Here is a 121,874-nt window from a genome sequence, read left to right on the forward strand (position 1 = left end):
TAATCCTAGGGGCAAAACGGTCATTTTCCACACCCGAACCAAATTGTACCTTTCCGACAATTCCAAGCGATAACGAGGTTGGCCACGCGTCTTGCGATGTCATCCAATGTATTAGTCTTATACGTTCGTGAAATTCGACACTCAAGTTCGGAAATCAACTCAACGATCCATTTCGCTCAATTGCGATTTTAGTGTCTCTTACTAACGGGCGGCTTTTTGGGGGCTACGCGTATCGACCTAGGGTTACTCGAGTCATGGTGGCCTTGATTACCAAGAAAACGTGAGGGTCCATCACTAGTTCCGAAGGTCGCAATCATTCGGAATAAGTTTTGGGATTGTTCGTCACGCACACAATCGGTCATGCGGAATCACCCGCGGTTCGATCGTACGTCGCTGGCAAATCAATCCGCACCCTTCCTTGGATCGGCCCACATTGGCCCAAAATATTCCCTCATCGTTCCTCGGAATCGAAGGTCAATTCACGGTCGAGTTCTTTGGTCCACGTACCGTTTTCCCTAGTTAGCCATTCCCTATTGGTTAGTATCCCGAGAGTGATCAGTTTCGGGCGAGACTTACTAAAACGAAATGAGAAATACACATCAATTTCATTAATCACGAAAGTGAGTCGAATTCACAAGTGAATCTGCGTGATTGTAATGATCTCATAAATTCGAAGTTAAGAATTTATCTGATGTACCATTTATTTTTGGCTTTATACATTTTCCCGAATCTAAAATTTTACGTATTTTGACTGTTCTGTTTTTACTTTTTCTTGTTTATTTTGAGGTACGTAGACCCGATCTGAGCTATCCAATTCGCTTGTTGCTGATGTACTCGGATCTTAAGGGGTAACGTCATCTAACTTAAAAAAGAAACTAATTTCAGAAAATCCGAATCCTTGAAATTAAATTTGGGCTGCCATAAATGAAGCTGAATATGATTGATATATACCACCCGTGATGACAAACTAACCAAAAGACATTGATAAATAAATGAATTCCACTACAAATAGATCAGATCTACCGATACACTGTAAGATCTACAGCAACAAATACGTATAATCGTAATTATGTACTCATCCTAGAGCACATGAGTCTAACATGAGAAACCCTAGATGCATTAATTTGGAAATATGCATGAACTTGCATTGTATCATGCATATGTGCTTTTGTGTGTCATCAAACTTTCTCGGCATTGCTCTCCGAGGTAGTACTAGTCTCCGAGGTGGTACTAGTGCCACTTGAAGGATACCCAACTCCGTTGCGTGTGCTCGGGAACAACGTGAACAGCGTGCTCGAGATCGAGCCGATCACAGTCGGCAGAACCGTGATCAAAGTCTTCTCCGTATTCTCGAAAGACGGATAGAAGCACTTCACGGTGTTCGTGTCCAACAACGCCAGAACTGCAAAAATAATCACCGACAAGAAAGCATGGACAAAGTCCGAAAACCGAAGCTTATACCCCGACGAGCTCGTGGAGCTACCGGAGCTCGAGCTAGGCCAGATGCCCTTGGCCGTGGCGAACCCATAGTGGGTTGACCCATCCGTCCCCTTGTAGCTGTCGGTGAAGCTAGCCACAAAACATGAAATGCCACAAACTGCGATCAGAATGGCGCTTAGGTACTTGTTATAAGTGTGGCACTCGCCGTTGTTGGTCAGAAGAGGGTTGAGGAATTGAAACAAGAAGACGGTCCCGGTCGGAAGGAGCTTGATAATGTTGCCTAGTCCGGTGTATGCGCTGCTGCTACTGCTGCTGCTGCTGCTGCTGCTGCTGCTGCTGCTTTGTTGCTGAGAATTGGTAGTGGAAGATTGGGAAGAGATCTTGTTTCCCATTTTTTTTACAATGCTAACTAACTTTTGAAAAATGAACAAGCTGCCTAGGATTGGGGGAGGCATTTGGGATTGTGTTTTGTGTCTTGAAATGACCTCAAGTTTGGGTATTTATAGGCGGAGCGAAGTCGGGTACGAGGAAGTTGCATGGACGGAAAATCATACGAATTGGCACTGTTTTAAAGTGAGAAGGTCTTGGCGTTCCATTCTTAGATAGTTGACCAGATTCAGTCCAACCCAATTTTCTGGTCGAAACGGTTGAATCTTATGAAGAGCAAACAGTTCTTAATCGCGTTTTGGAAAGTTGACCAAATGTGAGAAGAGGAGAGGTTAGAGATACGCAAAGTGAAATCCATTATCAAAGAATGATAATTTTAACTTGTCACAAGAAACAAGGATCGGAAATAGAGGCCACGCTTTGTCTGGCAACTATATTTAGTTCGACACTATTTTGTAGTTTCGAATATTTCCTAACTCCAAACTATCTGTTGTTGGGCCTTTTGAGTATCTCCAAACCTAATTAACCAAAAGCGCACTATGTATAGATAACAGTGGCAAAGAAAAACACGAAGTGATTATGCAAATGGTCGTGCTACTTTTCCATCCTTGATTAGAGGAAATGTTTTTCAACCATGACTCTGATTGGTAGGTTACAAAAATAAGGATCACCTGCTTTAACTTTAGTTTAAGTTTGCATTTGGGTGATATTGATAACAACCAATTATGATAAGAATATAGTCTCAATAGGCTTCCATAAGGTGAAGAACGTGCTTCTATGACTATAACCTTCTCTTTTATGAAAGGTTACTTGCCAAAGTGATGGAACCCTGTTGAATCTTCCTACACCCATTCTATGGTTCTATCTCTTGTGCAAGTTGTTGCATGGATCATGTACATGTGCACCCACAATCAATCTTTAAATTCACACAATTTTCCTCGTGGCCCCTCACACGTTTGGGGAATGTGCATTCACCCAATTGTATTCTAATTCGGGCTATATTTTCCTTCCTCTTGGTAAGAGAAAACCTTTCTCCCACCATACTTTTAATTGGTGGATTAAAAATTATGGACATCGTCCACATATAAACTTAACTAAATATAAATGTGAGACAATATACATATTTGTTACCCACCAATCAAAAGAATATGGTTGGAAGAATGCATGACCCTTTTAGCTTTTTTCAATCGGAGTGTTTCCAATTGTACCACCAAGCATGGTTAGCCCAATGCTTCTCACACTCACTATCTTTCACAAAGCCACAACCATTTGAACCTTAAGGATACAATGAATACCGTAAGGAGACATGTCTACTCTCATGTAAAGAGAGTTGTAGTCTGTCAGCATGCTCCAGTTCAATATTAAGCTGGCTAGCCTCGGACTATAAAATCATGAACGATGCTAAGTAGTCATGCCTTAAATCAAAAATTCCGCAGGATTGCTAAGGCCTCTTGCTGCTCCTCATCCTTTTAACAAGGACGAAAAGAGGGGCCAAAAAAGAACTTTTTCTCATGTCCCATGCATGGTCTACCTCAACTGGACTTGTGACATGATCTCTTTTGTTCAAATGTTATCATGACATGATCCTCTTGTTAAATGATGGATATCATTAGATCTTATCCCTGACCAAGAGGAGAGAGCAATGGGTCTGCTTTCATGAAGTATGAGGTCAAAGCCCTCGAGAAAGGATTTCTTTATCATCCTTGCCAGGAGAAAACGATACAAACAATATAAACGTGACAAAAACTAGTTGGCCGTCTTTCTTGCCGACTGACTTAAAGAGATCTTTTTATCAGACTCTTTCAAAACTGGCGCGATGAGATCTATAAGCCCGTGAACCAACACTCGATAATCATGTCCAATCGGTCCGGTATTTATAGTTAGCACGACAAAATTGTATTGCGCAAAGGCTCTTTTAGCCCGCTGTCTACATATAAATTTACAACAAAATCATGAAATTTGTTAGTCCATTAGGTGCAATGTATGATGACGATGACATGGTGTACGGTCCGCATGATAGCGGTGGCCACAACGTCCGTGAAGAAACTAAATTAGAAATGTACAAATGAATATAGAGAATATATTATGACACGAGAGCAGTCAACTCAAGCACATTTCAATTTGATTGCTAATTGACAGCACATTCTCTAATCACAAACTTTCGTATTGCAAAATCGCGGTATTAAAAAACATAGATTATCATTTGAATGTTCAAGTCCGATGTGTGCGTGTCAAAGATAATAACACTTTGTGCCAAAATTGGGGTTAGCTGGTCATTGGGTCGTCAAATGTGGGTGAAATCAATTGTAGAATTCCGCACGTGATATAACTAATGGAATTGGAATGGACCTAAACCAACCAGTTCAAGAAGTAGGGAACATTTCAAGGCTTGAGTGGTAGTTGTTTTGTCTTTAATTGAGGAGGACTAAGACTGATTGGTGTGACCTTTGAACTGGCTATTGATTTACAGATTCAAATCATGATATGGTTTGGCCATACTCGGGGAAATCATCCAATTAATTTTAAATGTATTGTACGAATATCAATTCTGTCCTAAACTTTTCAATTTTGCTAAAATTTAGTCCCGAATCTTTTCGCAAAATTCTAATGTAGTCCTTCTGACCAATTTTCACTAAAAATTACTAACACGGCGGTGTGCTACGTAGAGCGGCCGGCGATGACTAAACCGTTGTGTCGGCGATTTTTGGTAAAAATTGACTGAAATGATTATATTGGAAAAAATGACAAAATTTAAAAATTTAAAACTGAATTGGCATATGTATAATAAGTTTTGAACTGATTGAGTAATTTCCCAACAATACTTCAAAAGTAAAATTTAACATTTAGAATGGTTTTATGTTTAAATTGGAACGCAAAGTTGATTAAAATTCATATCACACGAACGTTATGATTGACTCGTCATATCATGTCCATTTATTCGACATATCAATAATTTACAGTACAATGACATGGGTGGTTATGTGCTTTTCTTCAACGTCCAATATGAGGCCTGAACTTTTTTGCTCAATGTAGTCCTCGAACTTAAAAAATCCAATGAATGCAGTTCTTTCATTAAAATTCTAATGCCGTTAGCTAACTTGGCCATATTTTTTTAATGAAATCATGAAGTTTGCTGACTTGGGAAAACGACTCGTTATTTTGGTCTAATAAACGCTGACATGGCAATCCACGTCAAAAAGACCCGTGTAATGCAGTGGTATACTTAACGGGACGACTACATTGAGCGGATTTTCGGAAGTTCGAGGCCTAGATTGACTAAAAATAAATTCGGAGATCACATTAAACATTGAAGAAAAGTTCAGAGACCATCCACATCATTATACATAATCTATCCTCCTTTAACAAGGAGACGGAATAGTAATTTGAAATTGGTACTCGGTCGCCGCTTTAGTCTGCTTTAAGATCGTAATCATAAGTTAGATCCTTTTCACTGCATGGTTGACAAAATGACCAAAGCAACCATCCAGAATCTAATATCTATCTACTCGATCTAGAACACAAATATGACTAGCTAGACCCAAAGTGATTTTGTCATAGTGCTAAAAAAAAGCTAAGGAAAACAAAAACCCGAGGAGGGGAAAGTGGGTGAGAGAGAGAGAGGAATGTGGGCGAAAGTTCGCTGCCACTTAGATCTTGACGAGGATCACCAACCCCTGCCATCACACGCAAGTGAGGGTCTGCGATCATAGCCATCGTGAATGTGAGGGCTAGCCACCCCTCGCCCCTCGCCACCTTGCTCGGGCAAGAGCCCGCGACCATAGTCGTTGTGAATGTGAGGGCGACGACGCCTCACCAAGCCTAGACACCCTTGCTTGATCTCCAAATAGGGGTCGCGACCGGCATGAGAGCCAGAAATCTCTGTAAGAGGGGGTGAAATTTTCAAAGTACTCAACTTAAAAGTTCGACTAATATTTGTTATTTTCAGATTTAGGGAAGAATACCACGTGATAAACCAAAATACAAAAAAAAATTGTAGCGAAAAGTAGTTTTGCTTTTGACCGAAAGAAAAATACTAAAGGGCATTACTCCGTTTATCTTATTGAGTGAACTTGTCTACGTTCATTCATTTCATGAAGTTTCCATCTTGTTCAAAGTCACCAAAAAAAAAATTACTACATTAGTATTTCAATTAAAATAAAAAAACTTAATCTCATCAATTGTCTGAGTTGTCGCGTTAAATTATGAATGATCATAAAATATTTCTTATCTCATCATTTATCACAAAAAATAATTGAAAGAAGCTTTTACACAACGAAAAAATGAAGATAGCTAAAACAAGAAAATGGCCACTCAACATGAAATTCAAAGGGGTGAGCTCAGCAAAAACTAGGAGTGAGTATGGGTCCGGGATAGAATCAGGAACCGAACCAAACCGACCATATAAATAGAGTTCAGTACCAGGTTCTCGCAGTTAACAATCCGAAACCCAGTTCCAAAAAAAGTGGAACTAGTATTATGCAGTTCGATTCCCAATTATTGGGTAAGAACCAAACCAAGAACTATGAACCAAAGAACCTAACCAGGAACCAATGAACCGCAATTACGTGTTTTGAAATTTTTATTATTTATTTTATTTTACATGATCATCTTTTATGGATTGTAGCGTTCATTTCATTTTCCTTAACTAAAAATTAAATATAAAAAATGAAACAAAAAAAATTGGCCGGTTCACGGGTAGACCCTGAAACCAATTGATAAGATAAGTTCCAGGTTTCAAAATACACATAGTAAGTTCCAAGTTCTAGCTTCCAAAATTTATGGAACCAGTTCCAACATATTTGGTTTCAGGTGAAATATAGACCAACCTTGGAACAACTCACATGTAGTAAAAACCTTGAGTTTTATATTTTTCTGGTGGTAGAGAGAAAAGGATTAATCAATTGATCTTTTGGCCCTTTTTTGATAAAGTTGCATGGGGCTCAAAGGGGAGACAAGGTAAGGCTGCAATCTATTTTTAAAACAAAGAGGGAAAAATTACAAATAAGAAGCTAAAATACTCTCATTTTCTCAAATAAAAACCTAAAGTGGATTTTATTTCAAATAAGGACTGAATTGGCCAAATCGTCTCGAATAAGGACTTCTGGCCGGCCGGCCAACATGTGACTATTTTGACAAGGGGTATTTTAGTCAAAAAAATATAAGTATATTTTTTTATTCTTTTTTACTTTTCTTTTCTTTTCTTTTCCTTTTACTTTCCTTTTCTTTTTTTTCTTTTTTCTTTTTCTTTTTCCCTCCCCCGGCCATCGCCACACCTTGTCGATGGCCAACGGAGGTTGCCGGCCTCAGGCGAGGGAGAGGGTTAGCCTCACCATCCCATGCGAGGGCGAGGGTTGCCCTCACCGGCGTTGGGCAAGGTTCACCCTCGCTTGGGCTAGTGAGGGCAACTCTCACTTGATCTGGCAAGGGCGAGGGTTGCCCTCACTAGCATCAGACAAGGGTCGCCTCTCTTTGGTTGAGGCGAGGGCAACCCTCAACCTCACTAGCCCAAGGCTACCCTCACCCAACTCCGACAAGGGCGGCCCCTCGCCTGCGTCCGGCAACCTCCACCGGCCATCAACGAGGCCCAACGATGGTCGGCGGAGGGAAAAGGGAAAAAGAAAAAAGAAAAGGAAAACTAAAAAAAATAGAAAAATGAAAAAAGAAAGAAAAAAAAGGATTAAAAAAAGTAAATGACGAGAATGCCCTTTGGCTGGCACATTGGTTGGCAAGATCCAGCAAGTCGAAGTCTGAAGTTAATTTAGAGGCGGAAAATGAGACTCGTCCACATTCGATCGGGGCTTTAAATAAGCTTTCCAATGACTACGCTCGGCTCGAGTCGTGTAGTTTCACAGCTAGTATTTACGGGCCTCCCAACTCGGTGTAGACTAAAATTTATAGCCCGTCAATTGAGTTCGGAATGCAAAAGCTTTGACTGAAACTTCTTCAGTTTTTGTTCCCAACCATGGTAATGATTTGGTAACTACGCATGTTTGAATCTTGGAATTCAGTGCATAGAACAAATAACACAGAGAGAACTTTTTTATTAACAAGCCAAGCCCAAACTGTGGATTGGCCCGATTTGGATTATCGACCCACTTAGCCGTGCTACGATAGGTGTAAAGGATCCACAAGTGCAAAGGCCACAACCATTTTTCTCAGAAATTTTTCTAGCTTTAAACATCATGATATGAGTTTTTTTTTTTTTTGAGAATTTGTTATTTTGCTAGGTTTGAATTGGCCACAACAACATTTAATAACTTGTACATAGGATTGTAGCTCCAAAGTGTGAAAGAGTTGAGTCGATTAGGAAAATCAAGTACACATCGACCTCATGAGCTAAGTAAAATCGGAGCGGCACACACGCCGGTGGGTGAAACATATTTTATGGAACATTGGACCCTCTCGCTCAGGTAACTAATTGATTGACAAAATTGTTGTTGATATTTATTCCAACAAGGAGTAACTATTAGATAAGTTTGTTCAATGTGCTAAGATGAATGCGGATCATTCAAGAGGCTAAAAACAGATGCCGAAAGATGTAAAACCATTTAAATTTAATAGGAAAATATTTATGAGATTTATTGAGTACTTCGAAATGTAAATAAGCGAATTAATACGTGCTACACAGCTTTCTTCTAATGAAGTACTGTATTTACTTTTGGACATGAAAAATAAATAAAATACATAAGATTCATTTGTTAAAAATTCATTTCACAGATTTATGATTTTGCATGTCGATTTACATGCTTTAAATAATTCGCATTTAAGTTAAGAATTTAAACATTTTTTCAATCCGACGGTTTACGCATTTTGACTTTTTTAATCATAGGCACCTAAAACAAACTTTCACGGATATATGAATGTTAAGGCGTAAATCCACGAACAATTAATCTTCGTGATTCTTAAAATTTCATGAAGGCGCCTTTTGACGTAACGACAATACTTACCTTTGGAACTCCAAAGTTAAGCATGCTTAGTTGGAAGCACTCCTAGGATGGGTGACTTCCTGAAAAGGTGCCCACCGTGTATGCCAAAGGACAAAACCGTGAGGCATGATATGGGACAGGCCAAAATAAATAATATCTCAGTGAGTTAATTCAGCGATGTCACAATTATTCCATCAATGAGTAATTATTATATAAATTTGTTAGACGTGTTGAAATGAATGTGCATCGTTAGATCCAATTGAATACGATTTTTAATTTTCCCCCAAATTTGTATAAGCATTTAATGATCTGTCAAGAGAGGCTAAAAAGAGATGCCGAAAGATGTGAAACCATCTAAAGTTTATGGAAAGTTTTGTCAACTTGTTGAGATTAATTTAATACCTTGACTGTTTTGTTTTTAATTTTTCTTGATCATAAGCATCCAAAGCTTTCACAAAAATATGAATGTTGATGCGCACTAGATGCACTGAGACAATCGCAAACGCCATATTGACCCAATCTGAGCGTCTGAGCTGCCCAATTCGCTTGTTTATCTAACTTAAAAAAGGAACTAATTTCCAGAAGAAATAAAATTTTGGGTGCCATAAATGAAGTTGAATATGATTGATATACCACTCGTGATGACAGACTAACCAAAAGACATTGATAATAAATTTATGGATTCCACTACAAATAGATCAGATATGCCAATACATTTAAGACCTACGGCAACAAATACGTACGATCGTAATTATGTACTCATTCATACTACAGTGCGAGTCAAATATGAGAAACCCTAGATGCATTTACGTGGAAATATGCATGTGGTTGCATTGGATCATGCATATGTGCTTATGTGTGTCATCAAGCTTTCTCGACATTGCTCTATGCGGTAGTACTAGTCTCCGATGTAGTACTAGTGTCGCTCGAAGGATACCCAACTCCATTGCGCGTGCTCGGGAACAACGTGAACAGCGTGCTCGAGATCGAGCCGATCACGGTCGGCAGAACCATGATCAAAGTCTTCTCCGTATTCTCGAAAGATGGATAGAAGCATTTCACGGTGTTCGTGTCCAACAACGCCAGAACTATGAAAATAATCACCGACAAGAAAGCATGGACGAAATCCGAAAACCGAAGCTTATACCCCGATGAGTTCGTGGAGCTACCAGAGCTCGTGCTAGGCCAGATGCCCTTGGCCGTGGCGAACCCATAGTGGGTCGACCCATCCGTCCCCTTGTAGCTGTCGGTGAAGCTAGCCACAATACACGAAATGCCGCAAACTGCGATCAGAATGGCGCTTAGGTACTTGTTATAAGTGTGGCACTCGCCGTTGTTGGTTAAAAGAGGGTTGAGGAATTGGAACAAGAAGACGGTCCCGGTCGGAAGGAGCTTAATGATGTTGCCTAGTCCGGTGTATGCGCTGCTGCTGCTGGTGCTGCTGGTGGTGGTGCTGCTGCTTTGTTGCTGAGAAGAGGATTGGGAAGAGATCTTGCTTGCCATTTTTTTGACAAAGCTAACTAATTTTTCAAAAATTAACAAGCTGCCTAGGATTTTGGGTAACATGTGGGCTTGTGTTTTGTGTCTTGAAACGACCTCAGGTTAGGGTATTTATAGGCGGAGCGAAGTCGGGTTAGAGGAAGCTTGGACGGAAAATCATATTAATTGCCCACTGTTTTAAAGTGGGAAGGTTAGTTCAATATTGTTTCTTAGTTTCGAATATTTCCTAACACCAAACTATATGTTTTTGGGCCTTTCGACTATCTTCAACCCTAATTAACCGAAAATACACTATGTATAGATAATGGTGGCAAAGAAAAACACGAAGTGATTGTGTAAGTGGTCGTGCTATTTTTCCATCCTTGATTAGAGAAAATTTTCTTCAACCATGTTGCTGACTATCGGGTTACAAACACCGGATCACCCACTTTTAATTTTTAGTTTAAGTGTGCATATAGATGGCGTTCATAACTTGCAACCACCAATTATAATAAGCATGGTTTGAGGAAATTTCATCCGACTAAAAATGAAAACATATATATATAGCTCGAGAAAGATATAGCCTCAATAGGCTTCAATGAGGTCAAGAACATGTTTCTATGACTAAAACCGTCTCTTTTATGGAAGGTTAAGTACCAAAGTGATCGAAGCCATTTGAATCTTCCTACACCCATCTTATGGTGTTTTATCTCATGTGCAAGTTGTAGCATACATCACGTATGTGCACCAACAATCAATCTTAAAATTCACGCAATTTCCTATGTGACCCTTCATCCATGTGGTGTTCGCGCATCTACCCAATTATATTCTGTTTTGAGCTATGTTTTCCTCCCTCCTAATTGGATTGGAGGAAACTTTTTCCGATCATACCTTTGACAAGGCAGATTATAAATTACAGATATTATTCATGTGCAAACTTAATCAACTATAAATGTGAGGTGACATCCGTTCTTGTAACCCACAAATCAAAAGAAAATAGTAGGAAGAATACATGATCCTTCTAGTTTTTTTTCTAATTGAAGCGTCTCCAATTGTACCTCCAAGCATAGTTAGTCCGGTGCTCACAAGGGCACGACCATTTGAACTTAAGGACGCGATGATTTTCGTAAGGAGACATGTCGAGTCTCATGCGGCAACAAGCCGATAAAATTATACCACAGTATTGAGCCCCCTTACCTCAGACTTTAAGATCGAGAATGATTCCAAGTAGTTATGACTTAAATTGAAGATTTCGCGGGGTCACTTGCTGTTCCTCATCCTTTTAAGAAGGGGACTGTCCCTTAATCCACTTTAAACGGACTTGTGACGTGATCCTTTGGTTCAAATGACGAATGTCATTAGATGTTACTCCTGACCAAGAGGAAAGAGACATGGGTTTGCTTTCTTGCAAGTAAGGATTTCTTTCTCATCCTTGTCAGAAGAAAACGATACAAATAATATAAAAGAGAAAAACTAGTTGGCCATCTTTCTTGCCACACACCCACATATATGCGTGTGTATGTACACCTACAACGTGTGACCCTTTCAAAACTGTCGTGCTGAAATCTCTAAGCTCATAATGCAACATTCAATAATTAGATCTAACCGGTCAATATTTATAATTTAGTACAACAAAAATGTATTGTGCGGAGGCTCTTAATCTGTTATCTCTACATAAATTTACAAGACATCATAAAATATTTCAGCCGGTTACGTACGGGGTGTGATGATGACACGATGAACAGATCACATAATAGCAGTAGATGCCCGAAACTAAATTAGGAATGTGCACATGAATTTGGAGATTATGATATAATAAGAGCAGTCGACTCAAGTACATTTCAATTAGATGTGCTAATTGACAGCACATTCTCTCATCACAAACTTTGGTGGTGCAAAAATCGAGATAATAAAAAACAAAGATTATCATTTGAATGTTCAAGTCCGATGTGCGCGTGTCAAAGATAAGAACACTTGTGCCAAAAATTGGGGTTAGCTTGTCATTGAGTCGTCAAATGTAGGTGAAATCAATTGGAGAATTCAGCACGTGATATAGCTACTGGAATTGGAATGGACCTAAACCAACCAGTTCAAGAAGTGGGGAACATTTCAACGATTAAGGACTAGTTGTTTGTCTTAGTTGAGGAGGACTGAGACCGATTGGTGTAACCTTTGAACTGGCTATTGATTTACCGATTCAAACCTTGACTATTCGAAGATAAGGTTCTTTTTTTTTTTTAATTAGGGTTACTTCCGGGAATAGATCTAGAGAAGAATGGCGGAGCCTGTAACTCAGAGGATTACAGCAAATGACTACGAACCATGGTGTCGGGGGTTCGAATCCCTCCTCGCCCACAACCGGCCCAAAAGGGGAAGGACCTTCAGCACAACCTCGTCATTATCGAGAATTCTCTCATTTGTCGGGCGAGGTACTTTGGAAATACTTCGAAAGTAAAATTTTTCATTTAGAATTGTTTTATGTTTAAACTGAAATGCAAAGTTGGTTAAAATTCAAATAACACTGATGTTATGATTGACCCGTTATATCATGTCTATTAATTTGACACATAAATAATTTATGGTATGATGACATGGGTGGCTCTATGCTTTTACTCAATTAATACGGGGTCTAAACTTTTTTGCTCAATCTAGCCCTTGAACTTCAAAAATCTAATAAATGCATATCTTTCATCAAAATTTCTAACACCGTTCGCTAACTTGGCCATAATTTTTGTTGAGTTCATGAAGTTTTGCTGACTTGGGAAAACTATTCGCTATTTTGGCCTAATAAACGATAACGTGGCAGTCCATGTCCAAAAAATACCCATGTAATGTACGATATACCTCACAGGATGACTGCGTTGAGCAAATTTTCGGAAGTTCGGGGCCTAAATTGATTAACAAAAAAGTTTCGGGACTACATCGAACGGTGAAGAAAAGTTCGAGAACCAACCATGTGATTAATCATAACCTATCCTCCTTTAAAGGGAGGCAGAATAGTAATTTGAAATTGATACTTGGTCGCGGCTTTAGTCTGGTTAACATTGTAATCATAAGTTAGATCCTTTTCACTCCATGGTTGACAAACTGACCAAAGCGACCAAAAGTGTTTTTGTCAAATATGATACAAATATATTCCTGATCGATCTATAATACAAATATGAGTAGCTAGATCAAAAGTGTTTTTGTCGAAGTACTAAAAAGGCTGCAAAAAAAAAACCCGAGGCAGGGAAAGTAAGGGTGCGCATGGAATGCATTCCGAATAAAAATTTGTTCCGGAATGCATTCCGAACGTAACGACGTTTGTTAAAAATCTCCGAATGCATTCTGAGCGATTTTTGCATTCCTGGAATAAAAATGCGTTTGTTAAAAATACTTGATTCCGTAACGCATTCTTGATTCCGTAACGCATTTTTGATTCCGAATGAGTTTTTGGCAAGAAAAAGAGAAGCTACTTTTTGTAGCTTCTGATTCCGAATGCATTCTCCCTATTTTCTCACAAATTTTTTTTTAGAAAATGCATAAAAATTGAAAAATTCTAGAAAAATTCATAAAAATTTCTAGAAAATAAAAAAAAAGTCAGATTTCGGGAAAATATGAAATTTCGTGAATATTTTTTAAAAAATAAAAAAAATCAAAAATTTCAAAACTTCACAAAATAGCATAAAACACATGTGGCCACCCACTTTGAGTGAAATTTAAATTTTTTGAGGTGCCCAAAAAAAATCAAAAATTTTCAAAATTTCACAAAATGGCTTAAAATACCTGTGGCCACCTACTTTGAGTGAAATTTAAATTTTTTGAGGTGCCCAAAAAAAATAAAAAAAATAAAAAAATAAAAATTTTCAAAAACTTCACAAAATGTCTTAAAATACCTGTGGCTACCCACTTTGAGTGAAATTTAAATTTTTTGAGATGCCCAAAAAAATAAAAAAAATAAAAAATTTCAAAACTTTACAGAATGACTTATAATACATGTGGCCACCCATTTTGAGTAAAATTTAAATTTTTTTAGGTGTAAAAAAAATCAACAAATAAAAATAGATTTCTGTTCCAGAAATCAATTTCTGGAGCAGAATTAGTCATGTTTTATCAAACAGATTTCTCCTCCAGAAATCAATTTCTGGCAAGAATTCCAGAAATCAATTTCTGGCAAGAATTTGATTTCTGGAGCAGAATGGTTACCATTCGCACCCTAAGTGTGTGTGAGAGAGAGAGAGAGAGAGAGAGAGAGAGAGAGAGAAATGCAGGTGGAAGTCAGCTGTTGCTCAGATCTTGACGAGGATCACCAACCCTACACCATCACACTCAAGCGAGGGTTCGTGATCATAGCCATCGTGAATGCTCGGGCTGCCACCCCTCGCCACCTCGCTCGCGCAAGAGTCCACGACCATAGTCGTTGTGAACGTGAGGGCCACAACCCCACACCAAGCCTAGCCACCTCCATTACTTGATTTCCAAATAAGGGTTACGACCAGTGTGAGAGCTAGAAATCTCTAAAGTAGGGGTGAAACTAAACTTAAAAGTTCGACTAATATTTGTTATCGATATCATTTAACGAAGAGCACCACGTAATAAATCAAAATACAAAAAAAAAAAAACACAAGTGCAGCAAAAAGAATTTTTGTTTTTGACTGTAAGAAAAATACTAAACAGCATTGTTCGATTAATCTTGATTAGCGAACTTTTTGAAGTTGACTTTATGGAGTTTCATTTTGTTCAAAAAGAATAATCACTACATTAGTATATCAATTAAAATAAGAAAATTTATTTTCATCAAATGTCTGAGTTGTGGCATTAAACTATAGATGATCATAAAATATATCTTATCTCATCATTTACCACGAAAAATAATGAAAGAAGTTTTTACATAGAAAGGGAAAAGGCCACTAAAAAACCCTAAATTATACCCATTATGATATATTTACCCTGAATTTTTTTTTTTGACATCAAAAATCTCAGACTATGCCCACTATGATACATTTTCCCTGAACATTTTTTTGTGACATAAAAAACCCAAAACTTGTACCTATATGACACATTTACCCTCTGTCAAGGTTCCGTTAGATGATTTTTCAGCCAAAACAATGTCGTTTTTATTTCACTTAGCTACGTGGATGTCATGTCAACACTGTTTTTTTTATGGCATTCATGTAGGTAGATTTTTAACAGTTCTCATTGATAAAACTTTGACGGAGGGTAAACGTGTCACATAAGTACAAGTTTGGAATTTTTTGTGTTACTGAAAAAGTTTTGAATAAATGTGTCACAATAAACATAATTTAAAGTTTTTCTGATGGCTTTTGCCTTAAAAAAATGAAGACGGCTAAAACAAGAAAAAGAGAATGGCCATATGATCCCTTGTAGTGGCCACTCAACATGAAATTCAATGGAATGAGCTCAAGAAAATCCTCTGGCTGTGTTTGGTCGTCCGGATTTCTAAACATGATAGGACTGGATATGATATGATAAGAAATCTAGGCATTTCTCCATAAGGTCGTCCGAATTTCTAAACATGATAGGACTGGATAGGATATGATAAGTAATCTAGGCATTTCTCCATTTCTTATCCTATCCACTGTTTAGTGAACTACAGATTAAAATCGGATATTCTGATATCCTATCCTATCTGCCGTTTGATAAACTGCAGATTTAAGTTAGATATTCTCATGCATAATTTTACTTAAAAAAACAATAACATTAGGTAAGTTCAAACTGACAGGTTAGATAATAGCAAAATCATCCGGAACAATTTTTTTTTTTTCAAATTAAAAGATTCTCACAAAATCTCACCGAATCAATCCATCATTATGCATTGTATGAAATATGCATAAAGAACCAAAGCAATCTCACACTCATGTTTAGTTTATCAATGCAAAGAATTAAGCTATTGACCCTTTGGCCCTACTGTGATAAAGTTGCATGGGGGGAGACAGCCCCTGCTTGCACCTTCCTGCCTTCATTGCAACCATCTCTCTCTCTCTCCCCAAATGAGGCAGGGCAAGGCCGTAGCTTGCGACCAGGCGAGAGGGTTGTGAAATCCTTGACTGAGCTTGACGATGATCTAGCCGCCGCCGCCGCTGTAGTCGGGGCAATACTTGGTTGCCATCCTCTCTCTTTCTTTGCCTCCTTCCATCGAATTTATTTTTCTTTTCCACTTATTTATGGTTGTTTTTCCATGTCATCATATTTGGTCTTTAGGGACCAATGATATATTTACTCCCATAAGCACTCAAAGGCAAACAAGTTGAGCTGTTGGTGATATTAAGGGTGCGCTTGTTTTGCTGAAAATTTTATGATAAAGAAAATTATTTTCCATATTAGTTTTCATTTGTTTTATGATTTAGAGAAAGTGATTTCCTTTTTGCCGTAAGGGAAAGTCGTTTTTCCCCCATGGAAAACGTTTTCCATAAATCGATGAACTTTCCATCATTCAAATACCTAAAAAATAATTTCTCCAAAATAGATTTCTTTCAAACAAATGAACTCTAAACTGCGTTTCCAGTTGTTCGCTAGATCGCACGTCAAACAAGAACTAGACAGAAGAATGTATTTCGGCCCGGGATGCATTGACGGGTCCAATATCGGGCCACCCAGTTTACCTGCTTCAGTTTTTAGCTTAGAAAGCCCAAATAGGCCGACAAGCCATGCACAGATCTCTTAAAAACCAAAGTCACACACAAACCCTGTAGCAAAATAGAATTAGTCAAGTGAAATCCCCGAAATCGACGGCGCTCTAGCAAGTCAAAGTCCGAAGTCGATTTAGAGGCCGAAAATGAAACTCGTCCATATTCGACCCGGGCTTTAAATAGGCTTTCCAATTGACTAATATATGCGGGCCTCGCAACTCGGTGTAGACCCATCAATTGAGGTCGGGATGCACAAGATTTGACTGAAACTTGTACAGTTTTTTTCACGATCAGGGTAATGATGTGGTATCTAAAGATATTTGGATCTTGGAATTCAGTACATAGAAAAAATAACAGAGAGAGAGCTTTTTTATTTAACAAGCCAAGCCCAAACTGGATTAGCCCGATTTGGACTATCGACCCACCTCGTTGGACTCAGAAAGCTCGGGCCGGGCCATGCTATGATAGGTGTAAAGGATCCACAAAGTGCAAACGCCACAATCATTTTTCTCAGAAATTTTTCTAGCATTAAGCATCATAATATGAGTTTTCTTGTTTTTTTGAGAATTTGTTATTTTACTAGGTTTGAATTGGTCAAAACAACATTTAATAACTTGTCCATAGGATTATAGATCCAAAGTGTGAAAGCTTCGAGTTGATTAGGAAATTCAAGTACACATCGACCACATGAGTTAAGTAAGATCGAAGCATCGCACAGGAATAAAGGTAATGACACGGAGATCCTTCTCTTCATTTGAAGAATGCAGCCTCAAAGTCAAAACATATTAGAGTTTGTATAATTAAACAGAACGTATGAATACATCTCCAACGCATAGCCAAAATTCAACTACCAAAAGTTTCTCACTATTAGCGCTCTCGTCCTACCTGGTACGAACTGAGGGACCTAAAAAAGAATGGGAAAGACTGGTATGAGCAACTACAGCCCAATGAGTAGTGTTTATATTTTCTAAGCAAATCAAGCACCAACTGTGCATATTTACAAAACCATACCGAAACTTATTTACTTCAAATCCACAATAAAGCATATGTACAAGGTCAAAACAAGTTATTATATTTTCAACACCGCTTTATACATATCAGAAATACTCATATCATCAGTAATATCAAAGCAAAAATCTCAATGGTCCAATCCATAAATCAATCTCATTAACTCACTTATCTATGGTCTATTACATTGATCTATCTCATCAAGTTAAACGTCAATAGTCCATTCCATTGATTAATCTAATGCTCAATATCAAACTATGATAAGTTCACCCCCCCCCCCTTAGGTCTACCACCTATATCAGCTGGCGGTTCAGCCCAGAAAGATGTCTTAACAACAGTATGCATACTTTCTCGTCAATGGGTTCTAATCATATTGACATGACCAAAACCTCATTCTCCAATAATCCCATAATCAAAACCATATTCATCTCATAACCGGTTTCACAAACCAAATCATATCACATTTCACAACTCAATTTATCATATAGAATGCATTTCATAAAGCATTTAATAAATCAATGCATATAACCTTTCATAAACCATACACAAAATTAAGAGCTGTTTGTAACTTCACAAAAAGATTTCACAAATCCATTTACAAGCAATCGGCTCATAATCATAATCAAAAGATAACTATCCATTTCAAATAAATAAAACAGTAATAAATGCTCCATCCAATTTTATGCAATAAAAAATGCCATTTCTTAACTTATAATATAACTAATCCACACTGCTTTCAAAATATGAGTCTACAAACTCAAAAAAGATATGTCACCACTTATCTGGGAAAGCTGAAAACCAAGCTACAATGGTTACTTGAACCAATGAACTCGGAATCTTATTAATTATTTGAAAAACGATATTAAAAATCGAATAACACACTATTCTAATGAACGAATCAACTAACTCTTAATCGTCGATAAAACGACACCTACGCCCAAATGAAGAAACTCATTTATAACAAATGTCCATCTTTCTCCGTCACGCGTATTGTCTGTTACGCGTAACTCGCACACCAAACTTCCGAAATTCGTTCCAATCAAACCGTACTTCAAACTCGAATTCCGTCAAATTCCACAACTCCATAGCGCCCTTATCTACCATTTTCACATAAATCTAAAGCTCAATGGCTCTTCAATTGAACCTCACAGTTCAACTTTCACATAACTCCAAATTTAAGACCAAACTTCGAGAAATTACTCCGATCAAACGAATGATAGGCTTAAATACTTACCAAGCGTGGCAATTCGAAGTTGTTTCGACTTTTCAAGGTGTCCGAATCAACTGCGTGCAATGATTTCTCACTCTCTTCTTTCCCTCTTTTCCCCTCTTCTTTCCTTTCACAATGAACGAGCCAGCTGCTTCCCCGTTATTTTTCTTGTGTTGGTCTGCCGGATTCCTTTCCCTTTTAAGCTCACACGCACCTATTGATGCAGAGCAAGTGAAAGTGGGATGAGTTGTGGCCATTTTGCACATGGGCTTGGGCTTTCATTACTACATCATTTTTATGTTAAGCCCATTACGCTCAAGCCTATAACACACGGGGACTGATCAAAAGCATATTTTATGGAACGTTGGACTCTGCCGTTCAAGTAGACTAATTGATTGAGAAAATTGCTATCGATTCACTTTGATAAATTTTCTAAGATGAATGCGGATCATTCGAGAGGTGAAAAAAATAGATGCCGAAAGATGTAAAACCATTTAAATTTAACATTAAAAAATTCGTGAAATTCTTGAGATTTGTTGCGTGATTCGAAATGTAAATAAGCAAATAGTTCTCTCGAAACACGTAAATTTCCCAATTCCCAAAATATACCCACTACTTTCGGCGGCTCCAGACACGGATCTAATAAAGTACAATATTTCCTTCTGGACATGAAAAATATACAAAACATAAGATTCACATGTTGAAAATTCATTTCGCGGATTTATGATTTTAAACGTCGTTTTACACGCTTTAAATAATTTCTCATTTTACGTCATAAATTTAAATGTTTTTCCAATCCGACGGTTTATATGAATTTAAGGTGTAAATCCACCTAACAATTATTCTTCGCGATCCTTAAAATTTCATTACTATTTTTTAAATTTCGGTCAAGATAATGACAAAAGAAAAATCAGCTTTTCACTTTATGTAAGTCCAAACATATAAATCCCCAATTTATTTTATTTTTTTGGTCGAGAATAAATCCCCAATTTTCAACCGTTGGGAAAAGTTACGAAAAAGCAAAAAGTAAGTCAGTCCCGTCGTCTCCTCGTTTTAATCAAAAAAAACATTTTCTTTTTGTCAAAATCAAAAAACATTGAAAGATGCTTTTTTTTCTCACCGGCGCCGGGTGGGGACCAGCATAGCACGGAAAAAAATCACGTACGCCGAATTGACCAAATTGGCCTTCCGGTCCAAAAGGCTATACAAACAAAGAATTAAAAAAGAATAAATTTAAATAAATAAAAAGTAAAAATCGCAAGAGCTGCAAACGCTCCATTCTCTTTAATTTTCTGCAATTATTAATTATTTATTGCGTCTGCAGCTGTCCCCATCCGAACGCAGAGGCTCCTCCTCCTCGGATTCCATTTGCCAAAAAAGCATTAAAAAAAATAAAAATATTATTAAAAATTATAAAAATCTATAGATATAAAATAGGGGCAATAATGCAATTTGCATTCAATTGCGACACCCACCACCACGAGATATGATCATCCACGTCCGACCCTGACTGGCCCTTTTCAACGAAACCACACAACAACGCCCACAGACAACTACTCTGAGGACACAAGAACCCACACGAAGCATGTCGTTTTTCTTCTGTTCTTTTGAATATTAATCTCTGTCATTCAATCGAAAATCCAGCCAACGCTTACCGAACCGAACCAAAGCCGACCTACTCCGGCGATTGACCGGGTACCTAAAGCCATCAAAAGGGCAGGCAGCAGATTAGATCAAAGTTGGCCAGAGGAAGAGAAGATCCATGGTGGATCAAAGACCAGGCATTCAAAACTGTAACTATTGGGTGAACAAAAGATGACCTTATGATCATAGGGTGAGCCCAAGAATACAATCAGAGGACTGAAAGACCTCATATATCACACCCCTATGAGCAAAGACTAAAACTGGAATTATTGGGTGAACAAAGGACAACCATATGATCATAGGGTGAGCCCAAGAATGTCATCAAGAGGACTGAAAGACCTCATATCACACCCACCCCTATGAGGAGCAAGAGGAATAGAAACCAAGACTCTCATCAATTGAATTGAATTGAATTATTCATCATTTTTCATCATTTTTCTCTTGTTTTCTTTGTCCCCCAATGAGTAAAGTTCAGAAGATCGGTGATCTTTCAGAGTCCTTTCACCGTCTCCACCACAAGATTTCTCCACCATCAACAACACTTGCACCAAGAAAAAGGGGCGGCACAGGACCATAATCATTTGGAATGGCCAGAACAGGAGCACAAGAGAAGAAAGACAAACATGGAGGAGTCACGTTGGCCAACAAATCCCTAAAGTTACCTTCCTTAATTACATAGCATAGCAAAGGGACCATACATACATACAGGCCTCTTTCTCTTTCACAAGACAGCACAGACACTTGAGATCACTAATCACCAAATTAAAACCTTAAACACCCTCCCCTCCCCTAACCCAACAACCTGTTTCCCCCAACAAATTACAACTCAAACTCAATCCCCATCTTTTTTTTTTTGCCTTATTTTAATTTTTTTCCCACTTCCATTACAAGTTACAACACCCTAAGAACATACCCATCAACCCCAAATTACATAAAGATTACCCAACAAGACCCACCCACAAGACAGATGTGATGATACAGATGCAGATCTAACAAGATCTCACATCACAGAGCAGAAGAAGAGGAAGAAGAAGAAAGATTGCAAATTTACTGAATCGCCCCCGGTCAATTTCTCCGATATCGAGATCTATCCATCCCACCCGCTTCTCAAAAACTCGCGGCTGCGATCTGACCTCCAAAATATCGCGAGAAAATGCTCCGGCGACGAGACATGGAACCTACGTAGAAGGAGATAGAGGGAGAGAGAGAGTCGGATCCGGGCACGCGCCCGGATCTAGCGAACCGGGTCTTCTTCGCCGTCCGAGACCCTTTCCTCAGTCGAGACGCAGCAGCCTCCGGAGATCCCTGGTCGCCGAGTCGTCGAAGGAGACGTGCTTCTTCTTCGAGAACGACGGGAGGGGGAGGGAGCTCGGCTCCGGCGACACCGCGAACGCCGACCCGGCGTACACGTCGCACCTCCTCGCCGCCGCCGGAGACCTGAGATCCACCATCCGGACCTGCTTAGGGACCATCGCCGGGTCGGGGCCCAGCCGCTGCGTCCCGTCGCAGACGACCAGGCCGCTCGACGACGCCGCCGCCTCCGAGACCTGGCTCTTGATCTTCGAGTCCAGCGACTCGCCCCGCCGGAGGATCGTGACCTTCTCCATCACGAGGCCGGAGGACGACCTCCCCTGCCTCAGGTCGTCGGAGCTGGACCTCGAGAAGGAGGTCGACGGCTCCGGCTGCGCGGGCACCAACCGCTTCCGCTGGACCTCCGGCTTCGCCGCCGGCTGCTGCTGCTGATGGATCTGCTTCCGGTTAGGCCTAGCGCTAGATCTGCTGGGGTTAGAATACGAGTTCCCATAGTTGCAGGCCTTCCGGCGAGGGAAGGACGCCGGCGATACCCGGATCCTCTGGATCAGGCAGTCCCGAGGCCGCAACACCTCCGTCGCCATGGCTTCAGCTCCAGATCTGGCGGAGAGACCCAAGACACCGAATCGAGGGAAAGTCAAGTTAATCGCCGTCAAAGTTAATATCTTCCGCTTCCTTCGTTCGCCGCCGTTGGTGGGTATCGAATGTTTTTCTTAACGAGGCTACCGCTAGCAATCTCTCGGACCCACCTTCTTCCTCGTAAGGGGGAAGGAGCAGAGGAAGAGGAGGAGGGTGGGAAGGAAGGAAGGAAGGTTGGGTTGTTTTGATGCTCTGTGCAGAGCAGAAATGGAGGAGGGAGGAGGAGGGACTTGGCGAGGTGTGATGGGGAGGGATGATAGGGGAGGGAGGTGGACATATATAGTGGGTGGAGGAGGAAGAAGGGTGGAGGGTAGCAGTGAATGATACAGAAGAAATGGTCGTCTCTCTCTCTCTCTCTACACCGACCTTCACGCGTGGGAGGTTAATACGGTCAAAGTATTGAACCTTTAGAGAGAGAGAGAGAGAGAGAGCTGAGTCCAAGGTACTGTTCAAGTTCGAACGGCAAATTCTGATTTCATTGTTTTCTTCTCCTTTTTTGAGTTATTGTCTTTAGACATCCACGCTTTGATAAATTAGAAAAATAATGCAAACAATCCCTGAACTCTGAACCAATATGCAATGTGATCCCTAAACTTTTAATTTATTCAATATCGTCCTTGAACTTTAACCCAATATGCAATGTGGTCCCTGAACTTTTAATTTGTTCAATATAGTCCTTGAATTTTAGCATAATGTTCAATGTTGTCCTCAATATAGTCCTTGAATTTGTTCAATAACATTTTCAAACAGTCTGAGGACAACATTGAACATTATGCTAAAATTCAAGGACTACATTGAACAAATTAAAAGTTCAGGGACCGCATTGCACATTGGACCAAAATTCATAAATTTATTATGTCATTATCCCAAATAAATATAACCAAATGCCATAAGTTATTATTTTTTTAATTATAGTGTATTTTTAAAATTGAAGGGGGAGGTCAGTCGATTCGGGTTTTGACTAAAATGTATCGACTGATTGAATCGAATCAAGCTTGAACTCATTGAATACTCATTCGAGTTAAAACTTGGGCTTTAGAAATCAAGTTCATTGAATACGAGCTAAATGTCAAGTTTCGAAAGTTCAAATCGCGGTCGAGCATTGAACCGTGCTGACCGACTCAATTACATCGACGAAAAGGGGATGAGTCTTTTCCTTATCTTGTTTATAAGGATACATAATTTTAACTTTGGCTCCAAGGGGAGACGCTATGATTTCAATGGTTTGAGACGTTCCGTTTAATGCTTCCTTACATCCAAGACAAGCGTTCAACAACCACATTAAACATTAGGCTAAAATTCAAAGACTACATTAAACAAATTAAAAGTTCATGAATCACATTGCACATTGGACCAAAGTTCAGGGACTGATTATGTCATTATCCCGAATAAATATAACCAAATACCACAAGTTATTAAATTTTTAGTTATAGTGTATTTTAAAAGTGACTGGGGAGGTTGGTCGATTAGGGTTTCGACTAAGATCTATCGACTAATTGAATTGAATTAAGCTCGAATTCATTGAATACTTATTCGAGTTTAAACTCGAGCTTGAGCAATCAAGTTCATTGAATACAAGTTGAATGTCGAGTTTCGAATGTTCAAATCGCATTCGAGCATTGAGTTGTGCCGACCGACTCAATTACATCGACGGGACGAGTCTTTTCCTTATCTTGTTTATAGGGATACGAAATTTTAACTTCGGCTCCTAGGGGAGACGCTACGATTTGAATGGTTTGAGACATTCCATTTACTGCTTCCTTGCATCCAAACCAAGCATTTAACCATCTGCCGAATCTAGTTTAAATCAATTACGATGTATAAATGAGATTCGTTTTGTTATAGAAAAAAAAAAACACTCGTCATTTTGAATGCATTATTTTTCTCATGCGATGGATAATCATTGCATTAAAAATAAAAAACATTTCTTTATGCATTATGGTGGACTAGTGCCAAGAATAGAGGTGATCAACGGATAGGTAAGTGTCTAGGCCTACAAGGTAAATAAGTAAGTTTGGGCAAAAAGTCGAATGATAAAGTCCGTGCCGCCTATCTTTGGCTAAGCCTCGCTTGAAAATTCCTGTCAAATTACTATAATAAGGGTGGTTTTGGGCAATACATTAAGCCCGATGTTCGAGCTTTAACTCGAACTGCCTAATGATCACCTTTATTTGAGGGCACCCTTCATAAGGCCCTAATAAAATATCGTATATAAACTAATAACAAATTTGTATAAAATCATTATTGTTAAGGTGAGATTGTGTGTCGTCGGAATTTGATCAACAATGAAATATCTTTCACCATAATTCGTTCTTCAGTTTTATTAAGAAGAGACGGGATCTCATGGCAATTTTGGACAGTAGTTTTATCAATGGAGTTCAAGGAACATATATGCTTCAACGAAATTTAATCGATGACAAAGTGTGATGTGATGACATAAGGATACCACATCGGAATTTAATCAACGGCGAAGATCTGAAAGCAATAAGATACACGTCAAAATTTAATCGACAACAAAAAATTTGGAAACTGCAGCTAAGGTACAGGAATTGGAAAAAAAATTGGAAGACAACAGGTTTTTGTTGTTTGTTCAGGGATCCGCAATGAACACACTTGGGGTATTTATAACTCTTTACGCACTGGTACATACAACGGTTGCTAAATTCAAATAAATAAATTACTTCCTCATAGTTACAAGAAGTTATATTATCCACGAGAATTTATTTCACAGTCTCCTGTTATCTGGCAACACTTATTTATAAGAAGTCACAACAATACTAAAATAGCGGCAATAAAAATAACTACCCAATGGTTATCCTCATATCGATTACTCGTCGTCACTATCGATGACTTTGTTAATCAATTTTGAGGTTCTCGTTGACAACTTCACGTTGTGTGTCATCAATGACTTCACTGGCGAGTTGTTGATTCTCTTCAAGTCACTAATAATTATGTTCGTAAATGACCAAAACTCGGCTTTCATCGACTAATAACCAAAAGTTCATTATTTTTTTTGTAATCAACATGTATGGATCGTGAATTGAAATCTCAAATTCATGAGTAATAAATCGAGGATAGAATTGAATAGTAAGATACGCTACAATAACTAAAGCGAGCTTTTCTCAACATAAAAACATATAAAAGTAAGTGGAAAAAAAATGCAAAATAACATGTTTTGATTGAAATTCACAATCGACTGCAAAAGATGTCTTAATATGGAGTACATGTTGAGCAAATTAGCAAAACACAAAATATCGTACAGAAAACTATTCTTCATAAAAGCCGTAATTCTTAAACTCGAAGAGAGCGCGTTAATGTCGTGCCTATTATTTTTTTGTCGGACTTTGTACTTGATATGAAATTTATAATTTTGCCTTAAAATTAATAGATACGCATCAAGTCGGTAGATTTGACGGCGAATCGATAGATACGTTTACTGTTCATTATTCCATACATTTGCCTAACAGGTACGTGTCGTTTTGAATTTTGAATCAAATCACATCCTAAGATACTGGATAACTATGGTTTAATGATCTTGGAAGGAGTCAAAAAAAAGAAAAAAATGCTAGCAGACAGAGGAAAGAGAATGTTTCGATGGATCCGTTACGTGTGAGCCCGCTGTACTTTCACCGTCAGATGAAGTGAGCCCCACGCGGAATTCAACTAATCCAACGGTTTTCATGAGTAGAGATCACATGTGCTCAGTGCACGTAATAAATGCTCGAGAGAGATAGGAGTCGGCCGAGCTGGAGTGAAGACTGGGAGCCGGTGGACAGGTGGCGGTGACCAGGACCCGGGGTGGGGCCCACCCCCGCGTGACGTATACTGTTGAGTCCCCACTTGAATTTTTTTTTTTTTGGCGTTCTCCTTTCGGTGACGTGGCAGCGCCTTGTCGTTTTGCGACGTCATCGTAACAAATGGGGCCGTTCCAGGGAAGAAAATGAATTAAAAAAGTTTCTAAAAATCAACACGGCTAAAATCTATCTGTTTCTTTCCCCATTCAACGGCAGCAATTTAATTTCTCGATAAGAATATATTAGAAAAGACGATATCGAAATTAGCGACATGATTGGACGATTGCAATATATCGTTAACTCTAATAAATATTATTTGTTGTTACAACCTACTAATCACAATTCATATGTAGACACACGAAAAAAGAAAATATTAACAAAGTAAAAGTTTGGTTAGATTCGCGGGAAATGGAAACTCAGACTAATTGTTTCAAATTATGCACTCATCGTTGGAAGCTATGACATTATGCAAGATTGCGCGAAGACAAAACAAGAAAAATACAAAGACTTGGTTATAGGTTTTCAGTTCCATGTTCTATTTGTCGAAACCAGTTTCCTAATTTTTGGAACTTGCAACCTACCATGCATACTTTAAAACCCGGAACAAGATCAAACCGGTTCTCAGTTCTACACCAAAACCATACTCACTGCTAATTATAAGTGCAAAATGACTTCAAACGAAGCACATGATCATCTTTTCACTTCGATAATCAAAGTAAGCAATTTGGGCTTTGTTTGTTTCGAGAAAATGAATGATTTGAAAAATATTTTCCTAAAAATAATTGCTTGATGTGGAAAATATATTTTTTTAAATAGTCAGTGAATAATATTTTTTTAAAAATAATTTGGATGGAAATATTTTTCGTCTATTCATTTTAATAAATGATACAAGCCATAAATTTTTAGAACCTAGAACTTGCCTTGCGTGATTTGAAACCTAGAATCTACTCTGTCACATGTTCCATGATCTACCTTACCGGACTAGTTGTTTTAAATTACACACTCATCATCAGATATCATGAAATATCACAAGATTGCGTAAAGACAAAACAAGAAAATACAAAGACTTGTTCAAGGTTTCAAGTTCCGGTTTCCACTCGTCGGAACCAGTTCCCTAATTTTTTGAATTTGAAACCTGCTATGCATATCCTTGGATTCAGATCGGTTCCCACCGGTCCAATTCTCAGTTCTACACTGGACCATGCTCGCCGTTAATTATAAATGCAAAAATGACTTCAGACGAAGCACATGGCCACCTTTTCACTTTGATAATCAAAGTAAGTAATCTGCGCTCCGTTTGTTTCGTAAAAATAAATGATTTAAAAACTATTTTTTAAAAAATAATTACTTGCATCGCTTGAAATAAATATGCGAGTTCATTTTAGCAAATGATAGGAGCAATAGTATTTAAAATATATATATTTTAAATTATTTATTTCCCGTGAATGAACTGGATTTGGAAAGCGATTTGGCCGAACGGCCGAGTTTGATGGATGAGAAAGAAATCACCAGGCAGAGACCACGAAAGGCCCCGGAAACTCGAAGCTACGAAACGTCTTTTCTCAAATCCGGTGGACGGCGTTTTGGCGGGTTCTTCCGTCGTTTCGATGACGTATCCACGAGATGATAATGACGTGGGGGCGTGGGGGGCCCACCGGTGCCAGCTAGGCTGCCTCGTACGAAACATCGGCAGTGGGTGGTCGATGTTGACGAGGTCGTCCTTGGCGTGCGCGTGTGCCCCACTCCTCAAAGAATTCACTTGTTTTTTTTTTTTGTTTTTTTTGTAATTTTCCGTTATGACAACTATTGCTAAGCAAAACTATTGAGAAAAATCATGAGTTTGTATTCTAAGATTTCAAATATTAGATACCAAATTGCATTATGACATCGATTGAGATTCTAACTTTATTTCGCAAAATCCATGTCTCTTTCTCCCAGAGCCGCGCTTGTTACGATACCGAATTCATCACGCCACTCGAAAAATCTCTAAATTGGAACGTCCCGATCCCGATTGCTTTTTTATCAAGCTAGGCCACCATCACTCCTTGCGTTGCAGTCATCACCAACCTCCGATGCCCGGCAATGGAGCTGGGTCGACAAGGGATCGGTATTCCCCATCCCCACACCCCCCACTTTGTATTTCATCTTTGACTCGTTTTGACAGATTTTGCCTTCCGGGCCCCCCACGTAACTATGTGCGGCACCTTGTCCCGCCCTATTCATCCCCCCAATTGTACCAAAAGTAATTTATACAACGCACAAAATTTTTAACAATAAAAAGTTCGATAGAGATAATGTATGATTAAATATAAAATACGAGCTTAAAAGGGTATTCTTGAAATGAATAATCTAGGACAAGTATTTTGAGCGATTTAGCAATGTACAATCTCTTGGGCACATTTTGCTTCTGAGGGTCATTTAGTCTTTTTCATTTATGCAATTGTTGTCGCAAGACGTAAATTTGCAGTTTTGAAAAATAAGGAGGCAAAGTGAACTAGTTGAAAAACGTCAGTCGAAGTTTTAGTATTTTCCTAAGATATTATCTACATAAGCAGCATCGCATAGATGATACGCATATAGAACAATGTGTTCACTTTGTGTAAATACGCATGATTTTCTAACAAATCAGAAATCGCTCGAAAAGATCTATTTTTCCTTTGGTAACAATTCAAAAGTAAAATCTTTGAGTTACGATATTACTTTATTCATCTCAGATATTAACTATCGTGGTATAGTAAAAGTTTCGCTAATGATTCCTTTAAAAAGAAAACATGTTATACCATCAAAGCTCAGCCCAAATATAGAATAATTTGCACTATGATGTGGGGATTCAAGCCATACTATAGGTAAATTCACCAATGCAAAACTTTTCCTTAACTATAAAGCCAATCTATGACGTTAGATTCAAAATTTCTTCACTTTTTCGTGCAAAGGATGGCACATATCATTGACCATTCGAATTTGGACAATCAAGAGTGGCGATTTTTCTTCTTTTTTTTGTCACGAAAAAATGGGGATGAATAATAAGATTGATATTAAATGACCAAACTCTACTTTCATCGACTAATAACCAAAAAAATGGTCATAATTCTGTTCCTAAATGATCAAGCTCTGCTTTCATCGACTAATAACCAAAAGTTTGTCATTTTTTGATAGCCAACATGTAAGAATCATAAATTGAAATCTCAAATTCACGAGTAGTAAATCGAGAATAGAATCAAATGATAAGATACGCTCAAATAATTAATGTTTGCTTTTCTTAACATGAAAACATATAGAGTAAGTAGAAAAAATGCAAAATAACAAGTTTTGATTGAAATTCACAATCGACTGCAAAGATGTCTTAATATCAGAGTACATGTTTAGCAAATTAGCAAAACGCAAAATATCACAGAACACTATTCTTCATAAAAGCTGTGACGCTTAAACATAAAGGATAGTGTCGTTTCTGAATTTTTTTTGTTGGTCAAACTCTGTACCTAATATGAAATTTAAAATTTTGCATTAAAAATGATAGATACGCATCGAGTCAGTAGATTTGGCGGTGAATCGATAGATACGCTTACGATTCATTATTGACCGATACGTGTCGGTTGAGACTTAGAAGGAGCCCCAAAAGAAAAAAAAATTACAAGCAGAGAGAGTAGAAAAGAATGTTTCGATGGATCCGTTACGCGCGAGCTCACTGTACTTTCACCGTTAGATGGGGTGAGCCCCACGCGGAGTTCAGCTGATCCAACGGTTAGCGTGACTCGAGACCACGTACTACTCAGTGCACGAAATAAATGCTGGAGAGCTGGAGTGAAGACTGGAGCCGGGGACAGGTGGCGGTGACCAGGACATGGGTGGGGCCCAGCCCGCGTGACGTATGAATGCCGTGAAGTCCCTGCTTCTTCTTCTTTTTTTTTTTGGCTTTTTCCTTTCGGTGACGTGGCAGCGTCCTGTCGTTTTGCCCGACGAGTCGCCGTTCCGCGTCTGTGCGCGTATGAACGATTTCTACGTTGCAACGTCCTGTGTCGTTTTGCGACGGCACCGTGACGGATGGGGACCTCCTTCTCTTACGGTCGTTCCAGAAAAGAAAATGAAATAAAAAAGTTTCTAAAAATCGACAGCTAAAACCTATCTGTTCTTTTCCCCATTCAACGACGGCAATTTAATTTCTTGGTAAAAATATATCGAAATTATTGACATGATTGGAGAATGAATGTCTGTTCAAGAGATTCGAGTAGGAGATCGAATAAAAACATAAGTCCCAAATATTAAGAAAAAAATCGTATTTATAAATAAGGACGAACGATTTCAAGATTGATCCATATCTCACTTGAAATCTGGAACTTATTAGTTCGATCGATATCCAAATTTTTGGAACTTGGAATCTACCCTGCATAGTCTGTGACCTGAAACCTACCCTGTCACGATTTTCAAGATCTACCCAAGTTCCACATATATTTTTAATTGAACGATTGTAATAAATCATCACTTCTAATGATCACCATTTCTGCTACAATTTACTGACCACAACTTATATTTAGACACACGAACAATATGAAATATTAACAAAGTAAAAATCTCGGTTATTGATTAGCCGAAAATGGAAGCTTAGCTAGTTGTGTCAAATTACACACTCATCATTAGACGCCATGAAATAACCCAGGATTGCGCGAAGACAAAACAAGAGAAGACTTATTCTAGGTTTCAGGTAGAACCTGAACCGGTTCTCTAATTTTTAGAATCTAGAAATTACTATGCATATCTTATAACTTGAAACCAAGGGACGACTCGGTCTGGTTCTTGATTTTGCCTTGAAATCACGGTCACTCCTAATTACAAGTGCAAAATGACTTCAAACGAATCACATGATCATCCTTTCACTTTGATAATCAAAATAAGTCATTTGGGCTCCATTTATTTCGCAAAAATGAATAATTTGAAAAATATATATATTTTAAAAAATGATCGTTTGTATTGTTTAAAATAAATAAATGATAGAAATTTATTTTGTGAAAGAGCTGGTTTTGGAAAGCGATCTCGCTGGGTGGCTTGATTTTGATGGAAAGGAAATCACCAAGCAGGAGGCCGCGAAAGGCCCCGGAAGAAGAGGGCGCGTCCCATCCCGTCCCACCTAGAAAACTCCCGAAACTACGAAACGTCTTTTCTCAAATCCGGTGGACGGCGTTTTGGTGGGTTCTTTTGTCGTTTCGATGACGTGTCCACGAAGGGGGAATAATGGAGGTGGTGGGGGTTGAGAGGGGCCCACTGATGCCAGCTAGGCTCCTTCGTATGAAACATCGGTTGGGGTCGACGTTGACGAGGTCGTCCTTCCCGTGCGCGTGTGCCCCACTCCGTCAAAGAATTCATTGCATTTTTTTTTTTTGTAGTTTTCCGTTATGACAATTATTGATAAGCGAAACTATTAACAAAAAAATCAATAAAGCCTCTCTTACCACATCTTCTAATTCCGAAATCATGAGTTTGTATCCTAAGATTTCGAGATGGATGCCAAATTGCACGTGACATCGATTGATGTTCGAGCTTTATTTCGCAAAATCCGCACCTCTTTTCCCCCCAAACCCCTCTTGTTACGATACAAAATTCGTTGCGCCACTGGCAAATCTCTAGTTCGGAATATCTTGACCCCGATCACCTTTTACTAGGGTCGGTCACCACTGCTCCTCGCGTTGTCGCCGTCACTAACCTCCGATGCCTGGCAATGGAGCTGGGTCAACAAGGGATCGCTATTCCCCATCCCTACACCCCCGACTTTGTATCCCATCTCTGCCTCGCGCAACAGATTTTGCCTTCCTGTCCTCTCACAAAACCATGTGCGGCACCTTGTCCCATCCTATTCATCCCCCCAAATGTACCAAAAGTGATTTATACAATGCACAAAATTTTCAACAATAAAAAGTTCGATAGAGATATTGTATGATTTTTTTTTTGTTATAGAGATATTGTATGATTAATTGTGCTAGCTTTGGGCACGGCTCGACCTCGCCGGTCGTAGCCTTTGGCCGGTCGTTGGCCATCGTCGAGGCTAGGTGACTGGTGGAGGAGGAAGGAGGAAACAAAAAGAAAAGGAAAGGAAAAGAAAAAAGAAATACAAATATAAAAAATAATTAAAAATTAGAAAAAAATTAATAAATTTTGTGTACATACGTAGAATGACATGCGTTCATGTCAGTGATTTCTAGTTAAAATTAGCTGGATGTACTATATTAGCCAATTTTTAATAGGTTTAATATTCAATTGGTACAATCGAAAGATTTATGACTAAATTGACAAAAGTGTAATAGGTTTAGGAATTTTTTGGATAATTTTTCCAATATAGGTAAATTCACCAATGTAAATATTTTCTTAACTATAGAGCCAATCGGTGACATTAGATTCAAAATTTCTTCTGTTGTTCGTGCAAAGGATGATACATACATATCATTGACCATTCGAATTTGGACAGTCAAGAGTGGTGATTTTTATTCTTTTTTTTTGTCGCGAAAAAATGGGGATGGATAATAAGATTAATACAAATAAAAATGGCAATAAAAATCAAGAGGGTTGATCCTTGATCTCATCCAAATTATCATGACCAACCATTAATAGGTCACTCAAGCTATGTAGCAATTGTTTAGCATAAAAGTGATTTGACGTTTCAAGGGACATTTGTCACCATAGGTCCACATCATTATTTCTTGCAAACCCACCTTCAAAAGAGGAAAAAAAAAATGTTATTTTCACAAAAATATGATTTTAATGTCAAATTGAAGTTTCGTGGCTGTGGTTATCGTTTTGGCCTACTATATATTCTACAGTTGGTCAACATTTAGTGAATTTCGGAGAAAGCACAGAAATATTGGGTGAAAGTAAAGGTGTGTGTACAGAAATGTGGACAAGATCTGACGTGGAAGATAGCCTTCTTCGCAACTGGGTCAACGTCAGTTATATTCTTCTTGGGCAAAAGAAAATTTCAATCGTTTGTTTTTTTTTGGCCAAAAAAAATGTCAATAATGGTTTTTTTTTTGGTTCAAAATTTTGGAAGCTATTGTTATGCCGGGAATAAAGAAAGATGGCTTTGCGATGACTGAAAAGTGAAATTGTTATCTTAGATCGAGTTTCATTTTGGGCACACACGTTTGTGTAACCTTCTTTCTATACATTTCACATCCGTCACTGTTAATATTGACCCGTTAATTACTAGGGGCATATCTTGAATCCTTGGTGGTGGTTACCGAGGGTACCTAACCAAAGCAGGGGAAGCCTAAGCTTTCGATTGGGGCCGCCCTACCTGTTCAGGCATATACACCTGATGGGCTGATAGGACCGCGTTCCTTATTTTAACATGCCGATGATCGCACGCCCAACCTCCCTAATTGGGGGAAAGTTTTTTCTTCCCTCATCCCAAGGAATACTATTATGTTTAACGTCCCAGAGTTCAGACAAAGCCTTTTAAAGTCTTGCTCAAGACCAAGGCAAACATGTTTGTGTAATCTTTTTTCTATAGATTTCACACCCGTCACCGTTAATATTGACCCATTAATTATGATAGTTGTTAAGTGTATAAGAAATTAATTTTTTTTTGTGTGTCAGTAATTAAAATTGAAATAATTACCTAATAAGTTCTAAATCTATTGTACGAATATCAATTCAGTCATAAAACTTTTCCATTTTGCTTATACAGTTCTAAATTTTTGCATGAAATTCCAATATATTCCTTCCAGTCAATTACTATTGGAAATTGCTGACGTAGCATCTAGTTATTGTTGATGTGGACAATTTGTGGATCGCCATGTCGGCAATTGGCCGGAAGGACTACATTAAATTACGGGCAAAGGTTTATGACTACATTGTCAAAATTGAAAAGTTTATGATTGATTTGGTATCCGCACAATAAGTTTAGAATTGAATTGGGTAATTTTCGCAATTAATATTCGATGTCTTGTGGTTTCATATTGGTAGAGCACTTATCCCAACATTTGAAATTCATATCCATATTATCGTTTTAAAAATATCCAAATCTATGTCGAATTCAGGATTGACGTAGCGCATGTGAACAAACTAGTTTTTTAACAAAGAAAACTTTTAAACTTGGTGTTCACCCTCAAATTTGCTATACTATACTTAAGGCTTATATGATTCATACAATATTAAAATGTATTCGCTTTAATTTAACCGATTCTCTTGTAATAATTGTTTGTCACGTGCCTTTAGGTCTACGTGATATAAGTGTCTTCTAGGTCTAAATGAGAAACTAATGAATTAATTTACATTGGACAATCAGACAAGTGCTCATGTATCATGTCGAATGGATCGTGCACGGCCTATCACCTTACAACGAGGTCGACTAGGGGAATAAAGAAGAAGTTGTGTTCGTGATTTTTAAGTTATGAAATTGAAAGTCACACCCTTACATTCCACCTGTTCCTTAGAATGATTACCGAACCCCACTAGCCTTTTTTTTGAATAATTATTTTTAGATACTCAAATAAAGCTAATCTCGCTTTTTTAAAAGTGATTAATTATTGAGCACGACTCTGTCTCCACAATAAATAATCACATAAGCAAATACCAATCCTGCATTGATTTGTTAAAAAAGATTCTGTCGTCTGATTTATGCTACTTGAATGGCGACATAAATATCAAACAATGTTAATTATATAATATTGAATAAATATTATAAGAAATAGAATAGTACGATAATACCGAATCCACACATAAGGATGCACCAAATCGAAGAATTTGTTATGCATTTCAACTATATATATATATATATATATATATATATATATATATATATATTATTTCGGCATCAGAGTGAGAGTTTATGAAATGGCATATTCTAGTCTAAATGATGAATTATAAGAATTAACATATGCCCTTCAAACCAATTAATGCATCTCTAAGCACAAGAAAACAAGTAATTACTTCTTTTTTGGTGGTCTAGCAATTAGAGGAAATGTCCGAGTCAATTTTCGCGCACCTCGATTAGTCTATCCACCGAGACGATCTTAGGGACGCCCTCTCTCACATCAGCCATTGCATTTCTTTTTTTTTTTTTGGTAAGAAAATAAGCAGTGCCCGAAATTACATCATTAATCTCCTAATAAGACATGATCTAATCAGATCCCCTAACAACAGAGGAATGAAACCTATTGGTGGCCATTGCATTTCTAAAATAACAAGGAAACCACCTCAATTGTTTCCCTAGTTATCATCTATACTAGAATACAATTTTAATAAGTTTCCATATTTATGACAAACATCATATTCCCTCTTCAAATCCCAAATGCTCTAAATAAGTATCCCTTTATTTTCTTTATGTGGGTTTCTTTTATTTACCTTTCCTTCTCCATTATCTACTTTTTTTTCCTCTTTTTCTTTAGTTTAAATTCATGCCAGTTCAATAGAATATTCCGATGCCAAAGAATCCACTCAGCACTTCTCATCACCTCCAACTTGGAGACAAGGACCAAGACTTACGCCTCCAGCTCATCTTAACTTGGGCAATCAATCCCTTCCTTGATTCTTAATTTAATCAAAACTTGCAATCATTTAGTGAAATTAAGAAAAAAAAATTGGAGGAGTGGACCTTGATGTACTCACTCCTCAGTCCCCACTCAGTCCTCAATGATTTCCCACTAAAAAAAAGGAAGGAAAATAAAGAGAAAGAGGGAACAAATCTTGGAGACTTCAAAGCAAAAAACGTGGGGTCAAAGAACCTTTTTTTTTCCCTACATGAACAAAATTGCAAGGAAGCAATAATGCTCCTTTGTCTCCTATCACCAATCTCGTTGCATCTTTGATAAAAAATGTGCTGCCTTGGGAAGGGGTAGTGGAAACATCCTCCTAGAAAGAGAACATCTCAACTTATCAAAGGAAAAAGGTTAAAGTTTATATTCTTTGTTACCTTTTACTTTTTAGAAATGTTCGTGTCACTCTAGGTTTCAAACCTTTATCACTAGATCAAGCATCCTCTATAACATTCGGGTTTGCTAAAAAATGCAAGTTCTCACACAGTTTCACATTTTGATTGGGAAATTTGTTCCAAAAATTCTAAACTTATTATATGGCCGTCAATTCAATTTAAAACCTTTCAATTATACCAATTTAGTTTTAAGTTTTTTGATGATTGCCAACGTAGTTTTTCCGGTCATTTTTTTGTTGGAAATTGATGATGTGGACGCCGACCGTCCTACGTGGCATGATAAATGCTGAGGGAGAATTGCCAAAAAGTCCTAAACCTATTGCAATCGTGCCAATTCAGTCATAAACCTTTTTTTTGCCAATTGAGTCCTAAATCTTTTGCATTTTTGTCAATTTAGTCCTAAATTTTTTTTATTTATCTTACTCGTCGGCCCTCGCTCTGGCCAGTTGCCGAGGTTCGGCGACTAGCTGGAGGTAGAAGGAAGGGAAGAAAAAAAAAAGAAAGAGAAGGAAAGAAAAGAAAAAAGGACAATATATAAGTAATTCGGAAAAAAATTATTAAAAAATTATTAAAGTTATTAACGTCAGCACCGATCGGCCAAAATTGACCGGATGTATTGAATTGGCATAAATGCAAAAAGTTTAGGACTCAATTGGCAAAAAAAAAGATTTATGTTTGAATTGACACAATTGTAATATGTTGATGATTATTTCTGCAAATTTTCCATATATACTTATGTGGAAAAAAAAAAAAAGCGAAACGCACCCTTGTTCAGGTGATGTAGGGTGTGAGATCCAAACAATACACAAGCGGGTAAGGTAAATGGGAAAATTGTTTATTTAGGTGTTCGAATTTTCTTTGTTTTTGGGTGAATTTCATATGTAAAAATTTTAAAATCATGAACTTGTCAATTCAACGATGTCATTGTAGCCAATCACGGTTTGCCATCAAAGTTTATTTTATTGTGGGATGTCGACATAATTTGGTTTGGCCCATCCGGGGGCACAATCTAGACTTTCAACAGCCAATCTTTAGTCACGTTACATATAGTACCTTACCCTAGCTTCTTGTGGCAAGAATTTGGTCAATGACCCAAGTTTGATCTCATCGTGGATTGTGCAATATGCACATTCGTCGACGTTTCTTGGTTTTGACGATTTGACTGAAGGCTTCACTCGAATACCCCGTGAACGGTTAATCACTCTTTTGGAACGGAATAAAAAACTCTTAACAAATTACAATTTAGTGACAGGTGAAATCTAAGTGTAACCATTTGCTAAAAAACGAGTGGTTCAATATTTGATTTATAAGTAATGATTTTTTAGTCCATCTTTGATTTGAGGATATCTGTTAGGAAAATCTAATTCAAAAACTTAAATTTATTGGCCAAAGATCATGTGAGTATAAAGAGTACATGTGGGCCATTGTCAAGCGATATACACCCGCTCTCACGTGGAATTTGATTGATGGGGCTGGATGCATATACTTGAAAGGAAAGTCCAATCCAAAAGTTCAAATTGATAGGTAAAAGGAGACCATATGAATATAAAAAGCATAAAAGATCCGTTGTCAAATAATGTGAGATAATATTTCAACAATACTTACTTTGATAATTTATGAATTTGGGATTACGTATATTTTTGATATGAAGCTTCCCATTTGCGTTGGCTTGTCCAGTAATAGTGGCGCATGGAAAGATGTGTGGCCTTATTGAACATTTCGCAATGATTTAGGAGGTGTAGTGACATTCTCCATTATTTGATTAGATAAAAAGACTACGTTGAATATTCAGAAATAATTTAAGGGACACATCTAACGAATTAAAGGTTAAATGATGACAATGAACTTTAGATCAAAATTTAAAATTACTAGTGTTATTTTCCCTTTTTATTAACTCTAGACACTCTTTAGGGAAGCAAAAAATAAAACAAAAAAATGTAGGACTTACTAGTCTTCTTTTTCCAAAGCTTCACTCTTTCTTTTTACATTAGTCAAGTTTTGATTGGTAAGGAGGAAGAAAAAGTCAATCCTCTCCCTTTCTTTTTTCTTCTTTCCCTCCTTTTTCTCCTTCTTGCTTTCTCTATTTCATAACTTTTTTTTTTCATAAGGTCCCCTATATGCATATTCTTTTCCCCTTTTCCCCCTTTCCTCCTCCTTATCTCTTTCTCTATTCTCACTCATCCCATTTTCGCCGGAGCTTAAATCGGTCCTGGGCCGGGCCGACAACATTGCGGATCCGGGTTACTCGGCCATGCGATCAAGTTAAAAAATAATTATGACGAAATTAGAAATTTTTAAAATTTACTATCTCTTTTTCTAGCTAAATTTCCCAATCTCTCTCCATGGAGCAACAATACCTGATCATCTTTTAGATAAGTGTCAAGACTTGAGCTTACATTTGCGCATTACACAACTGTTAGCATCGAAGTATCTATCTTAGTTCTATTACCCACCACCTACTAGACAGTTATAATATGTATAAATAAAGAAAAAATAGTAAATTTCATGTCACAGTCTCACCTAATGGTAGGTATAGGCGGGCTAAAACTATTGGTTTTTCTTATTTTTATTTACATGTTCTATAAAAATATGGTTATGGTGATGTATGGGATTTGTTTTGGGGCGTCCATTGATGCATTTGAATAGGGGATGAGTGAGGCAATCAATATGGCCCGCTCATTCAACGGGCCTCAAGCCCAACGCCTAGACCGTAACCGTGAAAAGAGCTCATCAACTGAACTTTATTAAGTATTCCTCCGGCTTTAATCTACTAATTTTCTAAAACTTGTTACGAAAGTGTAATTGAGTCCTATAACTTTCAAAAGATAAATCAAGTTGTAAAACTTGTTAAATTGATACAATTAAAAACTTTCGTTAACTCCGTTCGATTTGACTAACGAAAAATTCTGATGTATTTTTCTTATTATTTTTTATCTTCTACGTGGGGATAAATTAACTAAAGTATGAAAAATAAGATTATCATAATTTTTTACTCCAAATATTAATTAAATTAATATTATAAAAAAAATAAAAAACACAATTGCAGCCCCTCACCGGTGGGCGCCACCACCCCACAATCACCGGAGAGGGCCAGTGGGGGTTGCCAAGGCCTTGGCGACGGTTGGAAATAACACCTGCATCAAGAAGATGGATCGCGACTCTCTTGCTTGCAAAGAAGTGCTCGATTGGGATGATGAAGTGGTCGCGACGGCGCGATCCGAGGCTTTTAGTGGCCAGAGATCGGATCGGGGAATCCAAGTGCCATTTCTGGCAGGACATGATTCTCAGGGTCGCTCGTCACTTCGGCCTCCTCATCATTGAACCTTCTCAGGTTCGTTCAATCGCGTCGTTTGAGGTTTTCTAGCCTGAGGGAAAATCTCATTTTGCCATGCTTCCTCTGTTGGGGTTTTTGGGATTGCTTGACTGGAATTAATGTCTTTTTTTTTGTCAATCGATGATTATATGGTTTGAGATGATTTCCTTCGAGATGAGAAAAATGGATGAAACATACTAAAGGCGTCGTAACAACGGCTATATACATCGTAACAAGTTCTAAACCCTAGTACCTTGTTCTGTAACTCGGTTTTACTGGGTCCTCAGTTTATGACCCGTTGCAAGTGCAATAAATCGAAAATCAGTAAGTTATGATGGAAATCGCCTTGATTATGATGCATTGCCTCTAAGCTTATGACCGATCGCAAGCGAGATACTTCAAAAACGATAAAGTAGCAATGGAAATGCCCCTTGGCCATGCGCATTTGCTTCCAGCTTATGATCTATTTTGAGCGCTGTACTCTGAAAATCAGTGAGTGACAACCGAAAAAAGGCCTTCTTCAAGATCTATTTGCACTAAGTTAACGACTTTTTACAATGCACCTATCCATGTTCTTTGGTTCTGGGGACATGCGGAAGTGTCATTTCAAATTTTGACAATTATAACAAGTCGTAAATTCAATTATGTATATTCATAATACTAGAATAAATGTGTCATAACAACAGATTATTTACGTTGTAACAAGTTGTCAACCCTAGTAGCTTGTCCATCCGTTCCTGAAGCTCCAGACGTTCGTCCTGCACTTTGGCGACGATCGTAGAAGTTCCAGTTTCGCCTAAAACCAATGTCGCAGGGGTGAGGCCGAGCGTCCCTATTTTATTTTTCTTCGTCGTCCTCCTTTCCTCATCTTCTGCCAGTGAAAGACTTCACGGTAGCGCTTTGTCCTAGCGCACCTGTACCCGCTAACACTCGTACATACAACGACACCCCTCGGAATCGTCAAATCTGCCTTGGACAGCCCCGCAGTATACTGCTCTGTGATGCTCCGTGTTCGTGATTGATATTGTCGTTTGCTTATTTGTCGCTAAACCTGAACTGGAGTTGGACTGGAATCAGCTCGGCGGAGTTTCAATTTGATGGACTCTGTACCCTTGGCCACGACCACATTTACCAGGTCGTATCTTCCCCAATTAATCTCTAAATGTGATCCCGATTCATTCTAGATTTGCTCTGTTTTGCCGCAAACGAGATTGACCGTTTCTTCGGTCCTGCAGTAGGGTGTTTTCTTGTTCAATCCCATACCTAATATGAACATTTAGCAAAAGCCATAAGCTTGTCTATTTCAAAAATTTCTAATTCACAATAGAGAACTCATGCTTTTGGATTTCCCACCATGAAACTTCATTGATAACCTTTGGGTTACTGAAAATTTCAGCAACCCTGGCACGTTTGTTCGCTGGGATCAGCTCGCCAGCTGGTGTGTATAAATTGCAAATAACCTACAGACGAACAATAATTCTTCGTAAACTAATTGAAACGTTCTTTCTTGTTTGATCAACCTGTTCAGATGATCTGATGGATGGACAATTTTTGACAACATAATACTTATTTCGTGGATGATTACCATGATATTGTTGCTGCCTCATAAAGGATCCTTGAAAATTGCTCGAGGGTTGTTAAAAAATCAAGAACTTGATGGAATGATGTGAAGGTAAATATAGTAAGAGAGTTTTTGGTTTATGTCATCTTACGATTAGATCACTTCACTATCCTCCCCTGGAGCTTGACCAGTACTTGATCCATACTCAATAGCTCTAGGGATCATCTGATTATTCATGAATCAATATATTAGTAGCATGTAGCATGTAAAAAGAAGAACCCTACATATTTTATTGTTGCTATTCATACGCTTGATGTGCTGTGCAAATCTATGCCAGAAACTCCGATCCTGACTCATAGTTAGACTAACGTCAAAATGTGAAATAAGTTCGCTAATGCAAAAATTGAAAGAAAAAAAGAAAAGGTGTCAGCAGTTGAATGTGAATATAACATATGACATACTTATTCTGATGGCATATCGAAGAAAAATGCGAACTTATAATCTCAGTACAGAATAGTTCTAGTATTTGTCATCTTTTTGTGGATCACACTAAATGGTTTTAGGCATTAAAACATACCAAATGTATTCTACAATCATTGTATGGGTGTAGGGCGTGGCATCCGAGTTGAGAAGACTCTCAAGCCTGTAATTGTATTGTTCTTGGACTTCAAAGCATACACCTTGAACTTAGAAAAGCTCTTGGTGTTTACACTCTTCTTCTGTTTTAGTGAGAGAGAAATCCATGCGTTTGCTGCCATGGGACTGGCCATCAATGAGTTCTTTGTGATCCTTGTTTGGCATTATGTCGTTGGTGCCAAAATCTGCGCCATTTCTGCCTAGTCTGAAAAATAAAGTAGTGTGAGTAATAGACATATCTACGTAAACAAAAAACCTAGGAGCTTAGTCTCATGGAAGATGATTCAAACAACGAGCTCTATTTGTATGACTTGGCCTTCTGGTATGCATGAGAGTTTAGTTTTGAAATGATAAAAAGAATAGACTGGGTACTTCAAAGAAAGGGTCTCTTTTGCAAGTGCGTACGCCGACAATTTCAAGTAGGAAAACTTACATGTTGAAGCATAAATAGTGAGTCTTATTGATTTCCCTAAGGATGATACCACATTCTCCTTGAAAAATTAGCTAAAAATAGTGGCATAACTATACTTCTCCTTTTGGAATCATTTCAAGGTTATTCTCAGGCCTCATTCCCAAAAGTGAGCTCATGAACAAGTAAAAAACTGAGGGCAGTTACATAGTTGAAGTAAGCAGACTGCAGAGTGCAACAGTTTAAGAGATTAATGAAATTCCACCTTACCAAGGATCAATTAGCAAACATGTTATTATGATATTTCATTAGATATAATGGACGATCAACTCATGAATCTTGACAGTGCACCTAATCCTTTCCTCTCGCAATCAAAAGGCAATCACAATGAAGTAGTTTCTTCTTTCACAAACTTGGCATAATTGCAAATTACCCTTACCAACCACTCCGGCGAAAATATCCATCATATATCACCATGGCAGAGCAAGACTACCGAACATAGCAATTATCACTATGAGGACTTGAAGTCACAGAACAAGAAAAATCTGAGACAAGAGTGGATACAAGAGAAATCGATTCCACATGAGGTCCACAACATAGACTTAAAATTGGTAGTGATTGATTTATTCATGAAAAGAAACGACAACAATGACTACTGCTTCCTTCATTCATTCTGCCTCACACACCACACATTTCTTTTGCAGACATTGTTGTCACAAAGAGATGAAGTCCACGTCAATTGTCAACCAAACAAACTGAACAGGACAACCTTGCAGTGATCAAAATGAAGAAGTCATAGATTAGACTCCCACTCTAACTGTGATAAGACCTCTTTTAATGTCAAATATTTACTCAATTGCTTAAGATGTCGCTAAAAATTGGTAAAGGATTTACCTGAGAACCTTTGCAGAATGGCTGAGAAGCAAATCAAGAATGTCAAATGTTGTCAAATGCTAACTATAAGATCACTTCTCTATCCTCCCCTGGAGCTTGACTGGTACTTGATCCATAGTAATTCCACTTTGGAAGTTCAAACGGGTGCTCAGCAGGTCTAGGGATCGCCTAATTTCAGGAATTAATAGATCAGTAGCATGTTGCGTGTAAAAAGGAAAAACACGACATATTTTATTATCGCCAATCATACCCTTGAGTTGCTGCGCAGATCTATGTTAGAACCTCTGTTCAAGGGAAGCAAACCAAAAGCCGTTCAACAGAGAAACATTTCATCACTTCATCTATGAGAGTTTTCCAGAACTGTGCATGCATTTTGCTCCTTGTGAAATCAAATAAGGAGATTGCACACTATATCTACAGCATGAGTCATGAGGCAGATTTAACAATCTCGGAGTTGGATGAAGAAAAGTACGAATTTTCTTCATTTTTCTTGCATGTTCGAGATTAAAGCAGTGTCCAAACCTATCAGCGATCTGTCCATGTCCCCCTCTCAAATCATGTAGCGTTGATAGATAACTTTATCAACTCTGTCTGCAGGATATGAGATATCTTGTCACAGTCATCGCCTGCATCTTTGTGGCACCTCCCCTCCAAGTTTGGGCAACCTGCGATTCTTCGGTGAGTACATAATAGTTCTAGTATTGTTCATCTTTTTGTGCACCACACTCAAAGGTTTTAGGCATGAAAACATACCAAATGTATTATGCAATTATTGTATCGGTGTAGGCGTGACGTCCAAGTTGAGAAGACTCTCGAGCATGTACTAGTATTGTTGTTGGACTTCAAAGCATACACCCTGAACTAAGAAAAGCTCTTGGTTTTTCCACTCTTCTTCTGTTTTAGCAAGAGAGAAATCCATGTGTTTCCTGTCATGAGACTGGCGGTCAGTGAGTTCTTTGTGATCCTTATCTGGCATTACGTTGTCGGTGCAAAAATCTGTGCCATTTCTGCCTAGTCTGAAAAATAAGCCAATGTGAGTGACAGACATATCTACTGAAGCAAAAAAACCTGGGAGCTTAATCTCATGGAAGATAGTTCCAATGACGAGCTCTATTTGTATGACCTGGCCTTCTGGCATGCACGAGAGTTTAGTTTTGAAAAGATAAAAGAATGGATTGGAATACTTCAAAGAAAGGGTCTCTTTAGCAAGTGCTAACACCTTTACCCTAAGCTTAATCTCATGAAACCGCATTTTGAAGACTAGTTTCAAGTGGGAAAAAATTGCATTTTTGAAGCATAAATAGCGAGGTCAATTGACATGAACAATTTTACACACACCGGTTTCGATAGAGGTATAAGCTTAGAGATCGGGCGGCGTAGTGTTAGCCCACTTGAATTTGATTCTAGCCCAAAAATAGAGGGATAGACTGAGATGACAAAGTACCGCTCGTGAAATACAGAGCATGATGATCCAAACCAAAATGCTATTGAAATAGCAGCCACCGACCACACATCATAATAGTTTTTGAGCTGCGAGTCTAGTTTGAGGAGCCAAATCAGCAAACTCAGCTCATCTTCACCAGATCAAGCAATGAACCCAATCAAAAGATACAAAAACAAATTCATATGACGCCGAACAGAAGTAGTGAACTACGATCAGGAGCAAGGACAAAGCAAGAAATTCTCTAGAGGCACCAGCAATCCAAAATCAAAAAACTGTAAAAAGCATTAACGATGATGCTGAACTCAGTGGCATTGTATTCGAAAATTGTTCATGTAAAATCTGGAAAACAAGGTGCCCCCACATACCTTCAGTAAAGAAAATTAGGGCTCGATCTAACATCATCCAATATAGATGTCGGGGATATGAGCGATCTTGTACCAGTCCTCGCCTGCATCTCTTTTGCACCTCTTCTTCAATTCTGGGCAACCGTAGATTCTCAGGTGAGTAAGGGATGCAAGCTTTCGCATTCCTTCGGGTAATGACGTCAATGAGGGGCTATCGTGGATGTCAAGCCGTTGAAGTGATTGAAGGGCCTCGATCTGCTCTGGTAATTCCTTCAAATTGAAGCAACGGGAAATTTCGAGATGCTCGAGATTGCTGGCCTGTAGAAGCCACTGTGGGAGAGATGCTAGTTTGGGAAGGTCGTCGATCCACAGGGACCGAAGACTCTGATGGAGTCCTCCATGGAAATCCAAGATGACGTTGTTGCTGCTGCTTTCGTCTTTGCATAAATCCAGCTCCTTACAATCCTGAATATTGAGACGCTCGAGATTGCTGAGCTGGAGAAGCCATTGTGGGAGAGATGCTAGTTTTGGAAGTTCACCGAGACTCACGGAGCGGAGACTATGAAGTTCCAAGATGAGGTTGTTGTTTCTGTTGCTTTCGTCGTAATTGGATAAATCCAGCTCCTCAGAATCCGAAGAATCGAGATCCACCAGGTTGGATTGATGTCGCGTACCCAGTGGTGGTGCTGTTGAGAGGGAAGTTAACCGAGTACAACCCCAGATTTGAAGAGATTCGAGTGAGGTGAGGCTTTTCCAACACTCCTCCGGTACACATTCTAGAGACTCCATCATCCGGATATTCAGACTCTTCAGCTTATTAAGGCCAACTATCATATTTATCAACGCTGGGTTGGCATTACTCAGGATTAACTCCTCAAGATGTGGAGCTGGTGGCATGGCTTTCAATTTCATACAGCTAATGATCTTTAATTTCAATAGACTAGGAAATGATGCTATTGAAGTGGATGAATGGCCTAACCCGATATCTTGCAATTCAGGCAGCTCCCAAATAGATAAAGACTTGAGGCGAGGTAGTTGGCCTAGTGGAGGGAGATGTTTACATCTTCTGCAACTGGAAAAGCCTACCTCGACTAAATTGGGCAAAGAAGACACGAGGCTATCCATCATCCACCTTGGAAAGCTTTCACCTTTGTATCCTCTGATCATCAATTCCTGTAGATTTGAGTGCGGCCATAGTCCACCCAATAGAGCTTCATCACTATCCATAATTACTACATCATCAGTATCGAAATCGCCCCATTCAAGTATCAAAGATTCTAGAGAATGCTTTCCTCTCAAGTTCGCAGCCTTGGATTCTGCTACTGCATCTGTCACGCTTCCCAAATTCTCAATGCAAAGGCTTCCCCGGATGTTATTAAGCTCTTTTAGCTCCCCAAGTCCACAACAATCCTTAGCAAGAGCTTTATCTTTGGGCAAAATGAAGCGTGTTAGCCTATGCAAAGAACTCAATTGCCCTAGTCCGCGTGGCACATAACGAAGTTTATAACAACCATCTATATCTAGATTTCGAAGGCTGACTAACTTCCTTATGCCCCTTGGCAATTCATCAAGGGCAGAACAATAATAGAGATTAAGCGTTTGCAAATTCTGCAATCTCGTAATGGAGTTAGGAAGCCTTTTGAGTGCTTCATTAAGAGAAAGATCGAGATACGTGAGATGCTTCAACTTACAAATGGACTTTGACACCTTCTCGACATATGTGGTATGCAGATCTAAGACGCGCAACCTCTTGAAACTCTGAATGAGTTGGCGTAGATTTGCTTCACTCGTTGGTTCCATTTCCTGATCACTAGCAGCACACAGAAATGTTCTCAGTGCACTTGCTTGTATGCGTGAGATTGGAAGTTCACCCATCAAATTGAAAGTTGAACCATATGATATGTGACGAGTTCTTTTGGGTATGGATTTTCTATCATCCCATGCCACCCAACACTCGGTCCCTGCAACTAAGCAGGCTAGATCATGCATCAAATCATGCATCTTACAAGTCTCCTCGTTCGTGTCTGGATCTTTCTCAAAATCTTGGAAGAAGTTACTCCAAAGTAGATCCATGAAATATCCATGAGCAATGTCTTCTAAATGCTGACTTCTATTTGATTGCTGGATAAATCCTTCTGCCATCCAAAGATCGACCAAAGTCTGCTTCTTTATCTTATAATCTTTGGGAAACAATGAACAAAACGCGAAACATTGTTTCAAATGTGAAGGAAGATGGTTGTAACTTAGCCTAAGAATAGATTTTATGCCTTCTTCCCTTTGAGACACATCTGGGAGCTCATAATCTTTGAAATGCGACCATTCGGGTTTAGTTTTCTTAAAGAATAGTATACTCCCAACAGTTCGAACAACCAATGGAACCCCATAGCACTTTCTAACTATATCTTTGCCGATAGCTAGCATTTCAGGATCTTGTATCTTCTCTTCTTTTCGACAAGCCATTTGCATTAGTAAATCAAGAGATGCACTGTTAGATAAGTCCCTGAGATAATGAGGTGGAGCAGTCCCGGTGATCTCTGCAACCAAAGGAAGGCGTGTGGTTATGAGGATCTTGCTTCCTCCAGCACCTCCCATCAATAAAGTTTTCAACTTTAGCCATGTTTCTCGTTCTGTAGTCCACACATCATCTAAAACTAAGAGATATCTTTTTCCATCAATTACTGTTCTTAGTTCACTTTGCAATTGTTCGATCGCAACTTCAGTTAGTTCTTTGTTCTTTGCACGAGCTATGATATTTTTCACTATTTTGTTCATGTCAAAGTCATTGGAGACACAAACCCACAATTTCAAGTGAAAATGTTTACTAACCATCTCATCATTATAGACACATTGAGCAAGTGCCGTTTTTCCAAGCCCACCAATTCCAACTATTGGAAGGATGGAAACGTTCTCTTTCACATTTGAATCCAATAAAAAATTTATAACCATCCTTTTGTCATCATCTCTGCCTTTAATATCTCCTTCACGTATAAATGAATGCGTCTCTTCTCTCTTCCTCCAATCTCTCTTGGGGCGTTCGTCCAAGTGGAATTTCTTATAAGCCTTAATGGCTTCTATTCTCTCCCTCACTGCTTTTAGTTTGTAACTCATCTTCACTTTAAAAGCAAGCTGGTTTGAACTTGAGAAAAATGTTCTTACCTCCTTCAACATTTCATTGTGGCCCCTCAATTCTCGTCGCATAGCTTCTATATTGAATTCTTCAAGCACATCCTGTGCATCATAGAAAGCTTCTTTCAGTTTGTCAACCCAAACTTGGATTTGTGGACTCTGGTGGTATTGCTCTTCTGCATGGTCCAGTACAACTTGAAGAGTGGAGATGGTGTCTCCGAGCGCCTCGAGTTCGTGCTTGACGCCCCATAACATTCCAACCTTTTCTATCGCTTCAGGAACTAGATTAGCAACGATCTTTCCAGCAATACCAACGATGACAGCTTCCGCCATTTTTGTTCTCTCTGTCTCTCTGTGGATAGGAAGATATTAGTCTAGTCGGTCCAAGGCTAGAGACTTCTCACGACATGTATAACAAGTTAAGGCTGATGCTCACCTGAGACTGGTAAATCGAAAGCCTGACAAATCTAATTATCAACTTCTATGACCGACTTTACCTGTTATAGATAGGAATTCTAATCATCCACGCAAGTCTAAATAAAACATGAGGACCCACTGAGGTCGCATCCGATGCTCGCAAGAATACTTCTATTTTTTCAAAGGCTTCATTCTTTACCTTTTTGTCAAAAAGATGACCTATCATTCTTTATACTCTTGGATGGATTTAATGGATGACAAAGTTGGTAACAAAGTTTACGATATAAACCTAGGAAATATTAGTTTACTTTGATTCAGGTAGTCTAAGATGTGAGCTACGATTAACTAGTTATTGATATATATAAGTGTGTGTGTAATTATAATAGGGATTCTTTATGTAAAAATAGAAAGTTCTATGCTTAGGTAACATAATGGATTTGTTTACATTCTGATGCCAACACTTCACCTCTTAATTCAAAACTCTCCTTCATATTGTCAAGTGACTTTGTTGCTATTATTTTACTAAAACAATATAGTTGATCAGGGAAGTTCACTCTCCTTGCTAATCTCTCGAAATTATTTGCTTCCCATGAATGAATGCTTCTACATTTTTTTGTGTTCCTTTATTGTTTCCTATTCTCGAAATAAATAAATAAAAACTGCCTTAAAGATTTCTTCCCATACTAGGCAATTCCGAAACTTGCACATTTATGCAATGTAAAATCCTATATTTAGTTCGACCAAAAAAAATTCCTATATTTAGGTCTCGAGAAAAAAAAATCGTATATTTAGATTTTAAAAATATTCCCATGCACGGGCAATATGACGGACATACCGATCGCTTTTTCTAGCATATACAATATGTATAAAATCTCTTACTTTTTCAGTTTCCTATTATAATCATGGGATAAGTGCATTCAAAGTCCTAAAACTTGTCATGAAAGTGCAATTGAGTCCTAAAACTTTCAAAAAGTGCAAACAAGTCCTAAAACTTGTCACAAAAGTGCACTTGAGTCCTAAAACTTTTAAAAAGTGTAAACAAGTCCTAAAACTTGTCACGAAAGTGCAAACAAGTCCTAAAACTTGTCAAATTAATTAATCAAGTCCTTCCATTGATTGTACTTTTTGAAAGTTTTAGGACTTGTTTGCACTTTCGTAACAAGTTTTAGGACTTATTTGTATTTTTTTGAAAGTTTTAGGACTCAATTGCACTTTCGTGACAAGTTTTAGGACTTGTTTGCACTTTTTGAAAGTTTTAGGACTCAATTGCACTTTTGTGACAAGTTTTAAGACTTCTATTGCACATATCCCTATAATCATATTGATTAGCTTGGAATTCTTCACTCAATTCCAATTTATAGCTTTTCTTTAACAATTACTATGAGACAAGTCATCTCTCTTGTCTTTTAAGTCTGGCTCTTATTTCCATCCCCTATCACGTTCTTCTTCTTATTGAGCTCTGTTCAATATACACAATAAAATCTTTGCTGAATTTAGTGTTTAATCATACGATTACCTTGCCACTGTCTTTTAATCTAAAGTTATTTTTGCCTTTTCTATTAATGACTTATGGACAGGCTGTTCTTATTTCCTTTATCTAGATTCAAATTCAAAACATTTCAACAACGTTTATTATTCTTTTTACATATAAAAAATGCAACAACTATTTATTTTAATATGCTTATAATCGTTTGTTTTTCATACGAAGTATGACTAGTCTTCTTCTGCATAATTTATTATGCATGTCATGTATCTACTTTTGTTAAATTGCAACACGCTCATCCTCCCATCAGTAATAGGAACGGTCTTAATCATTATTTGTTAATGAAATTTTCTCTACAATCCCTTTTGCATACTTCAATGAATTCTCGTGTAGGGTTTGTTTCATATTTCATAAATATATTATTCCTTTATACAATTTCCTAAATTTACTAACAAATATCATTATCAGGGACTTGTTACAGGTTATTTCCCACGAGCATTGCATCCGAAACGAGACTAAATTAAAAAAATATATAACAAAAATATGCCTTTAGTTGTTTTGCTGATGCTTGCGAAAGTGTAGAGCTTGAAATCCACCACAGGAGGTGGACCAACTTGAGTTGTTGAAGATAGGAATTCTTATCCTTTTCGCACATTACAAGATGAGGCCTAAATCAATATGCATATAAGACCCACCGTGGTCGGGTCCAAGGTCCGTGATTGGTTTGTCTAAGATTTTACGTTCTTCGAGTGTTTACTCGTCTAACATGCTTGCAAAGGCAATGAAAATGCAGGTGAAAACAAATCAGTGATCCTATAGTTCTTTTTTTTTGGTCGGAAGTGATCCTGTAGTTCTTTTTTTTGGTTGGAAATGATCCTGTAGTTCATAAAACAATAAACCGATGCACGCATGGTGAAAATAACCGAGAGCGAAATTACCAGGAGTATGGGTGATACCGAAGGACCGAATTTGACAGCAGCAAGCCTGAATGAAATGCAAGCAACAAGAGAAGAAGCAGTGAAGAAACGGTTCTTGAGTGCTGCCTACATTTATCCTCGTCGCACATCATATAGAGAAAGAAAAGAGGAACATTCCTTTCCTATGTCGACACAACAAGGACACCTGGGAATTAATCCCTTTCTTTGCCTCCTAAGTTACCGTCAACACAAGAAAGGGATTTCTTTGCACTGCATTCTTGCAAAAGGGGTCCCGTCTGATTACTTTCTTTTGTTCGACGGAAAGGTTCTTCCACACCCAATAATCATATTTTAGCAGGAACAATTTGATCTTCCATGGAATCTTGCAACAGTTAAGTTCGTTTTAAAAGTGTAATATTCGGGTATTTGAAAAAAAAAATAAAAAAAAATCAAAAAGTCAGAAAGTCAAAAGTTGCTACAGTAACACTCTGTTTTTCTCATTTAAGCCGAGAGCTGGCTCGGCCGAGACAGAGAGAAAGGAGAAGAAAGAAAAAGAGAGAAAGGGAAAGGAAAGGAAGAAGAAGAAAAAGGAAAGGCTCACGTCATCGGAGCCTCGCCAGCTCGGATCAACTTCGTATTTCAACGTTCGGTAAGCACTCGCGCCCCTTGTTCGTCTGATCGGAGAAGTTTTCCGATTTAGGGCTTGAAATTCGGAATTTTGGGAAATTCAAGCGGCGAAGTCCGATTTTTGAGTCGTAGAGCCGCGCATTTTTATAGAATTGATAGTTTGTGGTGTTGTAGAGCCGTGGGATTTTACGGATCTTGATTTGGACTTGTGATTTGCCTAATATGAATTTTTGAAGTTGGCCGCGCAAGGTGAACAGTGCGCGACCAGCAGCTTTTAGGCCGATTTTCGTCGGTTTTTAGCTCGATTTTGGGACGGCCAAGTTGGGGTTCTTGTAGTGCTCTAAGTGGGCTTTCTATTGACTATAAGCTCGCTTGAATCGGGGTTCGGTGGAGGAATTTATGGTGCGATCAAGTTTCGCGTTCAAACTCCGCGTTGCGAACGGTTTGGATAATCGCTTTGGAGAAGCGATTTGTGGGCGCCTTTGAGTTGTCTTGTTAGCGTTTAAGCATCGTTTAGCCATTTTGTAGTTTTTTTTTACTTGGTTTTGACGTCGATTCTCGTTTAATTGTTAGGATTACGAGATCGTCGGTTCGAGTGAGCGTGGTTATTTGATATTTGGGGATTCCAGGTGAGTAGTACTATCTCTTCTTTGGTTTTATAAAAATCATATCTCGAAAGAATTATGATTCGATATAAATATATATGTTGAACTTAAAAGAGCATTTTGCTGCATAAATTGGGATCGAGCATTTACTACTTTTTAGTATTTGAAAATGATTTGGGAATCGTTTTTGGAAATGCATTATGAAAGGATACATTTGTATATTGTGTTATGAACTAGTTTATGAAATGAGTTCGGAAATTATTCAAGAAATGCTCTACGAAATGTATTTCTGGCAGATGAGCCGTATTGTGAGAAAGTTATTTGTTTGATTTGTGAAATGTATTATGGATTGGAATTCTGATATTGGATGATGATTGTTTGATGCTCAATATGACTGTGAACCCATTAAGGGGTTTTGGGGTATGCATACCGGGTTTAGTATATCCTTCTGGGCCGAGCCACCGGCTTTGTAGGTGGAGACCTTGCCAAGGGGGGAATCTTGGTAGCCTTGTCACAAGGCTTTGTGTCGTGACCATAGTTAGATATTGAGCAATAGATTGGTCGATGGAATGGACCATCGACGTTTGATATGATATGAGATTCATCAATGGAATAGACCATTGATGTGTGATTTGAGATTAGTCAATGGAATGGACCATTGACGTGGTTTGTATAGAGATTGATCAATGGACTTGACCATTGATAGTTTGAATTGTGATGGTGGATTTAAATGTGTATTTGTGACTTGTACAAAGTTTTGATGAAATGAAATAACTCTTATGTGATTCTATATGTATTTTAAATTTTGAGTTTGATTTCTGAAGTTCTGGTATTGCTTTGTACACATGCATAGTGATTGCTCGATCTACTTAGAAGAGATGTACTATTCACTGAGCTGTGGTTGCTCATCCCTCTCTTTCCCAATCTTTTCAGGTTCCTTGGCTAGCGGCCGTTAGTACGAGAGCGCTATCGCGGGGACGTTTGGGAGTTAGATTTTTGGGTATGATTTTTGGAGTTGTTTGTAAGGTTGTTGATAGTTCGTCGGGTTGGCTGAGTTCTTGATGTACATGTTCTTTTGGTGGATTATAGAAACTCTGATGTTGTAACCAACCCGTTGGTTTATCTGATATATATGTGGTTTGAGATATATATGTTGATAACAGGTTGTTGGTTATTGTTGTGGCTGCGTCCTTCGTGTGGAAGGATGGCCGTGTCATCCCCTTTTCTAGTTGTTTTTGGGGTGTGACAAAAAGGGTTGAAAAAGCTATATCTTTCATGTTGGATGGTCTCCCCAAATCCTTTTTTCTTTAACGACCTTGGAAAGAATATCTAATCGAAGTTTTTTCCTTTTGCTTTTCTATAATATAAACATAGATATACTGATTTTAATAATTAGGTACTCTTTAAAGTATTTTTTTTTCTTACACTTCGGTTGAGTATTACCTATATATTCTTTTTCCGTATTTTGTCAATGCATTTCCTGAATTCATGAAATTAGATATTGCCTTTCTTTTTCATTTGGTTAGGTATTCTTATGTGCTAGTCTCAATGCCCATTGGCAGGCAAAGGCTATACCTTACTGTTCATGATGTTATTAAAATTTTTGCTGAACATTGCGTGACAATATATTTAACAAATAATATGACTGTAATTTCGAACATAATTTTTAATAAGCATCTCAATTATCAATTTGTTTTAGGTAATGTGGCTAGAGATTCTAGTCATCAAGATTTTTTTTGTTAACTATTGGAGTCTTGCTTATGTTTATGGAGATGATTGTGTAAAAATTTTAGTACACTCGGGGTTGTCAGCCTCATGAATTTTTAATATCATGGTTCATGTTGGTAAATGCACTTTTTTTTAACTTCAATATTAATTGCGTAATTGCAATGTTATGCCAGGATTTACTTTGATTTTAGTTGATTATACGACTCTCTAATTAAATTTACATTTGCATTAACTATCTAGATTTAAGATTAGTGAAACTTTTCGGTGTACTTGTAGATTTTACTTGAATTATTCTCTTTTTGGTAATAATCGTACATTATCAAATTGTATAGTTGATCATCCTTATGATTCAATGGTATCTTTAGCATTACCATAGAGGTTTCATTCATGGTCTTATCTTTGGAATCATAAAGGCTACGTAGAATATTAGAAACTTCTATTTGTGATGGCTTATGAATACACAATTAATTGCATATTTTTATTCAAATAGTCAGACAACTAAATTTCAAAGTTGAAAATTAGATTTTAATCTAATCGCTCTTGATCTTGTGGGTCCTTTGCCGGAATAAATTTGTAGGTTTCTATAGTTAAAAAAATTGCTTATTTGTGCTTTCCTTAGAGTTTTTTACACATTTCTTTGTCTAAATTGCAAAATGGAGGTTGAAACTCTAGTTACACCTTCTTCACTTTCAAATTTACATCTCATCATTTCACATGAAACTTTTAAGCATTTCTTAAAGTTTTGGTCCAATTGCTATGAGATATAAATGTATGATCGATATTAATTACTTTCTTCATGGTAGAAGTAGAAAGGAAAAATATTGCCCTTTTCTTTTTCTTTTTGTGTTTATCTTTCGTTAATATTGAGATATGATCTAAAGATAAGCATAAAAACCATTTGACCATGCTTCTAGCAAAATAATCTTTTCCATCTTTTGATCTGAGTTTTTTTTTTCCATTTTGGATGAAAAAAACAAGTTTGCTTCTTACCATAAAAAGAAGAAACAAAAGGGGAACCATACAGTAATAGATTTAAATAGAAATATGATTGCTCGTAAATTTGGAATGAGAGAAAAACAGTCTCGTCTATAAATATCTAACGAGAAAACCAAAATACGCATAGAATTATGCATAAGAATACATGACAATATATTGATTTGGGGTTTTTTTCTACCAATTACTTCAAGACACATTACCTAGCCAACATTTAGATCCGACTCTACCCAACCTTTTCTAGTTCACCTAAACATACCCCCCTTGTCCGACTGTCAGTTTTTGGATATGAAGCGGATCTCCAAAAGGTCATTTTAATGTGCCCATTTCCCCTCTTTTGCAATAAGTTTTGCTACAGCACCCATTGCTTGCGTAAAGCTTGCTCGTGAGCGTCCACATGATTTAACCTCGCACAAGATTTAACCACAAGTGATTAAGATGCCCTTGCGTTGCACGGGTCTAAAATTATGTTTTTAAATAATTTCAGACGTTGATTGTTAGTCTATTTTCTATTTATTGGTACTTCGAGTTATTTATATTTCTTAACTTTGTGAAGTTTAATTTGGTATCATGATTATCACTAAAACTTCTCCACTTATTTTAAGTGCTTGAATGTCTTTATCTGCATTATCTACACAGCATAGATAATCCTGATAAAGATGCTTAAATTTTTCTTCACTGCTCACCCCTAGTAAAAATGACCATCTTGTGCTTCGATGGGCACATAAATTTGGCCTTTCGATATTCATCTACAAAGTCATCCCACAAAGTGAGACATACTTTGTTGGACATCCAAGAAAATAAAATATTAAAATTTGCAAAAGATGCTTAAATTTATATGAACTTTAGGTACATGATAATTAGACCATACCTATTATCTTTGAGCTCATTGGGCACGGTTTTTACTTGTGCTCCATTGACATTCTGCATTGCTATCGCTCCTTCTCCGAAAATTTGGCCCATCACATCTGTTATCAATAATTCTTCAACTTGTGATCTGAAAAATGATCAAAACTGTAATAAAATTGTAAAACGTAATACCTGTCAGAATTTAATCCTTTTAATCCTGCTGTGCAGGTTATCAAACTCCACAAACGGCGAATTGCCATGTCATCTTCTCCAACTTCTTTCAAAATCTTACTGTCATAAAGCTTTGAATCTTGTGTTTGCTGTCACTAGCAACACGATTAATATCGTTGTTCTTAACTACTTAATGATTCTTCACAAAATATATATTGCCCTTTAGCAAATCTCGAAAGTGATGTGCATCGTTGCTCTTGATAGAACCACGGATGTATTCGTTCCAAACAAAACATACCAAAAATAAAAAAATCATTTGACAAGCAAAATAACTGAAAATAAGAAAGAATGACGACTCACTTTCTCATCTAGAAGAACCATATCGATACTATTCAGTTGCCTATTTCTTTTAGTGTTTATATCATTCCATAGTGTCGAAACTGGTACTTGAATTATTATTTTTTTTCAAATTTTAATAATAGAAACCACTACATATTGAAAAATTCAAACAAAATTTGAATTTGACCATCACCCCTCTGTCCGAAACGAAGATTCATGGTTTGTAAAATAGGCGATCTTCGAATGAATGATTTGATAATAGAGAAATTATATGTATGTGTGTGTGTATATATATACTGTCCATGGGATTATACACGGAATATAAATTTTTATCATTAGTTATATTTAAACATTAAAGTAAATGTCAAGTCGGGGTTGTAATGTGCCTACAACGTGCGCACCTGAGAAATTCCGTCTGTATCTGCATATATACTTTGCTTAGCATGAGAGCAAGAGATGAGAATCTATTGTTGGTCAAGCAGGCGTTAGCTTGTCTGCTTTGGCTTTATGTATCACATTTTTCAGACACAAATGCTGAAAAAAAATATTGCCGTTCACTTGCTTGTCAATTCGCCCGTTAGTAAATTACCAATATTATCGGGATTTTACCAATGTCGGAACAAAGTATTAAATTACCAACTCCTCTAAAATTCTACTAGTGTCATTAGTTATGTACCGATATTATAGTAAATTTAACAATGTTCCACAAAATCAGTAACTTATCATTTTTTTTATATTTTGCAAGTTTGATTATTAAATTACCGACTCTATAGAGAATTTGTCAACCTGCCACTAAATTATCAAGTCACCAACTTTTTCAACTTTCACAAGCTTGATTTTTAAACTATTAACACTATAAAAAAAAATTATCGACATTCCAAAACGTCCAAATGGATTAGTAAATTTACCAACTCTTCCGAAATTATACAATTGTCATTAGTAACTTACTAATACTTCAGTAAATTTGCCAATATTCCGCTAAATTAGCAACTTACCGGCTTCTTTGTTGGTCAAGCACGTGTTAGCTTGCCAGCTTTGGCTTTACGTATCACATTTTGTTAGACATAAATGCTGAAAAATTTCCGTGTCGGTAAAGTTTTGATGTTGCAGGTAATCTTCTAATACGTGTTGGTAAAAAATTTCGCCGTTTACTTGCTTGTCAATTCACCCGTTAATATATTACCAATATTGTCGGGATTACCAATGTCCTAACGAAGTAGTAAATTACCAACTCCTCTGAAATTCTACTAGTGTCATTAGTAACGTACCGACATTATAGTAAATTTACTAACGTTCCACAAAATCAATAACTTACCATATTTTTTGAAAATTTACAAGTTTGATTAGTAAATTACCGACTCTATAAAGTATTTGCCAACTTGCCGCTAAATTAGTAAGTCGCCAACTTTTTCAAGTTTTATAAGCGTGATTTTAAACTGCCAACACTATAAATAAATTATCATCGTTTCAATAAATTAGTAAATTACCAATTTTTTTCGAAATTACCAACACTATCGAAAATTCACCCACGTCCAAATGGATAGTAAAATTACCAACTCTTCCGAAATTATAGAATCGTCATTAGTAACTTACTAATACTTTAATAAATTTAACAACATTCCGCGAAATTAGTAACTTACCAGCTTCTTTATAATTCGGCAAGTGTGATTAGTGGAATACCAATCCTATAGGAAATTTCCCAAATAAACTAGTAACCTACCAACTTCTTTAAATTTTACAAACATGGTTCATAAAGTATCAAAACTATAAGGAAATTATCAATGATTTAGGGAATTACCAACTTTATCGATATTTCACAATTAAAATTAGCAGATTACCCGCTCATATTGTAAGGAATTTACCAATATCCAAATAAATTAAAAAGGGTAGTGCTTTTTCCACTCCTGTTATGGCTAAAGAACTCCCTATCACAAGGTTTTGATAATATTAACTTTTGTTGGTCTCACATTTTTAAAGCATTATTTTAACGCGGTGATCCATTTGTTTTCTTCTCTTTTTTCTTGAGGTTGCCACTTTCCTTCTTCTCGTTTACTTCTCCTTGTTCTCTCTCTTGCATATTTGTCCCTCTCTGCTCCCTCTTTCCAATTATCGCTTCAACACTGCCTATGGCATCACAGCAATCATTGTGGCACTCTCCTGTGCCGTACTTGTTTGAAGGCCTGTCGGCAATGTTGGGGCTCATAGGCTTTGCTCACTTGATATTGACCTGTTCCTACGAGAAGCTCTCTGGCAATTTGAACAACACCCAAAGAGACGAAGAAAACACAGGTGAAGCAAAGAGGAGCGACGAAAAAGGGCACAACAAGGCTATGATGGTGTATGAAAAGAAGATAGTGGTGATAATGACCGGTGATGATCCACTTTCCTTGCCACATCTGTGTAGTAGAGACCCTTCTTTTGGCAATGCAACAGTAATGGCGATTGTCAGAGCTTCGATATGAAGGATGATAAGGAAGACAATTTTGACAAGACCAAGGAGGTTAATAACATTAACAATGATGATGACGATGTTGGCAGAGTTGTTGTTCGTGGTCATAATTAAGAGGTGAAGATGCAAGCACTCCAACCTTCAGCCGGCAGGAACAACATGCTTCGGCCGGAAGCCTCTCCAGCAGAGGAACTCTCTGGCTACTCTTCCCATCAACAGCCAGCCAGTGACATTCCGGATTTCGACCCATTTTTGGGATTTAGAAAACGTGTATTTCGTCGGTTGGCATATAGTTAAATCTTGCCCAAAACTAATCACTCTCGGGTTATTTTTAAATTTGAGATTTCGCTAAAATCGCATTCGATCGAATTTAGCTGTTATTTAGAGCCCAAACTTTTGTGTCAAATTTCTCGGAGTTTCGTGACGAATATAATTGGACGATGTCGATATTATTGTGGCCAGCGTCGAGATTGCCCAGAATCATCGAAAAGTGAAATTTGGACTGGATGCGGATTTTGACCAGTAGACCTCCATTTGGATTTATTTTATTTAGTATCTTTTGGCCTAATCCTAATTTATAATTAGGGTTTTTCGTGGGCCGTTAGATCGCACTCGATTAATTTGACTTTCTCTCTCTCTCTCTCTCTCTCTCTCCCTCCCTCCCTCTGCCCGCGCGTCCCCTCTCCCCCTAGCTATGCACGTCCCCTCCCCATCTCCCCATGCAAACTCCCTCTCTCTCCTCCCTTCTTCCTCTTTTCCCTTCTTCTTCTTCTTCTCTTCTTTTCTTTTCCTCTTGGCCGCTGCATCTGCTTCTTCTTCTTTTGCTCGTTGACCGCCGCTCGCTCGACCAGCCACCACCACCACCGTCGCTATCGCCTAGCCACCGCACGCCGTCGCCGTCGCTAGCCAACGCAGCCGTGTGCCTGCTCGTCCATCGTCGCCTCGCGATCGCCCGTTGCCGGTCTGCCCAAGCCACCCGCGAGCACTGCCCTCTGCCTGGACCAGTCGCCACCGCCGTGCGCCGATGTCGCTGCGCGTCCAACCGCCGTACATCGCTCACAGGGCCGCCACCCGACTACCGCTCCTACCCCTGGCCACTCGCCAGCTCGCCCAACAGCTCGCCGCCGCGGGTCTCGCTCAGCAGCTTGTCGTCGTCGCTAGCTCGCCCGTCGCTCGTCGCTAGCTTGCCGTCGCCATCGGCTGCTCGCCCAGCTCGCCGGCCGTGTCGCCCAACTCGCCCAGGCTGTCGCCCGTCTGCCTGGCCGTTGTCCCTGCCTTGGCTGGACTGTCCTGACCGTGGCCGAGCCCATCGCCCGTTCGCCTGGCCACTGCCCCGGCCGTGGCCGAGTAGCCCAGCCGCTGCCCTTGCTCGTACCGAGTGCCGAGCTCGTTGCCCACGCGCCTGGCCGCCGTCCCGGCCGTGGCCGAGCCTCGCCAAGCCAGCCGCCCGTCGTGCCCGGCTCGCCGCCCGCATGCCCGGCCGCTCGCCGGCCGTGGCCGAGTCCCGGCCGTGGCCGAGGCCGTGCCGAGCCGTGGCAGAGCCGCTTGCCCGCTGTGCCCTCGCCCACGCAGAGCCCGCCACTGCCCCGACTGGCCATTTGGCCCCCTTGCTGGTTTTTCCTTGGGCCAAAACCTAGGTAAGTGACTCCCTAAACCCTACTTAGTACTTTGGGTATTATTAGACTTGTTTAGGGGTAATTAGTGTTGGTTTAGTGACTAAGTTAGGTAAGGATTAGTTAATTGAATGTGATTGGTTTATGGATTATTGTTGTGGTGATTTTGTGGCTAAATTAGTAATTGATCGAGATGGGTTCAATGACTGAGTTGATGTGGCGTTTGTAGGTGAAATCGATGTCTGAATTTGGCCGACTTGAATGTCGGATTGGTGGGCTAATGTGGTGAGCATGACTTGAATTTGAATAGTATGACGTATTAGATTGGTATTGGCGAATTGTGTTGTGGCATATGTGCACGAGAAATGTCCTGAGGCGTGGTTACGCGGGACTAAGCTCGGATTGATCGGAGGGCTACCAACCTGAGACGTGGTTACGCGGGTGTGGCTAGAAAGGCGAGAAATGTCCCGAGGCGTGGTTACGCGGGACTGAGCCCGGATTGATCGGAGGACTGCCAACCTGAGGCGTGGTTACGCAGGTGTGGCTAGAAAGGCAAGAAATGACCTGAGGCGTGGTTACGCGGGTCGAGAGAAATGTCCTGAGGCGTGGTTACGCTGGACTGAGCCCGGATTGATCGGAGGGCTGCCAACCTGAGGCGTGGTTACGTGGGTGTGGCTAGAAAGGCAAGAAATGACCTGAGGCGTGGTTACGCGGGTCGAGAGAAATGTCCTGAGGCGTGGTTACGCTGAACTGAGCCCGGATTGATCGGAGGGCTGCCAACCTGAGGCGTGGTTACGCGGGTGTGGCTAGAAAGGCAAGAAATGACATGAGGTGTGGTTACGCGGGTCGAGAGAAATGTCCAGAGGCGTGGTTACGTGGGACTGAGCCCGGATTGATCGGAGGACTGGACCTGAGACGTGTTGACGCGGGTCGTGGATAGTTGGGTGGACACGTATGGGAAATGTGTTTGGTTAAATTGGGTGAATGTACGTGGTTATGGCGCTCGAGCTATTATTGCATTATTGTGATTTGACTAATGCGCGGAGTTAGCGGGTGATTTGAGGCGAGGTAAGTGTGCATGAGAATTCTATTATGTCGATTGCTAGATTGCATGCCGGGACTCGTCTGGGTATGCCTTCGCCTAGGTGGGGTTTAGGTTGTCTGCTTATTGAGATTTATTCTTATTGCTGTAGTGCAAACCATTTCAGATCCCCGACCCCGACCTTGATCATGCCGCCACCTTGGCATTTTGGGGTCCCTATGCATACGGTGCATGAGGAGACCGAGTATCCAGTAGGTCAACATCAGACTTATATTAGGCACCTCATTACATTCTGGTAAGATGTGGGCTTAGAGGACTTCTAGCGTCACACTTGGCCTGGTTTTATCGTGACGGATTGTAGTTAGTTGGCCCAATCCGGGGTTTTGAGGGACAGCAGCACGGCAATGAGGATGCCGTGGATTGGGAGCCCGGGGACGTGTATGCTCCTGATGGTGAGATTCTGGACTCCGAAGATCCCCCCGGAGAACCCTGGTCCCGAACTCAAGCCTGTACCAGAACTTGTAGCGCCTGCAGATCTCGAGCTCGAAGAAGAATTTGAGGAGTCCGAACCTAAAGAAGAGCCCGAGCTTGTGCCAGAGCCCATGGAGTGCGAGCCCGAGGAGGAGTCGGGTAACGAGGAAGAGCCAATTGAGATCAACTCTGACACGGAGTCAGAATCTTTAGGGTCTGATTCAGATTGGGCACCGTAGGAGCGTTTGGGTGCTGGGCTTAGAAGCTTTTTAGTATAGCCCTTTTTATGTAGCTAGCTAGCCTACCCTACCACCTGTCCCTTTTTTATGATAATGGTGGATGTTAACCCTAGAAGCCTAATGTCTGATTGTTTGGCCAAATGTTGTAAGTGACTGTTTTCCATTGCTATGAAATTATTATTTTCATTGTCTATTGTCTGGGTTGTTTTATTTCGCATCCGCTTGCGTATACATGTGGGTGTCTCGTTTGGGTCGGCGACGCGTCCTGGGACGTCACGTTCGATACGACCGTCGTAGGGGTGTCGCAAGCCCGTTAGGGTTCGGGGCGTGTCACTGTAACTTGTTCAAGGCAGTGTGAGTGGCGTCGTAATTACACTATTCAATCAAAACGTTTAAGTACGAAGTGATATTAAATGGCTAGAGTCAACTAGATAGGCGACGGAATGTTAGAGGAACAATCGCTCTTCTTCCTTCGTTCATATATGAATTGGTCATCAAATTCGTTTGGACATAATATCACATGCTTATGTTGTTACATGAGTCCGTCGTACATGACACATCATCATGTTCAACTATCTATCTAGATTAAAAAAATAAATCCACGGGAGTGTCAACCACATGATGTAACCTCTGTGATATGATGTCATAACCACGGACCGTTCAGTCAAAACATGCTTATTTTTTTGATCGACAGATACATGTAGTTAATCAATTTATTTATACTTCACGAAACAAGATAAGAGTAACTACATTAGTATATTTCGACACGACTGCCTTGGTTACGAAACATTGTGCGGCAGCATACGACGGCCCTTCACAATGCCATGTATAAGTTATAGCGTAAATAGACGTGGTTATGAGACATTGCGAAGTATCTTACAACGTTTTACGACACTGCCTTGAATAATGACAACAAGAACAATGGGATTTTGTATATTAAGGAGAATGTCCATTACATTTTCACCAATCAATATATTTGACCTTTCGAATTTAATTTTTCTTTCGAATTGATTTAATTTGATTAATTAGAAAGACACTTCAGGTTCATTTGTATTGTAACACAATGGATGAAAGTTGTTATAGATCTTGGAGGCATGAGTCCATAACAAGTTGTAAATTCGGTTACGTTTGGCTCATGCTTCAGTTCAATTCTATCCTACAACGCATGTTACGGTCGATCTACTCATTTGCATGTTTTTTTTGGTCAATCAATGACTACCTGGTTTGAGAAAAATGGATGAAACATTCTAAAGGCTATATATATCGTAACAAGCTCTAAACCCATTTAGCTTGTTTTGTAACTCAGTTTTATTGGGTCCTCAGTTTACGATCCGTTACTAGTGCAATAAGCCGAAAATTAGTAAGTTACAATGGAAATCGCCTTGATTATGATGCATCCCTCTAAGCTTACGACTTATCACAAGTGCGATACTTCAAAATCAACAAAGTAGCAATGGAAATGCACCTTGGCCACGCATTTGCTTCCAGCTTATGATCTATTACAAGTGCTGAATTTTGAAACTTAGTAAGTTAGAACAGAAAAGGCCTTCTTCGCGATATATTTGCACTAAGTTAACGTCTTTTTACTATGCACCTATCCTCGGTTTTTCGTTTTGGGGACGTGCGGAAGTGTCATTTCAAATTTTGACAATCATAACAAGTCATTAAGTAAATTCAATTATGTATTTTCATAATATTAGAATAAATGTGCCATAATAACATATTATTTCCGTCATACCAAGTTGTCAACCCTATTTGCTTGTTTTGTAAAGACCAATTTGTCAATGGGTGCAAGAAAGTAAAGAATATTAAATATAAAATTATATTTTCACTGTGAGGAAGGAGTGAAATTATTTTTTCTAAAAAAATGTGAAATTTCATACGGAACTACCAAGAAGTAAAAAATATATAAATCATTAAAACATGATAACATGAATTAAAGTTCTCCAAATAGCAAAATTGTGCGCTCATTTCCTATTTTTAATAAAGCTTTACATGTTCTATTTTAGAGGGCCAGTTTTAGATTAAGATGTGGTTAATGGTCAGATTTTTATCAATGGGTAGTGGGCTATTTTGAACTAGCATTTAAGATACCGTGACCCTCCCCAACGGCGAACGGTTGTCGGGGAAAGACGGATTCAGAGGTATTCTAGACCTCAATCAGCGTGGGTTCTCCCAAACTCTGACCTTACGCGACATTGGGAAACTACAATTGCAATAAATCTATTTATGAAATTCAACTTAACTAGGAGTCGCCACTAGCCTATCAAAGGCCGGCTAGAAACCAAGTGAGGTACGAAAACATACCTCGCTTCCTATGCGACTAGAGATCTAGGGTCGGGCACTTAATTACATTAATTGTTTAACTAGTGCCCTTTAGATACCCTAACTTAATTGATTAATTACCCAAATGACTCAAGCAATCTTTCGCCATTTTATTAACCTAGGCTACTTAATGATAGCCATGAATGAGTGCGTAAGCATGTAAAAGTAGACAATCACAAATAATACGATAGAAGTATAGTGCAAGAAAGTAAACCCAACAAAGTATCAAACAAATTATAAACATGGCATCGTTATCAAGCCTCGAGATAGCAACCATCATAAGCTAAGTCCAAATTGACTCTAATTTCTTGTCCAAAATATCAATATATTCAAATCTAAGCTATGTCAAAGGTAACCACTAAAACCCCTAAACCGAAGGCATGCTCACTAAATAAAACTAAACTGCATCTATCGCTGAAAACCAGCTTCTAAACTATTTTCTGAATTTTATAATTTTTTTTGATTTTTTGAAATTATTATTATTTTACAGATAATCGTGACTCATCTGTCACCTAAGAAAAGATATTTGTATTCCCCGAGCACCACCCTCTTGATGCTCATTTGTTCCCAGATTCGCCTCGCCTGTAACCTAAGAAAAGAAACAATAAACTCGTCAGTGAACTTTCCATCCATATCGACACGTTCGAAGCTCAACTGATATTTTCCCCCTCAGCCAATCGCGACCTTCACCGAGCTACCGCCATCGACCGACACCGGACCTCCACAATCAGCCGCCATTTTCGGATGCCACTATCATCCGTCGACCCACTCGAGCATCCACGTACATAGTCACCACGTGACCGGAGCAAACGGGGTGTAAGAAGGAATTCAACGGACAAACCGGTATGGACTCACTTTAGGGATTGTCACCACTCACCAGGCCTTCGCTTCACCGACGAACCTCATCGTTTGACCATGAGCGCGCAAATGGTTCGCCAGGAAAAAAAAAAAAAAACAGAGAAAAGACATTGCTCAGAAATATTCACGGTAACCATGAATCGTACTAAAGGGTTTCTACACACCAACTTATCGAACGAACGCTAATATATAGAACGGATCAAGACGTGCTCGGATTTGGACGGAGACAGAGATTCTAATTGGAAATTCGTCAAACAGGTTATATGCACCAGCTTTAAAGAAATTTATGGTCATCGTTTCAAATCGAGATTCACAACTACGCTTGACAAGACCCAATATAGGATGTTTTTACCAAGGGGAAGAAGTTTGAACAGAAAAGACCGCGATTTCTTTTGAAAAAAAAAATTCACAAAACACTTAGCCACTCTCTTCTCAAAACAGGGTATCATGGTGGATTGAGCCTTACCTAAGCGAAAAGGGGTCTCGATCGTGGTTGCAGGTCGCGGTATAAAGATGAGGCTCCGACAGGTATTTTTCTAGTCGAAACCAAAGTCGGTTATGAAGCTTGCACCGAGAACAAAGCTTTTCACGCTTCGCGGTCGAAAAACAGGGAGGGGAAGAGTAATGGAGTTGCAGATCTGGAATGACCCAAAAAATGGAAGCGATGAGGGCCAATCGACGTCGGTATGGCAATAGAGAAGCTCTCCGGAGTGCTCAATACAAGTTTTGAGTCGGTGAGATTGGCAACGACAGCCACAACTTCATCTCCTCAGTGACTGTGACCGAGGGTGACGCTGCAATATGCGGTGATGGGGCTGATCTCCAACAAATGATCGGCGGCGGCGGCGATGAAGGTGTAGCATGGGGAAAGATGATCGGAAAAGAGGGAGAACACGATCTTCGAGAGCCACTTCGAACGTCAAAGAAACCACCTTATGTTTTTTTTTCTCTTCTTGTGCCGCAGGCCCCCTTCTCCAAAAAGGGAAAAAGAACAGGTTTTATTCCTTCTCTAGAGTTTTGTGTGGAAGCGATCTTGAGGGTTAAGTAACTCAAATCTTATAGTACCAAGTTTGATACTCTGAATGGTCAATCGGCTTCTGAGGTTTCATAGATTGAAACTTCTTTAATCGGATTCGACGTCTTTAAATTTCGCTGTCCCTAAATCAAATGTCTAAAAAAAATTAGAAGCTAATGAAATTCTTCTTTTTCGATCAAGGGTCAAATTCTTCGATTTGACCGACAAGTCAACCTTTGGCCATTTTTATGAACAATTAAAATCTAAAGGCCTAATTCTGAAAACCTACGCCAAATTGGCAGCTTTATTCTTTACGCTTTTCGTGATATTTTTTTTATCTAGAGTTGACTCTTTCTTTTTCAGGTTTGACCAACAGTCAACCTAAAAAAGTCAACCCTTTGTTTATTAAAATAAAAATGATGCCTAATTGCTGATGAAATGCAAAGCTCCTAACTTCTGCATGCAAATTAAGATACTACAGACACTTAGCTAATTTTTTGGTCAAGAAATGAGACTTGCCATCATCGGGATCTCGGACCTCGGATTTTCTAATTTGGACCGTCAGGAATATTTAGGTATCAACATAAAACTACTTATTTAATGAGGTTAGTAAATTCCTTATAGGGATGATATTTTTCCAACCATGCATATAAGCTTTCAAAGAAGTAGGACTAATTTAATGGGATGTTAGTAAGTCCCTTATACGTTGCTATTTTACTAACCACACTAGTAAAATGCTAAAGAAGTTGCTAACTTAATAACTTATTGGGATGTTTGGTAAATTATCTACGGTGTCGGAAGTTTACCACTCAATCTTGTAAACTTTTAAAGAAGTTGGCAAATAATTAATTTCATGAAATGTTGGCAAATTCCTTATACGGTTGGTATTTTGTGTAAATTTTAAATATGTTGGTAATTTGCGAATTTATCAGGTGTTAGTAAATTCCTTATAGTGCTATTATCTTATTAGCAACAATGGTAGAATTAAAAGAAGTTGGTAGCTTACTAATTTGTTGGGATATTAGTAAATTTCTAGTAGGGTTGATATTTTGCTAAAGTCACTTGTAACGGTTCAAAGAAGTTGATGAATTACTAACTTATTGGAAGATTAGTAAATTTATTATAGTGTTGGAAATTTACTTGTAATACCGGTAAAATTTAATATGAGTTTGTAATTTACCAATTCATTTGAAAGTTGGTGAATTTCTAATAGTATTAATAATTTCCTAACAAGTAACTGGACAATTGTTAATATCTAAATTTTTGTCAAATGATCATTTTCAATACTTTAAAGAAAAAATTGGAACTTGCTTTCATACGAAAAAAAATGTCTCATTAATTAAATGTCGAGTTCTTACAATTTAGATTACTCAGGCATTTAGTACATTTTCTAAAATAGAATTAGTTTTCTTGGAATCTGCTTTCTCAAAAATATAAAAAAATAATAATATAATAGCAAAGTAAGAGAGAACGGCGAGACTCCTCCTTCTCGGCCATTCTTCCCACACACACGTACAGCAACCGCCAACCACCGCTAGTCGCCAGCCTTCCATCTCCGGCCGCCACAAACGCACTCGGCACGGTGTGCAGCTGGGGGCGAACTTGGTGACCTCAGCAGGAGGGAAGTACGGATCTCTCTCTTTGCTCGGATCCTCCATGGAGTATCGGATGAAAGTTGGGAGCTGAATGCCATGGATGCAAGAAGGAGAACCAGAGACGAAAAGCGGAGGATGCAATCGACAGACTCCACAACCCAATCATGAAGCTCTGGCGAACGTGACTCTCCTATCTCTCTAGCTGGAACGGAACTCTTTTCCCTCCTGATTCATATTCGGCAGAGGCTCAGCCGACGCACCAGAGGCTCTGTTTTCGGATCCTTTATTCCCGCTGGTTCAGGAGCTAGCTCTCCGCGTTCCAATCTTTGTCCATCCGTTCCTGAAGCTCCAGACGTTCGTGCTGCACTTTGGCGATGATCGTAGAAGTTCCAGTTTCGCATCTCCAACGAATAAGCTAAGTCAAGCATCTCTCTGTTCAATTGCTTGCTCATTTTCGTATATTCCGGTCTCTATCCATACTTGGTGTTTCTCGTCCAGATTAAGTTTGTCGCTGATCTCTTCAATGGCCGGGCTGGAATCTTGTCGTTCTGTCGGTGATGGCCGGTGCCATGTCTTCAGGTTTTTCTCAAATTCTAAATTCAGATCTAAGCGTTAGTGTCATGTTAAACCCAAACAATATATGTGGGTGATTATTCTCTGATTCTCGAAGTGGATGGCGCTGGAATTTCACGGTAAAAGAGAAGAATAAGAAATTGGATGAGATATCGAGATCGACTCGTTGATATGAAGTTCTGAGTCAATTTAATGCCTTATTGGTTCAAGTGTGCTTTATGCCTTGACATTCTTCCCAAGAAATTGGAAGTTCATTTTTTAACGGATATACTGGTTATAATTGGAAATTGTTCAACACCAAAAATAATTTGGTCGTCTATATACCTATGTGTGCCTGGCACGTGAGTAACGAAAGGCGCGTGAATGACATGCGGCTAAGGAAAGGCACGTGAAGGACACGTGAATAAGGAAAGGTAATCATGTGTACAACACACGAGTGAGATGGTGCACATATTGGTCTATCGACAGGTACAAGAATCAACACGTGCTGATCGATGACGATAATCTTTATTATGACGTGTCCAGTTATTAAAATATGGTAATGGACAATACATAACCAGTAATATTGGCGCCGGCAGAAGTAACTAACATTGAAGATATGCACTAAGGAAGGAACGGTCACCATTCAAAAAACCCATTCATGAAGTGATCATCGATGGCCATAAAATTGTCTTATGCGTGAAGAGCAGTTATATAGAACAGCGATTGAATTTACGGAAGCGAAGAAGAACAGATAAGGTCAATGGGAGTTACCAAGCATCACCTAGAAGCAGTTACTATGCGGAAACAAAAGGATATGGACGAGGTTGAAAGAAAGTTGCTTAAAAGAGCATAACCGCCAAAAACATAACTGCTGAACATCATCAAAAGACGGTTACCATTTTTCCTATAAATACCACTAGTGGAGCGACAGAAAGTCTCCTGCACAAATCAAATAAAATGTTGTCTTTTATTTATCTTTAAGCTTTCATGCACAGTACTTTCAATTCTTTAGTTATAGCCTTTAGTAGTAGCTTTCAAATTCACGTCGTCCGGCGTGTTTCTTTATCCCTGAATTGCGTCCTTACCCAATTTCCGACGTAAGATTCTAGTGGAGTCGAGTCTTATCGCCGATCAAATTTAGTCGAAGTCTGTTTATACTTGTATCCATTGGCGTCAATACTTGGGTTTTCGACCAAGTTTGTTATGAGGAACCCGAGCTCAAAAGCTTCTCCATGTGGGACTTCCCTTTCTTTAGGGGACTTCCAAGCCATTGTACATTTTGGGCTTGTCGTTGATTAACTTTCGACACAGTGTTCAAGTTTATATCATTTCAATTTAAGCTAGTTGATTCTATTACTCGCTTGGATATCTTCTGTCCAAAATCGCTACAGAATCCGGTCCTTTTTCTTTTAAAAAAAAGCCGAAGAACTATTTTCGGTGAAAAATATTTCGTCGCGGGATTGAATTCTGGCGAAATAGAAATTAACAATTGTATTTCCTCTCGTATGATTCTCTTATGTTTTCCCAGTGACATACCCTTTCTCAAGTACTTGCGATTTCTGCTTTGTTTGCTCCTTAATTTTCGAGCAGTAACATCAAGTCCAAATTATAATTCCTTGCTGCAATCTGTAATCTGTGTTTGAATGACCATCTCAATCTATGATGCTTGGTTCATTTTTGCTCTGTTTCATACGTCGACTCAATTGGAATGTTTCCTATATCGTATTCTTATTTTGACTTAGTTGCACAGTTATTTTTATCTCGGATACATGTGCTGAAGCTGGCGTGTCAATTATAAGTCGACAATAGGAGAATCGGTATACTTATGAATTGGTACCTCGGTTTGTTAGCCCACGAATTTCAATGGCCAAATGTCTTCTTCAAATGTTCGAGTCCTGTCCTCAAATGAATGGGCTTGGTGTGATTGTATGAGATTTCCTGACTTTTATACAATGTGTCACTTGATTTCTTTTGATGTACAAATGTCATTCTTGGTTGAATCATTCTTGGCTTTTTCTTAGTGTTCGTCATCGTCACTGTGGCTTTGACTGGAAGAGTCTCAAGATTGAATCTTTTTGTTTTGTATCTCTTTAGGTAGTTCTTCGTTCCACATCTTCTATAGTATTTGAGAGTTCTTTCACTAAATCGCTCTCCTTTTTAATATATATATATATATATATATATATATATATATATATATTGTTTATGTCTATCCATCTCTAGGTATGTGGTCTGTTCTTCCACTAAAAAATAGATATAAAAAAATGAGAAATAAAAAAATAAAAATCTCAAAATTGCATGTATGGATCTCTTCCATACGTGTCTTTGTTTCAAGTTTTGTTTAGTGGGTATCTTTTAGTAGAGAATTCATTTTTTGTCAGAATTAGCCTTATATTTAATTCTAGCTCACAGGGACGCTCAATAATAAGGCCGTGGGGGAAAATTATCCAAAACGTCATAAACCTATTACACCAATTCAGTCATAAACCTTTTAATTGTGCTAATTGAGTTCAAAACATTTTCCCGTTTAGCCAATTAAGTCAATTAGGCCAATTTTAACTGGAAATTGCAGACGTGGACGTCGGCCGTTCTACATGGCATGGCCGGCATTGACGTTGATAATTTTTTATAATATTCTAATATTATTAAGTTTAGAATTTTTTTAAAAATTTTCGAATTAATTTTTTTTTTCTTTTCTTCTATCTTCGTTCTTTACTTTTTTCTTTTTTCTTTTTCCTTTTCTCTTCATTTGTTTTGTTTTTCTTTTTCCCTTTTTCCCTTCGCCGGCCTTAGGCAAGAGCAGGGGTTGCCCTCGCCTAGGCAAGTGAGGGCTCAAGCTCGAGCGTCCCTCCCCTAAGGCCAGCAAGGGCAGCCCTCGCCCGAAGCCCACGATCTCTGCTGACCATCGACTAGGCTTGGCAATGGCCAGCGGAGGAAAAAAGGAAAAAAAAAAAGAAAAAAGAGAAGGAAAAAAAAGAAAAAAGAAGTTAAGAAGAAATATAGAAGAAAAAAAGGAAAAAGAAAAGAAAAAATAGAAACATTAATAACAAAATTCAACAAAAATATTAAAATATTATTAAAAATTGTCCATGCCAACGCCGGCCATGCCATGGAGGACGGCCGATGTCCACATCGGCAATTTTTAGCCAAAATTGATCGGATAGACTCAATTGGCAATACGTAAAAATGTTTAAGATTCAACTAACATAATTAAAATGTTTAGAATTGAATTGAGAAAAGTGGAATAGGTTTAAAAACTTTTTGACAAGTATCCTTGAGGCCATGTGTATTCTTTGCTCAACTTGTGTCGGGTTTACTTTCCAAACATTGTTCTTACTTATCTTTGTAGCATTTTTTGATGCTTTGTGTCGATCTCTTTATATTGCCTTCATGTTTTGATTAGTATATCTTCATTTCAATTAGCTGAGTGCACTCTAGGATCAATATCAATATAAACATAGCATGGACAATCAATCAAGTTAAGGTATAGAAATGGTACTAGTAAGATAAATTAGTGTAACCAAGTCCCTAGATTTAGATCTCTGGTTGCATAAGAGTGAAATATCCTCTCATGTTTCATTGGGCTCCTAACTAGCCTCAATAGGCTTGCGCTTGCAAAATCTCGCGTTCGCACCGGCTTGGCAATACCATCAAACCTCCTTGGGGTTCCTCTTAGGAGGGTCATGACAACATTCGAGTTACCGGTCACTTTTTTTTTGTCAACATTATTAGAAATTATCAGTAATTTCATAAATCTATTAATTGCAGAAAATTTTTCAGATTTTCCCTTAACCGGACCCTAGAATCGCCGAGGAAGTCCAACCAGCATGTCTTCTCATCCTTATGTCAAGAGAAACACCTATCTTGCTTCTTCAATTTTGCTATGTGCTAGATATGAATGATTGATAAGTTAGCATCGGTATCATTATTAGTTATTTGTTCTACTGTTGAATAAGACGGTTGAATTGGTGTGAGGAGATGAAAAGAAAAAGGACCTTGAGTAACATTCAATTCTCTAGAAGCAAATTGGTAGGTACTGCCAAATTGCCGTTTCTATGGTTGTACTGCACTTTCCATGTCAATGAGAACATTTCTTTGCCTCGCAAATAAAAAGAACTTGCCAAGTTGCACGGACAAACTTGCGCAACACTGAGAATTGCATTCTGTTTATTCTTCCCAAAGTTCTCTCAATAAGACATTGGAAGAGATGAAACTATGCATCTCATGTTTACTGAATCAAAAGTCAAACTGCCTTTTATTCAAAAGAAAATTGGACATACCAAATTGAATGAATTCAGCATATGAGGACATTGAAAATTTTGATGAATTACGCTGAAATGTCGAAGTAACTCAAAATACAAAGATAGGAAGATGTTCATGACACTAACAGGTAATGGTGAACTCAAATGCCCAAAACGGTGAAACTACTTGCAAATGCAATACAGGATGAAACCAATGTAAAGGAGACTAGGTCTGAGCCTGGACATCTAATTTTCTCTCCCTCTAGGAAGCTTTATTTACATGAGGATCTTCTCTCAATGAATATGAAGGAAAAGCGGTTCATAGTATCTCAGCTTGGAGGTCTCCATTGATTTAATTAATGCATTTGACCTTTCTTAACCAGCAGCTCGAATTTTAGACCTTCAAATGCTAGCTTCCAAGCAGCAAGAGCTGCAGCCTCGATGGTGCGCTCCCATAAAATTGAAGTTCCAGCAAGTAACGAGGTCACGATGTATGGGTCCATGTTTGAGGCAGGACGTCTATCTTCCAAGTAACCTGTATATCATTTTAAGCCATTAACTAATTAAGCAAGGAAGGTGAACTTTCTATATTTTATTGATATTCAGAAATACTGACGCATTCCAGAAAGTTTTTTGAGGCACTAAAAGAACAGAGATGTCCAAGTCTTAACTTCAGTTTAGGAAGCAAAACTGTGGGAATGCTTTATGATTGCAAAAAGTAAAAATTCCTTGCATAGTAGCAAGGATAGAATCAACTGAGACCAAGAAGGATAAAGAATACTTATATATATATATATATATATATATATATACATATATATACATATTATTTTCTCATGGTAGTGTTTATGGATTTATCTATCGAAGTTGAGCATCTCTGATTGATATTCAGATAGAGCACAAAAGGAACTGGTATGGTCATTGTTATAGTACCTTTTCCTTGCTTCTTAGTGTCACGGCCCATACGGATTGAGCAATCATGATTGGCAACTCCCTGCATAACAATTCAAATAATTCAGGCATCACAACAAAATTTGAGGTCAATAACAGTGCAATCTTCGAATTTGACTAACGGCTGGCATGCTTCTTCTGAGCATTACCCAAGAAAATATGTCGATGTTGGTTATTTCATGCTTCCCGTCAACCTTCTCTCATTTCCTTCTCCACAGGTGCTAATGTGCTCCTCGTGGCGAAGTGAGAGATTTAGAATTGCCTTCTTTATCACTTCTGAGCCTCCCTCTTCTCTCATGCTTTTTGTATTGCAGAAAAGACGGGGAACACGCTCTTTAAAGTCCTTCTATGAACAAAAATACTTAACCAAGTCCATGTTATTTCTATGGTGTGAACCCATAGTGTGGCATCCTGCACAATTCCAGTCGCATTGAGAAGGAAGGGAATGTTTTTATCAACTTTGGGTTAATATATTGCGTAAATGGTGATGGTGAAGTTAGCTACCTCTATCGGCTTCGGATCTAACGTGAGGACAACACCAGCTTGCTCAGTTATTCTCTGTTATATAAGCAACATAAACGATCAAGTATTTGAATACTGTAGAACGTGTCTGTATGCACTTACTCTATTTGCCGTTAATGGCATTCCATTATTTTCTTGAGCAAGTACTTGAAATTTCACCTCAAGAAGGTATCTTGAACACCATAGATGATCTCCCGCTTCAATTCCCACGCTTGGTCCTACTTGGTATTCTCACTACACAATAGAAGCCAGTGTGGATGGCAACAGTTATGTGCTTCTTTCTTTCTTTCTTTCTTTTTCCTTTATATAAAAAAACAGGCAAGATGGGGGTAAGATATTACCCGGCCAGGCATCACCTCTCCATTGGTGCCGCTGATGTTGATACCAGCATATAAGCAAGCCTTGTAGTGAGCATCGGATATGTCTCGGCCGAATGACTTAACGGCCCCAACACCACAGTAATAAGGCCCCTAAATGAACATAAAACCTCACATCACAATACAAATTTTCTCATCAACTTAGCCTACAATCCATCAATATATTGGGAAATTCATTGGGAAACAATTTCTCACTTAGGGACCTGGATATCCTCCAACAAACCAACCCAATGGCCATTGAACATTTGTCTGCAGTCGGGTGTTTTCTTGTTCAATCCCATACCTAATATGAACATTTAGCAAAAGCCATGAACTTGTCTATTTCAAAAATTTCTAATTCACAATAGAAAACTCATGCTTTTGGATTTCCCACCATGAAACTTCATTGATAACCTTTGGGTTACTGCAAATTTCGGCAACCCTGGCACGTTTGTTCGCTGGGATCAGCTCACCAGCTGGTGTGTATAAATTGCAAATAACCTACAGACGAACAATAATTCTTCGTAAACTAATTGAAACGTCCTTTCTTGTTTCATCAACCTGTTCAGATGATCTGATGGATGAACAATTTTTGACAACATAATACTTATTTCGTGGATGATTACCATGATATTGTTACTGCCTCAGAAAGGATCCTTGAAAATTGCTTGAGGGTTGTAAAAAAATCAAGAACTTGATGGAATGATGTGAAGGTAAATATAGTACGAGAGTTTTTGGTTTATGTCATCTTACGATTAGATCACTTCACTATCCTCCCCTGGAGCTTGACCAGTACTTGATCCATACTCAACAGCTCTAGGGATCATCTGATTATTCAGGAATCAATAGATCAGTAGCATGTAGCATGCAAAAAGAAGAACCCTACATATTTTATTGTTGCTATTCATACCCTTGATGTGCTGTGCAAATCTACGCCAGAAACTCCGATCCTAACTCATAGTTAGACTAACATCAAAATGTGAAATAAGATTCGCTAATGCAAAAATTGAAAGAAAAAAAGAAAAGGTGTCAGTTCAGATCGAAGAAAAATGCGAACTTGTAATCTCTGTACAGAATAGTTCTAGTGTTGATCATCTTTTTGTGGACCACACTTAATGGTTTTAGGCATTAAAACATACCAAATGTATTCTACAATCATCGTAATGGTGTAGGGCATTGCGTCCAAGTTGAGAAGACTCTCAAGCCTGTAATAGTATTGTTCTTGGACTTCAAAGCATACGCCCTGAACTTAGAAAAGCTCTTGGTGTTTACACTCTTCTTCTGTTTCAGCAAGAGAGAATCCATGCGTTTGCTGTCATGGGATTGGCCATCAATGAGTTCTTTGTGATCCTCATCTGGCATTGTGTCGTCAGTGCCAAAATTTGCGCCATTTCTGCCTAGTCTGAAAAATAAGGCAGTGTCAGTAATAGACATATCTACTTAAACAAAAAACTGAGGAGCTTAATCTCATGGATGATAATTCAAACAATGAGCTCTATTTGTATGACTTGGCCTTCTGGTATGCATCAGAGTTTAGTTTTGAAATGATAAAAAGAATAGACTGGTACTTCAAAGAAAGGGTCTCTTTCGCAAGTGCCTGCACTGAAAAGTATAAAACCGTTTTTTTGAAGACCAATTTCAAGTAGGAAAACTTACATGTTGAAGCATAAATAGCGAGTCTTATTGATTGCCCTAAGGATGCCACCACATTCTCCTTGAAAAATTAACTAAACACAGCGACATAACAATACTTCTCCTTTTGGAATCATTTCAAGGTTATTCTCAGGCCTCATTCCCAAAAATGAGCTCGTGAACATATAAAAAACTGAGGGCAGTTACATAGTTGAAGTAAGCAGACTGCAGAGTGCAACAGTTTAAGAGATTAATGAAATTCTACCGTGCCAAGGATCAATCAGCAAACATATTATTCTGATATTTCATTAGATATAATGGATGATCAACTTGTGAATTTTGCCAGTGCACCTAATTCTTTCCTCTCGCAATCAAAAGGCAATCACAATGAAGTAGTTTCTTCTTTCACAAACTTGGCATAATTGCAAAGTACCCTTACCAACCACTTCGGCGAAAATATCCATAAGATATCGCCATGGCAGAGCAAGACTACCGAACACAGAAATTATAACTATGACCAATTGAAGTCACAGAACAAGAAAAATCTTAGACGAGTGGATACAAGAGAAATCGATTCCACGCGAGGTCCACAACACAGACTTACAATTGGTAGTGATTGATTTATTCATCAAAAGAAACGACAACAACAACTATTGCTTCGTTCATTCATTCTGCCTCACACAATACGCATTTCTTTTGCAGACATTATTGTCACAAAGAGATGAAGTCCATGTCAATTGTCAACCAAACAAAATGAACTGGACAATCTTGCAGTGATCAAAATGAAGAAGTCATAGATTAGACTCCCAGTCCAATTGTGATAAGACCTCTTTTAATGTCAAAGATTTATTCAGTTGCTAAAAAATGCCAAAGGATTTACCTTAGAACCGCTGCAGAATGGCTGAGAAGCAAATCAAGAATGTCAATTGCTGTCAAATGCTAACTATAAGATCACTTCTCTATCCTCCCCTAGAGCTTGATCAGGACTTGATCCATAGTAATTCCACTTTGGAAGTTCAAATGGGAGACGCTGCAAGGGTATCTCGGAGATCGAGGACGGGTCGAGTGTCCCGTATTTTGAGTTTCCCCTTTTGTAGAGGAGTTAAGTTCGCGAACCATTGTCCCTTTTGATGAGCATTGTATGTATTTGCCAAGTGTAGGAATTACAGTTATTGTTTTGTGCTATTGTTACCCCTTGTCATTATTAATTGTCCGGGGTGTTTCTATTTGCTTCCGCGCGTGCCTAATCTCTGATGTTTGGGTTGGGTCGGCGACGCGTCCTGGGACGTCGCGTTCAATGATTGACCATCGCGGGATAATCGCGCGCTCGTAGGGTGTGGGGCGTGACACAACAGGTCTAGGGATCGCCTGATTTCAAGAATTAATAGATCAGTAGCACATAGCGTGTAAAAAGGAAAAACACGAAATATTTTATTGTCGCCAATCATACCCTTGATTTGCTGCGCAGATCTATGTCGGAACCTCCAATTCTGTGGGAACACATCGAGATAAAGTTATTTTTAAGGGAAGCAAACCAGAAGCCGTTCAACAGAGAAACATATCATCACTTCATCTGTGAGAGTTGTCCAGAACTGTGCAGGCATTTTGCTCCTTGTGAAATCAAATAAGCAGATTGCACACTATATCTACAACATGAGTCACGAGCCAGATTTAATGAGCTTGGAGTTGGATGAAGAAAAGTATGAATTTTCTTCATTTTTCTTGCATGTTCGGGATTAAAGCAATGTCCAAACCTTTCAGCGATCTGTCAATGTCCCCCAATCGAATCATGTAGCAATGATAGATAACTTTATCAACTCTATGCGTAGGATGTGAGATATCTTGTAAAAGTCCTCGCCTGCATCTTTGTGGCACCCTCTCCTCCAATTTTGAGCAACCTGCGATTCTTAGGTGAGTATAGATTGGCCTTCTGGTATGCACGAGAGTTTAGTTTTGAAAAGATAAAACAATGGACTGGGATACATCAAAGAAAGGGTCTCTTTAGCAAGTGCCAGCACCTTTACCCTAAGCTTAATCTCATGAAACCACATTTTGAAGACTAGTTTCAAGTGTGAAAATATTGCATTTTTTAAGCATAAACAGCGAGGTTCGAATACAATTGCCATGAACAATTTTACGCACACAGGTTTCGATAGAGGTAGAACCTTAATGATCGAGTGGCGTAGTCTTAGCCCACTTGAAATTGATTCTAGCCCAAAAATAGAGGGATAAACTGAGAGTAGATTTATAAAATCTTACTTATTTTGCAAGCATGATTTCCAGAAAACGAAAGCGGTAGAAATCAAGAAGATGGAATGGTTAAAACAACTTAGTAGCACAACACCAAGAGCAGCGAAATGCGGTACGACATCGCTTCCATGTAGATGACAAACTATACTGCTCATGAAATACAGAGCATGATGATCCAAACCAAAATGCTTTTGAGATAGCAGCCACCGACCGCACATCATAATAGTTTTCGAGCTGCAAGTCCAGTCCGAGGAGCCAAATCAGCAAACTCGGCTCATCTTCACCACCACATCAAGCAATGAACCCAATCAAAAGATACAAAAACAAATTCATACGACGTCGAACAGAAGTACTCAACTTTGATAAGGAGCCAGGGCAAAGTGAGAAATTCTCTAGAGGCACCAACAATTCAAAGATAAAAAAACACCGCAAAAAAGAATTAACGATGCTAAACTCAGTGGCAATTGTCCTCTCTCCATTACCAAATCAATGTAGCAAACCCTTGCGCTGCTAGCGAGAACGAATGTGTTGTACTCTGTTCAATGCGATGCCTTAATAATCCGAATTAGGCCTCGCGAAAGAGCTCAAGCAACGGCTACGACAAGATTCTCTGAACATCAGAACGCAACCCGTCGTCGACCTTCTCTCTCTCTCTGTGTCAAGAATCAGCGAAAGCGAACACGAGTTTGCAAAATCGTGCTGGTTTTCCTCTAGGGTTAATTCATATCCCCAAATCGAATCTAGTATCGAAACACAAATCGAAAATTATACATGTAAAAAACTGGGTAAACAAACAAGGTCCTCACACACCTTCATATTTCAAAATCGATGCGGGGGATATGAGCTATCTTGTACCAGTCCTCTCCTCCATCTCTGTTGCACCTCTCCTCCAATTCTGGGCAATATGCGATTCTTAGGTGAGTAAGGGATGCAAGCCTTCGCATTCCTTCGGGTAATGACGTCAACGAGGGGCAGAAGATGATGTCAAGCCGCTGAAGTGATTGAAGGGCCACGATCTGCTCTGGTAATGCCGTCAAATTGTAGCAATGGTAAATTGTGAGACGCTCGAGATTGCTGGCCTGTAGAAGCCACTGTGGGAGAGATGCTAGTTTAGGAAGAGAATGGATGTGCACGGATCGGAGATTCTGGAATCCTCCATGGAAATCCAAGATGATGAGGTTGCCGCTCTCGTCTTTGCATATATCCAGCTCATCACAAATAGCGATAGAGAGATCCTCGAGATTGCTGGCCTGTAGAAGCCACTGTGGGAGAGATGCTAGTTTTGGAAGCCGATCGATCCACAGGGACCGAAGACTGTGATGGAGTCCTCCATGGAAATCCAAGATGAGGTGGTTGTTGTTGCCGCTTTCATCTTTGCATAAATCCAGCTCCTTACAATTCCATATATGGAGACGCTCGAGATTGCTGAGCTGGAGAAGCCACTGTGGGAGAGATGCTAGTTTTGGAAGTCCATCGAGATCCACGGAGCGGAGACTGTGAAGTTCCAAGGTGAGGTGGTTGTTGTTGCCGCCGCTGCTTTCGTCGTATCTGGATAAATCCAGCTTCTCAGAATCCGAAGAATCGAGATTCACCAGGTTGGATTGATGCCGCGTACCCAATGGTGGTGGTGCTTTTGAGAGGGAAGTTAACCCAGGACAATGCCATATGCTAAGAGATTCGAGTGAGGCGAGACTTTTCCAGCACCCCTCGGGCACACATTCTAGAGACTCCATCTCCTGGATTGCCAGGCTCTTCAACTTATTAAGGCCAACTATCATATTTATCAACGCTGGGTTGGCATTACTCAGCGTTAACTCCTCAAGATGCGGAGCTGGTGGGACAGCTTTCAATTTTCCACAAGTTTCAATCTCCAATCTCAATAGATTAGGAAATGATGCTGTCGAAGTGGATGAATGGCACGACTCGATGTCTTCCAATTCAGGCAGCCGCAATATCATTAAAGACTTGAGGCCAGGTAGTTGGCCTAGTGGAGGGAGACGTTTACATCTTCTGCAACTGGAAAAGCCTACCTCGACTAAACTGGGCAAGGAAGACAAGAGGCTATCTATCATCCACTTTGGAAAGCTCTCACCTTTATATTCATTGATCGTCAACTTCTGTAGATTTGAGTGCGGCTTCAGTCCATCTAATAGCACTTCATCTCTATTCCCAGTTACGGCATCATCAGTATCGAAATCGCCCCATTCAAGTATCAAAGATTCCAGAGAATGCTTTCCTATCAAGTTCGCAGCCCTCGATTCTGCTACTACATTTGTCACACTTCCCAAATTCTCAATGCAAAGGCTTCCCCGGATGTTATTAAGCTCTTTTAGCTCCCCAAGTCCGCAACAATCCTTAGCAAGAGCTTTATCTTTGGGCAAAATGAAGCGTGTTAGCCTATGCAAAGAACTCAATTGCCCTAGTCCGCGTGGCACATAACGAAGTTGATAACAACCATTTATATCTAAATTTCGAAGGCTGACTAACTTCCTTAGACCCCTTGGCAATTCTTTAAGGGAAATACACCCGGAGAGATTAAGCGTTTGCAAATTCTGCAATCTCATAATGGAGTTAGGAAGCCTTTCGAGTGCTTTATTGTGAGAAAGATTGAGATACGTGAGATGCTTCAACTTACAAATGGACTTTGACACCTTCTCGACATATGTGGTATGCAGATCTAAGACGCGCAACCTCTTGAAACTCTGAATGAGTTGGCGTAGATTTGCTTCACTCGTTGGTTCCATTTCCTGATCACTAGCAGCACACAGAAATGTTCTCAGTGCACTTGCTTGTATGCGAGAGATTGGAAGTTCACCCATCAAATTGAAAGTTGAACCATATGATACGTGACGAGTTCTTTTGGGTATGGATTTTCTATCATCCCATGCCACCCAACACTCGGTCCCTGCAACTAAGCAAGCTAGATCATGCATCAAATCATGCATCTTACAAGTCTCCTCGTTCGTGTCTAGATCTTTCTCAAAATCTTGGAAGAAGTTACTCCAAAGTAGATCCATGAAATATCCATGAGCAATGTCTTCTAAATGCTGACTTCTATTTGATTGCTGGATAAATCCTTCTGCCATCCAAAGATCGACCAAAGTCTGCTTCTTTATCTTATAATCTTTGGGAAACAATGAACAAAACGCGAAACATTGTTTCAAATGTGAAGGAAGATGGTCGTAACTTAGCCTAAGAATAGATTTTATGCCTTCTTCCCTTTGAGACACATCTGGGAGCTCATAATCTTTGAAATGCGACCATTCAGGTTTAGTTTTCTTAAAGAATAGTATACTCCCAACAGTTCGAACAACCAATGGAACCCCATAGCACTTTTTAACTATATCTTTGCCGATAGCTAGCATTTCAAGATCTTGTATCTTCTCTTCTTTTCGACAAGCCATTTGCATTAGTAAATCAAGAGATGCACTATCAGATAAGTCCCTGAGATAATGAGGTGGAGCAGTCCCGGTGATCTCCGCAACCAAAGGAAGGCGTGTGGTTATGAGGATCTTGCTTCCTCCAGCACCTCCCATCAATAAAGTTTTCAACTTTAGCCATGTTTCTCGTTCTGTAGTCCACACATCATCTAAAACTAAGAGATATCTCTTTCCATCAATTACTGTTCTTAGTTCACTTTGCAATTGTTCGATCGCAACTTCCAGTTAGTTCTTTGTTCTTTGCACGAGCTATGATATTTTTCACTATTTTGTTCATGTCAAAGTCATTGGAGACACAAACCCACAATTTCAAGTGAAAATGTTTACTAACCATCTCATCATTATAGACACATTGAGCAAGTGCCGTTTTTCCAAGCCCACCAATTCCAACTATTGGAAGGATGGAAACGTTCTCTTTCACATTTGAATCCAATAAAATTTTTATAACCGTCCTTTTGTCATCATCTCTACCTTTAATATCTCCTTCACGTATAAACGAATGCGTCTCTTCTCTCTTCCTCCAATCTCTCTTGGGGCGTTCGTCCAAGTGGAATTTCTTATAAGCCTTAATGGCTTCTATTCTCTCCCTCACTGCTCTTAGTTTGTAACTCATCTTCACTTTAAAAGCAAGCTGGTTTGAACTTGAGAAAAATGTTCTTACCTCCTTCATCATTTCATTGTGGCCCCTCAATTCTCGTCGCATAGCTTCTATATTGAATTCTTCAAGCACGTCCTGTGCATCATAGAAAGCTTCTTTCAGTTTGTCAACCCAAACTTGGATTTGTGGACTCTGGTGGTATTGCTCTTCTGCATGGTCTAGTACAACTTGAAGAGTGGAGACGGTGTCTCCGAGCGCCTTGAGTTCATGCTTGACGCCCCATAACATTCCAACCGTTTCTATCGCTTCAGGAACTAGATTAGCAACGATCTTTCCAGCAATACCAACGATGACAGCTTCCGCCATTTTTGTTCTCTCTGTCTCTCTGTGGATAGGAAAATATTAGTCTAGTCGGTCCAAGGTTAGAGACTTCTCACGACATGTATAACAAGTTAAGGCTGATGCTCACCTGAGACTGGTAAATCGAAAGCCTGACTAATCTAATTATCAACTTCTATGACCGACTTTACCTGTTATAGATAGGAATTCTGATCATCCACGCAAGTCTAAATAAAACATGAGGACCCACTGAGGTCGCATCCGATGCTCGCAAGAACACTTCTATTTTTTCAAAGGCTTCATTCTTTACCTTTTTGTCAAAAAGATGACCTATCATTCTTTATACTCTTGGATGGATTTAATGGATGACAAAGTTGGTAACAAAGTTTACGATATAAACCTAGGAAATATTAGTTTACTTTGATTCAGGTAGTCTAAGATGTGAGCTACGATTAACTAGTTATTGATATATATATATATATATATATATATATATATAAGTGTGTGTGTAATTATAATAGGGATTCTTTATGTGAAAATAGAAAGTTCTATGCTTTGGTAACATAATGGATTTGTTTACATTCTGATGCCAACACTTCACCTCTCAATTCAAAACTCTCCTTCATATTGTCACGTGACTTTGTTGCTATTATTTTACTAAAACAATATAGTTGATCAGGGAAGTTCACTCTCTTTGCTAATCTCTCGAAATTATTTGCTTCCCATGAATAAATGCTTCTACATTTTTTTGTGTTCCTTTATTGTTTACTATTCTTGAAATAAATAAATAAAAACTGCCTTAAAGATTTCTTCCCATGCTAGGCAATTCCAAAACTTGCACATTTATGCAATGTAAAATCCTATATTTAGTTTGACCAAAAAAAATTCCTATATTTAGGTCTCGAGAAAAAAAATCCTATATTTAGATTTTAAAAAATCCCATGCATGGGCAATATGACGGACATACCCATCGCTTTTTCTAGCATATACAATATGTATAAAATCTCTTACTTTTTCAGTTTCCTATTATAATCATATTGATTAGCTTGGAATTCTTCACTCAAATCAAATTTATAGCTTTTCTTTAACAATTACTATGAGACAAGTCATCTCTCTTGTCTTTTTAAGTCTGGCTCTTATTTCTAACCCCTATCACATTCTTCTTCTTATTGAGCTCTATTCAATATACACAATAAAATCTTTGCTGAATTTAGTGTTTAATCATACAATTACCTTGCCACTATCTTTTAATCTAAAGTTATTTTTGCCTTTTCTATTAATGACTTATAGACAGGCTGTTCTTATTTCCTTTATCTAGATTCAAATTCAAAACATTGCAACAACGTTTATTATTCTTTTTACATATAAAAAATGCAACAACTATTTATTTTAATATGCTTATAATCGTTTGTTTTTCATACGAAGTATGACTAGTCTTCTTCTGCATAATTTATTATGCATGTCATGTATCTACTTTTGTTAAATTGCAACACGCTCATCCTCCCATCAGTAACAGGAACGGTCTTAATCATTATTTGTTAATGAAATTTTCTCTACAATCCCTTTTGCATACTTCAATGAATTCTCGTGTAGGGTTTGTTTCATATTTCATAAATATATTATTCCTTTATACAATTTCCTAAATTTACTAACAAATAGCATTATCAGGGACTTGTTACAGGTTATTTCCCATGAGCATTGCATCAGAAACGAGACTAAATTAAAAAAATTAAAACAAAAATAAGCCTTTAATTGTTTTGCTGATGCTTGAGAAAGTGTAGAGCTTGAAATCCACCGCAGGAGGCGGACCAACTTGAGTTGTTGAAGATAGGAATTCTCATCCTCTACGCACATTACAAGATGAGGCCTAAATCAATATGCATGTGGGACCCACCGTGGTCGGGTCCGAGGTCCGTGATTGGTTTGTCTAAGATTTTACGTGCTTCGAGTGTTTACTCGTCTAACATGTTCTTGAAGGCAATGAAAATGCTGGCGAAAACAAATCACTGATCCTATAGTTCAAAACAATAAACCAATGCACGCATGGTGAAAATAACCGAGAGTGAAATTACCAGGAGTATGGGTGATACCGAAGGACCGAATTTGACAGCAGCGAGCCTGAATGAAATGCAAGCAACAAGATAAGAAGCAGTGAAGAAACGGTTCCAAGGTCCGTGATTGGTTTGTCTAAGATTTTACGTGCTTCGAGTGTTTACTCGTCTAACATGCTTGCAAAGGCAATGAAAATGCTGGTGAAAACAAATCAGTGATCCTATAGTTCTTTTTTTTGGTCGGAAGTGATCCTGTAGTTCTTTTTTTTTTGTTGGAAGTGATCCTGTAGTTCATAAAACAATAAACCGATGCACGCATGGTGAAAATAACCGAGAGCGAAATTACCAGGAGTATGGGTGATACCAAAGGACCGAATTTGACAGCAGCAAGCCTGAATGAAATGCAAGCAACAAGAGAAGAAGCAGTGAAGAAACGGTTCTTGAGTGCTGCCTACATTTATCCTCGTCGCACATCATATAGAGAAAGAAAAGAGGAACATTCCTTTCTTATGTCGACACTACAAGGAAACCTGGGAATTAATCCCTTTCTTTGCCTCCTAAGTTACCGTTAACACAAGAAAGGGATTTCTTTGCACTGCATTCTTGCAAAAGGGGTCCCGTCTGATTACTTTCTTTTGTTCGACGGAAACTTTCTTTCATACCCAATAATCATATTTTAGCAGGAACAATTTGATCTTCCATGGAATCTTGCAACAGTTAAGTTCGTTTTAAAAGGGTTGAAAAATCTGTATGTTTCACCCATCCATCGGTGGCCGCGTTGGTTTGCGCTCAGTTCCTTTCACGAGAGGTCCTGGGTTCAAACTCGCCCATCGGTGATTTAAGTGGGGGGTCGTGGCGGTGGGATGCTGCGCTAGCCCCCCTCGAGGACTAGTCGGGTATCACTGCTGGTTTGAGCCCTAGCTCGCCGGCCGCGCGGACACCTCGGTTATCAAAAAAAAAAATCTGTATGTTTCATATTGGATGGTCTCCCCAAATCCTTTTTTCTTTAACGACCTTGCAAAGAATATCTAATCGAAGTTTTTTCCTTTTGCATTATAACCATAGATAGATTGATTTTGATAATTAGGTACTCTTTATAGTATTATTTTTGTTGCTTACACTTCAATTGGGTATTATCAATATATTCTTTTTCCGTATTATGTCAATGCATTTCCTGAATTCATGAAATTAGATATTGCCTTTCTTTTTCATTTGGTTAGGTATTCTTATGCGATAGTCTCAATGCCCATTGGCAGGCAAAGGCTATACCTTACTGTTCATGATGGTATTAAATTTTTTGCTGAACATTGCGTGACAATATATTTAACAAATAATATGACTATAATTTCGAACATAATTTTTAATATGCATCTCAATTATCTATTTGTTTAGGTGATGTGGCTAGAGATTCTAGTCATCAAGATTTTTTTTTGTTAACTATTGGAGTCTTGCTTTTCTTTTTGGAGATGATTGTGTAAAAATTTTAGTACACTCGGGGTTGTCGACCTCATGAATTTCTAATATCGTGGTTCATGTCGGTAAATGCACTTTTTTTAACTTCAATATTAATTGCGTAATTGCAATGTTATGCCAGGATTTTACTTTGATTTTAGTTGATTATACAACTCTCTAATTAAATTTACATTTGCATTAAACTATCTAGATTTAAGATTAGTGAAACTTTTCAGTGTACTTGTTGATTTTACTTGAATTATTCTCTTATTGGTAATAATTGTACATTATCAAATTGTATAATTGATCATCCTTATGATTCGATGGTATCTTTAGCATTACCATAGAGGTTTCATTCATGGTCTCATCTTTGGAATCATAAAGGCTAGGGAAAATTCCATTTTGGTACCCCAAATGGAAGCGTTTTCTCAATTTGGTACCCAAAGTGGACACATTGTCAAATAAGGGCATGAAGTGTCCAATCAGTCTCAAATAAGGACCCGAAATGCCTAAAAAGTCTCAAATAAGGGCCTGGGTCACGGGCTGGCCAAAATGCCTGCCAGCCGGCAAGAATGTTATCGTTCCGGCATCGAAACAGTAACTTTTTTATTATTTTTTCCTTTCTGTGTTTTCCTTTTCTGTTTTTTTTTTCCTTTTCCTTTTCCTTTTCCTTTTCTTTTTTTTTTTCTTCTCTTCCTCCGCCAGCCATAGCCGGGGCTGGCGGAGGTCGCCCGCCTCAGGCGGAGGCGGCCCTCGCTGGCGTCGGGTGAGGGCCACCCTTGCCTGGGCTAGGCGAGGTCAGCCTCGCCAGTTGCCGGCAAGGTCGAGCCTGGCCAGATCTGGCGAGGGCTCAAGCGAGACCAACCTCACTCGACGCCGACGAGGTCGAGCCTTGCCAGCGGCCGGCGAGGTCGAGCCCTCGCCAGATCTGGCCAGGCTCGACCTCACCGTTACTAGGCGAGGCCAACCTCGCCAGTTGCCGGCGAGGCTCGACTTCGCCGGCGTCGGGCGAGACCGGCCTCCCTCGACGTTGGCAAGGTCAAGCCTTGCCAGCGGCCGGCGAAGCTCGACCTCGCCGTTGCTGGGCTAGGCCAACCTCGCCCTACAACGGCGAGACCGGCCACGCCCAACGCCGGCGAGTTCGAGCCTCGCTAGCGGCCGGCGGGGCCGAGCCCTCGCCAGCGACCTCCGCCGACCCCGGCTATGGTCGGCGGAGGAAGAGAAGAAAAAAAAAGAAAAGGAAAAGGAAAAGAAAAAAAAACAGAAAAGAAAAAATAATAAAAAAGTTACTGTTCTTGTACCAGAACAGTAACATTCTTGCCGACCGGCAGGCATTTTGGCCGACCGGCGACCCATACCCTTATTTGAGACTTTTTGGGCACTTCGGGTCCTTATTTGAGACCGATTTGGCACTTTATGCCCTTATTTGACACCGTGTCCACTTTGGGTACCAAATTGAGAAAACGCTTCCACTTTAGGTACCAAAATGGAATTTTCCCTAAAGGCTATGTAGAATATTAGAAACTTCTATCTGTGACGGCTTATGAATACACAATTAATTGTATATTTTTATTCAAATAATCAGACAACTAAATTTCAAAGTTGAAAATTAGATTTTAATCTAATCGCTCTTGATCTTGTGGGTCCTTTGCCGGAATAAATTTGTAGGTTTCTCTAGTTAAAAAATTGCTTATTTGTGCTTTCCTTTGAGTTTTTTACACATTTCTTTGTCTAAATTGCAAAATGGAGGTTGAAACTCTAGTTACACCTTCTTCACTTTCAAATTCACATCTCATCATTTCACACGAAACTTTTAAGCATTTCCTAAAGTTTTGGTCCACTTGCCATGAGATATAAATGTATGATCGATATTAATTGCTTTCTTCATGGTAGAAGTAGAACGGAAAAATAATGCCCTTTTCTTTTTCTTTTTGTGTTTATGTTTCAGTAATATTGAGATATGATCTAAAGATAAGCATAAATACCTTTTTACCATGCTTCTAGCAAAATAATTTTTTCCATCTTTGGATCTGAGTTTTTTTTCCATTTTGGATGGAAAAAACAAGTTTGTTTCTTACCATATAAAGAAGAAACAAAAAGGGAACCGTACAGTAATAGATTTAAATAGAAGGGATAAGTGCACTACAAGTTCTAAAACTTGTCACAAAAGTGCGTTTGAGTCCTAAAACTTGCAAAAAGTTCATTTGAGTCCTAAAACTTGTCAAAATGGTTCATTTGAGTCCTAAAGTTAACACCGTTAGATTTACTAACGGAAAATGCTGGCGTGGCGTCGACGTGTCATTTTTAATTATTTTTCTCGAGACACGTGGCGCCACGTCAGCAAAAATAAAAATAAAAATAGAAAAAGCTGAAAAAAAAAAACCAAAAAAAAAAAAAAGAACCGGCGGGCGGCCACCGCCGGTGGCCAAAGCCCGGCGGCCGGGAAGGACCGGCGGAGGTCGCCTGGGCCTTCCCGAAGCCCAGCAACCCTCGCCAACGGCCCGAGGCGAGTCCGGCGAGGGCCGGCGACGACCTCGCTCGGATCTCGGGGCGAGGGTCGCGCCCTTCCCGGATCGAGGGTCGCCGGCCCTCGCCGGGGACTCGCCCGAGGCCGGCGAGGGTCGCCTGGGCCTTCCCGAGGCCCGGCGACCTCCGCCGGCCCCGGGCGAGTCCTCGGCGAGGGCCGGCGACCCTCGCTCAGATCTGGGGCGGCGCGACCCTCGCCGGGGACTATTTTTTTTTCTTCTGGCTCTCCTGATTTTGTGCGTAAATGTTTGAAGCGCTCTATCTCTCTCTCCTGATTTTTCTGGGAAAAGTGCCGAATAAGTCCTAAACCGTTTGGGGTAGTGCCAAATTAGTCCTAAACCTATTTTTAGTGCCAATTGAGTCTTAAACCTTTTGATATAGTGCCAATTCAGTCCTTTTGGCCGAATTTTGCTGACGTGGACGTCGGCCGGCCGGCGACCGGTCACCGGAGCTGACGTGGACAAAATTTAATAATATTTTAATATTTTTTTGAATTTTTTTTCTTTTTTTCTTCTTTTTTTTTTCTTCTCCCTCTTCCTCCAGCCGGTCGCCGGAGCGGCGACCGGCCGGAGGCCAGAGGCCGGCGAGGTCGACCTCGCCGGCCGGAGGGCGAGCCACGCGAGGCCGCCCTCGCCGGCGACGGCGAAGGCGAGCCTCGCCATGGCTAGGCGAGGCTCGACCTCGCCGGATCCGGGCGAGGTTGAGCCTCGCCGGCGGCCGGGCGAGGCCCGACCTCGCCAGATCCGGCGAGGTCGAGCCTCGCATGGCCGGGCTAGCGAGGCTCGCCCGCCCTCGCCATGGCCGGGCGAGGGTCGACCTCGCCGGATCCGGCGAGGTCGGGCCTCGCCCGGCCGCCGCGAGCCTCGCCCGGCCCTCGCCGGAGGTCGCGAGGGCCGGCGAGGCTCGCGTGGCTGGGCGAGGCCCGACCTCGCCGGATCTAGCGAGGCCCGACCTCGCCCGGCCATGGCGAGGGCCGGGCGAACCTCGCCCGGCCCGGCGCGAGGCGCGCCCCGCCGGATCCGGCGAGGTCGACCTCGCCCGGCCATGGCGAGGGCCGGGCGAACCTTGCCGACCCGGTATGCAAGGCTCGCCCTCGCCGGCGACGGTGATGGCCAGCCTCGCCCGGCCGTCGGCGAGGTCGAGATCCGGCGAGGTCGAGCCTCGCCCAGCCATGGCGAGGCTCGCCTTCACCGTAGCCGGCGAGGGCGAGCCTCGCCAGTGGCCGGCGAGGTCGACCTCGCCGGCCTCTGGCCTCCGGGCGGTCGCCGCTCCGGCAACCGGCTGGAGGAAGAGGGAGAAGAAAAAAAAATTCAAAAAATATTAAAATATTATTAAATTTTGTCCACGTCAGCTCCGGCCGACGTCCACGTCAGCAAAATCCGGCCAAAAGGACTGAATTGACACTATATCAAAAGGTTTAGGACTCAATTGACATCAAAAATAGGTTTAGGACTAAATTGGCACTTTCTCAAAAGATTTAGGACTTATTCAGCACTTTTCCCTGATTTTTCTTATGCCTAATTTCCAGGTAAAAGGAGCTGCGAACAGAGACATCAATGCAAACAGAGGTAATATACACATCCAAGACAAAGACGCGTACAAACAGGAACTGTTTATGTTCCTCAGCTTGAAGGCCACCGCTACTACAGAAAATAGACAACTAAGCATCAAATGACAGGTGTCCTACTCGATTCAGCAGATATCAGATTGAGTCAGTTTTCTTACATCATCTAAAGGACAATGAAGGACAAAAATAAAACCGAACTTGCCTGGTCCAAATCAAAAAATGAGCAAGCCGAAAGAGGAAATGACGCTGGAATGGCGTCGGGTATGCGACCGAGAGGAAAAAAGGAAACGAGAATCTCAATCTATTCTTCTCCCCGGCGTTTTGTCGAACACCTTGTTAGCATGGTGAAGGCGCAAGGACAGAGCGGATATGAGTTCTCTTGTTGGGAAGTATTGTGCAACCACTTGCTTCCTTACCAAAGATTATTGAAACTTTATGCTAGATTAATTTAAGTAAATTATTGTATATCTTGACATAGCAAGGGCACGTTTGGTAACATTTTTATTTCCCTATTTTTCTGTTCTTATGTTCTCTTGAATAGAAATAAAATAGAAATCTGTTTATATACGTCAATTAATTTTTATATTCACCGAAATAGAAAAGTGACAAGGGAATAGATTTGTAATGGAAACAAAAAGTAAAAAGAAATATACTTTTTTTATTCCTAGGAACAATTTCTAGAACAAGGTCATTTTTTTTCTTTTTTTTTTCCTTTCTTCTTTTTCCTCCTCTAGCCGCTTGTTGGGCCTTGCTGTGGCTGGGCGAGGTCGACCCTCGCTGGCCCTTGTCTCTAGCTGGTCACTGGCTATCGCCGAGACCCGGCAACCAGCTAGAGGAGGAAGAAGAAGGGAGGAAAAAAAGAAAAGAAAAAATTAGAAAAATCTCATAAAATTATTAAAAAACTAAAAACAATTCTACGTCACAAAAAAATTTAGGGTCATATCAAACGCTTTTCTGTTCTTTTTCTATTTTGAGAATAGAAATTTTGTGCACTTACCAACCGCGTTTTTCTGCTCAGAAATTCGTCCAGGAAATAGAAATAGAAAAAAAATATTTATGAACAAAAATTGTTCTCAGGAACATAAATGTTACTATACGCATCCTAATTATCCACAAAAAATGTGTCAATGTGAAAAGGAGGGAAACTTATATAGTTAAGTCAGGAGATTCTATAGTGGTCAAACTTAGCACCACTCCTATATTGGTTTTCCTATTATCATTGTAGAATGCAATATGTAGAACTTCTCAAATGGTTATAATTTTACAAAATAAGATGTCTGACTGTACTTAGTTTCGTTAAAATATTTTATCATTATATATCCCTTGAAATTCATTTTTATTCATATTGAAATCATATGACTTCCCTCTTCAAATATCTTTGATCTTAATATACTTGTTGATATGCGTTCGTGCTTGTTACTGACGTTACAAAACTTTGTCCCTGAATTTTTTTGGTCCCTTTTCATGCTTGTTGTATGTTTATTCAGAAATATTATTTTGAGGAATTTCCAATGTCACGTCGCACTGTCTCTTAACCGATATAACAAATGTCAATTTCACATGCAAAGTTAGTGTTCTTGCCTATATTTTGCATGTTTTAAATAATTATTAAAAACTTATATTGCACGTTTACGCATTCTCATTCGAAGAACGTGATAATGGATTCTATCCTCTTGTGTGTAGTCGAATTAATATTATTATGTATATGTGGATCATGATATAGTTAAACGTTTTAAGATATATCTTCCTTAGTATATTTTATGGTGTTGTGTGAGGCCGAATTAATTTTTCTCTGTGTTCATGAATCATGGTATGTTTAGACATTTTAGATATTTTTCTATATTTATTAACTATTGTACATATTCAATTTTATGGCATGTATAAGAGTAATGTAATTGAGTATCTGTATATCTATTAAGATTTCAAAAAATTTTCCTTTAATTCTCACATTCTTGGCAAAGCTCTTAAATATTTATTTGAAAAATGAATATACTCATTCCATTTTTTTATAGTGCACTTAATCTCAAAAAATTAAATTTTTCTATAGTATATATAGATCCCATAGCTTTTAAATCACATTATTCTAATAAATATCAATAATTTTATAGTTACAATTCTATGGCAAAGTTAGGTCATTCGCACTACGTGAAAATTCGAGATGTAACTTATAGACTCACTATATCACCTGCTTGGAGCTGGAGTACACAACGTTTTCTATGTGGTTAGTGGAATACCACATCCCAAATAAATTAGCAAGCTACCAACTTCTTCAAATTTTACAAACATGGTTCATAAACTACCAAAACTATAAGGAATTTATCAGGGAAAATTATATAAAAAGTTTTAAACCTATTGCAATTTTGCCAATTCAGTCTTAAACTTTTCAATTTTGATAATTAAGTCCTAAACAATTTCACATTTTGCTAATTGAGTCCATCCGGCCAATTTTGGCCGGAAATCGCTAACTTGGACGCAAGCCGTCCTACGTGGCACGGCTAGCGTTAACGGTGATAATTTTTAATAATATTTTAATATTTTTTTCAAATTTTTTTATTAATTTTTTCCTTGTTTTTCTTCTCTATTTTTGTTACTATGGTTGGCGAGGGTCACCGAGCCCTTGCCAACCACTAGGCGAGGGCCGCGATGCCCTCGCCGGCTGCGGGTGAGGGTCACGGCCCTTGCCTAGATCTGGGTGAGGTAGCCTCGCTTGTGACCTTCGCCCAATCTAGGTGAGGCCGGGTGAGGGCCACTCAATGCCCGCAGTCGGCGAGGCCCGACGGCCCTCGCCAGCGGTCGACAAGGGCCCGGTGACCCTTGCTAGCCATAGTTGGAAAAAATGGAAAGAAAAAAGGAAAAAAACTAATAAAAAAAATTCAAAAAACATTAAAATATTAGTAAAACTTGTCCACGTTAGTGCCGCCTGTGCCACATAGGATGGCCGACATCCACGTAAGTGATTTCCAACCAAAATAGATCGGATGGACTCAATTGACAAAATATGAAAATGTTTAGGACTCAGTTGAAAAATTGAAAGGTTTATGACTGAATTGGCAAAAGTATAGTAGGGTTAAGACTTTTTTAACAATATTCCATAATTTATTGATGATTTAGTGAATTACCAACTTCATCGAAATTCACAATTAAAATTAGTAGATTACTCATATTGTTAGGAATTTACTAATGTACAAAATAAATTAATAAATTACTTATCTTTTTAAAGTTTACAAGTGTGGTTCGTAAGTTACTAATAATGTAATTAATTTACCAATATCATATTAATTTGCAAGAATTTGTTTGGAGGAAGAAAGCTCTCCTTTTTCGGTTTTGAAAGAGGGGGACTCGGTGAACTTAGTGCATGGTTTGTTTAACCCGGTCAAAGTTAAGCTTGATGTTACGGGTTTGACCCTGTCTAGTTCCAAACCAATTATCTGGTTCGGATCCAACAGTTCGAAGAGCCCCACATGTTTTCTTTCAAGGCTAATAGCCTAATACCACAAAAAATCTCGAATAGGTACATTTGTGATAAATTTACGTCAAACTAATCTTTTTACCACAAAAAATTTCAGGCTGGTACATTTGTGACAAATTTATCCTCAAACTAATTTTTTATTTTGTCACGCCCCCAACCCCATCGAGCTCGTGACACACCTCTTTGGTCGAATATCGCGACGTCCCAGGATATCGCCGACCCAAATCAACTCATCAGAGATATAGAACATCAGCGAAAGCTACAAATACCCAGACAATATTTGACCAGGGGTGCAAGAGAGAATAAACATCAATTACTTATTCAAGCTTATACAATATTCACCATATACAATCCACATAATATACATGCACACCGAACTTCTAAACTATACACCACCGATATCAAAAAGGATCAGTAGCCTGGGTACCCTAATTGTAAAAAATGGGACACTTCAAAAAGGCCTTCGCTCAACTCCTAAACTAGCCTCTACGCCCTCTAGATGGCGTCCACTCCGAGTCTGACTCCCTAAAACTCGAGTCTGAATCCGAATCCCCTTGAGCCACCTGCTCCTCTATGGACTCCGAATCAGCCTCGATCTCAGTCGGGTTATCCTCATCACCTGACTCTAGTGGAACCTCAACTCGCTCCTCCTCATCTGACTCCTCTTTCGGCTCTTCCTCTGGTTCATCCTCTGGCTCATCCTCTGGTTTGTCCTCTGGTTTGTCCTCTGGTTCCATCTCTAGGTCTTCTTCTGGCTCAGCTTCGGGTTCTTCTTCTGGTGCCTCCTCAGGTTCTTCTTCAGGGTCTTCTTCTCCTGGTTCCTCCTCTGGTATTACACCTAGATCCACTTCCATAGGATCATATCCTGCCTGTGATTCCTCCGACTCCGGATCAGGCTCAGCCACTGAAGGTTCAGGTGCTGTAGGCGCAGGCTGATGTCTGGACTGGGCGAGACTAGTATCCAGACTAGTCATCTCACCGTCAGGAGAGGGTATGGTTGACAGATCCCAATCCCCTACTCCATCAAACGGAACATCAAAGCCACGGACGGGCCAAACTCATCCATCCCGTCTCTAAACATCCAGACGATATAGGTGTGGGCCTGCCAAAGAGGGAGCCCTATGTCTACCCAGACTACAGTAGTGTGCTTGATCCAGGTCATATTATCGTCTATCGGGTACTCTACAACATTATGGTCGGTGTGCATCGGAATCCCAAAACGCTGGGGCGGCAGCGGTGGTAGATTCATGGCTCAGGCCGGGATTCTGAAATTGTTTGGTTGAAACAACCATGAGAACACGTCTCAGCAAACACACACCCTAAACCCCACCTAGGCTAATACGTACCTCCAGACAAGTCAAACACACTAACACTCAGCAACCACATAATAAGCACACAATTTGCACTTACCTGGGCTTTTGATACACGCAATCTGCAGGTTAGTCTCAAATATACAATTTCCAACCACATGCACATTCCAAATTAATTTCATGCCCAAAACACAAGTCGAACACATGGCATTTCCAATTCCACATTCCACACACTCTTCATGCCTTATCACACTATTTTCACTCAACTCGCCAGTGACCCGCGTAATAGTACCGCCTCAGGTCCACTGTGACCATCTCATATTCACAACACTTCTTAGCCCGCGTAATGGTACCGCCTCAAGCTATGTCTCTTGCCCGCGTAATAGTACCGCCTCAGGCTCAACATCCACCACCTACGGCACAACCCGCGTTGAAGTACACGCCTCAGGTTGGCAGTCTTCCGGTAATACCGGGCATTGTCCCGCGTAAAAGTACCGCCTCAGGACGGCACAATTCCCCGCATTAAAATACAAGCCTCAGGGATTCCCCGCGTTAAAGTACACACCTCAGGGATTCTCGTGACCACATGCATGACACATCACGCAATTTCTCACTCATTCACTCGCTCGATTTACACACCAACATGCCCAATTACCGGCCGATCAAATTCGGCCTATGCACGCATCGAATCTCACGCATTTCACATGCTCAATTAACACCCAATCATGGCCAATTGCTAGTCAATTCAATTCAGCCCATGCGTGCATACAACGATCCACATTTCAATCAATCAATTCACAATTCAATAAACATACAAGGCCGCCATCGGGCCCACAATCACAGCCACTATCGTGAACATAAATTCAGCATTTCCAGGTCTATTTCCAGCTATAACAACACCACAAACCAGCCACAACACAACACACTAAACCGACACAATTAGTCCCTAAATCGAACCGTATGCTCCTCATTTCGCGCCCCAATTTCCAGCACTCAACTCCACATCAATTCAGTCCCGAAACCTCACCAATTCACCCACAATTCAGCCAATTCAAGTCAGCCCTCAAGCAGCCACAAATTTCACCCTAAACAGCCACTAATTTAACCAAATCAGCCCTTAATTAAGTTCGTTCAGCCCCTAATTACGTCCGTCGGTACCCGATATCCTAAATAAGGATTAGGATGCTACTTACTTGGAAACCTAAGCTAGCTCGGGCAGAAGAGGAGGGGCGGCAGCCGGCGGCCACACGGTGGCGGACGGCGATGACGAGCGGCTGAACGGCGACGTACGACGACGGCGGCGGCTAGCTGGACGGTGGCTGATCTTCCACGGCTGGACAAAACCGAAGGGGCTGGTGGTGGAGTTCGGTGAGGGGGAAAACAGGAGAGAGAGAGAGAGAGAGAGAGAGAGAGAGAGAGAGAGAGAGAGAGAGAGAGAGAGATGGTGAGGCGAGCGGCGGTGAGGCGAGCGGCGGTGGCTCCGGTGTGCGGCTGCTCCGGCTAGGCGGGTGGACGGCGGAGGCGACCGGCCTAGGCGGCTGGCCACGGTCAAGGTGGGTGGGGGATGAGGTCCGGCCGGGAGAGAGAGAGGGAGAGAGAAGCCGAGAGAGTGAGAGAATGAGGGGTAGAGAGAGAAAATGGAATTAAATAGGCTAAAGGCCAATTATTGGTGTCCAATACACATGCCAAATGACCATCATACCCCTCTCTCTAATTTCCAATCAACGGCCAAGATTCGATCTTATCCTAAGATCGACGGTCCAGATTAATCCTTACCAAAAATATCTAGGGGCAAAATTGAAATTTCACAAAATTCCCAAGGGCATAATTGTCCAAAAATTTCTATTTCTAAAGCTAGTGTGAAATGACCAAAATGCCCCTCCCCCATTATACTTGGCCTTAACAAAATCCAAGGGGTAAAACGGTTATTTTCCATTTCTCGCCAGAATTCAAATTTTCTGAAGAATCCGGACAAATCTGAGGCTGACTAAGCCAATAACAACATCGTCCAATTATCCTGTCGTGACATTCATAATTTCCGAGGCCCAATCTTGGTTGTTAATTAATGACCAAATTTAATTAACGTAACTTGAGCATATCTTGAACTAACGGGTGGCTTTTGGGGAAATTCGCACATTTAACCCGTGACCGATACTGAATCAAGACACGTTCAAGTTCACTCGGGTCGTGACGACCTCGGTGGTCACTTAATCGCGAGGATCGATCGCTAGTTCCGACGGGCGCGATCGTTTGGTATAGGTTTAGGGTCATTCGTCAGTTCATCGCGTGGTCAAGCGGAATCACCCGCGATCCACTAATGTGACAGTGGCGAATTGATCCCTAACTATCCTTGGATCGGCCTACATTGGCTTAAAATGTCACCTCGACAATTTTTATGGTCGAAAGTCGATTCACGATCGAGTTTCTTTAATCGCGCGAATTTAAATCCCTAATTAGCCTTTTCCTAACGGTTAGTATCCCATGAGTGATCAATTCCGGGCGAGATCTAACTACAAGCATGTCCATAAATCATCTATTTCATAAATTCCAAGTGGGTCGGATTTCAGAATGTCACATATTTTCTATGTATTCTATCTTCATATTGTCCCTTGTGACTATTTTGTGAAGTTGGAAAAATATCAATTAATTATTATTATAAACATTAGAAAATTATTTCCTTGTGACAATTACAATAATAAGTAATGTCAGATATTTTACATAATTTAACGTGGCATCACGTGATTCCCGCCCCATGCCTCTCCTAATATTAAGATGAATTAAGTACGAATAGTGAATGAATGAATGATGGTTTTTCTGTCTCGTACTCTCTTCTTATGTTTCACTTTCACCTAACATAATGCCACGATTTAGATTTATTACATATATACATTGCATGAAGAGGATTTGAATAGTAGAAAGGTTATGTTGCCACTCGAGGATTTTGTAAAACTTTTTGATTATTTTCGTAGGCACTATTTATTTCTAGGAAAATGAACGATTTCTAAAATATTTTCCTGAAAATGCTCTCTTGTATCACTTTAAAATAACTAGTCGATGAAAAATATTTTCATCATCGACAACAATTTATGTCTAAACAACTTTTGTGGATGATTAATTTTTTTTTGTTCATATATTTTTATAGGTAATATAAGTGATCATTTTTAGGAAAATATTTTCAAAATCGTTCATTTAAACGCACCCTTAATCTCACTCTTTACCTAATGTTTATAACTAAAGCTTCTATTCAATTAGGAAAAATTTCAAATAAGGGCTTGGAGTGGACATTGTCTCAAATAAGGGCCTAAAGCGGTCAAATCGTCTCAAATAAGAACCTTTGGCCAGCTGGTGACTATTCTGCCGGCCCCGACGATGGCCAACGGAGGGAAGAATGAAAAAAAAAAGAAAAAAGAAAAGGAAAAGGTAAAGGGAAAGAAAAAAACAGAAAAATGAAAAAAAAGGAATAAAAATTCAAAAAAGTGAAAGACGAAAATATCCTTCGGCCGGCAGAGGTCAGGTTTTTATTTGAGACTAATATGGCTACTTCAGGACTTTATTTGAGATAGAGTTCACTTCATACCCTTATTTGAGAAAATTAGGGCACTTTATGCTCTTATTTGAAACAAGGTCCACTTCAGATTCTTATTTGAGAAAATGATGGCATTTTAGCCTATTATTTGGAATTTTCCCTGTTCAATTATATATTTCTACAAATTACATATATATTAAGATGAAATAGATAGAATGAATTGTATTTCGTTGAAGCAAAATCCTTATAGTCAAAACGTATAATAACATTTTTTTTTCTTGGCGAAATTTGAATAGTAGGAGCTTTAGGTGGCATGGCTTCTCAGAATTATGAGTAGAAATTTTTCTTTTTACCTTTTCTTTTCAAACTGTATAGTATGTAATGGTTAATTTTTTTTTCTGATAGTGAATCCTTAGCCAAACAAACAATTCCTTAAACCTAATATACTCACACATGAAAACTCGACTAATCTAGGTTCATCCTTTTAAATTACCATTTTGTCGGTTACTAATCCGCAGTTATTATAAGTTTATGGATAAACACACACGTTATTGTCATTTACGAATGAACAACCGAGATGGAAAATATTTTAAGTTCCTTTTCAATTTACCAATTTTATTTGGATTCAATTAAAAAAGTATTCTTGGGCACTTGCTAAGCAGCCAAAATAAGGAAATATTGCGATTTTGAAATGTACTCAATTATTCTCAGCAGCTAACGCTACGTGCATCCGGTTGGGTCGGGGCCATTCAATCCCGTCGATAAATCTAATCTATACGAATCACATTTCGAGCCGGTTTTGGGATATATCATACATTCTTGTAATAACCTTCTGTTTTCTTTATAACCAAGAAGGCATTAATGCAATCGTCCCGCTACAAGAAGGCCTATAAAACACCTTAAAAGTTCATAAGTCGGTCGTGTGCAGGTCTTTGATCTCTGCAAGCGACATCGACGCAGATAGCTTGTATGCGGGTTTCAAACCGACGATCTCCGGCTCCTGATCGATTGCACCGTCTTTGGAATTCATGCAATGGATTTTCTCAGCAAAACCCATCAACGTTTTGTTTCGTGTCTTGTTTGGCTCAACTTGTGGAATTTGTCCCTCATCAAAGTCCTATCCACGCCAACCAAAACCCCGTTGCGCACCACACAAACTTCTTGGGGTCACATGCCCACGTCACGTTCCCAAATTTACAGCTTTACCCACAAGTTATATACATGTATAACAAAAAAATTAATTAATTAATTAATTAATCTAGGAAAAAGAAAAAAGGAGGAGAGAGAGATGCTGGCGAAGGAATCATCGGCGGCGGCGGCGGCGGCGGCGGCGTTCGACCTGCCGGAGGAGGTGCTGGAGATGCTGCCGTCGGACCCGTACGAGCAGCTGGACGTGGCCCGCAAGATCACCTCCATCGCCCTCTCGACCCGCGTCTCCTCCCTCGAGTCCGAGTCCTCCGGCCTCCGCGCCAAGCTCGCCGAGAAGGACGACCTCGTCGCCGACCTCCGCTCCCGGGTCGAGTCCCTCGACGCCTCCCTCGCCGACGCCCTCGACAAGCTCTCCCGATCCGAGCTCGAGAAGGTCCCCGTGTGAAATCCGACCCGACCCGACCCAGTTGAGTTCGGTTCGTTTCGTTTTCTGGGGTGGCGAAATTTGAATTGGTTTGTTTTTTCTTGTTGGGTGGGGTTGCAGGAGAAGCTGGTGAAGGAGAACGAATCGCTGGCGAGCACTGTGAAGAAGCTGAGCAGAGATGTTTCCAAGGTTTGTGCTCGTTCAACTTCAGAGCTCTGGCTCTATATGCTTTGACTCAATTTATGTGCAAAAGCTGCTTCTTTTAGTGAAATATGACTTATATTGTCGTGAATTAGTGTCATCGATCATTTTCTGGTGAAAAAAATGAGAATCTGGAGCTGGCCACTGTGTGAAGTACGAACAGTGAAAATGTCCATTCCGTTGAAGTTCATTGAGTTGATTACAGAACCCACTGTAGTTCAAAGACTACTGGTGTGGTGAAACCCACGCTTCGAAATTCAATGGTTTTGCTGAGTAATGATGAGAATTGAATGACGCTGGTTTGACACTTTGATGAAAACTGTGTGTTTGAGCTGCAAAAGAAGGAGGGTTTTTATGAATTGCAATGATCAATGGCAATGCCCTTGCATATCGCTGGGGTTGGAAAAGCTGCTTGAAAGACCTGCTATCTGTTTAGATTTCGTGCCTTTGAATTAAATTTCCTTTAAAGCGTGCCTCAGGAGAAGATAGCCTAGTTCTTGAGTAATTTTTCTTTTAGCTGGTATTGATTTCTCTTTCTGGTGTGTAGTTGGGTAGTTTCTGCTGCTCGGTTGGTCTGAGGTTTAGTCCTGTGGTTATGTAGTTGGAAATCTTCAAAAAGACGCTCATGCAATCCCTTCAAGAGGATGAAGATGGTTCTGGCCCTGCACGAGCTGGAGCTTCGCAAATCATTGCAAAGCCAACACCGAGCGGTCTGATTCTAATTTCGATTCCAATGCTTAATCTCTAGCTTATCTGACAGCGCATTTCTTGCGATGTTGATGTATACGTGCATTGATGAAAAAAGGGCCACTTTGTTGCTTTCTACCTGATTGGCTGAAACTGAACGAATGCCATTTGGCTGCGAATTTTAGTGGATTGTTGGTTCTCATATGGCAGTTGAAGCTTCCTTTAGTCCCCATGGATTTTGCAACATGCATACAAGCATGCGAAATTACCATTTTTCAGTCCAATGTGCACATTGTCCTAGAACTTTCTTTTGGCAGTTGTGGTTGGTTAGTCGAGAATCGTCATAATTGAATCACCAGACAGTTTTGTCAACTCAAAATGATTGTCCTGTTTTGTTCAGAAGATGATGCCGCACTGCCTCCTTCAAGATCTTCTTCAATTAGAAGTCAAGTCTCAGAGGTGGGAAATTCTCTATCGGAGGATCGTGAGACCGATGGTATTCTCTGATTCCTCATGTAGGAAGTTCTGTCATGTCACTTTCATATCACACTGTAGATTTTTGTCGTACTTCCTGTATATATAAACTTTTCTGTGGGCATTTTTCACAACAATGTCAAATTTCATGGCATAATGCGTGACTCTGTACGTCTCTTTTTACTAAAACAACTTCTTTCTTTTGCAGTTCCACGACCTGGTATGTCACATGGCTTTCTGTTAGCGTCTCAAACTAGCACACCGCGGCTGACTCCTCCTGGCTCGCCTCCCAGTCTGTCTGCCTCTGTATCTCCTACGAGAACGTCAAAGCCAGCGTCACCGAGACGGAATGCAATGTCATTCTCAACTTCAAGGGGAGTGTTTGATGAAAGGTCTTCTATATTTTCTTCTGTGCCCCCAGGCCATCAAGGTTCCATAGCAAGTTCAGAGTCCGGGTCATACACTGGTAAGCCCAACTGTTACTCTAAAATACCCACCCAATTTAGTGGGTCACGTATATGCTTGAAAAATGCATTGGTTTTGATGCATTTTGTCAAGGGGCTTTGAAGGTATGTATGTGAAAAAAGTGTGATCGACATTTGAGTTTAAGACATAACCGGTGCACTCTTTCTTCACCACAAAAGTTTGTTTTTTGTGCTCCTTTGATTCTTCTTTGAGGTGTACTTACTCCTTCATTTGATGCTGCACTGATTTCGTGTTTAAGATTGGATTTGTTGATGAGGATCATCCACAACATAGAAATGACTAAGAGAATTGTTCATTGCATCTGCATTTGATGAATCTTGCTGTAGACTTTCTTTTATTAGACAATTGTCTGGTCGATCTTCTTATTCTTGCTTGGTTTACTTTTCTTCAGGAAGAGCTCGAGTTGACGGAAAAGAATTCTTCCGGCAAGTCAGGTAAGGAAATTGGAATATTTCATAGGCAGAAGAAGCGTTTATGTCGGAATAGGCAAGCTTGTAGCTCTTAATTTATTGCTGTTGACCTCTGTCATATGCATTGGCTCATGAAGGTGGTGGTGGTAACCCTAAATTTTAGGATATCGAACTGATCTCAATCTCGTAGTGTTTTTCTTGGTCCATCAGATGCCAATGTATCGATGATTACTTGTTCTCCTGGAACCATAATGAGTTGCTTCTCTGACTCCTTTGTTTTCTCAGGAGCCGCTTGTCGTATGAGCAATTTGGTGCATTTTTAGCCAATGTGAAGGAATTGAATTCTCACAAGCAAACTAGAGAGGTAACACCTCTTTCTCTTTCTTCTTTGTGTCTGCGCACACGCACGAGTGAGCAGAGAACGGCTTCAATTGGGATTGAATCTAATCTGTCTTTGTTTATGTTGGGTTTTTGCAGGAGACGCTAAGAAAGGCTGAAGAGATTTTCGGCCCCGACAACAAAGATCTTTATGTGATATTCGAGGGGTTGATCACTCGCAACATCCATTGAGATCTTAATTTGCAATCCGCAATTGCTCATAGAGCCTGGGAGCATCATGTTTCTACTTTCAGATGATTCATCCACGCTAATTTTTTAAATGTAAATCGGGGAATAATCTAGGTGTAATTACGCTTGCCTGATAAGTCATATTTCATCGCCCATCAAGTTTGTGAGCTGAAAATGTATAATTGGTTTGCTTCTGCTCGCGCCTTGCTTGATGTATCAGCAGATATACCAATAAAGATCTAAGGTTGTGGAATCGAAAGACAGACAAATATTGATTTACAAAATGAGGTGACGGGTTTATCTGAACGCGATCTATTTGTTTAAATGTCGATTTGAAGATGACCACTTAACTTTATTAGCCGATTAACTGAATGTATGCAATTATTTATATATACTGGCTAGAAATAATACAAGAAAACTGCAAAACATGATACAACAAATTGTATTTCATTTTCTCGCATTTGAAAGAGGTGACATCGTGACAAAAGAGAAAATTAGGCAATTTTTTTCATATGTTTCTGATAATTGAGATTTAATAATCATTCAAAAAGAACTGTCTCGTATGGTTATTGACATCATAGATATTGTGAAACTATACCTCCAAAGATATCATTAATATATTAGACATTATGAGTATTCTTTAACATATATTATTAAGACATTTTGTATATGATTAAATATAATATATTAGAAGATTGGTCCTGTTATTCAGGCGAGTTATTTTAACATGAGCAAAGTTATATTATTTCACGAATGATTAATGTCCACAAAAGAAAAATACAAACATATTCATCCACTAGGAGAATTTGTGCGTCTTAATTTTTAGTCAAATGAAAAGCTTGGCAAACAATATGATAAAAAGAATTACTTCTAGACATTTTCATGTGACTCTAACTTTTAACGCGGTCATTATCAATTTAAAAATAGAAAAATGAATTTTGGTTACTATTCACCAAACATGGTGCCCTCTTTTTTTGGGATCTTTTATGATTACATTGGTGTAATTATAAAAGAAGTGTGCATTTAGTGAAACAAACTTAAAAGCTATGCTTTACTATTATCTTTGTACATTAACATCGGACAATATACCACTGGCTATTTTAATTAATTAATGTCAGATTACATACACCAATGTAATTGCTCTATCATGTGCTAATGATCCAAACTTTTATCATGATTGTGAAAGAACGTCTAGAAAATCATTTAAATCAAATGCTCTAAAAATTAAGATATGTTATACATACAAGTCCATATCTTATGGAAAATAAAGTTCTCATCAGAACATTACATTAAAGAAAAGTTTCCTGTTTATCTCCATAGTAAATTGAAAATAGCAGCCGAATAATAATAATATCAGTGTTAATATTTCTCGTGAATATCGAAGAGACTTTAATAATGTTATTTAGTAAGACAAATGAAAAAGAAAAAAGAGAGAAAAGAGCGGACCCGTGGAATACAATTTCATGTACTCTCAAATGGGCAATCCCCCTATTATGAGGTCAAACACTTGGTGGGAAAATTATCCAAAAAGTCCTAAAACTATTTTAATACTGTCAATTTAGTAATAAACTTTTCAATTGTACTAATTCAATCCTAAACCTTTTGATAATTTGCCAACTTAGTCAAAAACTTTTTAACAATTTGTCAATTTTGTCTTTAGGCATATTTTGGTCGGAAATTGCTGATGTGGGGGTCTAGTTAGCATCGGCCATCTTACATGGCACAACTAACACTGATGAGGACATTTATTGCAATTTTTGTTAATTTTTTTCTTTTTTTCTTTTTTTTCCTTTTCTTTTTTCTTTTTCTTTTTCCCTCTGCCGGCCCTCACCTAAGTTCGGTGGTCTACTGGCCATCATCAAAGCTCGGCACTGGCTGGCGAAGGGGAAAAAGAAAAAAATAAAAGGAAAAAAAATAAAAAAAATAAAAAAAACTTGTCCATGTTAGTGCTGACCATACCATGTAGAACGACCGGTACTGACTAGACTGCCACGTCAGCGATTATTGGCCAAAATTCCCCAGAAAGATTAAATTGACAAATCGTTAACAAGTTTATGACTAAATTGGCAAACCATCAAAATGTTTAGGATTAAATTGGCAAACCATCAAAATGTTTAGGATTAAATTGGTACAATTGAAAAGTTTATGATTGAATTGATAAGTTGTTAAAATGTTTAGAACTAAAGTGGCACAATTTAAATGTTACTAAATTGGCCGCCATATAATAAGTTTCGGACTTTTTGGACAATTCTCGCAACAACCAACCGAGTTTAATGTATTAATGATAAATATTTAACATTGAAAATTGATATTATACATTATAGATATTGTAAAAAGTGCACTTATACAGTATGTTTCACATTATCATTCTATATGATACATTTTCTTAAAATCAAAAGTAAAATTTTTTGTCAAATTCAAAATTCTTTATCCTTTTTTATATAGGGAAAATGCCACAAAAAACCCCAAACTATGCTACTTGTGTGACAAATTTACCCTGAACTTTTTTCTGTGACATGAAAAACCTCAAACTATGCCACTTATGACAAATTTACCCTGAACTTTTTTTTGTGACACAAAAAACCCCAAACTATATCACCTGTGACACATTTACCCCACAATACTTTGGGCCATGGGCATTTTCGTCTTTTTCCTTTTCCTTTTTTTCTTTCTTCCCTCCGCCGGCCATGGCGGAGGAAAGCCGGTAAGGGCTGCCTTTGTCGGATCCGGCGAGGGCGACCCTCGCTGGCGTCGGGCAAGGGTCGCCTTCGCCTAGGCGGGCAAGGACGCCGGCAAGGGTCACCCTCGCCTGGGCGGGCGAGGGCAGCCCTCGCCCTCGCCGGCTTCCTCCGCCATGGCCGACGGAGGGAAGAGAGAAAAAAAAATAGAAAAAGGAAAAATATGAAAATGCCCATGGGCTAAAGTATTGTGAGGTAAATGTATTACATGTGGCATAATTTGGAGATTTTCGTGTCACAAAAAAAAGTTCAGGGTAAATTTATCACAAGTGATATAGTTTAAGATTTTTCGTATCACAAAAAAAAATTCAAGGTAAATTTATCACAAATGACATAATGTGAGATTTTTTGTGGTATTTTTCCTTTTATATATTCTGAAACTCTATCCTTATTGCTGCGCACTGACTTGAGGAAGAATTCCCTCAAAAAGATTATGATTAGACATGTTCTCAAAGGTTTTTTCATCATAATATTATTTACTCAAGTAAGATGTCGTGGATGGTGGCCTGGCCACACGATGGATGGTATTTGAATATTCAGCATTCATTCACTAATTAAAACTCTTCATCTTTATTACTTCTTACTTAATTGAGAAAAAAAATGTTGTTATGTGAGTTTTTAGTAATATAAAATACGAAATCCTCCAAGTTGTTATTTCTTACTTAATTACGAAAAATATACGTTTCAATGTTATTCTCTATGATAAATTAATTTAGAGAAACAATATATAATATTTTCCTAGGTCGTCAATCATTGCACATGCTTCCCTTAATAAATTTTCAGCCTCGCGTCAAGATGGAATAAAAATGAGAACCAAGGATCAAGAGGAAGAAGGGAGGGTCCCAAGAAAACAAAAAATAAAAAGAAAATCGGTTGAACAAGAGATGTGACAATTGGAATATGTCTGTCCTTTCATTTGACAAGAATATCATTGAATTAATTATTACTCTCTCATAATAAATAAGTAAATGAATGAATAATGGAGGAGAGAACATGATCTCAGAGGACGGAACAGGATATGTGCTTGATGGTGAAAGAAAGGAGAACAAGGACCACTCAAATCAGCTTAAAATAATTGAATTTGCAGTATGAAACTAAGAAAGATAAGGATTCTGTCTCCACGTTCTTGATGTCCAAACAAAAGAAGGCTTGGCCGACCAAACCTCACAAATTTTCATTAAATTTTTTTAAGAAAAAGTTGGGCCTTTAAGGGGATCATCATCGTGTCTTTGCCCAACTTTATCTTTGCTTTAAATTAATAAAAAGGCGTGGATTGCATTATGGGTCGAAAACAAGAACTAGGGTTTGGATTTGTGGTGTGACATGACTTCAAGAATTATGCAGAATTTAAGGAAAAGTGAGTCTACTTTTTTCTCTGTCCTTTGGGCTACACGAGGTTTCGAAGGAACAATGACACCGAGACCTTTATTAGGGTTGGATTAGATATTCCAAACATATGATTAGTAAAAAATTAAAAAGAAAATGCAGCATAATCAGCTTGTTGGTGACAAACCCATGTTACAACAACATTACTCTAGTTGGGTTGGCTTTGAACATTTATAAAGTATGTTTGTATAAGATAAGAATATGCAGAAGAGAAGATGTTATAATTTCTGTGGATTTTATAATGAAGAGTAGTACTTGAGACATTAATGAACTTCTTACGCCGAACATTCTAAGGTAACAAGCAATTAAGATCAATAAATTAATGCACCATAAGAAAGATCGATGCACAATCCTGAGGATAAAGAGAATCTAGGAAAATATGTGGAGAATTTCCTAATCATCTCTGACAGTATATATGTATATATCTATGTATAAATAGTTATGAATTCTTGTCTTATAAGAGGAGTTCAAAATTGTTTTTCCCCCCTTTTCCCTTCTCTCTTGTCTAAAGAGATTTCTTTCTGTAAAATCTTCGGTGGAATGGTTGGATTATTATAATATCTTCACTCACATAAATTGAAAACGTTTTTTTCCTCAATTGAATCAACTAGGAATCGTAGCATCCAAAGCAAGTGCTATTGCTCATGACATGAGGTGATTGAAGAATACTAATTGTAAAGGGGAACAACATTTTATGGGTATTTCCATCTTCATCGTCATTATCAATAAAATAAAATGAAATATGATAAATGGATGATTACGAACCAATCATGAAACCTTCCCCACCTAAGATGCATTTAAGGAATAAAGTTGTGAGGCCTTGGGTCAAAACGAACAATACTTCACATGAATACAATTGAGTCCATACATCTAGGGTGATGTAAACGAAGAAAGTGCTAATTAAGTTCCGATAAAAGTCAAGGGAGTGCCTTGACTTCTCGAAAAGACTATTAAGTCCTCTCACGCGAGACGTGATTAGCACACATTGAAATCGATTTAAATTATGAAATACACTATACAGGGTGATGGATGAAGTTACTTATATGTCGGTGCATGGAAAGCACTAATCTGCAGCCAAATTATTTATCGTGACGATCTAGTTGAATCCCAACACTAAGAGAAATGAGAGAGAGAAAGAAGTATTGATGTCATCGGTACGATAGGCTAATTGCAATTCCCAATAAGTAATTATGATTGCGATTCTCTAAATCTTCACCATTTGTTCTCATTTGAAATAGGTAAAAAGAAGAATCTTCTCCTTTGAGAATAATCGAACATGAAAAGTGTTCAATTGGAATATGAAAACGCAACCGAATCGGTTCCATTTACTCCTGTGGTAGTGTCAAGGCAATATAGACATTAATCATTAACTTTTTCTTTGAAAAAAAAAAGGAAAATAACACAAACAGTCCCTGAACTTTGACCAATGCGCAATTTGGTCCATGAACTTTTAATTTGTTCAATATAATTTTTGAACTTTAACATAATATTCAATTTGGTCTTTGAACTTTTAATCTGTTCAATGTGGTCCCTAGACTTTTAGTATATGTTCAATATTTTCATATAGTTCAGAAATTAAATTGAACATATACTAAAAGTTCAGGGACCACATTGAACAGATTAAAAGTTCACGGATCAAATTGAACATTATGCTAAACTTCAGGGACTACATTGAATAAATTAAAAATTCATGGATCAAATTGAACATTGAATCAAAGTTCATGAACTGTTTGTGTCATTTTTTTCAAAAAAAAAAAAGGAGAGGTTACTTGGCAGTGATTGTAAGGAGGGACTCTTGATTCTGTCACAAAGGGGCACCAATCCAGAGGATGTTAGTTAGTGGGTAGAGCATTTCCCACATTATAAAGCAAGTCAATTTTGTATTTTCTTAAGACCACATCAAGCCACTAAAAATCATTTTCAGAGGTTGTTCTTTAGCATCTATAGCTCCTCTGATCTGATCTGATCTGATCTGATTTAGGAGTCGTTATTCTCCACCCCCAAGATCTGCCAATTTAAAGCCACAAGCTCATTTGTCACCCCCCACACTCCTCTATCCTTGAACAGGCAGGGAACAACAGGCATGGAGGTGGGTCAAATGCAGAGGAGGTTGGTAGAGTTCACCAAATCATTGTTTATGGAGGTAAAAAGTTCAATTCTGTAAAATTTGTGTGCTATTCCCGAGTGGGTTTGTATTTTCTCTTTCTTTTTTTCCCTGGGTTCTGTTTGATTGTGGTTGATCTTGACTTTGGAACACTTGTGTTGTTTTGGGTGAGAGGAAGGGTTTCTTGGACGGTCAGTTTTTGCAGCTCCAACAGCTGCAGGATGAGAGCAACCCAGATTTTGTTGTGGAAGTTGTGTCCCTCTTCTTTCAAGATTCTGAGAAGCTGCTCAATGATCTGACCTTGGCTCTGTAAGGAAAACTCTTCTGATTTCACCTGATTTGAAGAAACTAATGTTGTTGGTTTATTATTGTTTTGGCCTTTGGCTATGGGATTTCTCTGATTTTACTTCCCATTTTGTCATCTCTGCACAGAGAGCAGCAAAATGTGGACTTCAAAAGAGTTGATGCCCATGTTCACCAGTTGAAGGGTAGCAGCTCCAGGTGCATTAGAATTTCCTTTAAAAAATAGAAAAGAACAAATACTCAATCCCACTATTTTCAAATAAGACAGACACCGAAAACTCGATTTTTCAGATTATATAAACTAGTTGGTTCTCCTAAATTTGCAGCATAGGTGCACAGAGAGTTAAAAATGCCTGCGTTGTGTTCCGCAACTTCTGCGAAGAGCAAAACCTCGAAGGGTGAGTTTGTTGGATCTCGTGTTTCCGAGTTTTGTGATTCGTCGTTTCGTCGTCTGATTGATCACAACAGAGCTATTAAGATTTAAGAAGATTCACAGGACATTAGAATTGGACATCAAAATTGAAGAAAGATCCTGAATGTTCCAAACCGGTTTTCATTCTCTGTGTGCAGGTGCATGAGATGTCTGCAACAAGTGAAGCAAGAGTTCTACCTTGTGAAAAACAAGTTTGAAACCCTGTTCACCGTGAGTATATCTACCCTTGAATTCGGGAAAGAACTCATCCAAATTCGCACCCAACTCGATTCAGTAGCATCTTTTCGGTTTTAGTTCACTGCTTAATTTGTCGAGACATATGTTCTTGTTTACTGCAGCTAGAGCAGCAACTCGTGGCAGCGGGCGGTTCCATCCCGACGATGGAAATCACGAGCTTCTAAGAATTTAAGCAGAATATCAACGTACCCCTGATATGCCGTAGAGAATCCGTCACCCGATTTTGCGAACTTTCTTGGGACCATTAAGCTTATGAAGTAACCATGTTTCTGTGTGGTCTCCACTGAGAAAGATGTATCTCTCTCCTGTGTGTTTGTAGGTTTCCTAAAACAGGAACAAATTTCTGTGTAGTCTAGCGTTTTTGGCTATATATTTGGTATTAAATTCTCTACTTTCTTGACTGATGGGCAGTGACGACGACTCGTTACATCATAGATTTGGTGTTCAAAAGAAGAGCACAAGATCTTCCTGATGCAGGACAGAATTTTAGAGACAATTTCCACATGATGTCCTCGTCAAGTCATAAATCCAGCACAATCTTCACCCTGCATATTTAGCATCTGATAACGAATTACCAAGTACGATTTCCTTATGGCTTTGATTGCTAAGTAAATCAATCGCGACGTGAAAGTATGCAGCATCTTCAGTTACTTTAGTCGATATAGCATTTTCTAGATCAACATGAGAAGAAATCTGGCACAAAGTGGTGTTTACTAACATGGCAATACGATTGCAGCCTCCATGAAAATTCAATCTTCAGAGAGACCACGCCAAATTATTTAACTGATGTACAAGGACTAGCTGCTAGTGCTTTCATATCCATGGGCATGCAAAGACGCCAATTGTCGACGGAAATGCGAGCTGTGACAGGTCTATGTCGACATACATGGACCATTGAGGTCACGCAGCCGATTGGTCTCTTCCCGGCTTATGGGTTTGTAATCCCTAAAGAATCAACTACCATTTTCATCTACAATCTGGAGCACTCGATAATCGATAGTTAAATCGTTCAAAATGGCAATCCAAATGTTGGAATGACTATTTTGCATATTCTACAATTGACAAAGAGACCACATCAACAAGAATAAATATCACAAGAAGCAGAGCTCCAAAGCAAGCAGAAGCATATAGATAGATAATCAAACATCTATGAAACACAACAAATGAAAAATCGTTCATTGCTGAGCAACAGACTAACAGATTGACCACTCGGTACCTGCCACAGAGAACTGCTCCTGTTCGATGCCCTAGACTTTCCCACATTTAGCTGAGGGAAGCAGACGATTAACAAAGACAACTCTTGTTCTGATTTACTTGATTGTTAAACCCACCTCACTGCTGCTGAAGCAATGACAAGAATAGTTCTGATCTTTATATACAGCAAAGGGATGAAGTCAAGAAGAAACCTCTGTAATGTGTATCTTTACTGGACACCGCAGTAAGGCAAATTCCTGGCTCACCTTCTTTTCTCGGTAAAGCCTCTTCCCATGTTAATTTGACTATAAACAATGAGCAAAAAACATAAAAAGTCTAGGACATTTGAGGCCGTGACCTGCTCTAATAAAACATCGCCCTCCTGCTTCTTCTCTGCCTTGGCCTAGATGATGATGTTGTTTTCCCGTCCCCTGGGAATTCCCACTTGGCAATTACGCCGTCCCATGAAGAGGTGACCATCAAGGGGTAAAATGGATGCCAACTGCAATCCCTTACAGGTTCATTATGATGGTTGAGTTTGGCAACTTGATTTCCACTCACCTAGATGAAGCAATCAAATTACTCAAACATTTCGAGGTAACACGAGGAAAGCTGGAAAGGTAACTCAGTACTTAAAGGTTTTACTCAATGCCCACCAATCGTTATCAGAGAATTAGACCCTAAATAGTTCAAATCAGGAGAAAATACTAACCAAATAGACAGATTTTAGGTTCGTGACCTAGTTTTTTTTTTGGTCGAAAGGTTCGTGACTTAGTTACTCACTAGAATAGTTGAGAAACATCAAAAATCCAAATCTATTACAAACTGAGCTAGTCGCAAAACTCAAATGACTGCTCTTCTTTTGGGGCTGTAATCAAATTATCCAATTCAATTGATTTCTCATGGCCTTTGCCACGCCACGTGAAAATTTACTTAAATCCTTATCTCTTCCAGAACCAACGAGCAACCACATTTTCTTTGCTCACGGTAGTTGGTACCTACTCTTAGAAGTGCCTTTCTACAAGTCCAAGGATCACACCATCTAGCATAGTCGCGACCTCCCCATGATTTAGGTGTCATTAAGCATTCTATTTATTTAATAGGAATATAAAAGGATATTGATTTCTTCCTCTCACAGTGCCACATGAAAATTTGAATGAATGAAGATATAATCCGTAATGTAGTAAGGGTCGTACCAGATCATATATATAAACTATACAGTCACTAGATCCGGTGTAGATATACTTCTGACCAGTGCTGCAATGAAGGAAAAGAACAATTAGTGAACACTACAATATCAGCAGGAGATTCTCATCAACCAGCGTCAGCTTTATGAAAAGGGCTTGTTTAGCAACTAGTATAGACATTCATCACTTGAGAAACCAACATGAACAGAGGGATAATTCAAAAAGATTTCGCCATAAAGAATAGGGCTCTTTTTGTGCATTACCTATATGCAGGGGAGAAGTAACAGCGTATCAGAGTATACAACACTGAGTGACCTTTATATGTAGCCACTGACTGATCGTGGGGATGTTTCAAGTTTCTATCTTCGTCTGGGTACTCCATCCACCTGTAATCCCAAATAAAGTCTCTTCGCCTGTGGCTGCCATTTCATAAGAGAAAACTATACCTGAGAATTAACTATTCAAGGAACAAATTCAACTTGTAGTGTGATATATACGTGAATAATCACTCGCAAAAGATTCCAATACAAGAGAAGAGACCCAATGTATTAAAAAACCATTGGTGAGACCAGCCAATAATGCGAGAGAGAGAGAGAGAGAGAGGACCAGCAAGATTGAAAAGACATTATAAAACCTACAATGTTGGACTATTTGAAGTCATCTTTCTTATATCCCATAGTTTTGTAGACTGATCCTTTCCATTTGAAATGAGGTAACGTCCATCTCCACGACTATCAATAAACGTAATGCCTTCTAGATGTCCTGTCAAAACTCCAGCTGCTTGTCCTGTTGTAGAAAGACAACGACGGTCCCAGACCTAAAGAGAATTCATTCACTTAGAAAGCAGAATGCAAATCCATGAGTTCGCTATTGCTAACATATAAATTATAGTGAATTTGACTTATTTGCATACTAATTCCATTAACAACTTTAGCAGCCAATGTCACGCCAAATAAATTTGTTGATTATGATAATCTGAAGTGCGTACCTGCAATACAACAGGGTGAAATAGTGCGTTTTTCACAAAGTTTTACACTTCGTTCACAGAGAAGTTTCTCCTAATTATTTATGCACATGAAATAGTTCAGTCAACCAACAAAGAGGAAAGGATCGTTTCATCTTAAAGGGGGAGATACCGTAAAGCTGCACAACTCAATTTTTTGAGTACCTAGATATTCGATTCTCCAACAGGAAACAGATAGTTGTAACACGTTTCCTTCAAATTCACTAACAAAGTACCTATAGATGCCTAACATTTACATATAATCATATAAAACCTCGTAGACAAAAATACCAATTCGAGATGAAACCACTTAAGTAATAATCGAATTTAGTTTCTTGATTCGAGTAGCAACCTAGACCCTTGACTAAGCAGAAAACATCATTTTCCAAAACCATGGAAGGCTACCTTCTTCATGCCAAGCTTTTTTGGAAAAAAGTCATCAGACAAACTAAGAAATTGAGGCTTCTGTCAACAGAGTAGTCACATTATGCCCCCCACCCCAACCAGAAAAAGAAAGTAGTCATCACAAAAACTAGTAGTCAAGTTCACTCTCTTCTTCCAAAAGAAGGTAATCATATTTACCTTACAGAAATGATCGTCACTTCCAGAATAGATGATGTGGCCACTTTCATCCGCAAAGCATACGGTGTTAACATCAACCTGTAATATGCTAAGCATGCTAAGTATAAGGACCGTAGCTTTTAGCATCTTATGTCTTGGGGTAATGCAGCCAGAACAGCAGGAATGTTTGAAGAATATGAAGACATATAAGAATGTATGCCAAAGAACAAAAAACACCAGCAAAAGTTAATTCAAATTCAATTCTATTAGACCCACATCAACCTTGTTGAATTGACGGCATCAATCTCACGCTTCATCATTCTTTTCAATACACATCTTTTCTCAACTCATACTAGTACATTACCAGGAAATATTCTCCTAATAAGCATGATCGGTTTTTATCTCAACTTTAGCGCTTATCCTAGTGAGCTACCATAATAAGCTCAATCAACTGGTACCACAACCATTTGATGAAAGAAACTTTCTAAAATGCCTAGATCTATAAGCAACTGGGTAAAGTGGAAGGTGGACTGAAAAACTGGGGAAAAGTTGGAACCTGAATTTACTTTAAAGGAAACTTTGATATAGAAAGGGCTTTGATATAGAAAGGACAAGAAACCAATCATTTTAGGATGACAACTAGAGCTTGTAACTTCATGTTGCCCAAGATTCAAGCAATGTAAGTGAAAATTAGACAGATAGCCAAAGTCAAGAGAATAAAGGAACAAGAATTACCATGCTAATTAAGCGAAACTAGAGCCATGCAGAAAAACAGAAAAAAGAGTACCTCTACTCTTCAACGCGATAAAGTAAAATCTAATTAAAAAAGAATGCCGCGTGTGATAGAAGGGATCTAGTCAGTGCCAGACCCAAACCAAAAAAAAAAAAACACCCAAACCAAAGAAAGAAGGGGAAAAAAATGTACGTGAGAGTTTCAATTCATACAGTTTAAATTATTAACGTTTAGCATATCAAACTCATGCCCGTTTGTTCAGACTAAATGAAAACAGTACATCCATTGAAAAGTTGGCGTACCTCATGAGCTGGAATTTGAAGGCCAACCTTGTTTGCTACAAGATCATGAATATATATTGCCCCATCACTGCTTGCAGCGACAAGCTCTCGCCCATCAGTTGAGAACTTCACAGAGAAGATAGAAAACCCTTCATGCTCGTCATCGTTATCAGTAGAGAAATCCAAGCCATCATGTATTTCCTGCATAGAGAGGACTTGCAGCATGAAAAGAGTAGTTTTATCTATCAGATATGGATAGCTTACTACGTAATGAGAAAGCAACAGAGCAACCTATGAGGTTGAGAAGTGCTTCACCTTCCAAGTCTCAAACTAAGAAAAAAGCTAAACTGAATTCTTTAGAAAAAGTTCCTATGCTGCTGTTCTATATGATGTATTGTTTAATATTTCACACACTGATCAAACTGCAGTAAATCAATGTGAGGCTTTCTTATATCTTGCATCACCTACTTTGCATTTCAAATTATGAGACATGATCTAACTGAATGATCCCATTTCAAAGAGAAATCCCCATCCTATTTACCGTAGACGTGATCTAACAGAAGGATCCCATTCAAAAGCAAAATTCCTATCTGATTTTTTCCCAAACAAAATCTTGACAAGCGTCGGGAACATCATCGAGCACAATATTCTTTCGTCAGTTAAAAATTCCCAATGATCATCTTGCGTAATAGTTCCATCCGAAGTAAAATGTTTGTATGGATGTACAATAATAGAATTCTATTAACCATTTGCAAAACAGTCCACAATATTCTGCGATGCACAAAATTCTCCTTTGTAACTTGAAATTTGGAAAAGATTTCCAGACTTCCAGATCACATAATCACAGACCTACCGTGACGTTCGCAAGTGACTCTGTTGCAGCAGATTCAATATTAACAATGTGGACAAGGGGTGACATACTAGAATAGACCTGCAAAGCACAGACCAGTCTGAGCTCCTTCACAAAGAAACCATCAATTTATTTCAGGGAAGTCAAAAAAGAAGTTCCATCAAAACCAAAAACTAAAAAAAATATATATACGACTCAATGAAACTGACAAAATGTACTCACATCATAGAATGAGAATCCTACATTGAAAAGAAAAGAGCACAATATATGACTGTTTAAAGGTCAGGAGGGACATTAGTTGTTGTACAATAAAAAATTCAAATGACATGGAGATCAAATCGAAAAAACCTCATCCGATGTGATAATGCGCTTCCTTGTCGGAAGACCTTTACAAACTTACGAGATAACGTTGATCAGGAGAAAGACAAGTGTCTGTAATTGTCCATCTCAAACTTTTTGCCAGTATGTTCTTCTTAACTTTCCAGCCCTTATCCACGTTGTATATCCTAATATGACTTCCCTGTAATGGTAATAAGCTATGGATTAACAGCATCACATAGATACAAGTGTGCTCCTAGACTTAATTTGACAAGATCACAAACTGAAGTCATAATGTGGCATCCAAAATTTGCCAAATTCCACGAGGAAAATAATGATTACCTGAAAGCCTGCCACAAAGAGCGAACCGTCAGCAGAAAACTGAGAAACATATGCACGGGTTCCCATCTTATCCACCTTTTGAGGGCCACAAATAGGCAAATATCTACTCAACACATGACAGCTATCAGACAGTGAGAACCTCCCCCTCCCTGAATAATTGCTCTCTCGAGCAGCCAACATTCTCAGGGTAGAGACAGGCATTTTCAATCCGCCCAGCGTAGCCTTTCTCAGATGTTCATTGGGTTTGGATCTGAGCTTCGTCAACTGAGCGATGTCATGGTCTAAATCACCTGAATTTCCACTGGATCCTTGAGCTCTGTGGGAACGGTTACCAGAACTCTCCTCGTCGCAAACTTTTATACCCTTGGCAAGCCCAGACATTGCAACAACTGAACCGAAACTCACCTGCTGTGCATTAGTTTGACTATAACTGCATATAAGAGTCTGTCGAGAAAAATATCCTCCACCTTCGAGAATGCACAACAGTGACACCTGACCCCAATATTCAGCAAGGCAAATCCTGCAGATGACAAAAATAAGACAGACTTAACTGCCGGTTCTGCACCTCATCAGAATCAAGACGCCAAACTCCCACAACAACATGACCGTCAATGATGCTCAAGAGAGATGACCGAACTACACGAACACATAAGACACTCATGAAAATGCCCACTGACACCATCGATGCAACCATAACAAGCTCTCGCGAGCTGGCCATCAAAAGAATAAAACATCATGAACATATCACGAATCGTGAATACAATCCGTGTCTAAAATCCCATCTCCTTTCAATCACAATCTAACCAAGAAAATGTCAAAAATTCCCATAACTCAACACCCACAATCAAACATTCCAAAAAGGTTCAGTCTTTCAATACCCTGAAGCAAAATAAGAGAAATTTCGATACGAACTTCCCAATGTTTCAACGTTAGGACCTCAACAACATCGAAACCAGGGAGGTTTAGGACGACCCAGAAACCACCCATGGTTCAGCGCGCGACCAGAGCAAAGTGACCGACATAAAATCAGAGCAGAACATCATGATCACTCACCCGGCAGAGCGGAGAGACTCTCCAGAAGGGCTGGAGGAAGGAACCGAAACAAGGGTATGATTGGGGTTATCTGGGAGGATTCAGATGAAGGGTTTTTATATATTCGTACGCGAGTGCGTATGGGAAGACGTAAGGAGTGCGTCACGTCACGCTCAGTGTTCTTCTTCTTCCTCTTCTACTACCGTTCGTTTCGGTCTCGGGAAGAAGAGCTCCAAGAGCCCAGATCCCATGGCGGCGCATGCTACACGTGTCCGTATTCAGAGCCGATGCTGCTGACGCAAACGGCGGCAGACGGTGTCGATCCATCACCGTGCACCACGACCCTACTCAATTGCAACAGGCTTTGCAAGTAGACGGCGTTCACTCGAGAATCCGTTTCTCAAGCGACATGCAAGAAACCCGTGTTTTAAGATATGTTTGGTGGCCCCTTTTCGTTCTTCACGGAAAAATTCCAAATAAGAAAGTGAAATACTTTCATTTTCTTAAACAAAAGTTTAAAGGGAACTCCATTTCAAATAAGGAATTGAAGTAATCATATGAGTCTTGTAAAGGGACTTGACCTCGCCGATCGAAAGCCATTTTTGTCCTTTACCTTTTTTTTGAATTTTTTTTCCTTTTTTCTTTCATTTTCCTTTTTTTTATTTTTTATTTCTTTTTTCCCTCTTCCCTTCGCCGGCATCGTTGGGCCCCGTTGATGGCCAGCGAAGGTCGTCGGACTCAGATGAGGGCCGCCCTTGCCAGCGTCGGGTGATGGTCACCCTAGGAAGGGGGGGTGAGAGCCACCCTCACCGGTGTTAAGCGAGGGCGATGATGGCTGGGAGACGGAAGAGGGAAAAAGAAAAAAGAAAAATGAGAAAAGAAAAGTAAAGTAATGTAAAAAAAATTAAAAATATGCTTAGAATTTTATTTACTAAAATACCCATTCTCCGATAGCCAGCCAAAAGTCTTTATTTGAGATGATTTGGCTACTTCAGACCCTTTTTGAAACTTAGTTTACTTCATACCTTTATTTGAGAAAATGATGGTATTTCAGGCTTTTATTTGAAATTTTCCCTTCTTTATATGACAAAATTCACCCAATTTACATCAAAAAGATAAAATTGCTCTCAATAATTCAATTGGTGGCCCAACATATTTACTTGCATTTTTTTTCCAGTTTTTTCTATTTATATATAGGATCTAGTTACCATAATTAAGATTTCACATGTTTCGCTTTTGTGTATTGTGGGTATCTCATGTATATTAAATGCATTATGTTTTCAATTTATTGCTAGATTTTACTTTGTCGAAAAAAAATTTCTAATAAACCTAATTCATTTCAACTTTGTGTAATGAATTTGTGGATTAATTGACAAGCAGAATTTAGAAAAAAATTTAACAGACACTTTTTTAACTCAATCACTTGTTTATAAACTTTAACATTTGTTCTGCATATCACCATTAAATCCTTTCTTATAAGTTGTCTTTTACACACACATATATAATAGAATGACCGATGAAATGACAAAAGAAAGAAAAAAAAAGCTTTGTAAATAATTTCCAAAATAAAATCATAGTTACATTCTCCAAATGTAAAACTTTAAAAGATGAAATATAATTAAATAACAACATTCATAAAATAAGATATATTTTTTAAAAATGCCAGTGAAGTCTCATCATTTTGGATTGACAAAATTAATATCATATATGTCATATTTTCGAAAAAATATCAATATAAGAAAGGATTTGATGGTGATATGCACAGCAAATAGAAAAGTTTATGACGATGATATTGTTTTGAAAATTTGTCTATGTTAATCTCTAGATTCTACTTGACAATTAATCCATAATTTTGCTCGACAATGTAAAAAATAATTAGATTTCTTGGAAAATTTTCTTTTCGACATAACTTATTTTTACGGAAGTAAAATCTAAAAAAAAAACATAATGCCTTTAATATACATGGAATAGCCACATTAAATAAACATAAAACATGTGAAATGTTTAATTATGACAATCGAATTCTAAATAAAAACAGAAAAATAATAAAAAGGAAGGAAAGTGAATAAATTTGGGGCTACAACTTTAAATTGCAATTGAATGATTTATGGCAATCTTGCCCTTTTAGTGAAAAATGGATGGATTTAGTCATACAAGGGATGGAAATAGAGTGACCCGGACATTATTGTGAAAATTTTGATAATTTTCTATTTGTCTTCATAAAAGTTTTATAATTTTCTTAACTTTTCCCTCAAATTTTCATTGGGAAAATTACCAAAGGAATCTCAAATATATAGCAATTGTACAAATTAAAGCCTAAACTTTTTTTTTGCCAATTAAGTGTTAAATCTTTTGTATTTATGACGGCAGTTTCACATCCCAAAACAATATTTGAAACCAAGGATTGACAGTTCTAGTGGTCAGCTAACTTTTTAAGGATTCTGTTATTTGGATTCAGGAACGTGGAAATATGTCCTTTCATTTTCAGGATATGTATTTCACCCAAGCGGTCAACGAATTTAACAAAGTTTGGAGTTCTGTTAGTCTAGGAAAGTCGCTGCTGATCAAGACTCTAGGAAAGTCGCTGCTGATCAAGACACAACTTTTGATCAAAACCTTTGTGCAGCACCCCAATGAAAGTTCGCTTCCGTCTCTATTTCCTTCCCTCTTCTTCTCTTCCTCTACTGTTTTTGGCTTGGGTTTATCCTGCAAGCATCTCTTGATCAACAATGCTCAAGATGCATTTTACGGGTAGATTTTCTTGTGAACAGTTTGACATTATTTAGTGACACTTAGATGCAAATGAGAATGAAACTGCATTAGGTAAACATGATTATCAAGTATTTTCTTGCAGACAATCATGGTTGCTTGGAGTTAAAGCTCTCCATCAGTAGAAAAGTGGTGTTTCATCCTTATGAGAACGGAAGTAAAAAGATGCGTAGTGTTTATGAGTTTCAAAACGATCCTTAATTGCGCAATCAGACATATAAATACATCACCAGAGTTGTACAAAACCATTTCTTGGACCGCCTCTGGCACGAAAACTAACACTCGAGATATTCTACAGGAGAAAGCTGAATGCAAAAACAGTAGTTTCTTATTTGCGATGATCATATCTTTGTCCCCAAGTAGAGGAACATTGCTCATTTAGGAAGCTTGTAATTGACTTAACTTTGCTTCACTAAATTAGGGATGGACATTGGAGAGCAATTCCTAGTCGAGCTGCGGATATCGAACGCTCCTCTGAATTAGGAAACCTGTGAATAAGAAAGCGGGAAATATAGGTTCTGGGTTGCGCTAGCATTATTGTCCTCTGCAGCATGACGATGTGACAGTCAAATGACAGTCACAAAATTTTCCTTTCTTCGATACAAAACGCGTGGAAATTTCCAACCGAAACAAAGATCTCTATCTCTCTCATGGAAAAAGTGTGTGGCTGAGGATTGACCGTCCGTTTTCTAAGCTAACAGTACGGTTAGCCAAGCATTTTCCTAGGTTTCTAATATGAAAGGAGACTAGTTAGGATTTTACAAGAATGAAACCCCACACAATGTCACTACATTAGAATGGACAGAGTATACAGGCAGAGGCATCCAGCAATTATTGTCAATGATAAAATCAATTTCGAAGTTCAGCTTCTCTTCTTTTCTTTAAATATTTAAAAGATCAGAATAAAGAGATCAAGCAAAATCTGAGAACAACTATTTAAAACAGTGAAAAAGCTCGATCGTGGATGTTACTGCAAGATTTCCCCTAGGCCACAGTTGATTGATTTTCTCCTTTTAAATCAGTATAAAAGAAATCTTAACATTGATTGACATAGACACTACATAGCAATGCTCAAGACTCTGTGCATCGCGGCCCTTGTGCTAGCGCAATACCAATACGGATGAGGACCAGTTATGTATTTTCCAATAGATTTTGGACAATTGTGTACTTCTCTCCCTGTGGGGGTATAGTACCACTGAGATTGTTACTAATATGAGTGAGCAAGTTCAGAGATTTGTCCACAAAAATTGTTACCACCAAGACCTATTACGTTCACTTTCGTGAGATTTCCTAAAGAAGAAGAAATTGTCCCTCTGAGATAGTTATCATCTAACCGTGAAAACCACATATTTCATCATAGATTTGTCAAATTGG

The 121,874-nt window shown here is 39.0% G+C and overlaps 6 protein-coding genes and 2 pseudogenes across 6 annotated transcripts; 2 read left to right on the forward strand and 6 right to left on the reverse strand.

Moving 5' to 3' along the window:
- Positions 1 to 925: 925 nt before the first annotated feature.
- On the reverse strand, positions 926 to 1,924 carry LOC130136176 (protein DMP2-like). Its single transcript, XM_056306320.1, has one exon. The coding sequence runs from the start codon at positions 1,893 to 1,895 to the stop codon at positions 1,179 to 1,181; it is 717 nt and encodes a 238-aa protein (XP_056162295.1). The 5' UTR covers positions 1,896 to 1,924; the 3' UTR covers positions 926 to 1,178.
- A 7,404-nt stretch (positions 1,925 to 9,328) lies between these two features.
- Positions 9,329 to 10,350, reverse strand: LOC130136216 (protein DMP2-like). Its single transcript, XM_056306380.1, has one exon. The coding sequence runs from the start codon at positions 10,317 to 10,319 to the stop codon at positions 9,639 to 9,641; it is 681 nt and encodes a 226-aa protein (XP_056162355.1). The 5' UTR covers positions 10,320 to 10,350; the 3' UTR covers positions 9,329 to 9,638.
- Positions 10,351 to 21,360: 11,010 nt separating this feature from the next.
- Positions 21,361 to 22,932, reverse strand: LOC130136199 (uncharacterized). The gene has a single exon (XM_056306358.1). The coding sequence runs from the start codon at positions 22,616 to 22,618 to the stop codon at positions 21,998 to 22,000; it is 621 nt and encodes a 206-aa protein (XP_056162333.1). The 5' UTR covers positions 22,619 to 22,932; the 3' UTR covers positions 21,361 to 21,997.
- Positions 22,933 to 40,324: 17,392 nt separating this feature from the next.
- LOC115691349 (disease resistance protein RGA2-like) lies at positions 40,325 to 82,769 on the reverse strand (annotated as a pseudogene).
- LOC115691375 (glutamine synthetase leaf isozyme, chloroplastic-like) lies at positions 72,704 to 79,153 on the reverse strand (annotated as a pseudogene).
- Positions 82,770 to 99,886: 17,117 nt separating the features above from the next.
- Positions 99,887 to 103,335, forward strand: LOC115691385 (uncharacterized protein At4g15545-like). Its single transcript, XM_030617991.2, has 8 exons — positions 99,887 to 100,213; positions 100,325 to 100,393; positions 101,007 to 101,115; positions 101,493 to 101,588; positions 101,775 to 102,032; positions 102,444 to 102,486; positions 102,748 to 102,826; positions 102,940 to 103,335. The coding sequence occupies exons 1-8, from the start codon at positions 99,920 to 99,922 to the stop codon at positions 103,030 to 103,032; spliced, it is 1,041 nt and encodes a 346-aa protein (XP_030473851.2). The 5' UTR covers positions 99,887 to 99,919; the 3' UTR covers positions 103,033 to 103,335.
- Positions 103,336 to 109,012: 5,677 nt separating this feature from the next.
- Positions 109,013 to 110,630, forward strand: LOC115691352 (histidine-containing phosphotransfer protein 1-like). The gene is made up of 6 exons (XM_030617948.2): positions 109,013 to 109,296; positions 109,436 to 109,566; positions 109,690 to 109,758; positions 109,887 to 109,958; positions 110,131 to 110,203; positions 110,332 to 110,630. Exons 1-6 carry the CDS (start codon positions 109,237 to 109,239, stop codon positions 110,392 to 110,394), a joined length of 468 nt encoding a protein of 155 aa, XP_030473808.1. The 5' UTR covers positions 109,013 to 109,236; the 3' UTR covers positions 110,395 to 110,630.
- Positions 110,631 to 111,337: 707 nt separating this feature from the next.
- On the reverse strand, positions 111,338 to 117,912 carry LOC115691351 (LEC14B homolog). Its single transcript, XM_030617945.2, has 10 exons — positions 117,753 to 117,912; positions 116,700 to 117,219; positions 116,440 to 116,559; positions 116,043 to 116,120; positions 115,211 to 115,390; positions 114,197 to 114,274; positions 113,250 to 113,428; positions 112,875 to 113,030; positions 112,621 to 112,681; positions 111,338 to 111,985 (listed from the first exon to the last, which is right to left on the reverse strand). Exons 2-10 carry the CDS (start codon positions 117,078 to 117,080, stop codon positions 111,788 to 111,790), a joined length of 1,431 nt encoding a protein of 476 aa, XP_030473805.1. The 5' UTR covers positions 117,081 to 117,219; positions 117,753 to 117,912; the 3' UTR covers positions 111,338 to 111,787.
- Positions 117,913 to 121,874: the final 3,962 nt, after the last annotated feature.

Source organism: Syzygium oleosum, unplaced genomic scaffold, assembly GCF_021117445.2.
Source record: "Syzygium oleosum isolate NSW1041296 unplaced genomic scaffold, Sole_v2.1 Sole_v2.43, whole genome shotgun sequence".
NCBI classification, from domain to species: domain Eukaryota; kingdom Viridiplantae; phylum Streptophyta; class Magnoliopsida; order Myrtales; family Myrtaceae; genus Syzygium; species Syzygium oleosum.

Excerpts from the sequence above, each read along its gene's own strand:
- LOC130136176 (XM_056306320.1), bottom strand. The coding sequence starts at position 1,895 with ATGCCTCCCCCAATCCTAGGCAGCTTGTTCATTTTTCAAAAGTTAGTT.
- LOC130136216 (XM_056306380.1), bottom strand. The coding sequence starts at position 10,319 with ATGTTACCCAAAATCCTAGGCAGCTTGTTAATTTTTGAAAAATTAGTT.
- LOC130136199 (XM_056306358.1), bottom strand. The coding sequence starts at position 22,618 with ATGGCGACGGAGGTGTTGCGGCCTCGGGACTGCCTGATCCAGAGGATC.
- LOC115691385 (XM_030617991.2), top strand. The coding sequence starts at position 99,920 with ATGCTGGCGAAGGAATCATCGGCGGCGGCGGCGGCGGCGGCGGCGTTC. Across the intron at positions 101,116-101,492 it reads TGCAAAGCCAACACCGAGCG|AAGATGATGCCGCACTGCCT; the intron begins GTCTGATTCTAA and ends TGTTTTGTTCAG. Across the intron at positions 102,033-102,443 it reads AGAGTCCGGGTCATACACTG|GAAGAGCTCGAGTTGACGGA; the intron begins GTAAGCCCAACT and ends ACTTTTCTTCAG.
- LOC115691352 (XM_030617948.2), top strand. The coding sequence starts at position 109,237 with ATGGAGGTGGGTCAAATGCAGAGGAGGTTGGTAGAGTTCACCAAATCA. Across the intron at positions 109,297-109,435 it reads CCAAATCATTGTTTATGGAG|GGTTTCTTGGACGGTCAGTT; the intron begins GTAAAAAGTTCA and ends GGTGAGAGGAAG. Across the intron at positions 110,204-110,331 it reads AGTTTGAAACCCTGTTCACC|CTAGAGCAGCAACTCGTGGC; the intron begins GTGAGTATATCT and ends TGTTTACTGCAG.
- LOC115691351 (XM_030617945.2), bottom strand. The coding sequence starts at position 117,080 with ATGTCTGGGCTTGCCAAGGGTATAAAAGTTTGCGACGAGGAGAGTTCT. Across the intron at positions 116,121-116,439 it reads CTCCTGATCAACGTTATCTC|GTCTATTCTAGTATGTCACC; the intron begins GTAAGTTTGTAA and ends TGTGCTTTGCAG. Across the intron at positions 111,986-112,620 it reads TAGTTTATATATATGATCTG|GTGAGTGGAAATCAAGTTGC; the intron begins GTACGACCCTTA and ends TGCTTCATCTAG.